Source organism: Cervus canadensis, chromosome 17, assembly GCF_019320065.1.
Source record: "Cervus canadensis isolate Bull #8, Minnesota chromosome 17, ASM1932006v1, whole genome shotgun sequence".
Classification (NCBI taxonomy): domain Eukaryota; kingdom Metazoa; phylum Chordata; class Mammalia; order Artiodactyla; family Cervidae; genus Cervus; species Cervus canadensis.
In genome coordinates this window covers 35,021,568-35,140,765 of record NC_057402.1, presented here as the reverse complement: position 1 = coordinate 35,140,765, position 119,198 = coordinate 35,021,568, and the positions used below count along the sequence as shown (strand labels likewise).

General features: G+C 45.4%; 4 protein-coding genes and 1 non-coding gene across 20 annotated transcripts; 2 read left to right on the top strand and 3 right to left on the bottom strand.

Moving 5' to 3' along the window:
* Positions 1–7,665: 7,665 nt before the first annotated feature.
* Positions 7,666–73,465, top strand: SIN3A (SIN3 transcription regulator family member A). Of its 3 annotated transcripts, none has more exons than XM_043490330.1 (21): positions 7,666–7,772; positions 29,328–29,549; positions 34,508–34,684; positions 38,623–38,729; positions 39,396–39,678; positions 40,725–40,976; positions 41,555–41,707; positions 41,839–41,997; positions 43,866–43,955; positions 45,878–45,996; positions 46,580–46,790; positions 47,097–47,213; positions 49,843–50,081; positions 51,424–51,607; positions 52,728–53,301; positions 55,463–55,632; positions 59,529–59,702; positions 65,039–65,131; positions 66,039–66,133; positions 69,726–69,933; positions 72,165–73,465. In XM_043490330.1, the coding sequence occupies exons 2-21, from the start codon at positions 29,361–29,363 to the stop codon at positions 72,393–72,395; spliced, it is 3,825 nt and encodes a 1,274-aa protein (XP_043346265.1). In that variant the 5' UTR covers positions 7,666–7,772; positions 29,328–29,360; the 3' UTR covers positions 72,396–73,465. The 3 variants fall into 3 exon arrangements, with proteins under 3 accessions (XP_043346265.1, XP_043346264.1, XP_043346263.1); XM_043490329.1 differs by lacking the exon at positions 7,666–7,772 and adding an exon at positions 7,909–8,086; XM_043490328.1 differs by lacking the exon at positions 7,666–7,772 and adding an exon at positions 11,811–12,078.
* Positions 73,466–75,251: 1,786 nt separating this feature from the next.
* Positions 75,252–87,246, top strand: MAN2C1 (mannosidase alpha class 2C member 1). Of its 4 annotated transcripts, XM_043490331.1 has the most exons (26): positions 75,267–75,628; positions 75,876–76,001; positions 76,646–76,769; positions 78,421–78,491; positions 79,580–79,757; positions 80,065–80,254; positions 81,351–81,457; positions 81,613–81,723; positions 82,085–82,177; positions 82,306–82,422; positions 82,646–82,741; positions 82,844–82,989; positions 83,345–83,468; positions 83,797–83,918; positions 84,033–84,118; positions 84,242–84,397; positions 84,608–84,705; positions 84,885–84,979; positions 85,204–85,308; positions 85,418–85,574; positions 85,658–85,801; positions 86,166–86,275; positions 86,376–86,455; positions 86,588–86,736; positions 86,824–86,933; positions 87,007–87,246. In XM_043490331.1, the coding sequence occupies exons 1-26, from the start codon at positions 75,525–75,527 to the stop codon at positions 87,131–87,133; spliced, it is 3,126 nt and encodes a 1,041-aa protein (XP_043346266.1). In that variant the 5' UTR covers positions 75,267–75,524; the 3' UTR covers positions 87,134–87,246. The 4 variants fall into 4 exon arrangements, with proteins under 4 accessions (XP_043346270.1, XP_043346266.1, XP_043346267.1 ...); XM_043490335.1 differs by having other exon boundaries at positions 75,252–75,628; positions 84,242–84,416; positions 84,596–84,979; XM_043490332.1 differs by lacking the exon at positions 75,267–75,628 and having other exon boundaries at positions 75,876–75,978.
* A 628-nt stretch (positions 87,247–87,874) lies between these two features.
* Positions 87,875–94,467, bottom strand: NEIL1 (nei like DNA glycosylase 1). Of its 11 annotated transcripts, none has more exons than XM_043490341.1 (10): positions 94,353–94,467; positions 92,391–92,847; positions 90,333–90,452; positions 90,179–90,242; positions 89,793–89,916; positions 89,241–89,368; positions 88,893–88,920; positions 88,648–88,712; positions 88,319–88,484; positions 87,875–88,149 (listed from the first exon to the last, which is right to left on the bottom strand). In XM_043490341.1, exons 2-10 carry the CDS (start codon positions 92,822–92,824, stop codon positions 88,079–88,081), a joined length of 1,200 nt encoding a protein of 399 aa, XP_043346276.1. In that variant the 5' UTR covers positions 92,825–92,847; positions 94,353–94,467; the 3' UTR covers positions 87,875–88,078. The 11 variants fall into 11 exon arrangements, 10 of the variants coding, with proteins under 10 accessions (XP_043346276.1, XP_043346274.1, XP_043346277.1 ...); XM_043490339.1 differs by lacking the exon at positions 94,353–94,467 and adding an exon at positions 94,158–94,225; XM_043490342.1 differs by lacking the exon at positions 94,353–94,467 and adding an exon at positions 94,158–94,225 and having other exon boundaries at positions 89,793–89,892.
* A 10,466-nt stretch (positions 94,468–104,933) lies between these two features.
* Positions 104,934–110,620, bottom strand: COMMD4 (COMM domain containing 4). Its single transcript, XM_043434387.1, has 8 exons — positions 110,513–110,620; positions 106,975–107,046; positions 106,681–106,746; positions 106,448–106,487; positions 106,044–106,163; positions 105,784–105,864; positions 105,298–105,474; positions 104,934–105,211 (listed from the first exon to the last, which is right to left on the bottom strand). The coding sequence occupies exons 1-8, from the start codon at positions 110,513–110,515 to the stop codon at positions 105,171–105,173; spliced, it is 600 nt and encodes a 199-aa protein (XP_043290322.1). The 5' UTR covers positions 110,516–110,620; the 3' UTR covers positions 104,934–105,170.
* A 372-nt stretch (positions 110,621–110,992) lies between these two features.
* On the bottom strand, positions 110,993–111,064 carry TRNAW-CCA. Its single transcript has one exon. It is a non-coding gene; the product is annotated as a tRNA-Trp (tRNA).
* Between the last annotated feature and the right edge of the window lie 8,134 nt (positions 111,065–119,198).

The window sequence follows — 119,198 nt, the reverse complement described above, 5'->3', positions numbered from 1 at the left end:
TGTGCAGAAGAGGAAGGTAAAGGACCAAGGGTTACAGAGAGTGTTACAGTGAAGGTAAGGCTTAGTAGCAGGTCCAGCTCTAGAACTGGAGCTCCAGTTGGTTTGCTCACAAAGCCTTTGACCTCTTTACAGTATGTTTTGTCTTTGGAAATTAGTTTTAAAATGTTCTTTTCAAAGTATGGACAGTTCTTAGGTTCCAGCTAGTTGATTTTGAACCCCATGATGTATGTAGAAGACTAGAAGGGTTTCTGACAGAGCTGGTGACTGATTCTCCCAGATAGGACCTCCTGTTGTAGGTCCTCAAGTCTGCAGCATACCAGAGAGGTCATTCTCTCAGGGATACCCCATACATTTGGATATACTGGTACCTCTGTGGGAAGATCTTGAGGCATTTGCATCTCTCTCAGAGCAGAACCAGAAGCTTTGTCCATGTAGAACCACTCCCCATGCTGTATAGTTACTTCCTGTCGACCAGTGATACCTGCCCAGTTAGAGCCATTCTGGCCTGGGGTGTTCTTAATAAAGGTGACAGCAGCAAACATTTACTGGTTGCTTAACCCTGTTCCAGGTACTTTTCAAAGTGCTTTCTAGGTATTATCTCATGCACCCTCAAACCAAACTTTTGAAGTTGATATTGACAGAAGAGACCTAACTGAGGCACAGGAAAATTAATCTGCCACAGCAAGAACTCAGACCTGTAAGGTTCCATCTCCTGATCTTCCAACAAAATTTCCTTGAGTTTCTTACCTTAATCAAGAGCTGAAGTATACAGCAAAAATTAAGCCAAACCTTTCTTTGGATGCAGGCAAGCATAATAGGTAAAGAGAGACACGTGAAATCTGGGAAATCAGAGTGGTTGGGGTTTGGTGAAATATGTGGGAAACAGAATTAATGATAAAAGATTTGAAGGAGGTAGCCTTGAACTGTCACTTCTTTGAAGAGACTGTAGCCCAATTGCTGTGTAAACTCAGAAGTTACACTTGAGTTCCTCATCGCACATCTGAGGTTATCACTTGCGAGGGCTCCATAAAAATGCAGTTTCCTGGGTCCTACCCAGTAGGTGATTGAGTGAGTGGCAGGATGAGCAAACTTGTTGAACTACTGTTCATGCCCCTGACATAAATCTGAGAGAAAAGGATCAATGGCTTTCCCCTGCTATAGTCTACTTGTAGCCCTTTACCAGTGAGATAATACTCAGTGTGAGCCTACCTGTGTTAGGTGTACAAGGAGGTAAAGACAGGGGAAGACACGAGAGGAGCCCTGAATCTGTCCAGAAGTCAAGGCTGTCACATATGGGATTTGGTGAACAAAGCCAGAGAACCCACAATCAAATGCTGGATTGCACCGTTGAGAACATACAATGAAGAAAGTGTTTAAGGGAGAGAGAGTACTGTACATAACTCAGGCTTTTGCTTCTGATTTGATTGCTTTTTTTTTTTCCCCACTTAATTTACTCCCTCTGGGCTTAGTCCCTTCATCCTGCCCATCTCTGTTAGCTAGGATGAGGATTCCTGAGGTGAAGGGTACCCCAGCATCCTCAGCATGGAAGGTTCACCTTTGTCATGTGCAGGTAAATGACAGAATGTGACTGGTTGTTATGAGACTGGACTATTTAGCATCATACCTTGAGGAAGATGGGGCTCCTGCCTTATGATCTTCCCATCTCTAGAGACAATCAGACACATATGGAAATTCTCACAAGTCAGACCACTGCAGGGAGGTGGGCCGGGAAGTATGGCCAGGTAGAAAAGTCTTCCTAGAGTAACTGAGCTCTTCGGTAGTTTTGAGGTCTCACCACTCAACTCAAAGCAGGTTCTAGCTTTTATAAAAAAAAGGTGCTGTATTAAATGATCCTACTACAGGCCCTCCAACACTAAGGGTCTGGTTCTTTACTGGACAGTGCAAAATACCTATAAAGGAACCATCAGACCCTTCTCTGGTTGGGTCAGCTGCCACTTGCAATCCCCAGTTTTAGTTTATTTTCAAAGTCTCCTCTTTCAAGGTGCATCCACCTCCTTATAATCCCTCAGTTTCCTTCCCAAGGGGGCCAACCCATAGACCTTTAAGGTTTTTGTGTTAACTACATGTGGGACAGACTGGGTGACTCAGAGCCAAGCTACCAGAGCTCCCAACCAAGGTCTTAGGTTTGTCTCCAGCCTTGGTTACTACCAAGACTACTATCCACACACCATCATTAACTTACCAAGGACAAGAGCTAAAAGATCCACCAGTTAGGGAATCAGATTTTGTCTTGGGAGTTACCCACTCTACAGTTACCATCACATAGACAGTTGTGAATTTCAAGTGTTTTAAGACTGCACTGCTTTTAACTGACCACAGAGAAAACAGCTCCACAGATAGAAATCTACCATTCTCAGAAACCTGTTGCAGTGTTTAGCCTTCTTTTACCTCTCACCATAGCTTTCATAAAATCTGTTTAAGCTAAGTCTGGTGTTCTGCAGTGTTAAATACTCCTCTCTCTCTCTTTTTTTTTTTTCCTGGCTGAACCCAACATGGACAAAGCTAAGCCAGAAACCTAGAGTGTGTTGGATGGAAGGGGAAGACAATGATCCCTTCTTAACAACTTAGGGTAATAATATTATCCTCCTAACATGGTAATATGTTCCTGATAGTTTTGGGGACTAAGATGAAGGTGAAGGTAGGAAAGCAAGACAGTGAGTTGTGTAGAGAAAGTAGTCAAAAAAGACACAGCACCCTCTTCTCACTAGGCTCACTTCTGCCATTCCCCTCCCATCAGAACTTGGCTCTTTTCTAAGCTAATGTATCAATAGTTGTCTTAGCCTTGCGACTGGCCAGGTGCACAGCTGAGTCCAGCTCACCCATTTCATCCTGTGAAGTCTGTTTTACTTCCTTGACCTTTAATGATACCTATTCTGTGGCCAGCAATGAGTGGACTACAGAGTAGGATGTTCAGAGCAGATGCTAGTCTGGAGATAGCAATTGGTGACTTAGTTTAGATAGAAGCTAGGAGCCTTGGAAGTGGGTGAGAACAAGAAGAATGAGGAGGGCAAGAAGAGAGGCGAGACCCTTGGGAGCTACCAATATTTAGGGGAGGGTGGAGAAAGAAAAGCCTGGGAAAGATTCTGATTACTAGGCAGAGGTAACCAAGGACAAGACCAGGCTGTCTTCTCACACACTGGTGAGAGATGGGGAGTGGCTGGGATGAATGACCAGGATTCAGAAATGGAACTTCACTAGTGATCCTGAGGCAGGAGGTGACAAGGAGGAGACATGAGTGGGAAGTGAAGGAATAGTGCTTGGGCTCCACTTCAACCAAAGCAAGGCCCAATTTTTACATGTTAGACCTTTGAGTAAGATTTCATTTAAACAAAAGAAACTGCTACCTTAAAAAAAAATCATCAACAGCAAATACGCCAAAGCAAACAGTTTGAAAGCATAAAGCAGAGTAAACTGAACATAGTGTTACATCTTTTTTCTAGATTTGGGCTGAAGTGTCCTAGAGAGGTAAACAGTGCCAAGCGAGGGCAAGACATTTCAAGGCACCGAAAAGCCATCTTAAAACCCAGTTTAAAAATTCCAAGTTTTCAAAGTCACCTAGAAACCAAAACATGGCATTGTTCAGTCGCTAAATCATGTCCGACTTTTGCGACCCCATGAACTGCACGTCAGGCTTCCCTGTCCTTCACTATCTCCCTAAGTTTGCTCAAACTCACATCCATTGAGTCAGGGATGCTCAAAATATGGCATATGTACAACCATATAAGCCATCTGGCTGCCAGAGAAATGCGGTTTCTAATTTATACAGTGGAATTTTGGGGTCCTTTAAGCCTATCCTGGTCTCTCAAACTGGAACACCAGGGACTTTGAATGGCCAGGAAAAGAGGGAGTGTTGACAAAATAAAGGAAAAAAGGATCTGACAACCTTTGAGTGCTAGGCATACTTTATTTTTAATCTCACAATAACCAACTGCAGTAGGTATTCTTAGTTTGGTGGTGTTTAGTTGCTAAGTCGTGTTGGACTCATTGTGACTCAAGGAGCCTGCCAGGCTCCTCCGTCCATGGGATTTCCCGGGCAAGCACACTCAAGTGGGTTGCTGTTTCCTTTTCCAGGGGATCTTCCCAACCTGGGAAGGGATGGAACCCAAGTCTCCTGCATTGCAGGCGGAATCTTTACCATGGAGCAATCAGGGAAGCCCTATTCTTAGTTTACAGATAAGGAAATTGAAAAGATTAATGACTTGCTAAAGACAGCCCAGCTAGGAAGTGGCTAAACTGGAATTCTGACCAATACCTTAAGCTTTTCCCCTTAAACCTATCAGACGATTTGGGTTGGGAGTGGGAAGCAAGCCTTAGATGCCCCTCACCTGGATATTCCCAAACTGCCAATGGTCTTTAGCTGGCAGAAATTGTGTCAGCAGGGCCCCAGCACTGACATCTTTTTGGCAGAGCTACTAAAGTGCAGACCCTAAATATCTCTCAATCACCACCTACCATAAGCACCCTAAAAACTGTGATTGAGGGTGTGTGTGATGCCTAGGAGGCAGGGTGTCAGAAAATGTGACAGTTTTGAGTCTACGTGTTGTGAGTTGAGGATGCATGTATGTGATTGGGAGACAAATTGCTTCTTCGGAGAATTTTTTTTGAAAAGGGCCAGAAATCATTTGAAACTGGCACAAGCTGCTCTTGGAGTCAGGAAGGGAAGGAGTGTGGGACAAGAGGGGAGGCTGTTTCCCTCAGAAGTCCCAACTTGAATCACAGGTCCTAGTATGTCTAGAAATAGCACGTGGTGGAATGGACAAAGCTCAGGCAGACTCGATTTGGCAGCTTGGTTTGGGCAAGTCATTCTAGTACTGTGAGCCTCAGTTTGCTCAATTACAAATACAGTTCAACACAAAAGAGGACTCCTGGGAATCAGAACCTGGCTTCCCCCTGTGACTTCTCCAAGGAAGGCCTTCACACAGAGTCATTCACTCTTTCGTTCTCACTGATAATCAGAGTAGGGGTGAGGTGGGGGTGGATGCAACTGTTAATGAAGCTGGAGGGCCAGTGTCTCCAAATCAAACTTACTAATTTCTCAGAGTCTGGGAGTGACTGTGTTCTGCAGGGATCAATGTACCGAGCCAGAAACAATCACAGGACCTCTTCCAAGGGGCCCCCTTGCCTGACTGCTGGGGACACTGGGGACTCAGGGGTGAATTAGTTACTGTCCTTGAAGAACTCAGTCTAGAGGGTGTTCAAGAGGGAATTCCCATCAGGGTGGTGCACTTAGGAGGGTAAGGAGTGTCAGTGAAGTCTGGTTCTCTGAGCAGGAGTAACTGTGCTAGTTTGCAAATGCTCCATAAGTAACCTCATTTACAGTACACCCACTGTAGTCGAGGCTTACAGTCAGATGCTTGGGCCTTTGGCCTCCACAGTAGTTTGGGACCTCACTAGGGGTATTAAAACACGTTTTTATCATCACATGTGATCTACATAACAGTATGGACTGCTCTGTGAACTTCTTGTACAGGACAGGAGGCTGAACCACAGGAAATAAGAAGACCAAGTGGAAACCACGGGGCTCAACTTCCAGATAAATGTTCTTTCTGCTCTATTACTCTCCCTCATCTTACATTCACACAGTATCTGTTATGCTTTCACTTAGAGCAGAGCATCTTGGGAAATAAAGCCCAAATCTGAGATAGGGCTCCAAACATCATGAGATCTCCGTTCTGATACAGAAAACCTTGGTCTTCAGTCTAAGGCTCCCCCAGGCTGGGAATGTACTTCAGCCTCCATGGCCTTGCCAGATGCTGGGCCTCCCACAGAATACACAACCCTCACCTCCTGGTTTTTCCTTCTTTACTCCCTTTCCTTCAGTAATTCCAACCAAGCTGCCACCCAGATTCTAGTCCCTACACCTGACCTACTTCCCTTCCCAAATCAGTGTTCCTTCCCACCTGCTCTCCTTAGTAGCAAACTTCCCTCCCCATTAGAGTCCCCCCATCCCCATGGACTCTGAGGGAGGGAAGGGTCCTTACAGACTATCTTTCTACTCCAATTTTTCACCCCTATTTTTGCAGAAGAGAAACAGGTCCAGAGGGAGGAAGGGACTTGCCTAAGGATATACTGCTAAATCACTGGCCATGCTACCCAGATTGCCGAACCACTAGCCTCAAGCTCTTCTACCTCTTCACACACCAGCCACTGACAACTCCTTTCCCTCCATAACCCACAATGATCAGTCACCCAGTCCTCTTGAGTCTTTCTCAAACACATCGCCCCATTTTTATTCCTGCTTACCCATTGCCACTGCCCTAGTCAAGTCTTCCTTAGATCTCACCTGAATTGTTGGGACAGCCTAACTGGCAGCAGGCTACCCTATTCTGCCACAGGATTTAAAGGCCTTTCGCATTCTGACACCCCACCCCATCCACACTAGCTTCTTTTCCTGAATATCTCAACTGGTCTTTCTTGCTCACTCACTGTGTAACCTGGCCCCAGGGTCAGCTCTGTTGAGCACAGGGATGTGGGGTAGCCTCACCATCCCCCCACAAAAAAAAAAAAAAAAATTCAAATGATCCAGGGAAGCATCTGAGTCAGAGTTTTGACTTTAGGGCTGCTGAAAATAGGAAGGGTTTCTGGATTGGGGGACCAGGAGAGACAAGAAACATCTTGGCTCCCCACACCTACCCCTACCACCAGAAGATGTACCTCTGTAGTCTTCAAACCGCTCATTACAACAGCCTTTCTGCCTCACCTTGCTGCTTGTAGGCACCCTTCTTTCAACCCACCCTCAGAATTCATCCAGCTGCTGGGATATTCAGCATCTTAAATGGTAGTTCTGGGCCTGTGGTCCTGTGACCCAGCATGCTGCTTGTACATTCTGCTATACAAGTCTTTAAGAATTTTAACAAGGTGGAAAAGTCTTCTTTGACTCCATCTTTGCAACTCTGGTTTTCATTACTATAGCCACACTTGAAGAAGCTTTTAATACTGCTTTGCATTTATCATTTTGTGTGCTTTGCTGAAAATGAGATAGTTGCCCCTCCGTTTCTGCCTGAGTGACACCTCCTCCATGAAGTCTTCACCCAGTTTTCCTCAGCTATAAGAATCTTCCTGCTCTGAGCCTCTGGAGGTGTCTCTATATACATTTCCAAATTGCCTTAGCTCTTTCTGTATCCTCTCTTCAGCTAGGTCTGAAGCCCTAAGAGGGCACAGAGTGAGCATCTCATTCAGTTTCTGTAATGGCAAAAAGCAGCAGGTGCGGTATGAATGTGTCTGCCTCACCCCTGAAGGTGCTCAGGCAAGTGCCTGTTACCCCGAAGGCAGGACTTCCCGCTTACACCGCTCATTTTTTAGGCAGGCGCCGGACACGGTTAGGTTACACAGCCAGGGGAGTCGGGACATTCCAGTCAGTCGCTAGGGTATCCTTACCCGCCCCCTCTGCCCAGTTCCAAATGGGGTGTGTGTAAGAAGGATGTGGGGGCCGGGTAGCCCCAATAGCTCCTCCTCCAGGTTCACCCAGCGGATCTTCGAGTCCCAGGAGGTTTCCTTCCAGTCCAAGGGCCTCAAGTAACTCCAAGCGGCGGTGCGGTAGAGATGGGGCCCTCTGCCATGGTTGCGCCTCCCACTCACAGCTAGTTTAATTAATTTATTTCTATTTTTTGGAGGGAGGGGGCGTTCAATGAAGGGGAAGAGGTGGAGCAAGGGGAGGAGGCGGGCCCAAGATGACTGACGCGAGCACCGGGGAGCCAATGGCCCGTAGGGGGCGTTCCCCCCCATTCAGGACTCCTCGCCTGGCTCGGAAGGTATGTTAAACAGCTGCTTTTAATTTGGTCTCCCCAATCTCGGGCGTTTGGGGGGCTAGTTTGCCGGCCGGTCCCTTTGACCAGTCAGCCATGGTGCAGGCGCCGCGGGCCCTGGGACGGAGCTAGGGGAGGCTTGAAGTCCGGCGGCCGAGGGAGGCGAGGGGCAGGCCAGGAAGGAGAGCTCTTGGCGCCGCCCGCTCACCAGTGTGTGTTTCCAAGCCGGGCCGGATCCGCGGGGAGGGGGTCGGCCCGACCCGGGGTCGCCAGTGTACCGGCCGTGCTGCCTAGTTTATTTCACCGAGCGGTCGGTTTCGGTAGGTTTCGGTGGTGGGCTGGGTAAGGGGCCGGCAGAAGGAGATCCCTCGCGCTCCTGGAATGCCTTAAAAAATTATTGTAAAGAAGAAAAATGGGGAGATTTCGTACACCGACTGGAACCGGGCCCGAGCTGCGGCGCGCGGGCTCGGCAGGGGGCGGCGGCCTGAGCTTAGCCGGCCGGGCCCACCAAACCGCCCGGAGTTGGTCGAGAGCTGGAGTTAGCGAGCGAGCCCAGGCCCGCAGCTTTCCCCGCTAACCACGCTGGGCGAGGGCGGCAGCCGCCCAAGGGTTTTGTTTCTGTCCGCAAACTTGTCGAAGGGGGCGGTGGGCGCGCTCAGAAGAGGCGCGGGCTCCTTGGGCCCGCGGTTGTTATGGACTCTGGGGGCGGGGGCAACGCCGGACTTGCGGGAGGGGCGGTCGGGGGCGGGGGAGGCCACCGGAAAGAGCCCCAGCGCCTCGGCAGTATACCCATGCGCCGGTCTGGGCTCTCCGAACTCCCGGGCCGTGGCAGGAGAGCCAGCGTTCGGCGCCGGAACCCGGCCCGGGGGTGTGGAAAACCTCCAGGAACTCGGCGGCTTCGACCCGCAGCCCCAGCTGATCCCTTTGCAAACATGGAGCTGCCTCCTTCCCCGCCCACCCCAAGGCGGCGACGGCGGCTCCTTTCCCCTCCCCCTGCCGTGCTGCTCGCCCGCGGAAGGGGCGGGGGCGGGGGCACCGGCGAGTGAGCGCGCCCACGAGGGGGTAGCCTGAAAGAGGCAGTGAAGGTCGGAAACTGGGCAAACAGTCTCCACGCTCGGATCGGGAAAAGGAAATGCATCAGCGGGCGGGAGGGGCGCGGGGGGCGCGCCTGTCAGCCGGGATGGCGGCCGCGGGCTGGGGGGCGGGGCGCCGGCGCGAACCGCGGAGGTTGGGCGGGGCGACGCCAGGAGAGGAGGCGCAGGGGCCCGGCCCTTGGAGCGCCAGAATACCCCTGCTTCCACTCCTTGGCCTAGCCTGTTTACTATACTCCGGCGACGGCTTGTGCAACCGGCCTGGAGGCGAGCTGAGGGGCGGGGCCTTCCCTTCTCTCCTCCACCCGTCTCGGGCTTCTTCAGAGGGCCCGCCTTCTCTTGTTTTCCACTGGCTGGGCGAGGCTCCCTTTTTTCCTGCTCGGTTGTTGATTGGATGACAGTCTTCCCAGCTCCGCCTATCGGAGGCCGGGCTGGAGTTTAAGTTGCTAGGATTTTTTTCCGTAAAGGGCGGAGGGAGGATTCCGGCGGCTTACGTGAGGCGCAAGGGTCCGCCCCTACTTCTGATTGGTGGGGTGGATAGTCCCGCCCCCTACGGGGGAGCGAGCTTGGAGGGGGAAGTCCACCCCTGTTCCCCGCCCCCTCCCCTAGCGTGTGTGTGCGCGCTCAGCACATGTGTAAGGCGCGCCTTGCTCCTTCGAACAGTCCTCCCGCCCGGAAGTCCCGGGCTTGGAGCCCTTGGCAAGGGGGGCGGGGAGAGCCGAGAAGGCACACGACGTTTCCTCCAAGGCTCGAGATCTGGTAGCCTTCGTTTTGAAGTTAGGGGCTGACGGTGTAGGGTGGCTTTGGGGGGCTTTGCTCTCGCGGTTCTGCAAGGGTTGGGAGGAGGGGGTGTGGTCTGTCCTTCCTCGCCAAGTACAAAAGTTTTGACCCTGCATCCTAGCTTTTCTCGCGACTCAACTACCCGGAGACTGCCGTAAACCTAAGCTTCAGAACGCTGCGGACGCTGCCAGTGTGTTTTCTTTCCCGTACAAGGCAGCCGCTGTCCTTACTAAGCTTTATCAAAACCTCTGAGCAACCTAGGATTGCCGTGGATGCCTTAGGCAATATCCAGTGCAGCTCATCCCCTGCTGACAGAGAAGTCGAGGGCGGCCCAATTCTGCTAGAGTTCCAAATGGTTCTTGATGTCCAGGTGGGAACGCCGTGTGGCACCCAGTGCAAGGAGCGGAGGAAGGCCCAGTTCTGCATATTTGCCGCTTCTTCGTAACCGCCTAGAGGTTTGGCCTGGGGGTCTCGTTTGTTTGGTCCGTGTGACTTATTTTTTGAGCTCCGTCCTGGGGCAGGGTTTGGCTCCCGGGGAGATTGTTCCCATCTGTCGGCTATTGATGAAGTTCACAGTTCGCTGCCTTGTCCTTCCGGTTTGGAGTCTGGCCCACCTGTTGCCAGCGCTCATTTTTTGTGGTCTTCGGCGGATTACGGAAGACGGACCAGGACCTGGGAGTGAGCTACCTGGGGCCTGCCTCTTGGATACGGACTCCGCTCTCTTAGGGGAGTATCCTTTATGCGGAAGAGAGCGGGAAAACTCTAGTCCCGCCCCCTCCTCTCCTGGCGCTCCGTGAGCGCCCCCCAAAGCAAGGCCAGCGTCAGTTCACCCTATTTAGTGAATAAATAAAAGCCACCTAGATATCGCTAGCACCTCGTCTGTGTTCAAGGCCATATTACCTACACAGAGAGGGCCTAGGAACTGTCATTAACACTCGCTGACCAAGGAGGAGGGAACAGCTGTTCTTATTCCGTTTCCAACTCTGGAACTTTTATCATTTCTCTGAAGTGTGGTGAAAGATTCATTTATGCCATGGCCTGTTTGGTCTCCTTTCTCAGTTCGTCGAGTCCAGATCTACCCTGGAGATCGCAACTGCCGTACTCTTCACGCTCCGCCTTTCAGAGGCTTGCCAGGGCGTTGGCTGTTAGGGCCCTGCCCTCATTTTGGTTATCTCCGCCCTCTTAGGACTGCATATTCAGGTTTAGGGAGTGTCGGTGTTAAAAGTATGCAGCCACCCCTAGCTGCGGGCTGAACAACCGCTGGAGCTATTCCTCGACTTTGATCTACAGCCCTTAGTTCTGTATTCTACTTACTGAAAGGAGCTGTCGGCTGCTCCGCATATTTGTGTCTACAAGGAGGCAGTCTGCAGAAATGTAAATTGTAGAGAACTGAATGGGAAGGATGAGATTCTCTTTCTCTTTGTAAGGGGGTCCTCCACGGTGGCAATGCTGCTGCCTCTCCCTTTCAGATCCCAAGGCATCGGATTCCCGCTGCTGCGCTCCGCATCACCTCCTGTTACAGGCCCTGGAACTCTCTGCGCTTCAGTCTCTAGTGTAAACATTCCACAAAAGGACTGCTAAGGTTCAGCCTCCTGGCGCAGGGCGGAGTCAGCTGCTTCCTAGACGGGCATTCTGACCAATAGAGGCTCCTACCGGCGCCGAGATAGCCAGTCTGATGGTTGGAGGCGGGGCCTGGCCCGGCAGTGCGGTAGGAGGAGCCTGCTCACGGACATTTTACCCCACATCGGTTACTTACCTTCCTGGGGCAGCCGGAGAGCTAGGGGTAGCCTTCCAATGCGGTGACCGGCGAGGGCGGGAGCGGAGTTTTTGGGCCTGTAGCTGAGACGGCACGGGGCGGGACATGTAGAGTTCTCCAATGAGCTGCGAAGAGCTTCCCTGCTTCCTCCAATAGTATTGTGGCTTGGGGGTGGGATTCAGCAATTCGTCTCCAATAGGCGGGGTTGAGTTAGGGAAGCTCCCCGCCAATAGGGGCGTGGAGAAGGTGAGCGGCTCCCCCCCTCTCCCCTCCCAGCCGGGGGGGAAGGGGCGGGCATCAGCAGGCAGAGCACAGCGATTGGCTGTATCTTTGACGGGCGGATAATACGGCCTGTGCGGAGCGAAGTTGAGTCTTCCCTCTGCGGGGCGGGCCGGGCGAGTGGGCGGGATTTCCCGGGTAACAGAGAAGCGGCCGCGGCGGTAGAGGCGGCGGAGACGGTTTCTCCATCTTCCCCCCCTCCCCTTCCCCCCTCGGAGTTTCCCTCCCTCCCTCCCTCCCTCCTTCCCAGTCTGGGCACTGGGGCCTGTGACCGCTCCGTTAGCGGAGGGGCGGCTGCCAGTCCGCTTTGGCGGGCCTGTGCCCCGCGCGGTTCTTGGGGCCTCCCTGCCCCAGAGGCTCACGCCGAGAGGGACACGCAGTGAGGAGCGGCCGAAGCAGCTTTGCGGTGAGAGCACGCTGGGCTGGGGTCGGGGCGGGGAGCCTAGTGGCGGGTAACGCCGGAGCGAGGGTGTGTATTTGGGGGGGGGGGCTGACCTCCTCGGCTTCCCGTAGAGCAGGAGGGCGGGAGGCGTGTGGATGTGTGAGGGGGGTGGGGGGCGGAGCGGGGTAGCTCTCGGTGCGGGAGGGGGAGGAGAGCGTAGTCCCGGTGCGCGCGGAGGGGGCGGGCTCTCGCGCCGCCGCTCAGGGGCGGGGCCGGCGCGCGCGTGCGATTGTGGAGAAAGGGGCGGGGCTGGGCCCTATGCTGAGTCTTCTTTGCCGCCGACCACCCCTCCAGTCCTCCCTGGTTGGGCGGGGCCTCGGCTGGGCGGCCTAGCACTGGCCTGCTGGGGTTGGGGGACGGGCTGGGGGTCTCCCGCCTGTGGCTTCGGGGCGCGGCAGGGAGGGGGCGTGAAATCTGCCTTCCTCCGCCTTCCTGGGATCCGGTTGGCCGGAGGGGCCGTACGGAGCGGTAGTGCCACTCCCCCTGACCGTCCTCCCCCTTTCCCGGGTTTCCGCCTCCTTGGCAAGCGAGGCGGGGCTCGGGAAAGCCCGCTGTCCTGTCTGGCTGAGAGTCGCGGCGCCTAGATCTGCCCCGCCCTACGTCTCCATAGGGTGGGAGGAGCCCCCAGACTGCGAACTGTGGAGGTGTCAGGACTTTCTCTTGTGGCTCGGCCAAGCCTTTTGCCTGGGGCCCGGGAGTCAGGTGCCAGAGCTGTTTGTTGTCCCTGCTTTACTCGGTGCAGCATGGATGGCACTGTGCAGCCTGGAGAACGGGAGCGTGGTCCACTTCACGGCCCTCTTGGTTGCAGTTCTTGGGCCGAGGTGCTCAAGGTCCTTTCGTTGCAGTCTGCGGTCGAGGGCTGCTCCTACTGAGACCGTGCTTCCGCAGCGGTGCTGGTTGGGGGGAGGGGCGGAGAGTCATCAGAGACTAGAAATGTGGCCGGGGACAACCTTTCCTGGAGTTCCCTTGATGTTGGGTTGCCGAGGCTGTATGGGGCGGGGCTTTCTCTAAGCCAATGGGATGGTGGGTAGGTAGTTAGACTTGGCCTGTTTCTTTGCCTTAGAACTTCAAATACAGTTAGCCAAGGAAAGGCTGAGAAAGCGTCTCTTCACAAGACTAAGATTTAGAAAAGGAAGTGTTGGATTTCCATTTTACTAAATGATTTTTATAAAAGGTGATAATAAAAACCTGAGACTTTGAATAAAATATTCCAGTTTCTCCAGCTCCTGCATTTTTTGAATGCCCTAATTGTACAGGTGGTCTGCTACCTAATTTCACAAATAAGTAAGTTGCAGTTTAGGTAACTTTAGGTGTTCTTGAAAAGTCTGGTTTTATGTAATTCTGTTAGAATAGCTAGACCACTTTCTATTTATATTTATAAAGCATAATGTTCTTGCCCTATTTTATTAGAGAAGGGTGAATTTGAGGCTAGTGTATTGAGCCTTGTGTATGTGACTTACTGTTGCCCTGCAGTCTGTATTTGGAAATTGCCTTGGGACATTTCAAGGTTAATGAACCACTTTAACTGAGGATTTTGCTCAGAGTTGAGACATTCTTTTTTTAAAAATTTATTTTAATTGGAGGCTAATTACTGTACAGTATTGTAGTGGGTTTTGCCATACATTGATATGAACCAGCCGTGGGTATACATGTGTCCCCCATCCTGAACCCCCCTCCCACATCCCTCCCCATCCCATCTCTCAGGGTCATCCCAGTGCACCGGCCCTGAGCGCCTGAGTCATTCTCTTTTCTTAAGAGAAATTACTTTTGTTTTCGATATTTTTCATGAGAAAATAAACATGGGACAAATATGTTTATTTATTCCTTAATATCTTATCAAGCCCTCTGGCTAATTAGCTGAACTGAAGTTCAATTCTGGATTTGTGCTTTGCTCATTTGGGACTGAGAGCTTGGTGTTACTCATGTGAAGAGACTGTCCCACCTTCTTAGCTAAAGAAGTAGCAGTGGCAACAATAACTTTAATTTGGTTAGTGGTGACTGTAGTAGAACTGGTGTGGAGACAGGAAACCTGGGTATTTTTCCCTGTTTCTATAAACTGATAAAGTTGGTGAAAATAGTGGAGAATTTCCATTGAGGAAAGTTAGCACATAATTCCCACTATTTGTAATGCTGTGTGCTGGGAAACACGGAAGACCTAATTCATGCCCTTGAAGACTGTGTGGTCTTTTGGTGAGCCAGGGTCAGAAGTCCTGCGTAGACTTTAAGAATTCAAGTAAGAGCTTAAATAATGCTGTATTAAGAAAGTTAATATCAAATATCAGTATCATATACTATAGTTTTGTCAAGACCCTAGATAGATTTGCATTTTGTAATTAAGGTTTCACCTAAAGAGTCAAAATTGGAAGGGAATATGTAGTAATTTCATAAGATTCCTGGCAATACATAGTCCTGTTTACATCTTCCGTGCAAACAGACAAAATGCTGAAGAGCTTTGCCAGGCAGATGTTAATGGCTGTGAATTTTAGTTGGAATTAAAAGATTGTATCCGTGGCATTCAGTAATCTAGTGCAGTGCTTTCAAAGGCTTTCTTACTCTTCTGGATAACTCTATCAATCAAGAATTTGTTAAGCTTTATTTTCTGTAGAGTCTTATAAAGATGATGTTAAATGCTTGTTCAAACTACACTTTGTCTCTCTTCTTGAGTAATAATAAGAACTTAACATTTACTGAGCCCTTTACTATGCCCCAGGCACTGACTTAAGTATTATACATTTATTAATGTTTAATGCTCACTACAGCTCTGTGTAGTAGGTACTATGAAATCCATTTTAAAGATGAGGAAACAGTGGGAGAGAGAAGTTAGACATATGGTAAATGGCTAATCCAGAATCTGAACCCAGGCATTCTGGTTATAGAATCCAGGCTCTTAATGCCACACTCCAGCTGCCTCTGGTCTAAGGATAGTAAATGAAGAAGGAGTAGTGTGGAGGTGTGTTTTTTTTTTTTTTCTAGTTGTAGTAAAACATATAAAACTAACAATTTTATCTATTTTTAAATGTGTGATTCAGTGACATTAAGTGCATACACATTGTTGTGCAATCATCACCTCCATCCACATTTCATCTATCCATATGATAGATGTTTGGTTGTTTCCACTTCTTGTCTAACTGGAATGGTATCTATTCCACTTCTTGTCTATGCTGCTGTGAACATGGATGGATAAATATCTCTTCAAGTACCTACTTCGTATTCTTCTAGGTATATACGCGGAAGTGGAATTGCTAAGACATGATAATTTTATGTTTAATTTTTGGAAGAAGCACCAATGTGCTTTTGAAGTCACATTTGAGGGGGAAGATTGAGCTTCAGATTCTGAAGGTAAAATGAGTCAACATGCATTGTTGACCACCTTTTTTAAGTTGAGGTATAGTTGATGTACAGTATTATATAAATTTCAGGTGTACAACACAATGATTCACAATTTTTTTAAGGTTATTGAGCATCTTCTTAAATAGCTCTGGAATGACACAGGAAGAGTCTTTGTCCCTGAAAAGTTTACATTCTTATAAGGAAAGGTAGATATACATACAATGGGATTTTTACTGCACGCCAGTATAGGTTGAATGTGTAAGAGTCAAGTACCGAGAGCTGTAAGGAATTCAGGGGAGAGCCCAGCTTTTGGTGGGAAGAGGAAGAAGGGACACTGAATAAGAAATAGGAGGGAGGAGTCTGAAATCAGAGCCAGTTTAAGGGAGTTGTTAGACATCTCTCAGAATAACCCAGAGAATGCTTTGGAGTATTAGAAAGGGTGGCATTGTATTGAAAATGGCACATGGATTGTCTGTCTTCCAGAGTTTGTGAATCCTTTTCTCCTCAGTTGGCAGATGTGATTGCTTAAGAAGGTAGTTAAGAAGCACAGGGAAGAAATTATGAACTTGGGGTAACTTTTTGTTACTCTGTTAAGATCAAGATATTTTATTAATATGGTCAAATGTTACTTCCTAATACTTCTTTCCCTCCACCTACCTTCCTGTTTCTGTTACTTTAGTAAGTGAGTGGTCAAAGTAATATCTTAGGATTTTAGTATTTTTCTTGTACAGTTTAAATAATTAATTCCTGGTTTTTGTTTTTTGTTGAGATTAAGGTCAATAATGAGATGCATCCAGCAACATACTTGGGTGGTCTGAGTTCTGAATATTTCAAGGAGTTTTGCTTTTCTGACAGACATCTTTTTAAATTTGAATTTTAATTGTCTTTATACAATTATCTGTCCAGTTGTCTTTTAACAACACATTAAAAACCTTTAACTTCTCTTCAGTTATGTAATTTTCTCTTGGGGTCTGTTTCTTCAAAAGGCAAGCCCTTCTCCCCCAAAGTCCCAAAAGATTTGCCCAGTGGGATTTGTTGTCAGATATAACCACATGCAGATTTTTTTTGTCCTTGTGTATTTGCAGGACAGCAATCTGATACTGATTTTCCTCAGGGAGAGGTGCACCAGCAGCTCACAGTTTGTCTAGATTGGGACTGTATTTTCTCCATAGCTTCAGTGTCTAGGGGAGTCCTGGCATACAATAGGTCATAGATCAGTAGTTTACAAACTGAACTCTAATGACATTTTATAGTTTGATAATTAGAGGACATCCTGGAGTATGAAGTCAAGTGGGCCTTAGGAAGCACTACTATGAACAAAGCTAGTGGAGGTGATGGAGTTCCAGCTGAGCTATTTCAAATCATAAAAATGATGCTGTTAAAGTGAGATGGTTGCATGACATCCCTGACTCGATGGACATGAGTTTGAGTAAGCTTTGGGAGTTGGTGATGGATAGGGAAGCCTGGCATACTGCAGTCCGTGGGGTTGCAAAGATTTGGATACAACTGAGTGACTGAACTGAACTGAAAGTGCTGCACTCAATATGTCAATAAATTTGGAAAACTCAGCAGTGGCCACAGGACTGGAAAATGTCAGTTTTCATTCCAGTCCCAAAGAATGTTCAAACTACTGCACAGTTGAGCACATTTCACATGCTAGCAAGGTAATGCTCAAAATACTTCAAGTTAGACTTCAACTGTACATGAACCAGGAAGTTCCAGGTGTACAGGCTGGGTTTAGAAAAGACAGGGGAACTGGAGATCAAATTGCCAACATCTGTTGGATCATAGAGAAAGCTAGGGAATTCCAAACAAACATCTACTGCTTCATTGACTATGCTAAAGCCTTTGACTGGATCACAATAAACTGTGAAAAGTTCTTTTTTTTTTTTTTTTTTTTGTGGAAAATTCTTAAAGAGATGGGAATACCAGACCATCTTACCTTCCTCGTGAGAAACTTGTATTCAGGTCAGGAAGCAACGGTTAGAACCACACATGGAACAATGAACCAGTTCAAAATTCTCAAAGGAGCACATCAAGGTTGTGTATTATCACCCTGCTTATTTAACTTGTATGCAGAGTATATCATGCAAGATACCAGACTGGAACACAGTCTGGAATCAAGATTGCTGGGGGAAATATCAATAACCTCAGGTATGCAGAAGACACCACCCTTATGGCAGAAAGCAAAGAGAAACTAAAGAGCCTCTTGATGAGGGTGAAAGAGGAGAGTGAAAAAGCTGGCTTAAAACTCAACATTCAAAAAATTAAGATTGTGGCATCCAGTCCCATCACTTCATGGCAAATAGATGGGGAGGAAAATGGAAATAGAGGCAGATTTATTTTCTTGGGCTCCAAAATCACTATGGATGGTGACTGCGGCCATGAAATTAAAAGACACTTGCTCCTTGGAAGAAAAGCTCTGACAAACCTAGACAGTGTATTAAAAAGCAGTGACGTCACTTTGCTGACAAAGGTCCATCTAGTCAAAGCTGTGATTTTTCCAGTATTCATGTACAGATGTGAGAGCTGGACCATAAAGAAGGCTGAGCACCAAAGGATTGATCCTTTCGAATTGTGGTGCTAGAGAAGACTGAGAATCCCTTGGTTTGCAAAGAGATCAAACCAGTCAATCCTAAAGGAAATCAACCCTGAATATTCATTGAAAGAACTGAAGCTGAAGCTTCAGTGCTTTGGCCACCTGATGCAAAGTGCCGAGTCACTGGAAAAAAACCTGATGCTGGGAAAGATAGAGGGCAAGAGAAGAAGGGGGTGACAGAGGATGAGATGGTTGGATGGCATCACTGACTTAATGGACATGAGTTTGAGTAGACTCTGGGAGATAGTGGAAGACAGAAAACCCTAGCGTGCTGTGATCCATTGGATTGCAAAGAGTAAGCCACAGCTTAGCGACTAAACTAGAGGATACCTCTATTTAGTTGGCAGTTGGCTTCAAAATTAGTTAGGCTTTTATTGGTAGGAATTTCTAACTGATCCATCTCCTTTTTGCTCCTCCCTTTTGCTTCTGTTTTCCTCACCCACTCTTTTGTGTGAGTGCCTGCATGTTAGTTGGATTTACCGGCATCATGGTGCCGAATGTTTCCTCAGTCCTGTTGATATCCTCCAGGGCTAGGCTTGCTGACTTGCAGGCTGTTGAAGGATATACAGAGACACATTATTTTCAGCTTATTTTCAGCTCTGAAATACAAGTATTTTTGTTTGTTTGTTTGTTTCGGTAAGTTTGGAATTCAGAGGCACAACTTCCAAATTTTGGTAAGTTTGGAATTTGGTAATAAGGAATTCAGAGGCACAACCTGATCTAAGCTGTCCCACTTGGTGCAGAAATGTGAATGTGCTTGATTATGGAGAGCTACACTATGAACCATATGCCTTTCCAAAATCTAAGCAATACTGATAACTCAAATTTCTATCACTGGAAACCTCTCCTCTCTACTGTAGAGGAACAAATCCAGTTGCCCACTTCATACTTCCTCTTGGATAGCTAACAGGCATTTTTGACTTCTTTCTTATTCACAGCAAATAAATACTGTTGGCTCTATATTCAAAAAACTATCCAGAATTTGACCACTTAATTCCACCCTCTACCCCCAGCTACAGCAGTGAATGTCACTAACATCTCTCTTTCTAGCTTGGATTATTTCAGTAGCCCCTTAACTGTTCTCTCTGTTTTGTTACTGCCACTCTTCAGTCTGTTCTTAACATAGCAACCCAAGTGATTCTCTGCTTAAAACCCTCCAATGCCTTCCCATTTCAGTCTGAGTTTTTATTATGACCTATGAGAACAAACATGTACTCTCTACCTATTACCCCCCAACTCCATCACCTTTCTGACTTCATTTCCTATTAGTCTGTCTTTCCTCCATTCTGCTTCAAGTGCGTGGCTTTTTCCCTTCTCTTGGAAAATGCCAAGCACATATGTACATCAGAGTGCATTGCTGTCCCCTCTGCCTGTAATGCTGCTTCTACTGATCCTCACATGGCCAGCCCCTTACTTAATTAACTTCATTTCATAAGTTACCTTATTAGTGAGATATTCTTTGGTCATTATTACCTAAAATTTCAAAAATTCTCCTCTGCTTTTTCTTCTTAGCATGTGTCACTGTCTAATATTTTGAACACTGTTTATTATCTTGTTTATTTCTCCCACTAAAATGTAAACTTCTGGGACTTACTTCCCTGGTGGTCCAGTGCAGGGGGTCTGGGTTTGATCCCTTGTCAGGTAACTGTATCACGCGTGCCGCAGTGGATAGTTCGCATGCCACAACTAAGAATCCTGGCTGCTTCAAGTTAGACCTGATGCAGGCAAGTAAATAAATAAATACATTTTTTTAAACATGTAAACTTCCTGAGGAAGGAAAAGTTTGTTTTATTTTGTTTACATCTATATTCCTGGCTCCCAGAACAATGCCCGACACATAGTATGTGCTTACTAAATATTAGAGGATGCATACATGCGTGAATGAATGATTTGGTTTCCATCACAGCAAAACACTATCCTAAGCACAGTGGAGGATACAAAGATGTTTAAAGGTTTGTGTGCCCATGTCTGTGTGGGGGCAGAAATATAGCTAATAAAATAGAGGGAATATGAGGTGAGTGGCACATCTGTCATCCACAGAACCACCTTGCGTTCTGTTCTTTATAAGACTTTCTTTACTAAAGCTGCAGCTAACATAACTTCTGTTAAACTTAATCTGTAGTTTTACACTTGCCAGTTAATTTATAGAAAGCTTGTCACACAAAGTAAATGTTAATGTCCTTAAGAAGAGGGATACACAGTGATTTCCTGTTTTTAAATTCCTCTACTGTTAATATTTAATTTTTTAAACTTTTCATTTTGAAATAATTTTATGCTTAAAAAACTTGAGAACGTAATACAAAGAATTGCCATATAACCTTCACCCAGATCTCCCAAATGCATCTTACATAAAACTACAATACAGTGATCAAATCAGAAAGTGAATATTGATACAGTTGTTAGTATCTTTTGAATTGAACTAAGTAGTTTCTTGTCCATTTTTTGTCTATAACATCAGTGTTAGTTAGACCCAATTTTAGTTTTTGAATTTCTTTTTTGAGCAGTACTAACTACCTGTGAAGATTTATATTTCATGACTTTATTCTTTATTAGAGGTCTTCAAAAGAATGGAAATTTACTTATTTTCTTTTTAATGAATAAACTGGTTCTAGCTTTTACCATTTATACATCTGACCTACATTGTAGGATCTTGATGATCTTAGTCATCCTATGTCTTGAAGCATTTTGGTCTTTCATCATCTTAGGAATTACTTTATTATTACTGATCAATTATTCCCAACCTAGATAGCGTATTAAAAAGCAGAGACATTACTTTGCCAGCAAAGGTCCGTCTAGTCAAGGCTGTGGTTTTTCCAGTGGTCATGTATGGATGTGAGAGTTGGACTGTGAAGAAAGCTGAGCGCCGAAGAATTGATGCTTTTGAACTATGGTGTTGGAGAAGACTCTTGAGAGTCCCTTGGACTGCAAGGAGATCCAACCAGTCCAGCCTATAGGAGATCAGTCCTGGGTGTTTGTTGAAAGGACTGATATTGAAGCTGAAACTCCAGTACTTTGGCCACCTCATGTGAAGAGTTGACTCATTGGAAAAGACCCTGATGCTGGGAGGGATTGGGGGCAGGAGGAGAAGGGGATGACAGAGGATGAGATGGTTGGATGGCATCACCGACTTGATGGACATGAGTTTGAGTAAGCTCCGGGAGTTGGTGATGGACAGGGAGCCCTGGCATGCTGCGATTCATGGGGTTGCAAAGAGTTGGACACAACTGAGCGAGTGAACTGAACTGATGCTAAAAAAAACCCTGAAATAATAAGTGGAAGAATGATGAATTGCCTAGAAGGATGTGTTGTGTGCATGCGTGCCTACTCAGTTGTATCCAACTCTTTGCAACCCCATGTACTTCAGCCCACAAGGCTCCTCTGTCCATGGGATTTCCCAGGCAAGAATACTGGAGTTGGTTGCCACTTCCTACTCCAGGGGATCTTCCCTGATCCAGAGATAGAATCTGTATTTCTTTCATCTCCTGCATTGCAAGTGGATTCTTTACCACTATACCACCTAGGAAACCCTAGAAGGGTGATGCAATAGTAAATTTTTAAGTCATCATTTCTTCGGTTTTCTTACTGCTTTGCCCAAAGCATTACAGCATCTTTCAAAAATGTATAAAAGAAGTTGGGGGAAAAAAAAGAAAAAAGAAGTTGGGGGATGCCATCTGAAACATTATGTAAGATGTTACCAATTGAGTTATGAGTGAAGAGTAGATGACAGTTCTTTATGCTACTATTTTTATAGTTTTTTATAAGCTTTCATTCAACATATTTCATAACCTGTAATCTTTTATTTTCCTCCAGTAATGGCAAAGAGGAAAACTAACAGAGGAAGACATTTCACAGTTGTCAGAGGAACTATTAGATGAAAGTAATGGGCGTCCCTGGTGGCTTGGCGGTAAAGAATCCACCTGCCAATGCAGGAGATGTGGGTTCAATCCCTGTGTCGGGAAGATCCCCTGGAAAAGGAAATGGCAACTCCAGTATTCTTGCCTGGAAAATTCCATGGACAGAGGAGCCTGGCGGGCCGCAGTCCATGGGGTCGCAAAAGAATTGAACATGACTTAGTGAATAAACAATAACAATGCAACAGATAGCAACACTCTTGGCTGTGATGGTGATGGTAGAACTGATTGCATAAGACAAGCTGATGACTTTGAGGCTTTAGATGATAATATCCTAGATGAATTTTCTCAAACTGAAGAATTTATGAGTGGACAATATATTTCTGAGGGTAGGATGCTGGCTGGAATATGATGTCCTCATCCAGGACTCATTCAACTAGAAGAACTTAGGAATGCAGCATTTTCAACAAGAGTGTAAACCATTACAATTTGCTAAAAGGATGTAAAATGGTATTCTGCTAAAACTTACTTGACACAGTTTGTAAATGGACAGATGCCCAAAGTTGTGTTTGATGATGTGAGGGCAAAAACCAATAAAAACCCCAAAGTAATAAGCTAGAACTTTACTTGAGATAAGTCTGTGCATGACAGTTGATGACTAGTCAGTTGCATTTTAAAGGATATTGCTTATTTTGGTTATATGTATCTTCAAAGTCAGGGAGATGTGGAATAAAAATTTGGATTTGCAGCTTAAATTCTCACTAAAATTTCTAATAAAGATGTTTCTAGCTCAAATGTTTAATGATAAGTTTTTCTGGCATACTGGGGTTAAAGGTGAATCACGTGTTGTAAAGAAAGCAGCGTTACCATCTGCACATACAAGATGATTATCCTGAATCACCTTTTTAAAAATTGTTGTCATACTGTAGTATGACATAACTTCATCAAAGCTCACAAAAGGTATATATCAAATGGGATTGTCATTATATTAATCCAGGTTTCTCAGCCTTGGCCCTATTAGTATTTTGGACTGAAGCATTCTCTGTTGTGGGGGACTGTCCTGTACACTGCAGTGAGTGTGGTAACATCCCCGGTCTCCATTCATGAGATGCCAGTAGCACCCCTCTTCTGGAATTGTGACAACAGAAAATGTCTTCTAACATTGCCAGATGCACCCTGGAGGGGGGCAAAATCTCCCCAGGTTGGAGGACTGCCTCTTCGGAAAAATATGAAACTACTTTTGAGGGGAGGCTTGGGTATCATATCTTGTGGTATTTTGAGGAAAATGGGTTGTTAATTTTGTTGAGCAATTATTCTAGGTAATGTGGGAAATCTAAATGGATTGACTTTTTCATTCTGGAAACATTTTTCTTTTTTTTCACTTTCTAGCAGATTTAAATCCAGAAGTGGATTTTTGGACAGATTTTGAAGTAGACTGTGACAGGAGTTTTACAGGGTTGAAGTAATTATAGTCACTTGTGCTTTGACAAAAATTTCTTTACTTTTGAAGAGAAGCTTTCCATTTTTTCAAGAGTATTCATTGAAATAAAACTGACCAGGACACATTTTATGTGATTTCACGTGATGTAGTAAGAGAGAATAATTTCAGATTTTTCTTTTACTACATAAATAAAAGATCTTTAAAGTGTGCCTAATTCAAGATAATACCAACACAAAAGCAAGAGGCACTAAAGGGTCAGCCATAAGTTAAATGCATTTCATAAAGAAAGTTGTGTGTTAAAACCCTCCATAATAAGGTGGTATGTTTCATGCACACTATTACTTTGAGCTTATCTTGACTGAAAAAATTCTATTGTTTCCATTTAAGCCAATGTGTGAAATTTAATCTAAATTAAAAGATTCTTTAAAGTTGGATTTTTCCATTTGGATTTTAGTAATTATGGAGAAGTTTCTGGATTTCTCGGAGGCCAACACTTTATTGTGGTTAAAGACATTTAGTTTGTAAAACTAGAAAATTAGTTTTTATTTTTCTTGTTGTGAATGGGTTAGTTTTTACCCTGCCCTTCTGTCTGAAATGTGTCCCATTCGCTCCTCAGTTGTTCTGTCCTACTCCAGAAGACTCCATAGAATTATCCTGCTTTACTTACTTTATTTGGGAATTATGATTACTTTGCCTGATGATTTGGAGCTATTCCCACTTTTTATTATAATGAATGACCTGATGACTTTTTAGTGTTCTGTGCTATTGTTTGTTCACATTAGGCTTTCTTTACTAGTTTCTATCCCTCAGAGTGCTTTTTTTTTGCTTTTTCTGCCTTCTTAGATTAGAGTTTTGATAACAGGGTAACCTCCAAATCTGAAACAGTTGGAGACCATAGTCAGAGATGAAAATCATGTCAACTGAATCAGGGCTTGAAAGTAGTTTTCTAACTCTTGCGGCTCCATCATCTGGCGTTCAAATACTTTATGGTTTCGAATTATACTGTACCTCTCTCTAAGGAGGATGCTCTGGTCTGTCCAGTATTTCTACTCCAGATATATCATGTATTCCAAGGAGAAAGAGTATCTACCCTTTTGTTCCTTTAACCAGCCATGTGACCTTGAATAAGTCACTTAATTTCTTGGAGCATCAGTTTCCTTCCAGATAGAAGGTTTCTGAGTGTGCTCAGCCGACAGGAGTGTTGTGAGGAGCTGGTGGCAATCAGATCGCAGGACTTGGCTGTTGTGGAACAGGGAATGTCCCTTTCAGTGCTGGGGCCCCCACCCTGAGCACAGGGCTTGGCGCTCGGGAACTCTTTGTAGGATGGATAAATAGACAAAAATTTTATACAGCTATCTACTGCCTATAAGTCCAAGGTACTATAGTATTTTAATTCATCGTGTATACTCCCATACCCTAATTCATTCCTAATTTTCAAAATATAACTACCTTCTCCGTATAGGATCTTTCTCAGTGTACACATTTCTACTCCCTTCCCAGTTGATAGTGCTTGTTTGTATCACTTGTGAACTAGTTTGTATTATTAGCTTTTCCTCCCACGATTTGATATAATTTTATAGTTGACACCCACATACACACACTACCTGGATTTTACTGTTTCCATTTTTACAGTACTTGTTTTATTATATATCCACCTTTCCATTCCATCATCTGTTAATCCAAACTAATTTCTTGGTGATATTCTAAGTACATTTCAGACATTGGTACACTGTTTTGGGGGGGGCCCTTGGCAGTGAAAGTGCAGAGTCCTAATCACTGGACCTCCAGGGAATTCTCTATACTTTTATCTAAGTGCTTGAGCATGCATCTCCTTATCTAGAGTTCAATACTTGTTTCTAGAATTTGCACACAATGAAATGCAGAAATATTAAAAGAGTACGTTGTGTATGTGTTGAGAGCATACTGTATATATTCTGTAGCTCATTTTTTTCACTATTCTGCCTTTCCCTGTAGATGAACCCTAATCCTTCTAATTACTACATAGTTTTCTAAGTATGGATGGATTCAGTTTACTTAGCTATTGATAGATGTTTAAAATTTTCATACTTTGCTGCAGTAAATATACTTAGCAGATATATAGGATAGAGACCTAGAAGTGGAATTGTTAGGTAGTTAAAGGGTATGCACATTTTCAGTTTGATTTAAAAATTTAATAAAACCCTGGAAGTTGCCAACCAAATAGTCTTTCCCAGTTAGCACCAGTAGTGTCTCCTTGTACTCTCACCTACACTGAATATCATCATTCTCTTTTTAATTTTTGCTAGTTCCTTTGGGTAATCATTTTACTTTATATTACTAGTGAGGCTGTATATGATCTTTCCAGCTAGCTGGGATTCCGTGACCAGGGATCGAACCCACCCCCACCATCCACCCACATTGGGAGCATGGAGTCTTAATTAACCATTGGACCATCAGGAAAGTCCCTCCAACTAGCTTTCAAACTTTTCTAGGGCAAGGGTTGAAATCTTCTACCACCTTCATATCTAAATATTTGCTAAATGAATGAATGAGTGCTGCCAGAGCATTCCTGCTGTTGGGTAAGGCTGAAGAAAGGATGAAGAAGGTAAGTGTGTGAGAAGTTAAAGAAAGCAGAAGTTGCTCAACGTGTGTGTGTGTTAAATTAGTAAAGGAACTCTTTTTTCCTGTTGTTTGTCTTCTCTTCTGTGTGAGGTAGGATAGTGAGGTGGTTAAGAATCCAGGCTCTGGAAGCAGGTTTCGTGGATTCATAGCTGTGCAACATTGGGCAGTTTACTTAATCTTTGTGTTTCAGTTTCCTTATTTGTAAAATAGAGAATAGTAGCACCTTGCTTACAGGGTTGTTGAATGGATTAAATTATTCCTGGTAAATTGTGTAGAATAGTGCTGGACACTCAATATATGCTGCTGTTATGTTAATTATTATCTTTCCCTTCTGCATATGCAGTATTTGAGCATCGGTGATGAGTGTCTGGAAGGTGAGAAATGCAGACAAAGTTGAAAAGGACTCTTACCTTGAAGAAGCTTACAGACTTCAGGCTTCTTTAGGGGAGTGGAAAAACATTTTGATAACCTGCATCATAGGGTGGGATTGCAAGGATATAATTGGTGAGTTAAATTGTCCCCACAATCAGTGAGAAAGAATTTCGAAGGCTAACTTAAGGAATTTGGATTTTTTTTTTTTTTGGCTGCACTGTGTGACCTGTGGGATTTTAGTTCCCCAACCAGGGATTGAACCCAGGCCCCTCAGCAGTGAGCGTGCCTTGTCCTAACTACTGGACCACCAGGGAAATCCTGGATTGATGGATTTACAACTGGATTGGATTTGCATTTGAGGCCAACCATTTTAAAAGCAGTGTAGACTGGATGGGAGGGAGGCTGGAAGGTGTTGGTAATGAAGGATGATAAGGTCCCAAAATGAGGAGTTGCCTGTATGACTAGGGGAGAAGCATTTGATTTGAGAATCATTTAGGGAATAGAATTAAGGGTGGTAATTGTTCAAGAAGTAAAGGGCGGTTCACAGAAAATACAGGCCTCGGGCAGCCTCTTCAGTGTCATAGAGATGGTCTGGAAGGCAAACTCCAGAGGCAAATGCAGTTAACTACTTTATAAAATCACACTTTATAAAGGAAATGATATTTTAATAGCTAAAAGATAGGACATGATCTCAGAATAAAGCATAGTTCTCTAATACTTAACCTTTGGAAAACTCACTGCAGCCTCCTCCCCCTTCTTTTTCATCTTCCTATAGACTTGTCCGTAGACCAGCATTTGGGAATAGCTTCCCATGTGGGGCGGTGGTAAAGAAGCTGTTTGCCAGTGCAGGTGACTCAGGTTCAATTTCTGAGTCAGAAAGGGCCTCTGAAGAAGGAAATGACAACCCCCTCCAGTATTCTTGCCTGGAGAATTCCATGGACAGAAGGGAGCTAGGTGGGCTACAGTTCATGGGATGGCAAAGAGTTGGACACGACTAGCATGCATGCACACAGAGTAGTCTAATTACATCCTTTTGCAAATAAGAAAACAGGACCAAAGTTACATAGCTTCAAGTCAGTTCAGACTAGAATCCAGGTCTTCACAGGTACTCGAGTCTTTTTTCCTTAGTCTGTGCCGTGATCTTCTGATCTAAATTTGGTTTTCCATTTATGAGGTATTGACTGGCTTTTGGTTCCAGCGATTAATCTCAGGTGTGTTTAAGCATCTAGGTTCCATGCCAGTAGAACCCAAGATCAAGCTATGATCTAGATCATGGGTTTACATAGAAGTAACAGCCAAGAAGTCTTTAAGACTTTTCACTCTGTTCATTTATTAGACTTACTCCCAAATAGGTTGAGATTGAGTGTTCATAGTCAGTTGACTGGCAGTTCTTAAGTATAAATAGCATGTGTAAATCTATATTTCTAACTTCTTAATATGTCTGAAAAATTTTGAAATATTGTGCTAAATATGCTACTTCATACTAGAAAAGCCTAGGAAGACATAATCAGTTAAGACATTCTAAATTATTTCCCCTCGGCAGCCATTAGCAGTTTGTTTTCAACTCCAGTTAACTGAATTCAACATATTATCATATAAATTTGGGAGACAGTCCTTTGATCTAAATTTATAGTCAATAGGAACTTCCTGGCAATTTAGTGGTTAAGACTCCACGCTTCCTATGCAGGGGGCTTGGGTTCAATCCCTGGTAGGGGGACTAAGATCTTGTATCCCTCACAGCAAAAAATATAGTATAATCTGCAGAAAGATTAATTATGGCTTGAGATTTACAGAAAGATAATATTGAAAATGGCTGGCTTGCAGATGAAACAGTTGTGCTCCTGTGTCAGAGTCTAACTAACTTAGGTTTGTGAGAGTGTGAGAACAACCCAAGATGCTCTTTCAGGGCTGAGCACCCGAGTGACAGGCATGCTGAAGATGATGGCGAGGCTGGAGAAGAGGTGAAGCAGCCTCGAGGAGTCCTTGTGGGGATTGCTTCCCCTCAGGGCATGCACATTCCCAGGAAATGAGAGAGATTTGGGTGTGTTTAGAAAGTAGGTAACCCACTTCCCCCCAATTTTAAAAAGAATCTTGCTTTAGGTGGAAAGGGAGTGGCTTGTGAAGTATATTACTGTGTTTTTAATCTTCTCACCACAGCAGTGGTATCTTTCTTAAGCTATTTTTTGTGACCAGAAAAGTGGTAGGGCTTGGCCCCATTTTGTCTTTGGCTGACTAGAGCTCTCTTTCTTATTGATATGCTTGTATTAATGATACCAACGTTGGAAGAGCTCCGAAAAGACCCATCTGGATTCCTGGCCAGAGTGTTACTAGACTTTGTGTGCTGCGGGAAAGGAAGTATTCCCGTACAGGGGGATTATTAAACTTGGGGGTTCTGGAATCACTTTAGGATTTGAGAGTATAAGGAGAAAACTTATTAATGATCAGTTTCAACCTTATTTTATTTTTGAAGAAATAAATTTACATGGAAGGAGGAGCTTATTGGGATGTACATAGTTTTTTACATTGGCAAGTTTACAACCATTGTCTTAACTACTGGCCTAGTATTCTTTCTATGATACCATTTAATTGTTGGAACATTTCATACTTTAAAAATTAGACCACAATTATAGTACTAGCTTTTGAGAGGAGTTAGGAAGAAACACTTGAATGTTTTTATAGCCGGTGAATAATATAATTAATATTAGGGATGATGGCACTTGAGAAAACCAGAGAGTAAAGAAAGGTGTATTTGTGTGTTTCTAAATTGGAGGCTATTTTTCAACTTTGCAGTATCAAGGTAATTCAAACTGGGTTATTATTTACATTTTTGTCTCTCAGTTATGATAATCTGTCCACTGTTGGGAGTGTGTGGTCCCCCATGCACTTAACCTACCCAGTGATCATCTCCAGATGCAGTAGATGGTCATTGACTCCAGGAGTTGAGCTTTTGGGTGCCTGGTTGTGCACGTTACGTTGGAGTGTGAACTGGTTTGCATGTTGTTGCTTTTGGTTTCTGCAGGTTTTGTAGTGCATCCCTGAGCATGAGCGCAGAATGAAGCGACGTTTGGATGACCAGGAGTCACCGGTGTATGCGGCCCAGCAGCGTCGGATTCCTGGTAGTGCAGAGGCTTTTCCTCACCAGCACCGGGTGCTTGCCCCTGCCCCTCCCGTGTATGAAGCGGTGTCTGAGACCATGCAGTCAGCCACAGGGATTCAGTACTCTGTGACTCCCAGTTATCAGGTAAGCTGGAGCCCAGCAAGGGACTGGGGTGAAGGAAGAACACTGGTGATTCATCCAGTTGCAGAGTTTTTATTAAATGTTCAGGTATTAAAAATCTATTTATGGGATATATGTAAGGTATTAAAAGTAATGTAAACAATGTACACTTGTGTATTTACCACACACATTTTTTTAGAGTGTTGTTGTAACCTTTGAAGTTCATTGTGTCTTTCCCTGGTCCCTTTTGCTTTCCTATCCCTTTAGAGGTAGCCACTAATCTAAACTGTACTTATTGTTTCCATGACTTCCCTTAGTGCTCTAAAGTCTTTCTTCTCACTGGTTGAAGTGTAGTTGGCTGACGGTGCTGTGTTGGTTTCTGCTGTACAGCTCAGTGAATCAGTTGTGTGTGTACATGCATCCACGCTTTAGCTTCTTTCCCCACGCAGGCCAGTACAGAGTATTGACTAGAATTCCCTGTGTTATATGAAACCATTTTATTTATACATACAGACAATAAAATTGTTTAGTTTGGGTATTTTTGAACTTGTATCTAAAGTAAAAATGTATATTTTCGTCTTGGATTCATTTTTTTAACCCATCCAGTGTGGTTCCTAAGACTTACCCATTTTCATATATGTTAAGTAGAATTAAGTAGAATTTTCACTCGGTTATGAATTACATGAATATATTCAATTAATTTATCCATTCTTCTGTTGATAGAGTATCAAGCTGTTTCCAGACTTTTCCTGTTAGACAGGAGCTGCAGTGAGTGTTTGCAGATTTTCCTAGTACAGTAGTACTCACAGTGGCAATCCCTGGCAAGATAAGCTTGCACCAGACTATGAGTCGGTGCACTACATATTTTATCAAGAAGGTTTTGCTATGGAAATAAAAAAAGGCAGTGGAATAAAGCAGTGTATTTATTAGTGAAGTAGTTGGTTTGCATTCTGGTGCAAGCTGCTTATTTTTTCAGACCATTCTGCAGGTCTGCTTATTTAACTTCTATGCAGAGTACATCTTGAGAATTGCTGGGCTGTAGGAAGCACTAGCTGGAATCAAGATTGCTGGGAGAAATATCAATAACCTCAGATATGCAGATGATACCACCCTTATGGCAGAAAATGAAGAAGAACTAAAGAGCCTCTTGATGAAAGTGAAAGAGGAGAGTGAAAAAGTTGGCTCAAAGCTCAACATTCAGAAAACTAAGATCATGGCATCCGGTCCCATCACTTCATGGCAAATAGATGGGGAAACAGTGGAAACAGTGGCCGACTTTATTTTTTTGGACTCCAAAATCACTGCAGATGGTGATTGCAACCATGAAATTAAAAAGTGCTTGCTCCTTGGAAGGAAAGTTATGACCAACCTAGACAGCGTATTAAAAAGCAAAGACATTACTTTGCCAACAAAGGTCCGTCTAGTCAAGGCTATGGTTTTTCTAGTAGTCATGTATGGATGTGAGAGTTGGACTATAAAGAAAGCCAAGCACCGAAGAATTGATGCTTTTGAACTGTGGTGTTGGAGAAGAGTCTTGAGAGTCCTCTGCACTGCAAGGAGATCCAACAAGTCCATCCTAAAGGAGATCAGTCCTGGGTATTCATTGGAAGGACTGATATTGAAGCTGAAACTCCAATACTTTGGCCACCTGATGTGAAGAGCTGACTCATTTGAAAAGACCGTGATGCTGGGAAAGATTGAGGGCAGGAGGAGAAGGGGACAACAGAGGATGAGATGGTTGGATGGCGTCACCGACTCAATGGACATGGGTTTGGGTACACTCTGGCAGTTGGTGATGGATAGGGAGGCCTGGCGTGCTGCAGTTCATGGGGTCGCAAAGATTAGGTCACGACTGAGCGACTGAATTGAACTGAACTGCAGGTCTGAGGACATAGTAGGAAGCTTGAGTGTCTAGGAGAGGGTTTGCTGGGCCATAGGATACATATATCTTCACCTTTAGCAGGTAACTTCAAATTGTTTTTCAGAGCTGTCCCAGTTTATTTCTGTTTCCTGCAGCACTGTATATTCCTGTCATTGCATATCCTGATCAACACTGATCATTCATCTCTTTTCTGTTCACTCTTTTTTGCAAAAATATAAGAAATTTATGTTTTTCCCTTTTTAATTATGAAAGTAAATGTCACTGTTTAAAAAAAAAAGGATATAATGTGACTTCTTCCTCTGAACCCTCAGACTTAACCCCATTGGGTGCATTTCTCGGGTATTCAGAGTTTTCTCTGCATATGCAGGCATGTTTGTTTACTTTTCTAATTATCTAGATGCACTTCTCTCTTTACATAATTTAGGCCATACAGTGTATACTGTTCTTTCTTTTCACTTAATATGTAGTGGACAACTTTGCACTTGAATGTATGTCTGCTGCTGCTGCTGCTAAGTCGCTTCAGTCGTGTCTGACTCTGTGCGACCCCATAGATGGCAGCCCACCAGGCTCCGCCATCCCTGGGATTCTCCAGGCAAGAATACTGGAGTGGGTTGCCATTTCCTTCTCCAGAATATATGTATAGATCCAAGTAATTTAAAATATATATATATTTATTTACTCATCTGCTCCAGGTCTTAGTTGCAGCATGCGGGATCTTTAGTTGTGGCATGTGAACTCTTAGTTGTGGCATGTGGGATCTAGTTCTCTGAGCAGAGATTGAGCCCGGGCCCCCTGCACTGGGAGCTTGGTGTCTTAGCCACTGGACCACCAGTATACATCCCAAGTAATTTTTAAAGAAATCATTGCATATATAGTATTCCATTCCAGGTCAGTCAGAACCATAACTTACGTAACTAGTCTAGAGAGGCACAGGTTGGGCTGGCACAGGAGTTCCCTGGCAGTCTGGTGGTTAGAATTCTGGGTTTTCACTGCTGTGGCACGGGTTCAGTCCCTGGTCAAGGAGCTTAGCCCCTGCAAGCCATGTGGGGCAGCCAGAAAAAATAAAGTAAAAATGAAAAAATAAAAAGGTTTGACTGGTACTGGTAATATAAATTGGTTTAATCTTCCTTGAGAGCGATTTGATAGTTTGTATCAGAGTTGTTATTTTTTACCTAGCAATTCCATATCTAGGAATTATAAGAAAACAGTCAAGAAAGAGGGAAACCTGGATGAAGTAGGAAATGGTAATTCTTCAGGTGTCACTCCCCCACTGGAGCCCGCCTTGAAGCAATATAGTGCCTTCCTATGGGGCCAGATGGGGCAGTCAGAGGACTGCTACAGATCAGATCGCTAGATTAGGACTTGGAGGAAAGAAAGGTAGTGTGTTTTCCTTGGCTGATTACTTTTGTCTGAACTAGTTCACGACTTTCTCCTACACCTGGGATAATTACATTTATTCCTATACTAGAAACTATAACGTGCTCTTATAAAACCAGCCGTCACAAATATTTGTAAATGCTAGTTAAGTCTTACAAAAACCCGTTCGGTATATGCATGTTGTAATATAAAAAGCTCAGAAACATATAACTCTTCTTACAAGTATTAGAACTTTTCGAATCGTCTAAATAGTTTCTTTTTACTCCTAATGTTTATTGTTTCTGTGGATTTGTAAATAGTTGCTCTATTTCCCACCTTCTGCTCTGCCCAGGGTAGTCTTTGTAAATCTGTGGGGACTTGGGGAAAAAAACATTCTTAAGTTGTAGTACTTAGTTTACATTGTTTTAAAGTGTCATGTTATTTAGTCTCCTTACCTTGGAGATGTGGCATATCAGGTGTATTGTCCTTAGTTGTTTTCTGTAGTGATTAAAGTTCTGAAATAGGAACATTTTTAAAGCTTTGGAAATTTTATGTAACACTTTTTGCAATAGAGATAGAAGGAAATGGGCTTGTACTTTTATTTTAACCCTAAACTTTTAAGAGGACAAGAGGGAATAGATAAGAAATATGTTTCATGTTAGACCACCGACAGAAAATTTAAAAGTTTTTTATTTTAAAAGTAGCAAATAAGGGGAATTCCCTGAGTTCTAGTCCAGTGGCTCGAGACTTGGAGCTTTCACTCCAGGAACAAATAATAATATACAGAATAAATAAAACAAAATAAAAATATTCTCTAACCCTACCGTCATAAAATAAAATAGTCACATTTTACTATATATTTGTTGTCTAGGATTTAAAATTTTATTGTATTTTTTTCTGAATGTTAATTTTTTTATTCTAGTATAGTTGATTTGCAGTGTTGTGTTAGTTTCAGATGTACAGCACAATGTGTGTGTGTGTGTGTGTGTGTGTGTGTAGGATTCTTTTCCATTACAGTTTATTACCAGATCCTGAGTATAGTTCCCTGTGCTATACAGTAGGTCTTTGTTGGTTATCTGATTTATATATAGTATGTGTATATGTTAATTCCAAACTCCTGATTTATCCTTAGTGTATTATATATACTGCTTTGTGTAATAGGCTTTAAAAAATTATCTAAAAGTTTAAATCCATATGCAACACATGAATACATTCAGTTTATGGATTGTGAACATTTTTAAGTGTTAAAATATTTGCCTGCCTATCAGTGCTATTCAAACTGTGGTCCACAGATGGTTGATACGAATACTTTCATACTAGTCTGTAATGAGATAAGAACAGAAATGGAGTGTTTAGAAACTTCTTTAGCAATTGGACATTGTAATTTTATGTCTGTAAAACCTTGTAATAAAAAATAGGGGCTTATGTATTTTTATCTCACATTATATATAGTAATTCATTTTTATTGTATTTCATAAAAGTAGTAGTCCATGAAGGATCAGAACTTAAGAAACGAGAAAAACTGGTCCTTCGCCACAGATAGTTTGAGATATACCGAGCTATATAATTTTTAATAGCTGTAGAATTCTGCTATAAGATGGGTGGGCTATAATTTATTTCACCAATTCTCTTTTGTGGGAAATTTGGGTTTCTGGTAATCTTTTCTGTGTGTGTGTTCTTTGGAGGCGTTTGGGGAAGAATGCACAAGCCTTGAAGCTTCTCATCAGTGTTTTGTCTGTTCTAGGTTTCAGCAGTGCCGCAGAGCTCTAGCAGTCATGGGCCCGCCATCGCAGCGGTGCATAGCAGCCATCATCACCCCACAGCCGTGCAGCCCCATGGAGGCCAGGTGGTCCAGAGTCACGCTCATCCAGCTCCACCAGTTGCACCAGTGCAGGGACAGCAGCAGTTTCAGAGACTCAAGGTGGTATTCCGCCCCTTCCGTTTCTCTCTTAGCAGGCATCATTGACTTCAGCTTGTTACTAGTGGTGTTACAGCTGTTTACTGTAGGCTGGGGGGTGAATGACAAGAAGTCTTACTTTGTTTTTGTTTTGAAACCTATTTACATTTCCTGTCTTTGCACCTTGTGCCTGATCCAGAGAATACATTCAAGAGATGTTTTTGGAATGAATGTGTGGTGTTCAAACGTTCCAGGATTGAGGAGCTATTTTCATATGAAATAAAGTCCATTTTTTGGATGCCTGCTTTTGAACTCTTTAGTTCTTAGCGTGGAATAAGGTTTTATTAACATACACATGGTTGACTATAGTCTTGTATGGTAAATGGACCCAAGTATTATGGTTTAATCTTCTTATTCTTTATGACTAGCTTAATTGGCTAGCATCATCAAGTCCATCCTCAGTAAATCACATGCTCCTTTCGGGAAACTTTTATGAAGTTTGGGAAAGGCTATCATTGTGAGTAAAAAGTCAGTGTTTTCATCTGATCTACTGAGTGTATGCTGTAGGTTTTCAACAGTTTGAAATTCATGCATCCGTGGAGAAATGAAACTTTCATTTCCAGCTAACCTTCTCTCTCTGTTTAGTTGAGTGTTACTTTTCCAAATGTGTGATTATGTTAGTAAGTTTTCCAGATTTCTTTTTTCCCCCTAGTTTTTATATAAAATTTGAAATCAAGTGCAAGAAGTATAAAACTGAAGATATAAAGAGATAAGATGTTATATCTTTATTTGGTCATACAATTGTAATTATATCAAGTAGCTTGCAAGTAGGAATGAACAATGTATCCTTAAAGGACACATCTGTGTGTAGCAGATATTTCATCTCTTTTTTTGGTACTTAATCTAGTTCTCCCTGACTCCTGCCCTCATTGTTTGGGCTGTCAAGAACTTTTTAACATTGGCCTAAAGAAATTAAATGTTACATAAATAAAAGCACACCAAAGCTAGAGGGATTTTGTACAATTTACTCTGTATATTAGCTTAAGTAATTACGAGTTGACTATGCATAAACATAGTCCTAAAGAGAGTAGAAATTATTTGGGCCTGAAACTTTACTCTGGGCTCTGTGTTTGGGAAAATATTTGTAAGCTATATCAATGTTTTCCTTAAAACATTTTTACTCTCTGTTTGTAGAGTGGTGACTGTATACCAAAATGTATTATTGTTACAAACTTAGCACTTCACTGAGTCCTGAAAAAAATTTTTAAGTTGGTTTGGTGTGACTAAATTCCATATTAATACTGTATTTAGCAATTGATGCCTTAATGTTGCAAAAGCACTTATAACTTACTTATTAAACTAACAAAAAATATACATTTATTTCTATATCCTTTTTCCAGTCAGCCGTGTCAAAGCATGGCACCTATTTTATTCTCCTTCCTCACTTGGCTACAAGTATACAGAGTGCTTTGTATGCTTTATAGGTGCTGTCAAGGAAGCAAGAAAGGGCTTTAGAGTTGGGGTTATAGAGTGAGTCACAGGTTGAGTTAGGTTTTCTTGCTCTGTTCTCTTGGTTACAAGCTCTTGAATGTGATTCCTGGACGTAATAACTTGTTGAATTTCCTTTCTAACAAGGAGAGGTAAAATGGTTTCTTGTGCCTCCATGTAATTTCATTTAATTTTCTCACATCGCTTGCCATTTTTGGATCAGTCTTAAAATGTTTTACAAGCATTTGAACCAACTTCAATAAACCATTTATATTCTATAATAAGGAAGTGTTCAGTGAGAACTCTTAGCTTATTTCATGCATCGACATTGTCTATACTTCTTTGTCTTTGGCAGATTAATGACAAGGAAGATTTGAATAATTATTTGTTGAATGCCAGCGGCGTACATATTTAGCAAGTTCTCTTTATAGTTATCTGCTTGTCTCCCCAACAACGTCGTGAACTCCAGGAGGTTGGGGACCTTACTAATAAATGCCTGTTGAAGTGAGCCAGGAAGATGCATCAGCAGACTCTTAAGACCCGCCCCACATGCCTCCTTAAACCTGTAGCTTTCAAATAATTCCTTCCAAGTTGTGTTCTTCTAAGTAATGATTTCTAGAACTGTATACATGCTTTGATAAAAGAGTTGTACTGTACTAATTTTTAAACAGTGGTTCATTATGACCTGTACCTTTTTCTTCCAGACACACAGACATCACGTATACTTTGCTTCTTCAGGTTTCAGCACTTTTTCTCTCTGTGTATTTATTGTATTACATGGTAGAGTGCTTGTTTTTGTTTCTTATTTTTTGTATGTTTATTTTTGATAACTCTTCTGTTGTGACTGTGAATACGATTCTTAAATATCTTCCAAAGTCTTTCCCTTCTGCAAACTTACTGAGTTTTAGGTTCCATCAGTTTGGTCACTAATGAAACATTTCAATATGGAAAATTCTGAATATTGAATTTCAACAAAAATTGTCATGTTATTTATAAAGTACCAAAAGACCAACCTCCAGTGAGTTGGTATCGACCAGGTATACACACAGTGCTCTGGCAACACAAATGCTCGTGTTAACCATGGCTATAGTGGAAGTTTGGGCAACTCTTGAGCTACTACTCTTTAAGGGCTTATTTGATCATAAAGATTCTGTTTCCAGCATGTCACAAGAGTAGTGCTTGTCAAATCAGATGTTTACTTGTGAAACTTTCCTAAACTTGCTGTTATATAGAATTAAAAATAATCCCACAGTATGTAGGATACACCTAGTGGGCAGTTCCCTTAGATATCTCCTGAGTAACTAAAACTCAAGTTGTCCTAGATCACACTTGTAACTTTCTGGCCCTTCAAACTTATTCCTCTTTGTGAATGCCCACATGGTGTATAATTTAGTGAATGCCCCCTCTGCCTCATCTTCCATGTACAGTCAGCCAGCCCCCAAACCCTGTCGCTTCTGTCTCCTAAAAAGCCTTTGAGTCTGCCCAGTTCTCTCTCTGTCTGGTCAGTACTGTAGTTTACGCCACTCCTGTTCACACATGAGTTAACCTCATAGCATGACTGGTTTTCCTACCTCCTTTTCATCGTCTGTTTTTCCTGCACCAACTCGTTCTCAGTACTGTAGCCAAATTGATACACTAAAGTGCAGATGATAAAAATCTGAATTGCTTTCTAGATCTAAAAATCTAGATCCTTTTAGGGTCTAGATCTTGCATCATCTCCTGTGTCATCTATCATCACTCTTCCTACCACCATTTCTTCTTTTCACCACAGATCCTCTAGCCAAACTAAACCGTTTTCACATTTCCATATATATCAGATGGTGTCGCGTCTGCAGTTTAGCCCATGCTGCTTCCTCTGACTTTCTTCATGGGTCTTCATTTTTGCTAACTTGTACTCATCCACAGGACTCAGTTTAGACACCATTTCTTTAGGAAGCCCTCTGGTATGTCCCCATAGGTTGGTTGGTTGGTTTATTTTCCTGTGTGTGGAGGGGTTCCCTTCCCATGTGCTCTCTGGGCATTTGGTGATTGCCCACTTTCCCACTGTGTTATTACTCCCAACTGGATGTGGAATGAACTTCTCTGTACAGCAGGGCATACCGTGGCTTATTTATCACTAATTCCTTAGGACCTCACGTTGGGCCTGGCCTAGCATGTTGTTGCTTCTTAGTAAATATTTGTGAAATGAATAAATGAATGAATAAGTGAATGACGTATGGATGTGATTATTCTTCACTAATAATTCTATGCAGAACTATTCAAAGCAAGGTTACAGATTTTATGAGTTAATTTTTATTTTAAGCTTGAGTTATATTACTGGTACCCATGTTAATTTTTAGTGTTTTTAATGTATGTTTACTATATGTTTCTATTTCATTTAATATGCTGATTTTATTTAGGTATAAATCAGTCTTTTAGAAGTAATTCTTGGCTGGCTTTTCTCTTAATAACCTTGAGATTTGTTCCTGCCTCAGGTAGAGGATGCACTCTCCTACCTTGACCAAGTGAAGCTGCAGTTTGGTAGTCAGCCTCAGGTCTACAATGACTTCCTTGACATCATGAAGGAGTTTAAATCTCAGAGGTAAAAGATATATGTAGTTGTACGTGAGAATTTTGCTTGTTATTTTGGTTCTGGAAGGAGGATATAGCTTATTCTCATCTGCTAAACGATAAAGGGCTCTTTGGAGGGAGTTGTGCTTTTATTTCCATGGGTCATGTTTTTGTTTTATATATTGTTATATAAAAATTGAAGGCCCAACACCTTTATTTTCTGCATATTGATACATTTTTCTTAGTACTTAATCTCAGTCAGGGAAGTAAACTGGTAATGATTAGGCTACTTGCTTTTTGGATTAACTTAAGATACCCTAATATTCTGGCATGGTTCACTATGATAAAAGAGTTAACTCATCTGAACAATGTATATAGATACACGATAACTTATACTGGTGTATCAGGGGTTGGATCTTGCATGGGAATTGGAGTTGGAGACTTACTGCCTAAGTATTTGCTTCATGGGACTGTTAGCATACTTGAATGTCTATTCTGACCAAGCCTCTTTGGTTATGAAGATAAATGGCTTTGAATTTCAGAGGTCTTTGGGTGTGGTTAATTTTGTAATATTCAGGTTGATTTTTATTTTCCTATATAGAGAACCTAGTGGAATCTGAATTTTGTCTTGCCAGGGTGCTTTGTCAAGCTTGCAACTTTAATATTTGTGTGTGTTTTTTTTTTTTTTTTAAATCAGCATCGACACTCCAGGAGTGATTAGTCGTGTGTCCCAGCTGTTCAAAGGCCACCCTGACCTAATCATGGGCTTCAATACCTTCTTGCCCCCTGGCTACAAGATTGAGGTGCAAACCAATGACATGGTGAATGTGACAACTCCTGGCCAGGTTCATCAGATCCCAACCCATGGCATCCAGCCCCAGCCTCAGCCACCACCCCAACATCCTTCCCAGCCTTCAGCCCAGTCAGCCCCAGCACCTGCCCAGCCAGCTCCTCAGCCCCCACCTGCCAAAGTCAGCAAGGTGAGCACTTGGAAAACTCTGCACCATGTGAAATGCATCCCTAGAAAGCACCCTCCTTTGACATTTTCCCTTCGTATATAAGGCTTAGATAGATAACACAAGTTAAAATTTCATCAGAGAAGATGCAAGTCACATTCCTATAAAGTGGCTCACATTTACACACCACATAGTTATATATCTGTTTAGGTCTGTACATCAGCAACCTGCATGGACTCTCTTGCCCCCAACTTCTGCTGTTTGAACCCATGAGCATCCCAAGAAGTGACAGCTTTGTGTAATAGTACTTTGATAACACAGGCAGAAACGGTCAGCTTATGATCAGATTACACTGTTTTCTGTATGGTCATCATTTTACAAAAGTTACTCTGTTTACCAGATTAGGCCATATCAAGCTAAGCAGAAGATCTTGATGATGATGATGATGATGATGATGAGGTGTCCTTAGTACAGAACTCTACTGATACAGTAGCCATGAGTCACATACGGCTATATTTAAATTTAAATTAATTAAAATAAATTTAGTTTTTCAGTTGCACCAGCTACATTTCAAGCGCTCACTGGTTTCATGTGGCTAGTGGCTATTGTGCAGAATAATGCAAATAAAGAACATTTCCATCACCTCAGAGAGTCTGCTGGGCAGAGCTGGTTTAGAAGACTTTTATGTGGCATTAACTGCAGCAATTGAATTGTCTTTTTTGACATTAAAGATCTATGTAGAATAAGGTTTTTTTCCTATTCTGTTTGCACCTGTTAAGCAAGGAAGCTTAAAAATTGCGTATTAAAATTCTTCCCTGTAATTGGAGACGTCGCCCACTTTTAAGATTGTGTTTAGAAAATTTAAGGCTGGAATTTTTGTATTAGAATGTGTGAACCCTCTGCTCTTGCCACCCCTGCTCAGTGTGATTTGAGCTGGGCTAAGATGGCCTAGCCAGAGTGAATAAAGTATATATGTTAATCAGACACCTTGTTTCTCTTTACTTTGAACTTTCTTTCCTGTGTTAAACCATCTGTATTCCTGAGGAGAATAAAGACTTTTTTCTTTTTAGCCTTCCCAACTACAAGCACATACTCCAGCCAGTCAGCAGACTCCCCCACTCCCACCATACGCGTCCCCACGTTCTCCACCTGTCCAGCCTCATACACCAGTGACAATCTCGTTGGGAACAGCCCCGCCCTTGCAGAACAATCAGCCTGTGGAGTTTAACCATGCCATCAACTATGTTAATAAGATCAAGAACAGGTTCCAGGGCCAACCAGACATCTACAAAGCGTTCCTGGAGATTTTGCACACATATCAGGTAAGACAGTTGCCCTTTCAGCCTGTCTTAACCAGGTTGCCTTCTGAGGACAACTAGTCTGAGAAGAACTAGTTATTGTGGACACAGTTGTGTCCACTAATTCTTACTGGTAGTTAGTCAGTTAGAAATTGTGATGTGTGTTTGTAAAGCCAGTTTGATTTACCTGACTTTAATTGCCTTATAGCAGCCAGTTAGGATTTTTAAAGTCACTGCTCTGTGAAACAGTGCTATTTATCTGGAAGTTTAAAGAATGATTTGTGTAATATAGTTAAAGTACAATAGAAGGAGAAATTTCTCTAATATTTTGTGTTTTATCAGTCGGTAGTGATCCCCTGAGCATTCACATATACTGCCCTGGTTTTCAAAAGGAATTGTCAGCCACCATCTTCCACTTCTTTCTCAACTTCAAAGCTTGAAGCCAAAAACAGGTGCTAAGAACATAGACTTTCCTCTTAACTGCAGTCCAAATAGATAACATACAAAGCCCCTACCAGGCTTCTCAGAAAGTGTGCAAAAGCAGGTCATTCAAAACAGTGCCCCTTTAATATGATCTCTTCCCATTTGCAATTTCCTATCAGAAAGAGCAGCGAAATGCCAAGGAAGCTGGAGGAAACTACACTCCAGCGTTGACTGAGCAGGAGGTGTATGCCCAGGTGGCTCGTCTTTTTAAAAATCAGGAAGATCTGTTGTCAGAATTTGGACAGTTCCTACCAGATGCCAACAGCTCTGTGGTAAGTTATGTAGAGGAACTACACAATTGAGAATGGTTGTGAGAAGTTAGGAAGCTGGAATCAGAAGGATACTCTTTCGAAATAACTTGCTTTGATAAGAGCACTCATCTCTTTCATGTGTTCTTAATTAGCTTTTAAGCAAAACAACTGCTGAGAAGGTCGATTCCGTGAGAAATGACCACGGAGGCACGGTGAAGAAACCTCAGCTGAACAACAAGCCGCAGAGGCCCAGCCAGAATGGCTGCCAGATTCGCAGGCACTCTGGAACGGGGGCCACCCCTCCAGTGAAGGTGAGGAGGTCGCAACTGCTCATTGTGACTTTCAGGAACGGTAGTAGCAGACAGTGCACAAGGCTGACGCTTGGATCCTGGATATTTGAAGTTGGTTGGTGTGTGTCACAGAAACTCAGTGCAAATCTTTTTACCTGGCTTTGAGAAGGAATGTTAGACTACTAATTGCTCCGATTACTTTTGAGTTCTTACAGGTTTTCTTTATAGTTTCTCCCTTCTTTGCTGTTAGCTCTCATCTGTTTCTTTGTTTCCTGCCAAGGGTTTCTGAGACTTAATTTTTCCTACCTTGTACTAAGAAAGAAGCTGATTAAATTGATAATTGTTTCAAAATAAGTCAGTGTTCTCTGAGGTCCTCTTGTGAGTAAAGTGCAAATGCTTTGTGGGATCTCCTTGGTCTAGAGGCCTATCCTGCCCAAGGTTCTTTGTTGGGTTGCCAGATCTTATCTGCATCATCTTAATCTCCAAGGAAGGACCTTGGGGGGGTGCAGCAGAGGGCGGTCTTAAACTCCTGTTAGTGACTTATCATGGTGCTCCGTGTTAGGGTAAACACTGATGGTCTGCCTGCAGAGAGCTGAGCCCACTCTCACCCTCGTTGATGTGGGGCAGCAGTGCTAGGGAGTGGGCTCTGTGTATGTACTGAATATTGTTTCAGTGAATTCTGAAGCTGTATATGATGTTGAAGACATAGATGTGTCTTCAGAATTTAAAGAGTAACAAAAACTAGTGGAATATCTTATGGGAAGAAGTGACTGGTAAATAAGCAAATAACCACTAAGACTGACCTGTAAGGTGTTGACACTTTGGAAGGACTGTTGAAATATTTTTCAATGTTTGTAATGGTTTCTCGTTTTGAAAGCCAGCTGAACATAGTAATCATGTATGTTTCTTCACTTTAGTAAGGAATTTTAGTAATACGAATAGCAAGAATCAGGTCAGCAGATAGGCGCCAATCTTGGTCTCCTCCCACACTTGATTACGCGCAAGTGGAAATCCTATATTGGGAGGTTAGGATTCCCTGTCTGCCTTTTCCTTAGGCAGTATAGGCAGAGGCTGTGACTCCTAAGAGAATGCAGTCCATAGTGGCAAAGGTAAATGTGCTGCTTTTCCCAGAATGTGCATTTCTTCACAGGCATTTGAGAGGTGATTTCTTTATAGTAAATTTTCTGCCTGGAGTTATATATGATCTATTCATTTGCTTTAAAAGAGCAATCTTAAATTGGTCTGAGTGGATATTACTGACAAGGTAGTTATTCCTTCTGTTAGGAAAATAAACTTTTTTTTCATGATTTTTTCAGTTGAACCATTTAAAGGTAAGGGTTGAAGATTGATTACTGTGTATTCCAGATATTTTTATAGCCTCTTCTGCCTCCACAGCTAGGAAAATAAAACAATAGCATTTGGTTTCTAATAGTTACTTTTAGCCCATGGAAAAAAGTAAGGATATTAATTCTAACATCACAGTAATGCTGTGACCATTTATGGAAAGAGTTCTTGGCAAGTAGAATGACCTGTGAACCTCTGGGGGGAAATGACAGGCAATCTGAAAAATAGGGAAGATGAGTGGAAATCTTTTAAGATGTAAAGCAAGTTAGTGACTTGAATTCTCTGATTTGTTGCAAATTATTAATCAGTGGTGGTCAGTGATGGAACCTTAGAACAGAGATGATAATAAAACTCAGGGGATTCCCTGGCAATTCAGTGGTTAGGATTCGGCCCTCTCACTGCCAGAAGCCCAGATTCAATCTCTGTTCGGGGAACAAAGATCCCACTACGGGGCATGGCCAAAAAAGCAAAAACAGAAAAGAACATAAAGCCCAGTGAAACCCTCTCTTTGAATCTTACATGTTTATATTTTTCCTTTTTTACAGAAGAAACCCAAATTGCTCAGCCTCAAAGATTCTTCTATGGCAGATGCCAGCAAGCATGGTGTAGGAACAGAATCATTATTTTTTGATAAGGTGAGTAATCAATGAATTGGATTTGATTGAACCCGTGTCTCTCATGTCTCCTGCATTGGCAGGTGGGTTGTTTACCACTAGCTCCACCTGGGAAGCCCTGCATCACTTTGAAAGACAATGCGTTAAATTGGAAGACTCCTAATATTGGCTACTAGTGCCCAAAGAAAATCACCTTGTCCCCAAGATTTTGTTTTAGAGGCATCAAGCTGGTTAGGACTTTGTACTTTCTAACGTAGATTTCAAATTGTAGTTCTTTGCCATTTTTGAGAACTGTTAGCACAGCTAGAGAAATGGTAGCACTGTTTGCTTTAGTTTTGTGAAATAGTTTGCAGCAAAATATAGCGATCTGCCTTGTGGAAAAAAGCTTTACAAGAAGTGCTTGATATTACTCTAAAACTATTGCGTTCCTATTGTAGATACCCAGGTGTATATAGTGAGGCATGTCAGTACACCAATTGTTGAGGACTTAAAATGACTTGTAACCTTCTCATTACTTGTGAAACTTATTGTGGTATTAAATATTGGTTCATGGGAATTCTGATTTAATTGTATGTTGTCAAAACTCCCCAGGTGATTTTTTTTTTAAGTTTTGGTTGTGCTGGGTCTTTGTTTTCATAAGGGCTTTTCTTTAATTATGAGCAGGGACTACTCTTTAGTTGCGATGCATGGGCTTCTCATTGCCGTGGCTTCTCTTGTTTTGGAGCACTAGCCCCAGAGCACGTGGGCTCAGTAGTTGTGGCCCATAGGCTTAGTTTCTCTGAGGCATGTGGGATCTTCCCAGACTATGGATCGAACCATGTTTCCTGCACTGGCAGGCCGATTCTTTACCACTGAGCCACCAGGAAAGTCCTGCACCTCTGGGTTTTTGCAAAAGGGCAGATGATTTAGCATCTCCATGATTGGTGCCTCCTGAGTCCATGGCTCTGATCTGAACCATTTCTGAGGGCTGCCTGGGCACTTGGTGCTTTTGAGGCAAATGTAAAAGTCCAGGTCACAGCCAAAAGATGGCAAGGAAAGGGTGAGGGAGGGGGACTGAACAAGTTAATTTTTATAATAGTGATGGTGTTCGTTGTTATTGTTTTAAGGTATTATTTCTTAGACACACTAAAAAAAGTCTGGAGTTCGCTTGATAATTCAGGGAAATGATTAGTGTTTTGGGTTATTAAAATTATCAGCACTGTAAAGAAAGGAGAAATGGAGAATGGAAACAGATCAAGTCAGAGGACAAAAATACCTTATTTTAAGAGGTTATTAGAATTACCAGAGTTTGAAAAGAGTGTTGAAAAGAGTCTGTAAACATGCATTAGGAGAAGCAACAAAAACTTGGGCAACACTCATGGTTCAGAGAGTCAGGCTTGTGAGAAGTAAATGTCTTATTTACTCCAGGATCTCTTTTTTTCAGAGTTTTTATTATAGGCATTTTTAAATATGTGAAATTAAAGAGAATGGTACAATGGCACCGCATGGACCCGTCGTCCAGCCTCAGCAGGTCTCAGCTCCTAGCTGGTGTGCTTGTTTCACGTGCACTCTCACCTACCCCAGATTATTTGGAGACAAGTCTCAGATAATATATTGTTTCACCCATAAGTATTTTACTAAGTTTTCTTTCTTTTTTTAATATTTGTTTATTTGGCTGCGCCTGGTCTTAGTTGTGGCACATGGGATCTAGTTCCCTGATCAGGAATCGAACCTGGTCTTCCTTCATTGGGAGCGCAGAGTCTTAGCCACTGGACCACCAGGAAAGTCCCTAAGTTTCCTTTTTAAATGACTCCTTTTTTCAAACATAAACATTAATACATCTAAAAAAAACAAAATTGGTTCTTAATATTGTCAGATAACAGTTCAAGTTTCCCTAGGCTTTTAAAAGCGATCCAGGATCTCTTGATTTCTCACTTTATTTTTCTTTTGGTTGTCTCCACAAGGTCCGAAAGGCTCTGCGGAGTGCAGAGGCCTATGAAAATTTCCTGCGCTGTCTTGTTATCTTTAACCAGGAGGTGATCTCTCGGGCAGAGCTTGTTCAGTTAGTCTCTCCATTCCTGGGGTAAGTGGAATCAGGAGTTTGGCCCTGATGCATGATATGGAGGTGAAATAAAAGTTTGTGGGAGTATATGATAGACAAAAATAATTTGATTGTGGTGGGTCAGTTGACTCATAAAATGTCAGTGCTAAGAGAGTCCTCTGCAAAGTCTTCTAGTTCAACTTTGGAAATGAAAAAATTGGCAGACGGCGGCGCGCTGGCCAAGACTAGTGGTCTCCTGATCCCCTGACCAATGTTGGATGTTTTACATAGACCAGTCTCTTCCAGGGTTCTAGAATCTTGACTTTGACAACCAAAGAATTATCTGAACTTTGAAACAATATTCTTGATTAGAAGGATGGCTGGTTCTCGCCTTGTTGCGGTATAGTTCTTGCGTCACTGCCTTAACTGATCTTAGAGCACTCTGTAAGAAAAGGAGAAGCCAGGTATTTAAAAGCAGTACTTCTTAGGTAAGAAGTGATAATTGTCACTGGGATTTGTCCAGAGATAGCAGAGTTCTGACTCTACATCAAACAGTGGTAGTCACACCTCAGCGTTACTGCATAATGCTTCTACTTGCTCACCAGTTTTTGGTTTGATTCTTTAGGAAATTCCCAGAATTGTTTAATTGGTTTAAAAACTTCCTGGGCTATAAGGAGTCTGTACATCTGGAAACCTTTCCAAAGGAACGGGCCACAGAGGGCATTGCCATGGAGATAGATTATGCCTCTTGTAAACGGTTGGGCTCCAGCTATCGAGCCCTACCAAAGAGTTACCAGCAGCCCAAATGTACAGGACGGACTCCTCTCTGTAAAGAGGTAAGGCCTTCCAGGGAAGGTATCAGCCCTGAGTCCTCAGCTTCCTCCAGAAGGGAGTAGTACCTGGAATGGAGGATGCATACGAATGAGGAAATCAAAATCCTTTTCTGTCTTTTTTCAAAAGAAAATGTTTTGTACTTATATTGAGAACCTTTTTTTAACTATCTTTTTAAACTTGCTACAGGTGAAACTTGTAATGTTAACTGTTTCTTCCCTCCCCTAAAGTTTTCTTTTTTAATTGAGAAAGCTTAATCACCAGAAAACTTTGTTACATTTTTGTTTCAATTTATCTTCTTTTACCCAAAGGTTTTAAATGATACCTGGGTTTCCTTCCCCTCCTGGTCTGAGGACTCCACCTTTGTTAGTTCCAAGAAAACTCAGTATGAAGAACATATCTATCGTTGTGAAGATGAACGTTTTGAGGTACAAGCTCCTTTATCATTTGAAGTTTGGGGAAATGAGAGATTCGGAAAGACAGGATATCTTAAATACCAACCTGAGAGGACTGGCTTTTAAGACCAAAGAGCAAGAGGCTCATTTTCTTCTGTGGTAAATGCTTGTTGTATTTACCATGTTTTATGACTTTGTCAGATATGTTAGTAATATTTTCATGACAAATGTGACTTATCTAGGCCACTTTAGCCCTTTTAACTGAAATTAAAATATAAATAATGGGATTTTTACTCCATTTGCTGAATAATACTCCTTTGAATTTTTAATGACATTTTAAAGGTTATTGTGTCCTACGTAGTATTTAAAATCAGTATCTTAAGACCTAGTGGGCTTTCTTACAGCTATTTTAAATTACTTATCTTAAAGCGTATATTATTTTTAGCAGGTATCTTACTAACATGGTTAGCAAACCAGTGCTCCTGTGAGAACTGGAACTCTTCTGTCATATTTCTGGTGTTGATTTGTCTCCTTTTGAAAGAAAGTTGAGTTAGGGACTTCATTTTAAAGTAGTTGGGAAGGGAAGAGCTAGAGTGAAGAAATGGGCTGGTCTAGAGCCCTGATACCAGGAGTGGGAAGTACTGGAAACAGACTCAGTTCCCAGTGTCTGGTTTGCTGATATCAACAAAAAGGGAATGTTAAATGTGTCTAGAGAAGGAAAATTACATGCCTTCTTTTTAACATATTTATTATATAAAATCGACTGTCCCTGCTCTTCCTATGGATGGGAGATGTTTTGCTCCTTTTTTAACCCATACTGATTTAGCCCTCTGCCAGTTATCCCCCTTCACACTTGCTTCCTCTGCTTCTGGCATGTTTTGAATGAAGAGCCACATGTTGGTTGGTCCGCTGGGCCCCAGTGTTTATTAGGAGCTTCAACCATTTGCAGAAAACTCAGCCATGACAGATGTTAACTTCTATGGAAAGTTTTATCAAGCTGAAGAAAGCATTTCTTTTTTTTAACCTATGTTTAGTCAGTTTCAATGATGTGTTAGCAGAGATTGACGCCTGTTTTTGACAGGATATTCTTATTCTCAACTAGTATGCCTGCAGAGGAGAGGCATCAGCCTCATTTCCTGCTTGTTATTGCAGTAGTGAAGATGAAAGAAATGTGTTTATGTATGCATATGTACGTGCTGAGGATTGGATGGGATAGACTAATTTGAATCCTTTGTACATCAGGATTGGTTAATATTCCTGCAATACAGTCACCCCTAAATCCCATTGACTTGAAAAAGACAGATTTATTTCCTCGTCATACTGCATGCGCATTGATGTTCAGCCGAAGATTCTGTTCATCAGAATTGCTTGGGGGCCTGGGCTGGCAGAGTGCCACCATCATGAACAGTGCCAGGGACTATAGGGGAAGAGCTCAGATGGATCTTGCACCCTTAAATGTTCTAGCCTAGAAGTAATGATGTTACTTTGACTCACCTGTTAACAGCTCATAGGCCAGAACTAGTTACATGGCCCTAGCTAATCTCAAGACAGCCAGGAAGTCCAAGCCATCATTTATCATCAGTGGGGAAAGGGGGCATTAAAATTTTTGACAAAATGACTACCATAGTCCTCAAACTAGAAAATTAGGAAACACTTAAACAGAGTCATAGACCCTTGAGACTGCTCATTTCCTTTATTCTCTGTTTCTCATCTAGAAAATTTTGTGTTAAGCTTTGGAAAAAAGTTAACTCAAGGTTGCTAGTCGTGTCTTTAACCAGGTTAGGGAATATTCAGTGAGAATCTAAATGGTTACGCACAGATAGAACATTGAAGCCCTCAAGAAATGCTCTTATTGTTAGTAGATGTGGAACAAGACATTGAACATTTAAGCATTTTAAGTTACTCTGAAAAACTTTACTCATGAGATTGATTTACTATCTTGAATGGTCTTTTTGGGATTTGGTGGTAGTGATTGTTATTGTTTGTAACAGATCTGAGTAATTCACAAAAGTTCAGGGAAAAGTGCCAGTAAGGTTGCCTCCTCTTAGGTCCCTCTGGCGTGGGGGCCAGTAGTCCTCAATAACTCCACATTGGTGGTGCTAGAAGTATTAACTACTACTTTGTTGTTGTTGTTCTGTTGCTAAGACGACTCTTTGCGACCCCGTGGACTGCAGCACATCAGGCTTCCCTGTCCTTCACTTATCTCCCTGAATTTGCTCAAATTCATGTCTGTTGAGTCGGTGATGCCATCCAACCATCTCATTCTCTGTTGCACCCTTTCTCCTGCTCTCAATGTTTCCCAGCATCAGAGTCTTTTCCAGTGAGTTAGCTCTTCGCATCAGGTAGCTAAAGTTTTAGAGCTTCAGTTTCATCATCAGTCCTTTCAATGAGTATTCAGGGTTTGGATGTTTGCTGTGTATCTGGTATTGTGCTGAATCCTTCATGTGGGTTGTATTGTTAAATCCAGAACACAACCTTGTGAGAATAGGTGGTGGTATTCTGTTTTACTGATAAGCTAACAGTTTATTTGGCCATGGTATGGCAGAGCCCACATTCAAATCCAGGAAGTTTGACTTCCACCTTCTACTCCAGACAGCTATTCTGTTCTGGTTTGGGTCCTGAGCATCCTTTGTCTTTTTTTTTTTTTTTTTTTTCTTTTTAGCTTGATGTAGTTTTAGAGACCAATCTGGCAACTATCCGGGTTCTGGAAGCAATACAGAAGAAACTTTCCCGCTTGTCTGCTGAAGAACAAGCCAAATTTCGCTTGGACAACACCCTCGGGGGCACATCGGAAGTCATCCACCGAAAAGCACTCCAAAGGATATATGCTGACAAAGCAGCTGACATCATTGATGGTCTGAGGAAGAACCCTTCCATTGCCGTCCCAATTGTCCTTAAAAGGTACCTGAGTGCACATGCCCTTCATGTTTTAGTGTGCTTTTCAACAGATTTAGTGTCCCATTAAAAAAGGTTCTCCTTTTCGGCCCAGTTATTCCATGAGACCTCCACTTCTTCCCAACCTCGGCTGTAGGAAGTCAGGTGAATAGTGTGGGATAGTGGAGCTTCTTGATGGGGTTCTGGGTCACCAACAGCAGAGAACAAACCTTTCCAGTCCACACTGGAATGCTCTGTGTGTTTAGGGGGATATTTTAAAATAGAGAACAAAGAAGAAAACAGCCACCCACGTTCTTGCCACTCAGTACTAACTGATGTTCACATCTTTTGTTTTTTAATAAGAAAAATCACTTTGTCTCTATAAAATTGATATGTTACTTAAAAAGCCTTAGCGTCCCATAAAAATCCAAGAATGTCTTCTTTCTCTTAACCAACCTTCAAACCAAGGTATAGAGGGGCCATTGAACCCACCTAAATAAGGCTGTAGGTATCAAGGAGGAGGCTAGGGCTGAGCCCCAGGCTCCTCGAAGTCCGTGGCGATCTGTGCTCTACTATAAATCTGGTCCTCCCTCTGTATCACCTGGTGAAAACTTATCCACTGCACAGTTGACACATGCCCAGATTTTCTTGTTCCTCCCCAGTCTTCCTCTCAAGAGCTGGCAGAAGGTGTTTGTCTTCCTGCCAGTGGCATTTAACTTTTGTCTTCAAGGTGGAGGATATCCTTCAGTTCTAGTGCTGGTTTTGATTTTATTCTCCTCTCTTCCAGAGGATCAGAGTCGGTTGTTTTCGTTGGAACTTCCAACCTCAGTCCAGAGGAGCATTGTTATACTAGTTCTCTGCTCTTGGACATTTGCATTTACATTAGCATAATAAACATTCTCAGAAGTCCTATAGTAAAGAAACTTGTTTCACTTTGTTTTAGCTGGCCAAGGAAGAGAATCTACTTTTCTAGGGTATTCTGTGGAATGTTGTTTGAGAAATAACTGTTCTTAGCAAGATTTCTGACTTTGGAATAAATTACTTCCCCATAGTAAGTCCTGAATGAGTAGTTTTCTCATGTATCAGAGATTGACTAGTTTGAATAAATTTACCCCAAAGTTGCCAACAGATTTGACAGATCTGCTATACCTTTTGACCTTTGAAATAAAGTAAACCTGAAATATTTCTTACTTCTAAATCCTTGTGAGATGAGGTGCTATTATCCCCTTTTTATGGATAAGGAAGCAGTCTTACGTGGCTAGTGTGGCAGAGTCAGGATTCCAGTCTGCGATTCTAATATGACTCCTTGCCTTAAAACTCCCTCCTCTGGACTCCCGTGTCTTTCTTTTTCCACCCTCTACCCTGCTAGGTTGAAGATGAAAGAGGAAGAATGGCGAGAAGCTCAGAGAGGCTTTAACAAGGTGTGGAGAGAGCAAAATGAGAAATACTACTTGAAATCTCTGGACCACCAAGGCATCAACTTTAAACAAAATGACACCAAGGTCCTAAGGTCCAAGAGCTTACTCAACGAGATTGAGAGTATCTATGATGAGGTGAGTTGGGGGTCTCAACATTTGTGAGAAGTCCCAGTATATGTTCAGCATAGCTTTGACTCCTGCAAATTATCTTTGTTATATGAGCATGAGACCCTCCAAGGTTTGTTGATTGTTGCTTCGTAGGATAGACTTCTATTCCCAGTTCTTCTACCATTTTAAATCTAAGGCTCACTAAGCTGTTTTACTGGTTTTCCAGTTTTCCATCCTGGTTATAGTTCGTGCCCACTGCCACCCTCTTCCACTTCTCTCCATATTTCCTTCCAGCAGTACCTTGTATTCCTTCTTGTAGCCTATCTCAACTTTCCACAACTTAAAATACTATCTTCAATCCCCACACTCTTTCTTTCTTTGTTTTTGACCATGCTGTGTGGCTTGTGGGATTTAAGTTCCCCCACCAGGGACTGAACCCAGGCCTTTGGCACCGAGAGCGTGGAGTCTTAACCACTGGACTGCCAGAGAATTGCCCCCAGACTTTTTCTAATCCTTGTTTATTCGGCATCCTTCAGGATTATGTAGAGTACTGGGAGCTAGGATACAGAGATGAATAAGAAATTAATCCTTCTTTCTTTGAGCTCACAGTCTTAGGGGATGGATAGAAACAAATAGAGTATGATTGAGAATTTCTAGAAGTGGTGTGATCTTGAATTTTAAACTTTATTATGAAAATATCAAGCGTACATGAAAAGGGAGAGAAGAGTAAAATGAACTGACATAAATTTAATTTCCTCTCTGTCTTGCCAGTTATATCTGCCACCTTCCTCACTCCCAGAAGTATTTTATTTTATTTATTTATTTTTTCCCAGAAGTATTTTAAAGGAAATTTAAACCTCATATCGTATCCTCCATAAGTACTAATGTAAAATTTTAGAAGATGGTCCCCTTTCTTTCCTATTGTCTTTTAAAAGTCACAGTGTCTGGGAGGTGCCAGTCATGGTACCTCCAGTCATTTTGGTATCAAACCACATCTTGCACATTACCTTTTTGTTTCTGGAAGTTTTCGATTGGAAAATAGTGGCCATTATGGTTAATAGAACGTACTACTGGCGTAATCTCGGAGGTCTGTTTGTTGCTTTTGTAGCTGTCACATAATACTTTGTCTGTCTCTCTCTCCTGGTAGAGGCAAGAGCAGGCTACAGAAGAAAATGCTGGTGTACCTGTTGGCCCACACCTTTCACTTGCCTATGAAGACAAACAGATTCTGGAAGATGCTGCTGCTCTGATTATCCACCACGTGAAGAGGCAGACAGGCATTCAGAAGGAAGACAAATATAAAATCAAGCAAATCATGCATCATTTTATTCCAGATCTGCTCTTTGCTCAGAGAGGTGATCTCTCAGATGTGGAGGAAGAGGAAGAAGAAGAGATGGATGTAGATGAAGCCACAGGGGCGGCTAAGAAGCACAATGGTGTTGGGGGCAGTCCCCCTAAGTCCAAGCTACTGTTTAGTAACACAGCAGCTCAGAAGTTAAGAGGGATGGATGAAGTGTACAACCTCTTCTATGTTAATAATAACTGGTATATCTTTATGCGGCTGCACCAGATACTCTGCTTGAGGCTGCTGCGGATCTGTTCCCAAGCTGAACGGCAAATTGAAGAAGAAAACCGAGAAAGAGAGTGGGAACGGGAAGTGCTGGGCATCAAGCGAGACAAGAGTGACAGCCCTGCCATCCAGCTGCGTCTCAAAGAACCTAGTGAGTGCTAGGGTTGTGGTCTGCAGAAGGTGTGAGAGCTCGGGGATGCAGGACCTAGTTAGACTCAGGACTGCTTTCTTTTATGTTAATGCGTAGAGCAAGGCAGTCCTTAGAGGCTGGCTGGGTTCAAATCCTAGCACTGCAATTTATTGGTTGTGTGACCTTACTTAAACTCTCTGAACCTGTTTATCTGTAAACTGGAGGTGCTACTTGTTACCTTGTGGGGCTGCTGGGAGAATTGGGGGAAATACGCAAAGCACCCTGTGCCTTTCTTAGATCATAAATCCTTAGTAGCTGGTACTGCGGACACCAAGGAAGTGGGTGTCAGTTACTGTCGTCAGTTTCCCAAATGGAAGGTCTCTCTTTGAAAGGACAGAGAATGACTGAAGCATCATAGTTGGTTCCACTCCATGACAGAACAACTGTTCGTGCCTTAGACAATTGCAAAAAAGGAGATGGTTTGAGACAGCAGAACAGGAATGAAGATAGAAAACTCAGAAAAAGGAAAATAAGTGAAGGTTAAGGAAGCCTCCACATGCTGTATGTGATTCTGTGCCGCTTGCTTCTAGATCTCCCTTCAGGTTGTAAGTTAGGTGCTTAAACTGTTAGCCAAAGCTCTTCTGTGAAACCTTGTGTGTTCTTTAGGAAATAACCCCTTTTTGGAGTGAATTATCTCTTTTTTTTTTAAACTGTTAGTAATGTAAGAAGCCCAGGTGAAGCCCTGGCCATCTATCTATTGGAGAGCTGATGACCTTGGAAATTAATTCTAAAAGCCTTTATCTGGACTAATCCTAGCTTGAGAGAGACATATTTTAGACTTCAGTGTGGTGATTCCTTCTGCTTGGGTAGAAATGAGAAAGATGACCTGATCTTGGCTTGACTATTGACTTAACCTGATTTTTGAGGCTAACAGTTCATTCTTCAGTAATAATGCCAAGCCTCCACTGATCATGGCTCACGTGGTTTGCACCAGTAGAACTCATAGCTTTATATTGATGTGAGAGCATTTTTCACAGTAATAGCACAGCCCATGTCTCTGCTGTGGATCTGAACAAGGTAATGTTCTGTCAGGAAACTCAAGCCAGTTGCTTCTCTTAAAGAGTAGTTGTCCTGTTTTGCCTGTCTTGAATGAATCTGTCACACTTCAAATAAATGGAAATGGACCCAACTTTTGCTCTCAGAGCGTTTCTCCCCCCGTACAAACTTTACAAAGAGGTAGCTAAATGTCAAAGACAAAGAGTTCTCTTTGTAATTTTTTCTCATTGTAGTGAACTTTTTGTTGAAATACAACACATATACAGAATTGCGTAACTCAGTGATTTTTACAAAGCAAGTACACCTGTGTAACCAGCACCCAGATCAGGAAACAACATAACCAGTAGACCCCTTGCACTGCTGTCTGAATTGCCAGCACTGGAGATGAGATTTGCCAGTTTTTCAGCTTCATGTCAATAGGTCTTATTTCAGTAAGCTAAAGGTGGAGTCCTTTCACCTTTCCTTGTGCACTCTATTAGTTGCCAAATGTCTCTGTAACAACTGATAAGGTTTTTCTCTGGTGGTTGTGGTGATTCATATGCAGCAAGTATAGATCATTTGATGTAATTTGTGAAGTACAATGTTGGGAATCCACTTTTAAACAAAAGGACTTTGACAAATGCAGATACTTCATTATTCATAAAGGATTTAATCTGCCCTCCTAGTTTCCTGTTCCTGAGAGGTTTCTCAGTGCTAGTGTTTGGTTCTGTCTGCCTTTTCTCTTCAGCCCTTTATGCTTCGTTGAAATAGCTGTTTGAGCAAGCGACCCATGTGGGGGATACTCCCTTTGCAGGCTCCTCTCCTAGCAGGGAGCTGACAGCTTTTTGAAGAAACTTCTTCCTTGGAATATTTTGCTTTCCTGTCATGCATTGCCAGGCCATACTGTAAATAAGTGTTTTGGTCAGTCAGAGGGTTAGAAGCCGCTGTTGAAATTGCAGCGTCACTCTCCTTTGATAGACAGTGCTGGGGTTGTGGCCACCTGTCAGATCTCATCTGTCTGCAGCAGACTGAATACTGAGGGTTTGTTCTGTCCAGTGCTTTTCAGGCCAGCTGTGGGATTTGCCCTGCCCTCTCTTCCATCTTTTCTTAGCAGGGTAAGGCCTCACCTCTCCCCTCTTTCCCACAGTGGATGTTGATGTAGAAGATTATTACCCAGCTTTCCTGGACATGGTGCGGAGCCTGCTGGATGGCAACATAGACTCGTCCCAGTATGAAGATTCGCTGAGAGAGATGTTCACCATTCATGCCTACATTGCCTTTACCATGGACAAACTCATCCAGAGCATTGTCAGACAGGTGAGGGTGTGGTGCGGGCGAGGGTTGGGGAGGGAGACAGTCCTCATCTGCAGGTGGGTCAGGAAAGAGACGGGGCAAGTTTTCTTTGGGGAAGGGGCAGGCAGTTTTCTCATGTGATAATGTTAACAAACACGTGGTTCTATAGAGGGGAGGGAGAGGTTAATGTGATGTCGCGTTTCTCCTGTTAACGGAGTGGAAGGGCTTCAGCCGTGTGATCGACTGCTTTGCTCAGTGTGCCCTGGGAGGAGGAGCCTACCTCAGCCGTGAGGTTTTGCCCCCAGCTCCCGTCCTACCTTCCCAGCTCCTATGTCCCGTACCCAGTGTGAGCTGTTTCCTCTTCTCTGAAAAGTGGAAGTGTTAGTCACTCAGTCCTGTCTGACCCCATGGACTGTGGCCTGCCAGGCTCCTCTGTCCGTGGAATTCTCCAGGCAAGAATACTGGAGTGGGTTGCCATTTCCTTCTCCAGGGGATTTCCTGACGCAGGGATCGAAACCTGGTCTCCTGCATTGCAGGTGGATTTTTTTTTACTGTCTGAATAGGTGTTGGTAATTCTATGGACTTTCCTCATTTAACATTTGAAGTTCTTTTTACAGGAAGGGTTTTGTATAACATCTTTTATAATACTCTGTCTGCCTCACTATCTGAGACTCCCCTCTGAGTTAGGTTTGTAGTTGGTTTTGTGGTTTATTCTTGGGGTACCCTGGGAGTTTGTAGATATGTTGTTCTTTACAACAATGATAATTTTAAAGCAAATAACATGTAATAGGTTTCCATTCCTTTGCCTTTTGTTCTGAGTTCTCAAAGGTATCAGTCTGTTGTTAGTGCTCTTTTTTCTTTAATTAGTGAATTTATTTATTTTTGGTTGCAATGGGTCTTTGTTGCTGCACATGAGCTTTCTTTCGTTATGGCAAGCGGGGGGGGGCTGCTATTCATTGCGGTGATCAGGCTTCTCTTGTTGCAGAGCACGCACTCTAGGGCACAAGGGCTTAGTTGCTCTGAGGCACATGGAATCTTCCCGGACCAGGGATTGAACCTGTGTCACCTGTGTTGGCAGGAAGATTCCTATTCACTGCCCCACCAGGGAAGTCCCACTTTTTTCTTTTAAAGTGGAAAGTGCCTTCCTTAGGTAAAATCACAAAGGAATCCTTTGTGAGGTACTCTTGCTTTTGTCTTGAGTTTAGAAGGATGTGTGGCTTTGCACCCCTCTCGGAGGATCTACTCAAAGTCAAGGAATAACTGAATCTTGGCATCTTAACAAAAATTGTTAGGGAGGGAGCTGCAAGTTGAAGCAGTTATTAGGCCTTCCCTTAAGGGGTCTTTATGTTGAAAGACAGAAATCTTTACATGGATGTAATCAGCTATGGTCATAATTTTTGAGAGACTAATGCCTATTAATGTTCCCTAAATTTATATAAAAGAGTCCACTTAGCATAGCACATGCTTATGTTCTGTTCACAGGTTTGCTGTTGCTGTAGCTGGAAGTAAAGTTTTCATACTATCAGCTCAACTTTAAAAATCCAATACTGCCAGCTTTTTTTTTTTTTGTAGGCCCACAGTTGGTTTTTTAAACAATAGATTAGTGATTAGTCCATTTACTAGAAGCACCTGGTGATGATTTTGAGTCAGTAATAAGTAAGGTCCAGTCTTTTTTTTATGGAGACAGATTGTATCTGGAAATCCAAATCTAGTGTTTTAAAAACGTACATTTAAGCCTCTCAGCTTAGCTCCTGAATTGGAGGCATAACATTTCTCCTTAAATCCTTTGCTGTTCTCCCAGAGTTCATTTTTGACTGGAGGTGGAATATACATTGCAGGGTCAAACCATATATTTAGCTTACTTTTCCAGACTAGTTTAATATGGGTTTGCTCAAGAATATAGTAGGCAGTCTCACAAATGTCTAGTGTGGGGCTGAAAGTATGGCCAGACCAGGTAGGGACTAGCCTGGGAAGGTTAACTCTCTGGCATGCCTCTTTTCTGGACATCTCCCCCATCCTCATGCTTCTCTCTGCAGATGAACATCCGGCCCCCTGAGTGTTTTCAGCGCTGATATTACCAACCTTTCCAATCCAGGTGCTCCTCTGTAAAATGTCTGTCTACCAGACACACTCATTGTGTCATTTCAGTTTAGTAGGAGAGAGACTCTGACAAGCCTAGCATTGGGTTGGGAGTTGTCTAGTTGTGCCTAGATTTATAATGCTACCCTTTCCAAAGACTGGGTGGGGCCAGAAATCCAAGAAGAGGGTGTGGAAGGAGTCGGTGACCTTTACCAGGAAAGTATAAAGATGTATCTACATAGTAGAGACCATGCTTTGTATACTTTTTTTTTACACTGCTTTTTTCTCTTAAACACTGTGTTTTAAGCTTTCCACTGTATTTTCAAGTTATAAGCATTATTTTAACAGTCACATTAAAAGCTGTTGTATGGCCTAATTGTAATTTAACCATTTCCAATTGCTGGCCTTTCTACCACCCATCAGGTCACTCACCGTCTGACCTTACATTTTGTCCATTTATCTACAAATACACATACTTGTCATTTAAGACTTTTTCAAATGTTAAAAATAAGTAGTTGTCATAGTTACTAGTGCTTCAAAAAGAGTGTATCTTCCTAAAAATAGAATGGCTTAGCGGTTATGAGAATTTTAAAGTAAAATAGATAAATTGTTATTGCAATTAACGTTTTGCTTTCTTCTTTATCTGTTTTTCACATCCTGTGGCGTTTTAAGGGGTAAAATTTCATTTGAAGGAGTTTTTATTTTATGATAGATGATATCGTCATGACCTATAAGAATGGAATCTCGGAAGGGTTCAACTTGCTAGTCATCAGAGAGTTTAATAAGATAGTCACAGAAGTTACCATTAGTCCAACATGACTGACATGTATTGAAAATGAGTTCATTTGCATAAAATTTACATACTATGCTTTTATTGTCAGATGTGGAAAAATAGGGAGTGTGTTAGAAAGAATATTGGCCTGGGGTCCAGAAACTTGAATATTCGTTCTGACTCAGCTCCTTCAGCTGAGTGCCAGTGACAGATTAATTCAGCAACAGCTTCTTCAGTGCCTATTGAATTTCACTTTGTACCAGGGCTTTGAGTATAGGAATGGATCTTGTTTTCATGGTTCTCTAAGTTCCCTCTCCTCACCTTAGCACACAGGTGTAAATTTGTCTAAAATGTAAATTTTTCTTATATATAACAGGGCACCCCTGTCCAGACTGCTTCCCAGGGTAGTGGTGTGGATCAAATGAGAATATGTGTGAAAGCAAATTATAAATGGTAAAGAAGTGCCATAAAGGTTAGCAAGCCATAGAAATTTTCTTTCATGTAAAAAGTTTTTTTAAAAAAAAAAAAATTTTAAAAAAATTAAAAGAAAAGTTTTTTTAAGTACCTTAGAACTTTAAATGGCTTCCCTGGTGGTTCAGTTGGTAAAGAATCTGTCTGCAATGCAGCAGACCCAGGTTCAGTCCCTGGGTGGGGAAGATCCCCCTGGAGAAGGAAATGACAACCCACTCTAGTATTCTTGCATGGAGAACTCCATGGACAGAGGAGCCTGGTGGGCTCCAGTCCATGGGGTCACAAAGAGTCAGACACGACCGAGTGACCAGTGCTAGAACTTTAAATAAGTAGCACATTAACCTGAGTTACCCATGGTTTTGCTCTTAAATATATATGAACATTTTACTCGTGGACCAATGATATGGTTGAAGATTTTGTCTTGGCTATTCTCTAAGATAATAAGATAGTGATTTTATATGATTAATTTTCTAAAGTTTTCAACAACAAAAAAACCCTTTTTTTAACTGAATGATTGGAATCACCAAAGGAAGGCTGAGTGTATGACGGGTAAAACTGTATTTTTGGTTCCTGATGACTTGCCTTTGCTTGATTCCAGCTGCAGCATATCGTGAGTGATGAGATCTGTGTACAAGTGACTGACCTGTACCTGGCAGAAAACAATAATGGGGCCACAGGAGGCCAGCTGAACACACAGACTTCAAGGAGCCTCCTGGAGTCAACATATCAGCGGAAAGCTGAGCAGCTCATGTCAGATGAAAATTGCTTTAAGGTGAGAGTTACTCAGTTAGTCAGGGAACATGCTGATGACAGTGTAAACTGTTGGGACTCTACCCCGCAGAAGTCAGAGCCGTACCAGGGTGCTTCGACCCAGTGTCTCCACTCCTAGAATGCCTTGGAGTTCCTTTGAACTCATTAGAAGAAATATAAAAAACATGGAAAAGTAAAGTCTTGTAGGCAGTCTGTTTCTTGCCTTTAAAAAAAAAATCAGTTCTTATATATGATTTTCATTTTCTCTGAACTTTTTTTTTTTTGGTATTAAATGCTTTGTGAATATTGTTTAAAAATGTAATCCATAGTCATTGTAGAAAAGATAGGAAATGTAGAGAAAAGGAAAACTAGTTGTCTACAGTTTTCCCCAGAAATAATTGTTGATGGCATTTCTAAACTTTTCTGTGTTTGTATATATTTTGAAAGAGATTATACTGGGCAAAGCATTCTGTGTAACTTATTTTGCTCAATTAGCAACACCTCTGGGTCTTGAGCATTTTTTTTTTTGACTGTTCAGTATTTTATAGAAAATTATGCCCGTCTATTTGGACATTTAGGTTGCTTCCAGTTTTCCACCATTATAATAGCTAATTAGAAAAGCAAATAGCTGGAAACTGGGAACAATCTAGATGTCCAACCCTTAATGGGAATGGTTAATGGCAGCCTATTGTGTGACTGCTAGATGGCATATTTTGCAGCTCTTTAAAAGTTAATTATATGTTAATAAAAATAATGAAGCAAATAAAAGGACACAAAATGATGTGTGTTACTATTTGCAGCTGTGTAATATGTATAGTTGAACAAAGCCTGTATGTATTAATGTAAGGACAGGTTTAGGTGGCCCAGAGTATGGTTTGTAGTTGGCCAAGCAGAGAGAGCTAAGCCAAACAAAAGTTTAACCTCAGTGAGCATGTCCCGTGTACTTTAATGATCTGACCCTCAAACTGTTTGCTTAGCTGTGTGTGCTTCTACTTTCAGCCTACTGTAGGCTTAATTTAGAATCAAAGACCTGGAAACGCGTTTTCTAGTTCAGTCACAGGTTGTGATGCTCTACTACCTGAGGACTTTCCCACTACAGAGGAGAGTTCCTAAGCTTTTCATAGTTTTAAATCTATACATGTTTATCTTGAGTTTAATGTGTGCTTATTTCATGGTGACAGAATTACCACCCCCACCTACAGTGAGTTAATAGATTGTGTGGTGAGGGCCTATGAAGGAATGGGTAGGCTCACCCTGCAGATAACACATTGGTCAGAATAGCAGAGGGGACAGAAGGTTTGGTAACCAGGAATAGTGGGTCATCACAGTGACCTTTTTCTTTAAAATGTTTTACATAGAGAATGAAAGTCCATAGTATAAGCATTAAGCTAAGCATAAGTAGCCCTTCAAATCCCCTACCCAGTCCCACCTCCAGCCTCCTCTCCCTTCATTTTTTTCTAGGCATATTCTCTAGTGCTTTTTAAAAATTAGGCATGTTTAACTCTCCGTATAACCACTCAAACCCTTTTCTATGCACTTACACATACATATGTGTTTATGTAGAAATAAAATTTTTGAATTAAACTATGTACTTTACATCTTGCTTTTTTCCACTTAATATGTCTTAGAATTTGCTCTATTTTGGTTTATATAGACATAGCTCATGTTTTTTAGCTGCTGTGTCATACTTAATACTATGAATGTACCATAGTTTTTTGTGGTTTGTTTGTTTTTTTAGGGTATTAGCTCCCTTACCACGGCTCAAACTTGAGCCCCCAACAGTGAAAGCACAGAGTCCTAACCACTGGACCACCAGGGAGTTTCCTGTGCCGTAGTGTGTGTGTGTTTTTAATACCATTCCCCTGTGGGTGAACGTTTTAAGCTATTTCCGTTTTTACTATCTCAAATAGTGCTTCATTGAACAGCATTTACAATTTATATTCTTGTGTGCATGTGGTAGTGTTAAGGGTAGAGACATAGAAATGAAATTACTGAGTTAAAAGGGTCAGGTATGCATATTTTAGGGCTTCCCGGGTGGTGCAGTGGTAAGTGAAGTGAAAATCCCTCAGGTGCGTCCGACTCTTTGGACTATACAGTTCATAGAATTCTCTAGGCCAGAATACTAGGCTACCGGAGTGGGTAACCTGTCCCTTCTCCAGGGGATCTTCCCAACTCGGGAATCAAACCAGAGTCTCATGCATTGCAGGCGGATTCTTTCCCAACTGAGCTCTCAGGGAAGCCTGGTGCAGTGGTGAAGAATCCGCCCAACAGTGCAGAAGTTGCAGGAGACAGGTTTAGTTCCTGGGTTGGGAAGATTCCCTGGAGGAAGAAATGGCAACCGATTCCAGTATTCTTTCCTGAAAAATTCCATGGACAGAAGAGTCTGGTGGACTTCACTCTACTGGGTCGCAAAGAGTCAGACACAACTGAGCATGCACGCCCATGCATGTTTTAAAATTTAAACTTTCTCATTTCTCTCCCAAAGTGACAGGGTATACCAGTATGTACTTTGATAAGAGCATTTATTTCTCCATAACACTTAGTATTATCAAGCTCATTTTTGACAATTAGATGATTAGAAAAATATTTTAATTTATATTTCCCTGTTTCCTACTGTCACCCATTTTTCCTCTTCTGTGTATTGCGTACTCGCATTCGCATCCTTCAGTGTTTCTAGGGGAGCAGGATTGTAGTTCTTTTTTTTTTTTTTTTTTTTAGGATTGTAGTTCTTTTTATGTACTTTTTCAAATATTTTTGTTATGATTTATTTGTTTGATTTTCTTTGTTATGATTTCTCTGAAATCAGTTGGTCTTCCCCTTTGTCATGTTTCTCAGGGCCCAGCTAGGTGTCACTTCAGTGAAGTGGAATCTTTCTCAATTCACTGAGCGGGGAATAGCATATTGCTCATGTTTCTAGAATAGTACCTTTGTAGTTATTTTGTTGTAATGTAAATATAGCTGTTTGTATGTATTCCTTTTCCTTTACTGAATTAAGCTTCTCCAGGCAGAAACGGGGGCTTCCCAGTGGCTCAGCTGGTAAAGCACCAACCTGCCAATGCAGGGGATGTAAGAGACGCACATTCGATCCCTGGGTTGGAAAGATCCCCTGGAGGAGGGCATGGCACCCCACTCCAATATTCTTTCCTGGAGAATTCCACGGACAGAGGAGCCTGGTGGGCTGCAGTCCATGGGGTCGCAAGAGTCAGCACAATTGACTGCACATGCGCACATGCATGCACACACAAGCAAGAAACCATGCTCTCTTCTGAGTGTAGCCCTGACAGATAAATGACAGACGTTCAGTGACTTGACTTTGTGTTAGCTGAATGAAGCAAAAGAGGTGTGTGGAAAAAGGAGAGGAGGGTTGTGTCCAAATGGCAGAGGATCTTCATAGCCATAGTAAGGACGAGGTGTGAATTTTGCTGTGGTTGGTGAGCAGTGAGGCATTTTTAAGGACTAAATAGCCCACTGGATTGGAGCTTTCAGGAAGATCAGTTTAGTAGCACTGAGTAAGGAGAAGGGGAGGAATCGAGGCATATTTCCAACTGGAGGCAGTTACCAAATTGGGGTGATGGATGTGGGCAGTCTAATAATACAGCTAGTCAAGGCGTGGAGTGGTTGCAGAGGTCGGAGTTGGGGTGAGCACATGGTAAAAGACCTAGCGAGGTACGTGTCAGACGGGTGAGGAGCCTCGGGTGACAGCGAGGTCAGCTTTAGGCGTGCAGAGGACGCTCTGCTCAGTATTGCTTTGAAGGGTGGCTTCCTTACAGCCATAGGACAGATCTTAACACTGTAGGTCATTCATCCTAAATTCTAGGAGGTTTTAGCACACTCCTCGGAACAGGTGTTTTCAAATCTATTTTGAAAGTAACTATGTTTGTGTTTATATGTGTGTGTGTAATATTTTTGTCATTTTTAAAAATTTCTTAGCTAATAGGAGTTTTTAAAGGCTGCTCTAGAAGAACTGTGAACCAGAACTGGTTTCTGGTTCTGTTTGCTTATTGACTAGCTATGTGGCCTTGAGAAATCAGAACTCTGAGTTTTAGGTTTTTCCCTATGTAAAATGAAGAATGTTGAAATAAATGATTCTCAAGCTTTCTTTAATCTCTGATTCTTTACCATGTAATTCTGATAGTGATGTTTTTTACTTTTTAAATTTTTTTTTTTCAGTTATTTTTGTTAGTTGGGAGGCTAATTTCTTTACAATTAATTTTAACTTTTTTGAATTATGAAAGTATGATAACACATTTACAGGAAGCTTGGAAAATACAGGACAAGGTTACATATAGTTCCACTATATAATTATTTTTTAAGTAGATAAGTTCAGTGTCAAACTCTCAAAAATTAATAGAATGAGTATACAGAGAAGTAGAAGGATATAGTAAACCTGAAAAGCACTGTGAACCAATTCAACATAATTAAAATTTATACAATTTTCACGTAGTAGGATACAAATTCTATTCAGGTTCCCACAGACTGTAATCTTGGAGACACTGAAGTATATCCAGGGACATAAAACAAGGTGCAAAGCTTTGATGGGCTAAAGGCAGTGAAAGCATGGAGTCTGTTCTCTTATCACTGTGGAGTTAGGTAAGAGATCAATCTGATAGTGATTTATCTGCAGCAGTTCCTCAGGATAAGGGCATTGAGAGTCCTGGGATTCCCAACGGGGAGCTCTGTGTGCCATCACCACTTGATACTTCTTTTGTGCAAAACATGACTTGGTTTTGCCCCTATCAGTGTATTGCTTTTAAATATGAATTTTTAAAAAAATCACACAAATAATATTAACAAAACTCAGAATTTCAAATATCATTGGTTTCATTGCAACAGATCACTTCTTAATGTTGATGATTTGTGTTCCTTACCCCATGGTATGTGTGATTTCTTGGGTAGTCTTTATTGTGGTGAAAATGTGACTGCTGCTCTCTGATGTTTTCCACTTCAGTTTGGTTTGGGAAGTTTCTTTAAAAAAAAAAAATACAAGAAAGCATTGTAGACTTGTTTACATCTTTGCATTAAGTCCCATAAATGAGATTATCAAGTGAAATGGCATTGACATTTTATGGTTCTGACTTTTGAGCACTCTTTCTGATATTGATTACTGCTTTAGCTAATTCAAGAAGTATGAAACATGAAATGTCAGCAAGAAGCTCTTACATTTCATTTTGCTGGTAGCAAGATGAACAACCTTTGCCTTTTAATCACCTCTTAAGCTTTTGAGTATCTTTCTCATCTCTTCAACTGGAGCAAATTTTTTTTACAACTCTGTTGCCTCCCCACACCTCTCAACCCTTGAGAATCTAATTACAGCTTTGGAGATGGTCTTTGGTTTACACTCAGGTTTCTTATTTGCAGCTTATGTTCATTCAGAGCCAAGGCCAGGTTCAGCTGACCATTGAGCTTCTGGACACAGAAGAGGAGAACTCGGATGACCCTGTAGAAGCAGAGGTATGGATGAACATACTGCAGAAACTGTGCTGAGAGTGTGTTGTGCTGAGTCTGCGTAGGAACTGTCTACTAGAAGCCCAGCCAGCGTTAGCCTGTTTAAGGGTCAAGACCTGATGCTTAAAGTATAGGTCATGTCAGCCATGTCTTCAGCTGCCTAGTGGAGACTGCCTAGTGGTAGATATTTAGAGTTAATGGCAGTCTCATCTAGCGTTCAGTAAAGCCGTCTCCTCAGAGGAAACTCATGGTTGGCAGCTTTGTTTTTCTCCTAAAGCATAAGAAACAACAATGAGGTGCCCTCTGCCCAGTATCATCTTGATTCTTTGTGTCATGTTTACTTTCTTTTGGGATAGATGGAGCCAGGAGTTCAACCCCACAGAGTAGATAGTGAGTGAGTTGGTTATCACAGCTGGGTCTAGCAGATAATATTAATGAGAGAGGCAAGCATCGTGTATGACATTGATGGCATATGGAGGGGAGGAGACTGTTGTTTTATGGGAATATGGTTGCCGAATCTTTAATTTTTTTAAAAAAAAGGTTCCAGAAATTCAGATTTTGATGTGAAAGGTACTGACTTTCAAACATTTGCCACTATACACTTTGTTCTTTAACAGAACCCTCTGTGGGGAAATAAAACTTGTCAGTGAGCTACCTTCTAACCATTTATGACTTCTGATAACTCTAAAGTATCTCAGAGAAGCTTTAAGTTTTGCATTCTCACAGTTTTTTTTAAGCTGTGTTTCAGTACCACTTAGCAAGCATGTCATTATGGGAAGAGATTTTTTTTTTTTTTTATCTTGAAATTTTAAGTATTTCAGACATTTCAGTCAGAATTTGCTAACCCACCTGTTGAGGTTGGAGTTCAGTTTTTGGTTCCTTCCCCACACCCATGTTGTGTTTACAATTCTAGCGCTGGTCAGACTACGTGGAGCGATACATGAATTCTGATACTACCTCTCCTGAGCTTCGTGAGCACCTGGCACGGAAGCCAGTGTTTCTCCCACGGTGAGTGAACCGCGTCCTGTGGCGGCAACAGGGCACTTCTGCGTGTCCGGGAACGAGGGGTCAGCTCACTTTCAGGGTCTTGGTTTTCATTTTATCTATGGTTCTGTTTACCGAAGACAGTAATTTGAGGTTTGTGTGGCTTTTACACCATGCTCTTACCTGGAGCGTATGCCTAAGCATCAGGGAGGTGAGAATTTTAGGAATCAGTAATAACTTCCCTTTAGGAATATGTGTCAGAGTCTCCAGGGTTTGATGATTCACTGGGAGGACTCACAGGATGCAGTCATACCTACAGTGATGATTTACCGTAATGAAAGGATACACAGCTAAATCAGCAAAGTCAGAAGGTACCTGTGACAAAAATCAGAGGAAGGCAAGCGCAAGCTTCTAGAGAGTCTGTGGCTTCCATCGGAGTCACAAGGACAAATTACAGTATGTTTGAAGTGCTGCCTGTCAGAGAAGCTTGCTGGAGACTTGGTGCTGTGAGTTTTTTTTTATTGGTTGCTAGTCCTGTGGGTACCCTCTGCCTAACTTGTACCAAAATTCTTGACTTCCAGAAGGAAAGCAGGTTTTCAGCTTTCCATTTACTTTGTACAAGTGAGGCACTCTTAGCATTTAGAGAATGGTGGAAACTTTCCCACGATCCACAGTCCCAGAACCCACCCAGGGGACAACCTTGTAAGCAAGGTTTCCAAAGGATGGCAGTCTTAGGCTGGCTGTGTTACTCTTAGCAGAATTTTTGAAATTTCCTCCCTGTATATGGGGAAATTGTGTATGTTGGACGACCTCTATCTGAAGATGAAAACAAAGTTTCAGAAGTAGAAAACAGGTTTTGCTACAGTTGAGCGGCTTTCTTCCCTTCCCAAAGTTTGGGAATTGAAATCTCATGTCTTACATTCCCAGAAAGGTATTATCATAGTGTGATTAGACTCTTTCCTGATTGGAACATGGAAAGAGGTGTGAACAGAAGGACGCTGCCAGCTTCTTCTACTCATTGAGTCATTTAGCAGACTTCAAGCAGCTGCTCTGTGCCAGGCCCCTTTCTCAACAAAACAGATTTAGTCTCCATGCTTATGAAACAGTACGAATAAACATAAGATTGTATATTTCTCACCAGATTGGCAAAATTCTTAAAAGATTTGTAAACTGTATTTTAGCAGGTGTGGGAACGAGGGGAGCGACCTTCACATACTTTAAGGGGAAATATTGATACAATCATTCTGAGGTCAGAGCAATTAAAATGCAGAAGACTTTACCCTGGACCTTTGGTTTTTAATAATTTGCCTTACAGTTATTATTACAGCTGGGGTTATTTTTCAGTCTTTTTCTTTGAAACCCTTAAATTCTTAAGAGATTGAATACCCCCCAAAGCTCTTAGTAATATTTATCACATTTAGAAATTAAAACTGCAAAATATTTATGAATTCATTAAAAAAACACTAGATGCATTCCATGTTATTATCATAAATAGTGTTTTAATGAAACACTACTTTAAATTAGTGAAAAGAGTGGCATTGCTCTACATTTTTGTGAATCTGTTTCATGTCTGGCTTAGTATAACAACTGGATTCTCATAGCTGCTCCTATATTCAGTCTGTCTGTTGCACTGTTTTGTTTGATTGTACTATGTGAAGAAAATCTGGCTAGAAAAGGAAGTATTTTCATATCCTTTCAGATAATTATAGATATTTGATATGACAACAAAACTCTCCAAGTAGTAGTTTCTTAAAGGTTAGTTGCAGTATCAATGAAAATATCAACGAGCTTATCAAAATCCATTGGCTTATCTTATACTTTGAATTTTTTCTTGCATGGTTTTATAACTTCATACAGTCAGTTATTTGGAAAATGTGAATTCACTGAGGTATGCAGACCTACCAAATGTTGACATGTTTTCTTTTTACAATATTCCCACCCCTACCTCCATACCACCCCTGAAAAAAGCCACATTTACTAATATTGCCGTTGACTTCATCAGTCACATCTTTAAGTAGTGGGAAGTTGTCACTTGTCATGCTGGCCAGTACCAGTTTATCAAAATTCGTAATTTTACTTGAAATCTTAAATTTTATCTTTAACAACAAATACATTCAGTTGTTTTTCCTTGAGGTACTAGGCTCTGTTGTTCATTTTTGAGAATATATCTGCCAAACATCCCAGACTGGCTAGTCAGCTATTCTTTCGGGTAAAAAGTGCAGTTCAAGTGGTGCTCAAGTGCTTTCCTTCATGAGTCCATTGTACTTTAGCACACAGAGGTGCTTTATATGTAGTTCCATTTCATCACCCAGCATATTAAAAAGATGTGAAATAAGGGGCTTTAGTGTCATAAGAAATGTTACTGCTTCACAAGGACATTCTTAGGTCAGACCAGCTTTCCTTTTTGTTTAACTGCTGGTGTGTGGCCAGAGAAGAGTACAAGGATACCTGAGGAGGTTGGTGCCACCATCAGCTTTTTTTTAATCACCATTATTTTTATACCGCGAATGCTAATGTTAGTACTTTGTATTTTGTTTTGTTTTTTTAGAAAGAAAGACAATGTTTTAGTATTATGAAAATAGTTTTGATCTCACAACTTCCTCAAAAAGGTCCTGGACCCTCTGACAGTCCGTGGACCAAAGAACTGCTGTCCTACGGAAATGTACATGAACAAAGATATTCACTGAAGCAGTTTTTAATAGCAAAGTATAGGAAACAATAGAATTGTCAAGCTGACAACCTTTCTCTGCTTGTTGTTGAGAAGATTAAGCTCTAAATACCTGCCAAGGCATCCACTGATGTGAATTATCTTTTTTCATATGTAGAATGGCACTGATTACCGTCTTTGAGAGAACTGAAAAAATAGACATTTGAATAATTTTTTGTGCTCTGTGGTTCAGGTGAAGAGCCCTGATTGATTCCTGTTAAGGAAATGTTAAATTAAGACATATTTCTCTATAGCAGTTAAAAGAGAATGACACAAATCTATGTTTAATGAAATGAAAAAAAAAAAAATCTTTATGGCATTAAGTGAAAAATTGAGAGAGACCTAGAAGATTTTAAGCCAAAACTGCTAACAGCGGGACTTCCTTGGTGGTCCAGTGGTTAAGAATCCGCCTGCCAATGCAGGGAACAGTAGTTCGATCCCTGGTCCAGGAAGATCCCACATGCCAAGGGGCAACTAAGCCCATGTGCCACCAATACTGAGCCCATGCTCCACAGCAAAAGAAGCCTCCACAATGAGAAGCCGGCGCACCACAACTAGAGAGCAGACCCCACTGGCTGCAACTAGAGAAAGCCCACGTGGAGTAACGAAGACCTAGCACAGCCAAAAATAAATAGATTTTAAAAAACCCAAACTGCCAACAGTGGCTACCCCTGCCAAGGCAAGTGGGATTTTCAGAATTGGGGGTAGTTGGCAATTTCTACTTTTTATTCCATATATCTCTGCAGTTGAAAAAAGATTTTTTTAACAATGAAACCATTGAACATTTTTTTAGATATATGTAGTTGTGATCAGCTTCATAAAGGCGTATAATAAGGAAAAATTGGGGGGCAGTCATAGGAATCTGCATCTGGAGGAACTCTTACGCTGCAGGGCTTTGCTGCTTTGTAGGAATCTGCGGCGGATCCGGAAGTGTCAGCGTGGTCGAGAGCAGCAGGAAAAGGAAGGGAAGGAAGGAAACAGCAAGAAGACCATGGAGAATGCAGACAGCCTGGATAAACTGGAGTGTAGATTCAAGCTGAATTCCTACAAGATGGTATATGTGATCAAGTCAGAGGACTACATGTATCGGAGGACCGCCTTGCTGCGGGCTCATCAGGTGAGAACCAGTATTTGGAATTTTTCCGCACGTCTCCCTCCTTAACCAATACCGGGATGCTGTAACAAAGTACCACAGATTGTGTAACTTAACATCAAAAACTTATTATCTTAACACTTGTAGAGGCTGGAAGTCCAAAGTTGAAGTGTTGGCAGAGTTGCTTTGAAACTTCTGAGGACTGTGAGGGAAAATCTCTTGCCTTTTCTAGCCTCTGATGGTTTTCCAGCAATCACTGGCATTGGGGGGCTTGCATATTTTTGCCTTCGTTTTTACATGGTATTCTCCCTAAGTGCACGTCTGTCCAAATTTCCCCCTTTTTAAAGAACGCCAGCCATACTGGATTATGGGTCCACCCTCCGACAGTATGAGCTCATCTTAACTAATTGTGTCTACAACAACCTTATTTCCAAATAAGGTCACATTCTGAGGAGTGGAAGTTAGGATTTCCACTTGTGAATTTGTCGGGGGACAACTTAGTAACAGCTGGTGGCACCTTCTAGTGAAGCTACTCCCAGCATTCACATTTCCGATAGTATTGCTTGTGTGAATCCTGTCTGTGTTCACATGTGAAAGTCCTAGTGCTGTCATGTACCAGGTATTGTGCCAGGCCCCGAGACTACAGCCAGCCACGAGATAGAGCATGTAAGGTAGTGTGATGATGTGCATTTCCAAGGAAAGTATCGAGGTGAGGTGATCAGGGGTGACTGGCACACAGGGCCCTGCTTTTGTTGGGAAGACCTCTCTAAGGAGGTGACCCTGAGGCCTGTACAATGATGAGGATCCAGCCTGGTGCAGAGTTGGGTTAGTACTTTTTAGGCAAAGGAAACAAGCAAGTGCAAGGCTAGGAGGGAGGAAAGGACTTCACGTGTTCAAAAAACTAACATCAGTTGTGGGGGACTTGCTTAGTGATCCAGTAGTTGAGGCTCCACACTTCCAATGCAGGGGGTGCAAGTTCGGTCTCTGGTCAGGGAACTAGAATCCCAAATGCCACATGGCAGGGCCTTTAAAAAATAAACATCATTGTGTTTTGAGCCATAGGGAAAGTGGGATGCATGAAGTTGGAAAGGTGGGCAGAGGCCACATTACTTATTCTCACAGGCTGTGGTTTGGATTTTGAGATACATTGAGACTTTGTTGACCAAGATGTAGACTGATGGGAGTGAGTGAGCGCACCAAGTTGGACGGGCAGAGACCACTCAAAAGACTGCTCTAATCCATATGAGATATGATAACTGCCCAGACTACCAGGGTTGTAGAGGGATTTTAATTAGATTGGAGGGACTTCCCTGGTGGTCCAGTGGTTAAGACCCTGGAGCTTCCAATGCAAGAGGCCTGGGTTTGATCCCTGGTCAGGGAGCTAGGATCCCATATGCCATGCTGTGTGCCAAAAAAGGATTGGAGATACAATTGTTCGGATGTGCTAATGATTGGATGTGGGGAGGTTAAGAGAAAGGAGAACATTAAGGATGATACCTGGTGGGTTTTGTTTTTTGATTTTGTTTCTTTGCTTATTTTGCTTGAGTAACTGGGAAGCTTAGGGGTACGTCTGTGAACAGGAAAGGGTTATTACCAGGTTTGGGAGGCAGATCAAAGGACTACAGAACATTCAAGTGGGAAGCACAGGGTGGGCAATTTAATCTACTTCTCTCTCAGTGCTGTATGCTATATGTCTGCATGTCTGATTCAAATGATGTAGGGAGCTGGGAAACACCTAATTCATCTTTGTATCACCTTCCCTTCCTTGCTTATGGGCACCAACAAGTATGTTGGAGGTAAGAACAAAAAACCTCCACTGAAGATCTGCTGTGCCCAACAATCTGCTGGACAGAGGGGGATAATAGCAGGAAGGGATAGTGGGTTTTAAACCCTTTGCCTTGCGCTGTGACAGAAATGACCAACAGCCTCAGCTCATTGTCTCACTCAGGGTACATTAGAATCGGCTGAGTTGCTGATTTATAAATACAGATGGATGGAAACAAGAAACTCTGTACACGTTTTTTCCAAGACCTTCTTCCCCAACACGCCACCACATGGTGATGCTGCAGACTAAAATTGAGAAGCACTGAGCTAATTCTGACCAGACCTTGGGTTGGCATTTCTCTGGGGGCTTAATGATCTTCAACTTGAGCCCACATCTTTCCTCTGCTACTTTAGAAGAACATTGGATTTTGTATTTGAAGGGTTTTTTAGTCCTAGTTCATGGGTGGTTTCTTCTTTGTTCTATCTTGCAGTCCCATGAGCGTGTAAGCAAGCGGCTACATCAGAGGTTCCAGGCCTGGGTAGATAAATGGACCAAGGAGCATGTGCCCCGTGAAATGGCAGCGGAGACCAGCAAGTGGCTTATGGGTGAGGGGCTGGAGGGCCTGGTGCCCTGCACCACCACCTGTGACACAGAGACCCTGCACTTCGTGAGCATTAACAAGTACCGTGTCAAATATGGCACAGTGTTCAAAACCCCATAACTGCAAAGCCAGAGCAGATAACTGGAGGGGGGTGGTGTGTGTGGGGGGGCGCGTGTACTCACACACACTGAAGAAATAAGGAAGATGCCTTTCAAGCCTCACTGGGCCTCTCGGGGACATGGCCACCTGATCTGTGCGTGGCTGGTGCAACCTGGCACCAAGTGGGCTACATACAAGGAACGTGTGATCCCTTACAAAGCCGGAGTTGGAACTTTTCCCAGGGGTTTTGGGTATTAGCCTGCCCTGGAGGGGAGGAAACCCACGCAAGCACAGGGACACGCAGCTTGCACACACCAGCAGAGTGGAGACTGGAGCCTCCTGGGGCGACCTTCGGTGAGGGAACCAGATGCTGTTCACACCTGGACTGAATGGGCAAGCATCGACTGACAGACCCGAGAAGAGTCATCGCTTAGATGGATTGTAACTCTGATGGTCACTGCTCCTTTCCTCTTCCCCCCAAAAAGGAAAAAAAAAAAAAAAAACTGGATTGGATTTTTTTTTCCTGGTCACTTGAGCACATCTAGATCACCCATTAGGTTTTCTCTGGGACCTGCAGTTTGGCTTTGGGATTGATCATCTTGTGGATTTGATTCCTGATGAATACCTTGCTGCCCACCCTTTCTTCTCTCCTCTGGTTCTCAGCCTCAACAAGTTCAAATCAGTCGTCCTTTTTAGCTCCCGTGGAACTGTTTTGTACCTGCTTCTTTACTAGTCTACCCTAGTGCCATCCACCAGCTTTACTCACACACACACACACACACACACACACACAATTTTAACTTGGTTTTTCTTTTTTTTTTTTTTTGTAAATAATGTACATACTGTCAATTTTTTATTAAAAGAAATATGCTTTGATGTGCTAGCATAACTGCTCTAGCTTCTTGTGTACCATAGTTCTATGTGGCTTCAGATTTAGTACCTATGAACAGATGTACAAGACATTTATTACACTTTTTACCAAAGGGAGTTACCGTTGTAGTACTTTTGTGTAAAACTTGTCTTCCTTCTTGCCCCAACTTTTTTTTTTTTTTTGTAAATAAATAAAGCTTGGTTCTTACTTAAGGAATAAACTCTCAACACAAGTCCCTTGTCCTCACCAGAGAATACTGTGAAGCAGGGATTTGGGCTTTGGTTCCTTATATACATACAGTACAAAAACAGGATTTTGCTTTAAATAGTTAGCAGTCAGTTGTGCTTGTCCCAAATCAAAATATCTCACATTTTTAAAATAGAGTTATTCATTCTTTTGGTACATATTATACCCCCTTACTTCAGCTGTTTGGAAATATTTTACATATGGGTATGTTGTGCAGCTGTATAGTTTGTGCTTCTCTATTTTTTCTTAACCTTTATTGGAAATGAGAGTGAACAGCTTAAATACCAAACTAGTGTTTGAAAGAAGTGTGTACACAGTGTGTGACATAAATGGGGTTAGGAGGGAGAAGACTTGATACATTAGCAACTGCAAATGGAATATATACATATATATTTTTTTTAATTACGTAAATTTAAAGCAGCAGATATTTAAACATGAGTGATTAGGATTTTTATATGTGGGCAGCCTGGCTTTTCTGAACAAACACCAACTGAGCATCTCCCAGGACTTTGGTGAATTTTTCTCCAGCAACCATTACTCTAGTCAAAGTAAACAACAGTGTTCCTGTGTGGTTTTGTTTGCTTTTTAATTAAAAATCCCTAATATCACCACCACAAAACCACAAATTTTTTTGCTCTGGACTTTCCTTACGAATGGTAAGGTTATCTGATTTTTAGACTTTTTTGTTGAGGGGGGCATTGGAGGGACGGGACAGTTAGAGGAGACTCAGCTCACGTGTGTGAGGTGGCAGCAAAGGCTGTGGGAGGAGATTCTGGTGAAGCTGCAGCACTGCCTCACTTGGAAGGTGGAGTGATACTGATGGGTTGGGTAGGATCTTCAGGTTTTCCACCAGTTAACTCAACCCATCCCCATCTGCTTGCTTAAGAAAGATCCTGTTGACTTGGAGTTAATAGGGGGAACTGACTGAACGTGACCCAGGCAGCCCCAGCTATTGCTGTGTCTGCAGAGGGTTATGTCCAGAGCAGCTGCCTGCTGGTCAGGATAGGGTTTCAGGACCCATCCTACTAGTGCAACCAAAAGAAGGGAGCTTCACCTACAGCCAGGATTTACAAACAGCATTTTTATGTCTCCTGCCTTCTGACATCTGAGCTCCAAGCTCAGCTCAGCCTATCTTACAGCAGCAAGTTATATTTTAAGTCATGTTTGGTATTCTGTACTTAAGTCACCTTTCCCTACCATTTGCATTTGAAATGTTGTAAACTTGGTCAGTATTTCTATTAAAACATCAGGGGTCCGTTTTGTTGTGTATATACTTTTCTTCCTAATGATTTTATAGAGGAAGATTTCATCCCATTCCCAGGAGGGAGGTGGGGGAAAGCTGCCAATAGACTACCAGAGTAACATGAGGATGAAATTGGAGGTGTTTCTGGTATTATGGCTTCTCTGAACTCATCAGTCCCTATAGAGAAATGCATTATTCTGTTAGGCTCATAAATTCTATGTCTGATCTGCCGTCTCAAAGTCTTAAGTTTCTGGCAATGGGCAGCAATTAGCCATATACATAAAATAGAACACGTAGTAGAGGGAGCTAAGGTTACTGGGATATAAAGCACTCCCTATTTAACACACGTCCGCCGAATGGCTTGAAAGCGCCGGTCCCTGGCGCCACCTTAAGCAGACACAGGACCATAGGCAAGGAGGTTCCTCTTGTAGCTTCTGAGACTTAAGTGACCTGGATCTGCAGCAACCCAAGCTCCCACCAGTCGCGCCTTCGGTCTATCTCTGTCCTAGGCTTTTCTCAGAATCGAAACGTCAGACTTCCTATTTTACTTAAGGATTTGCCCAGTGGCGACCAGCTCGGACCGAGATAAGAGTAAAGCCTCAGAAGCGCAGCTTTTAGCTTTCAGCTCGCTGCTCAAAGTTCGCAGCAGCGGGGCTTCCCTGAGCCGCTGGTGTTCCACGGAAAGTTGCCCGGGCCTGGAAGGCGCCGGAACCTTTGGTTCCAGGCCGAGGACCGCGCCGGCAGCGCCTGGGGCCTTCCGGGGAGAGGAGAGAGGAGCGAGCGCGAGGCGATGGCGGCGGCGGCGCCGGCCCTGAAGCACTGGCGCACTACTCTGGAGCGGGTGGAGAAATTCGTGTCGCCGCTCTACTTTACCGATTGTAATCTCCGCGGCAGGTGTGGCCCCCTCGCCCAGGGCACCCGCCGGCCGCATCCACGCGTCTTCCCTTCCGGGGGGAAACCCAAGCTTCGGCCACGTGGGCCGAGGGACAAAGTGTCCGCCTCAGATAGTGCTGGGGCCCGGGAGGAGGGAGTGGGGAGGGACTGTGTCATGGGGCAGCCCTCCCGGCGGTGGATGGAGGGAACGCGCATCCCCACCCGCCGGCTGGCCCACGAGCGCGCGCCACCTGCCCCTCCCGCCCAGGCTCTTTGGAGACAGCTGCCCAGTGGCCGAGCTCTCCAGCTTCTTGACGCCCGAAAGACTTCCCTACGAGGAGGCAGTCCAGCAGGACTTCCGCCCCGCGCAGGTCGGCGACAGCTTCGGACCCACGTGGGTAACGCTCCAGAGAGGGCGGAGTCCCTGGGCCCCGCCTCCCAGCTTGTTTGACTCCCCTATAAGCCTCCATTGTCGGCTTTCTGCCCTAGACAGTCACTTGGGGCAGAGCAGCACCCTCTGCTGGAGATAGCTCCCTGGTTCCTCAAGCCTTCGTGGAAGAATTTTCTCTTCCCCACTACTCCCCACGAGCTTCCCTGTGGCTCAGATGTTAAAGAATCCGTCTGCAATGCGAGAGACTTGGGTTCGATCCCTGGGTTGGGAAGATCCCCTAGAGAAGGGAACGGCAACCCACTCCAGTATTCTTGCCTGGAGAATTCCACGGACAGAGGGCGGGCTACAGTCCATGGGGTCACAAAGAGTCGGACACGACTGAGTGACTTCCACTTCACTCCTTCCTGCTCAGTGACATCCCTTGGGAAGGGCACTCTAGGACAGATCACAGACCGCTGACTCTCTGCCTCCTTCTCTCACCTTGCTGCACACCCCATTGCTTCTTTCTTGTGGATCAAAGCTGAATATCTTGTGGTGCTGCAGATTCTGGCAGAAAGTCTCAAGCCTTTGCTGACCCTTAATCATAGGAAGTATGTCGAAAGGACAGGGCTTTGACCCCTAGGCTCATCTTAGTGGTTCTGTTGCAGATGGTGGACCTGTTGGTTCCGCGTAGAGCTGACCATCCCAGAGGCATGGGTGGGTCAGGAAGTTCACCTTCGCTGGGAAAGTGATGGAGAAGGCCTGGTGTGGCGTGATGGGGAACCTGTCCAGGTGAGGAGCCCCGTCCTGGGTCAGGTATGGCCACATTTCAGCCCTGGTCTCTGGCGAAACGACAGCTGAGTGGCTATGCCTGCAGGGTGGTATCAGGATTTCAGGACTGGATGAGTTTTTGCTTAGGCCCCTGTGTAACTGTTCCTTCTTACATTTAAGCAGATCACTTAAGGTCTCAACATAATAAGGTCTCTTAGCTAATTAATGCTAAGCCAACTCTGCCACTGACTGGTCACCCTCCCATTCTAGAATGAAACTAGTTACTAATCAAATACAATAATATGTACAGCAGATGGACTTACTAAGCCTTTACTAGATGCTAGGTGCCAGACTAGTGGCTTTGCAGACTATATCACTTGTTTTTTTTTTTTTGTATTCCCAAATTGAGATTTATTAATAGGTATTACATTTTTTTGTTTCTATTTATTTATTTATTTATTTTATTAGTTGGAGGCTAATTACTTCACCACATTTCAGTGGGTTTTGTCATACATTGATATGAATCAGCCATAGATTTACACGTATTCCCCATCCCGATCCCCCCTCCCACCTCCCTCTCCACCCGATTCCTCTGGGTCTTCCCAGTGCACCAGGCCCAAGCACTTGTCTCATGCATCCCACCTGGGCTGGGGATCTGTTTCACCACAGATAGTATACATGCTGTTCTTTTGAAACATCCCACCCTCACCTTCTCCCACAGAGTTCAAAAGTCTGTTCTGTATTTCTGTGTCTCTTTTTCTGTTTTGTGGATAGTATAAAGTTTACAAAGTCCTCTTTACCTGAAATAATGGGTCTCTCCCTACCACCTCACCCTCAGTTCCTCAGATAGAGCCACTATTAAGTACCTTGTTTATGCATCCAACTTTATCAGGTTTAACCTTTATAATCCTATGTGATAGGTTTTTATGGCCAGTGGCTCAGACAGTAAAGAATCTGCCTGCAGTGCAGGAGACCTGGGTTTGATCCCTGAGTCAGGAAGATCCCCAGAGAAGGGAAGCTACCCACTCCAGTATTCTTGCTTGGAGAATTCCATGGACAGAGGAGCCTGGCGGGCTACAGTCCATGGAATTGCAGAGTCAAACACCACTAAGCGACTAACACTTTCACTTTTCACAGACAGAAACAGATATGTAGAGGTTAGCACACTTGCTTGGGTTCACACAGCTTCCATTTCAGTTTGACTAATCCTCAGTCTCGGGTTAGGACTGTTACCCCTCCCTTCCTCCCTCCCTTCCTTGGCTCAGTGGATGTCTCCTGAGTGCCGTCTCTGCACAGGTCCCTGTGCTAAGCACTGGGATGTAGTGGAGAATGAAGCAAACCTTTCCCTGACCTCATAGCATTTCCCTTCAGATGCTTACTCGGCGTACAGAGGCCATCAGAAGCCACCAAGGACCTGACACCTACCTAAGACCCCACAAGACCAGTGGCTTTTCTGCTGGTCAACAGGCTCCATTTGGTGGTTATGGTGCTGACTGCCGTGGGGGGTGAGGGGCACTTGCTACCAGAGGTCCCTGATTTGTCAGTCTTGGCCTTGGGAGAGAGGAGTTAGTGCTAGAGGTCCAGTAGAGGGGCCTGGCCCCCTTCAGCTTATACTTCACCAGAACCTTCCACAAGCCTCAGGCCCTGTCTCTTTCACTCCGCTCCCCACCAGGGTTTGACCAAAGAGGGAGAGAAAACCAGCTACATTCTGACTGACAAGCTGGGGGAGAAAGACCCCCGCAGGTGAGTGAGTCCCTGGACTATGGCTGACCAGTGCTGTAGGGGAAGGGGGCACCAGAGGGTGAGGAGGTGCCAAGGTCCAGAGTGATCTCAGAAACACACCCACTTTCAATACCACCATCTTCAACCCTCATAGTTTGTTTTTAAAAAGCAGGATTTTTCTGACCAAAAAGATAGCATTTTAGTTCCTACATTAAATGCAGAAAAGCACTAAGAAGTAAATATTAGTAATTCCTATTACCCCGTCACCTAGAGATATCCATTATTAACAGCTCAGCATTCTTCCCAGGAATTTTTTCAGAGGTGGCATTTATTAGTTGAGGTGGTATTTCTTTGATATTTTGCATCCTGACTTTTTAAAATTCCATATTGTAACATGTGCATTTTATGACACCATCAAAAAACTCTGCTTAGATGTTATATTTTATTATATTCAGTATTTATTAAACATTGTGTATGTGATGTTTCCAGACATGGGGACTATGATGGTGAATGATGTGATCTTTGACAGCAAGGGAGACTTACACATACAATTACAAAACTGATGAAGGCTCTGAAAGAAAGCACTCTGAATGGGAGAAATCTGTTCTAGACTAAGGAGAGCACTAGGGGAAGAGTCCCAGAAGACTTCCCGAAGGAAGTCATGTTTGCTCTCTGAAGATTGAGCATAACAGCACCACAGCCTATCACATTGCTCCGAACAATGGCCTGCATCTGTTGGCTGACAGATCGTTGCTCTGAAACCTGGACCTGGGAGATCCAAACATGTTTTTAATGTGCAAAGAGGGTTCTGAGACCCAGGCAGTGCTTTGTATAGACAGCTTTGGAAACAGAAGTCTAAACAACATAATTCACACAGTTCCAAACTTGGCTACTTATCCTCCCCAGCCGAGGCAGAATGTGGGTTTAGTCTGTTGTTTCCACCATGACCCTCTGTCAAACGTACCTGACATAACTGTGAGATCCTCTGGGTGGTAGATCCTGCAGGCACATGAGGAGGGGTCTGTCAGATGCCTCCTTGGTCCTCCCTGCCCAAGCCCCAGAGTCCTCTGCCAGTCCCTTGGCCTGAGGCTGCCTCCCCACATTTGTAGCCTGACCCTCTATGTGGAAGTAGCCTGCAATGGGCTCCTGGGGGCCGGAAAGGGATCCATGATCGCAGCCCCTGATCCAGAGAAGATGTTCCAGGTGAGCCGGGCTGAGCTGGCCGTGTTCCACCGGGATGTCTACAAGCTCCTGGTGGACCTGGAGCTCCTGCTGGGCATCGCCAAGGTACTCAACACCCCCACCCCACCTGTATACTCTCTCGAGCCCTGTTTCAGGCAGGCTGTTTCTTGGGTCAGATAGCTGGGGCTCCAGGAATCCAGAATAGAGAGAGTTTTGTGCCTGCCTGAGTGTTGGGAGGACTTCCCTGTGTAAAGGGGAAGAGGGAGACAGTGCTGAGCAGGGGGACCAGCAGGAGCTCAGGGTTGGTGGTAGGGAGGAACTCTGCTGAGAACCCCGGGGAGATCAACTGGGGTCTAATTTTGGAGCTTCTGCTTGCTTGAGATGGGGATTAAGTGGCAGAACCCTGCTGCAGGGCCTCGGGGAGGACAACCAGCGCAGCTTCCAGGCCCTATACACTGCCAACCAGATGGTGAACGTATGTGACCCTGCCCAGCCTGAGACCTTCCCAGTGGCCCAGGCCCTGGCCTCCAAGTTTTTTGGCCAACGTGGGGGTGAAAGCCAGCATACCATCCACGCCATGGGGCACTGCCACATTGACACAGGTAGGGCAGCAGTTGGCCGGGTTGGCTCGGCATGGGGGGTCAGGAGTGGTCTTGAAGACCTTGTTGCACCCTGGAAGCACTTCAGGTTCTTGGACCTCAGTTTTTCCCATGTGTAAAATGGGGAAAGGGGAATGGACTGTAGCTTTTGCTAAATGTGGCTTCATTTATTCTTTCAGCAAAATCTGATGTCCTTGATGGCATCATGCTAGATATTGGGGGAAGGGGGTAGGATTATTGAGGCTGATGATCACAAAATAGGCAGAGACAGTTGCTGCCATGATGGAGGGAAGTATGGGGAGATGGGGAGCCCAAAAGAGGCACTTAACCCAGCTGGGTCTGGCAGATTCAAGAAGGGCTTCTTAGAGGAGGTGACCTTTGAACAGAATGAGGATGAGTAAGAATTTGACAAGGGTGCCCGAATCCTCAGACAGGAGTGATGTGTGGAAGTAGTTGAGATGGGGACGCAAGCACAGGGGGAGGCTTCCTGGGGAGGATCAGGAGTTCATTTCGGAACCTGATGAGTCTGCAGTGTCTGAGGCTTACAGGAAATGACATTTTAAACAAACTTCCCAAGGTATTGATTCTGATGCAGCTGAAGTTTCTGAGCCAAAGAACCGGGGCTTTCTCTGCTGTTCCAAAGCATGGGATGTGGCGTTCTGGGCTGGTAAAGAAGGAACTGAGGAGGCCTAGAGGTTATGAGAGGCAGCAGTGCCTCAGGCAGGACAGCTGGCCCAGGCGGGTCCATCCAGGGAAGCGGTGCCCTCTGTTCCTGGATGTCTTCGTGTGTGTAGGGGAGGGGCCACCCCTGCTGCTTCCTAAAGGATCCTCTCTAAACCGCAGAATAAGGCCAATCCAGGGACTGGGGTCCCCACTTCCTGACTATAAAACTGCCTCACTAGCCGCAGCCATGTAAAAGTGACAGCTCAGGAGAGATGCCACAGGACTCAGCAGGGAATGGGATGGGATGGGAGGAAGGCTACGGTGACCCTCTGGTGGCCCAGGAGGGGCCTGGTTGGGTGCTAGGGGACAGTGGTGCAGCTGGAGGTCTGTGAGGGTCTGGCTGCTCTCCTCTATCTCCACCCTCCTCCCCGCCTAGCCTGGCTCTGGCCCTTCAAGGAGACCGTGCGGAAATGTGCCCGGAGCTGGGTGACAGTCGTTCAGCTCATGGAGCGGAACCCCGAGTTCATCTTTGCCTGCTCCCAGGTCAGAGGGACGGCTGTGTGAGTGGTACCTGGACCCCAGGGGGTGCTAGTGTGGGGTTCCCAGGGCTTCGCAGCCCACCTACTGAGCCCCAGGCGCTCAGCCCTGGATGGGGTTCATGTTGCTCCTGGCCAGCCCCCACCCCATCTGCCCCACAGGCACAGCAGCTTGAGTGGGTGAGGAGCTACTACCCTGGCCTGCATGCCCGGCTCCAGGAGTTCGCCTGCCGTGGGCAGTTTGTGCCCGTGGGGGGCACCTGGGTGGAAATGGTGAGTGCCTTCTGCAGCCCCTCAGCCTCAGGCCTTACCATCAAGTATTCTGCCCTCGGCTGTGCTGGTGACTTTCTGCAGGTCCTTTATGCCCTCTTATCAGTCCCTGGAATCCTAGGGTTCAGGACTCCCAGGGGGTGGGGGTCTCAAGCACTGTGACGGGCCATCTGTGTGACCCAGCCCCGGATACCTCCTGTCTGGCAGACAGATGGTTAGGCTGAAGTGAGGAGATGGACGCTTCCGGGGCACTGGCTTTCCCCAGTGTCAGAGCCCTGGCTTCTCAGGATGGGGTGGTTGCCTGAGTCCCTGCCCGTCTTGTCTGGTGCTGACCCCAGCGGCCCTCTTCTTCCCTCATGGCCAGGATGGGAACCTTCCCAGTGGAGAGTCCATGGTGAGGCAGTTCCTGCAGGGTCAGAACTTCTTCCGTCAGGAGTTCGGGAAGATGTGCTCGGAGGTAGGCGGGGAGCTGCTACACCGGCAGGCAGAGGGGGCTGGAGCTCGCCCTTGAGTGAGGAGGGGCTGCGACTGGGCTGCTCTGCCGAGCTCCTGGGTCCCCATGCCCCAGAGGCCTTCTCCCTGCAGTTCTGGCTGCCAGACACATTCGGCTACTCTGCGCAGCTGCCCCAGATCATGCGTAGCTGTGGTATCAAGCGCTTCCTCACCCAAAAGCTGAGCTGGAACTTGGTGAACTCCTTCCCGGTGAGCAGGCCCAGGGGGCCAGGCTTGGAGCGGGCCTGGGTCCCTCCTGGCCTGAACATCTCGTCCAGGCTTATTGAGGGGTCCTGGACAAACCACCCAGCCCCCACCCAGGGAAGAAATGCCTCTCCCAGGGTCACACAACAGGAGGGGCAGGTGAGGGAGGCCCGGCTCTGCCTCAGCCCTGACTCTGGCCTCACTCTTCCACCTGTCTCCCTGCCTGCAGCACCATACCTTTTTCTGGGAGGGGCTGGATGGCTCCCAGGTGCTGGCCCACTTCCCGCCTGGTGACTCCTATGGGATGCAGGGCAGTGTGGAGGAGGTGAGAGGCATCTCGTGGCCAAGGTTGGGAAGGGAGGCAGGCTGGAGGGGGCCGGGCATCCAGCCTAAGCTGACCAGTGTGGACCTGCCCCCACCTGTCCAGGTGCTGAAGACGGTGGCCAAAAACCGGGACAAGGGACGGACCAACCACAGTGCCTTCCTCTTTGGCTTTGGGGATGGAGGTGGAGGCCCCACCCAGACCATGGTGGACCGCTTGAAGCGGCTGTGCAATACCGATGGGCTGCCCAGGTCAGGCCTGGATTCACTCCACCCCACCCTCTGCCCTTGCCCTGAGCCCTGCCTCTGCTCAAACATTGGACCCAGTGCCTCCCCTCAACCTTGTTCCCTCCGATCCCAGACCATGGGGCACCTCCCAACTTCTACCCTGGAGGTGGGGTAGGAGAAAAGCCGAAGGTGGGAAGGAGCTTAAAGCCACTGAAACAGAACTCTCCTGGGGGGGTGTCCAGACCTGGCCTTGTCTGGACAGGGAGTCTTCTGGGGGTGGCTCCATTCTGTTGGGGCTGGACCTCTTGTCACACTTGCATGGAAGAAGGGTGAGTCACATGGCCCAGGCTGGGAAACCCAGGTTTGCAGTCTCCCTCAGGGTGCAGCTGTCTTCTCCGGAGCGACTCTTCTCGGCGCTGGAGGGCCACTCGGAGCAGCTGTGCACCTGGGTTGGGGAGCTCTTCCTGGAGCTACACAACGGCACCTATACCACGCATGCCCAGGTCAGGAACTGGCTGCTGAACCAGCGAAGGGGGGGTGCCCTCGAGTGGCCCAGACCTGGGGGAAGAGGCTTGTGTTCCATGGAAGAGCTGAGAGGAATGTAAGAGCTGGGTGCTCAGGAGCCTGGAGGTGGCAGGACTCAGCATCTCTTAGCGGGGAGGGTCTTGGGCAGAGGGGAGAGGAGGCAGGCTTTTGGGGCAGATAACACACAAGGCTTCATCCAGGAGTTCCTGGAGAGCATCAGGGGTTCTGAGCAAGAGAAGGCTTTGGCAGGGGGGCCCTGGGATGCTTGCCCAGGCTCTAGACTGAGTCCCCCTCCCTTGGGCTCAGATCAAGAAGGGGAACCGGGAGTGTGAGCGGATCCTGCATGACGTGGAGCTGCTCAGCAGCCTGGCCTTGGCTCGCAGTGCCCAGTTCCTCTACCCGGCTGCCCTGCTGCAGGATCTCTGGAGGTCGGCACATCTTCTGCCACCTGCTAACCTCACCTAGACGCCTCTGTGGCTGCCCCAGCCTCCCAGCCTTCCCCAGCCTCCCATCCTTCTCAGCCCTGCCCTTGGCCCCCGCAGACTCCTGCTCCTGACCCAGTTCCATGATGTGGTGACTGGGAGCTGCATCCAGCTGGTGGCAGAGGAAGCCATATGTCACTACGAAGGTGAGGCTGATAACATTTCCATAGCTTTCCAGCACCCAGTGCAGCGCCCAGAGTGTCCCCCATGGGACATTCAGGGGTCACCCCGACCGCCTGCCCACCCATAACCAACCAGTCTCTCCCCAGACATCCGTTCCCATGGCAACACACTGCTCAGCGCTGCAGCTGCAGCCCTGTGTGCTGGGGAGCCAGGTCCCGAGGGCCTTCTCATTGTCAACACGCTGCCCTGGAAGCGCACCGAAGTTTTGGCCCTGCCCCGGTCTGGCGGGGCCCACTCCTTAGGTATGAGCTGGGGAGAAGGGTGTCTACTGTGGCAGGAGAGATCAAGGCCAAATTGAGAGTCAGGGACATTCGCCTGGGGGTCTCTGCCCCAGGGTGCCCCAGGCTAGAGAGGAGGAGTAGTATTTACCCCCTCCACCCCACCCTACCCTGCCCCAAGTATGGTTCCTGAAAGGTCAAGGAGGCTGCCCTGACGCCCAGCCTCCTCCCCAGCCCTGGTCACCGTCCCCAGCATGGGCTTTGCTCCTGCTCCCACCCCCACCTCACTGCAGCCCCTGCTGCCCCAGCAGCCTGTGTTCGTAGTGCAAGAGGTGAGTGCTGGCACGTGGCGGTGGGGCAGGGGCTGTCCTGGGCTGTCCCTAACAACGTGGAAGTTCTGAGCTCCCCAATCTGGAGCAAGTGGCGAGGCAGGGCTGAGGCTGGAGGTCAGGTGGGCTGTTGGTTGCGGGAAGCCCCTGCAGACCTAGCCTCAAGGCCCCCTCCCACCAAGACTGACAGTTCTGTGACTCTGGACAACGGCATCATCCGAGTGAGGCTGGACCCAACTGGCCGCCTGACATCCCTGGTGCTGGTGGCCTCTGGCAGGTGCTCACCCCTTGCCCTCTCCCAGTGCCTGGCAGGTGGACCCCAGACCTCTCGTTCCCTCTGTCCCCTGGCCACAGCTGACCACAGTAGCCCATGAGTGGCTCTGGACTGGGACCCACACATGGAGCAGGGCCTACTCACCCTACTCTCCACCCCACCCACCTCAAATAGCTGGGAGACCAAGGTCATTCGGTTATAAAGTATTGATGTCCATGTCTTTCCAGGGAGGCCATTGCTGAGGGTGCCATGGGGAACCAGTTTGTGCTGTTTGACGATGTCCCTCTGTACTGGGATGCATGGGACGTCATGGACTACCACCTAGAAACACGGTGAGGGGTGGGCAGGACTCAGGGTAGTGGTAGTGGGAATATGAACAAGTGTACTGGGCCCACTCTGCCAGGCTGTCCTGGCTTAGCGCTTCTCCCCCCTATTCCACAGGAAGCCAGTGCTGGGCCAGGCAGGGACCCTGGCAGTGGGCACTGAGGGTGGTGTGCGGGGCAGCGCCTGGTTCCTGCTGCAGATCAGCCCTAATAGTCGGCTCAGCCAGGAGGTTGTGTTGGATGTTGGCTGCCCCTATGTCCGCTTCCACACTGAGGTAGCAGGGGGCAGGGTGGTGGGTATCTTCCCTGGGTGTGGCTGGTGAGGAGGGGCCAGCCCCTTGTCCCCCACCCCCCACAGGTGCACTGGCACGAGGCCCACAAGTTCCTGAAGGTGGAGTTCCCTGCCCGTGTGCGCAGCCCCCAGGCCACCTATGAGGTCCAGTTTGGACATCTGCAGCGGCCCACCCACTACAACACCTCTTGGGACTGGGCTCGATTTGAGGTCTGCCATGGGGTGGTGTGGGGTGGAAGGTTTGGCTCCTCCCTGGCTGGGGAACGACTCGTTGTGTGGTATGGGGTGAGGAGGAACATGATGGTTCCTGGCATGTATGCCAGGCATTGTGCCAAACGCTTTATGTTCAGTTTGATATTCATGCCCATTTGATGGGGTAAGGATTCTTAATCCACCTTTCCCAGATGAGGGACTAAGGCTTAGACAGGCTATGTGGTGTGCCTAGGGCCTCCCGAGGTGAGAGCTGGAATTCAATCAGTCGTGAGGTCCCAAAGCATCCCTCAGCCTAGGACAGGGAGCTCTGGAGCACATGGAGGAGGGGGGCCACCAGGCGGGTCTCTGATCTGCGCTGCAGGTGTGGGCCCACCGCTGGATGGATCTGTCAGAGCACGGCTTTGGGCTGGCTCTGCTCAATGACTGCAAGTATGGCGCGTCAGTACGGGGCAACGTCCTCAGCCTCTCGCTGTGAGTGGGGTGCCCCCCAGGGACTGCTATGGGATCCCGGTCTTGCCAGGACAGAACTGCAGCAGCTCCGGCCTGTCCTTTCCCACCCTCCCCACCGCAGCTTGCGAGCGCCTAAGTCCCCTGACGCCACCGTGGACATGGGACGCCACGAGTTCACCTACGCGCTGATGCCGCACAAGGGTGAGTGCTGCGCCCCATACTCCTCTGCCCTTCTCGGCCTCCGCTGCCCCTACGGTAAGTGGGGGAAACGCCCGTAGTCCCGCGCCCTGACCCCATGTTCCACCACACGTCCCTTTTCCGGTCTGCGTCCAGGCTCATTCCAGGACGCTGGCGTTATCCCCGCTGCTTACAGCCTCAACTTCCCACTGCTGGCGCTGCCGGCCCCGGGCCCGGCGCCCGCCGCTGCCTGGAGCGCCTTCTCAGTGTCCTCGCCCGCGGTCGTGCTGGAGACTGTCAAGCAGGCAAGGGGCGGGGGCGGGGCGGGGCAGGGGCGCGTTCGGGGCGGGGCCTGCCATAGACCCCGCCCACCACCACACTTCCCTCCGCAGGCGGAGACCAGCCCCCAGGGCCGCACACTCCTGCTGCGGCTCTACGAGGCCCATGGCAGTCACACCGACTGCTGGCTGCACACGTCGCTGCCGGTTCAGGAGGCCGTCCTGTGAGTGGGGGTGCAGGGTAGCAGTGGGGGTCTTGCCCTCGCGGGGCCCTCATGGTCACCTCCTGTTCTCCAGCTGTGACCTCCTGGAGCGCCGCGACCCTACTGGCCCCCTACTCCTCCGGGACAACCGCCTGAAGCTCACCTTTACTCCCTTCCAAGTGCAGTCCCTGTTGCTCGTTCTGCAGCCCCCACCGAACTGAGTTCCTGAGGGTGGGGTTTTGTCTGTGGAAGGCTTTGGCAGCGCCTCAGTTCTGCCTCCTGAGCCTGAAGCAAGGGTCAGTTACCTCTTGAACAATAAACCCTTGGCTCAGGACCCTGCTGGTAGCCCCTGCTCAGTCCCCTCAGGGCCCATCCTTAGGCTTTGAGGGGACAGTTTTTACCCCAGGCATTTGGGGGCAGGGGCACGACCTAAGGTTATCTGTGCATGCAGCGCCTGGATTGCAGCCCCCATGAGAGAGACCCGGGATATTGGTGATCATAAGCTGACTGAAAGACCATGATGCAAGATGGTGTTCTGGGACTTCATGGTAGTCCAGCGGTTAAGACTATGAGCTTCCAATGCAGGAGGCGTGGGTTCAACCCCTTGTCAGGGAACTTAGATCCCACATGGGGGGAAAAAAAAAGAAGCACTTCCCCCTGTACCCACAGATAGAGGGCTTGGGGCTGAGGAGAAGGCCTGGTGGGTGGGTTCTGACTGACCCTGACTAGGAGGGAAGCATTGACTAGTCTGGACCAGGCTAGGGGAGCAGCCACAGGCCCTGAGGAGTCCTGGACTGGAGGAGCTGTAGAGTCTGGGCTAGCTGGGCAGGGGGGCCTCTGCACCGCCTGTGAGGGGCCGTCCCTGCAGAGGCCGTGACCTCCTGTCCTCAGGACTGGGCAGCAGGCCCTTCACATTCAGCCTTCGCAGACCTTCTGCAGTCAGCCCAAGAAGTGCCAAGAGGTTCAAGTTTATGCGTTTACTAAAAATTAGCATTTGTCACATAGGCTTAAAAAATGAGGATAGTGGGGTACAATTAAAAACGTAATTGTGTAGGGAATGGCCATAGGGTTGGAGCATCCAGTTCCCTGCAACTTCTAGGAAGCCACACAGGCCCAGATCCAGGGTGCCAGGAGGAGGGGTGGATACAAGCAAGAAGAGCCTCTTGCTAGGAGGCTAAGGTCCCCTCAGGCTCCAAGGATGGGGTGTCAGCCTTGGTCTTTCGGGTTCTGCGGCGGCCTGGGGAAGGACAGGTGAGATGGCAGTCCCTGGCCGAGGACTCCCCAAGAGCCCCCCTCCCGCCTTTGTCCACGTATTCCTCCCACCCACACTGCCATCCCTTCTTCTCCTGGGGCGCTCGCTGTGGTGGTCCGTCCCTCCCCAGATGAAGCTGCTGAGGAAAGCCCACCTGAGGGTGCTGGTCGCCGCCGCCTCTTCCCTGTGTCAGGGACTGGGGGAGCTTCTGGGTCCTGGTGGAGGCTGGTCCCCTTGGGCACCTGGGCTGTAGTCTGTTTAGGAAGGCCTCTCTGTGCCCTTCGTGTCCTTGAAGGGGCCTTGTTTGGAGATGGAGGGTCCTGGGTGGAGAAGACAGGTCCCCGAGGAGCCCAGCAGGTCAGGTGGGTGAGGACCCACCTTTGCCCTCCATTGTCAAGGAAAGGAGCTGCCTGAGAGCCTGGCCTGGGAGGTGTGGCTGGACTAGGAGAGAGCGCAGGGACAGGGAGGAGCAGGGAGCCATACCTCTGCTCTGTCCTCAGGACCCTGCTGTGCTCCCTGGGATGACTTCTTCTTGCGGGACTTGCCCCCTGCAGGACATTGATGCTGATGGGCTTGGAGGGTCTTGTGGCCTCGGCCCCCTTTGTCTAGACTCCCACGCTCCCACTCTGGAGTGACTGCCAGGATCAGAGCAGGGGACTGGGATGGAGAAGGGTGCTCTGGCCCTTGCACAACTAGTTCTCTCTGCTCTCGTTACATTAGGAGTTTACCTTTGGGTGCCAGGGGTCCAGGATCCCCCTAAAATGGAATCAGGAGAATTCAGGAGTCAGCCTGGCAGGGGTAGTTTCCTTGGAGAGGCAGAATCATACCTGTCCTTCCAGATCAGTGAAGCCGTTCCCCAAGGAAGCCTGACTGTCCCTTCCCCACCCCCCAGGTCAGCGCCAGCAGCAAGGTTCCCCTGCTCTGGGGCTGCGCCACTAGTGGGGACCCTAGGACTCAGAGGAGGGGCGGAGCATGGCACAGGGAAGGCTTAGACCCTCAGGACCAGTGTGACCCCAGGTCTTTCCATCCCACCAGCTTCCTTGGGTCTCTGCCTGTACAAGCATTAGAGCCCAAACCTGGAACCAGATGGTGCGGCCATGCCGGTCCCGCAGGGAGCTCATGCCTGGTGCACTGTAACACCGCAGCCAGGCTCGGAAGGCAGCAAAGTCCTCCTCCCCGCTCTCCGACCCGTAGCCTTTGCCCCCTGTCGGACAGAGGAACCAGGTGGAGATCAGAGGGCTGACTTAGGCTGGGAGGAGGGGGAGCCTAGTTAGACCTGGCTCAGACATCAGCTTCAAAGCTGATGGAACGAGTCAGGGGGCCAAGGCTCTCCCTCCTCCAGCTGTGTGACCTCAAGCTGGTGTCTTCCCCACTCTGGGCCATGGCTTTCCCATCCTGAAGTCGGATTAAGAATCCTTGCCCTGCCTGCCTCATGGGCAGCTCAGGAGACATAGACACCCAACAAGTGAAGATCTGTGAAGGAGGTGTAGTCCATTTAGAAACGACTAGGTCGACAAACTTCCATTCTCCAGGTAGGGAACCAGGCCCAGAGAGGGGCAGGAACTGTCCTGGGTTACATGATATGCCAAAGCAGAGTTAGCCAGCCATCTTTGCCTCCCAGGCCTCACCCAGCTGGACCACTTCCTTGGGCACCGAGTGGCACAGCTCCAGCAGGTCGGGGTTCTGCAGCTTGGCCCTGATCTTCTGGCTCAGGGTCAGCTCCGGGCTCTGGAGAAGGGGCAGGGGTAGGACCTGGATGTCAGCATGAAGCAAGGCTGCTCAGAAGGCAGTTGATCCCTCAAGGAACAGGCCCCTTCTGGGCTTGGCAGGACACGGACAGTTCATCAGCAGCCCCTATCACCTGCACGCACACACGCACACACACACACACATTGTAGACACAGGCTGGAACTGAGAAGGGACCTGCTCAAGCTGAGCCACAGACACCTGACCCAGCCCCGACCCTTGTCCGCCTGCCTGACAGGTTCAGGCACATCCCTCCTGGCACCCTCACCGGCCTGCGCTGCTGCAGGGCCTCCAGAACTGTGCGGGCCTTCTCGAAGGGGGGGATCCTCAGCCTGCAGGGAGGTGGAGAGGGGTGCTAAGCAGAGGGGAATGTGAGCATACCCAGCCACCCCCGCCCTCATGCCCGAGGCCTGCCTGCTGACCGGTACAGGATCTCCGCCCGCAGATAGTTGCCAATGCCATTAAAGAACCTCTGGTCCAGCAGGGCCTCACAGATGGGCTGGTCAAAGGTCTTGTCTGCTAGGTTTCGTAACACATTCTCCCTGGAGGGACACAGCCCGGGCACATAAGACCCATTCTGTCTGCCTGCCCCCCACCCCCGCGCCTCCCTGCCTCTCAATGGGGTAGGGGAGAGGAGCTGGGGAAAGAAATTTCTGGGTGCAAGGGAAGGAAACAAGAAGTCCCAATTTCCCATTATCCTAGCCTCTGTGGTATTTGGCAGCAGGAACCTCCATTTTCTGTTAAATGGGAACAACAATGTGGGATTTCAATTCATTACAAAAGGTTAAAAATGCCAATCTAAAGGAACATGCTCAAGAAAACACTTGAATCTATGTATGTGATTTGCATGTCACCAGAGTGGCTCAGATTCAAGATACTTTTGGGAACAAGGTGATCACAGGACCTCAGGTGGGCCTGCAGTCTGGAACTCCCTGTCTAGGACTTCCAGTTGCTTAGACATGAAGATTCGACATTGGTGGGGTCAGCTCTTTTCAAGATGCTGAATGTCTTCCAGGAAGCTGGCACTGGCTCTGTTTAGCAGGAGTGAAGGGGGGCAAGTCCTGGCTGGTGAGTGCCCCCAGCACCCCCATGGGTATCTCCTCGCCACCATGAAGAGGAAATGAATCTTGCTCCTTTGAGAAAAGGGTCATGACGAGACTGACTCAGTGATGGGCATGAGAAGCAAATGATATAGGGGCCAGAAGACAGTTTGGGGGTAAAAGTAAAGTGGAAGGTCAGTCTGGGTGGTCAGCTCCCAGAGGGAGGCATATCCCCACAGGCTTTGCAGCTGGAGGACCGAACAAGCCAAAATGCCCATCACGCGAGAGAAACTTCAGAACTGGCTGGCAAAGAGTTAACTTGTGGCCTGACCCCCTAGGAAAGGTGAAGTGGGAGAAATCTAAAACACAGATACTTCCCTGGGGGTGCACTTGGGGTCATGCCTGGGAAGGCCAGGAGTCTGCTGCCTTCTGTGGGCCAGAGATGCCCTGACCCACCCCAATGGGCAGCCGAAGGCATGCCTTCCCCAAGAAAGGATTTGTCAAGTCCCACTCCATGCCTTCCTGTTTGTGAGTCTTGTCAGAATGCTTGTACTTTAGAGCTTTGCACTTCCCTGGTAGCTCAGCTGGTAAAGAATTCACCTGCAATGGAGGAGACCTCAGTTTGATTCCTAGGTTGGGAGGATCCCCTGGAGAAGGGAACAGCTACCCACTCCAGTATTCTTGCTTGGAGAATTCCATGGACAGAGGAGCATGGCGGGCCCCAGTTCATGGGGTCACAGAGTCAGACATGACTGAGTGACTTTCACTTCATTTTCACTTTCCCTTCCCCCTGCCCTACCTGAAATAGCTCTGTGGGAGCAGGGACCACATCCCTCTTGATCACTGCTGAACCCTCAACACTTAGAACTGGCCTGGCACCAAGCAGACACATGCATATTTTATCTTTAGAGGAAAGGAAGTGGCTGACACTGGGCCATCTTATGTGACCTGCATCCCACCCCAGGTGGGGTCTTACCCCGCCTCAGGCAGAAGACAGGCAGAGAGACCAGGGGAGACAGACCAGTGGGCTGGCACGATGTGGAAAACCACAACCTGATTCAGAAGCCGTGTCATTAGTGGTCCTCTCCCCACCGCCTTGAAGCAGTTCCTTCCTGTTCAGCCTCCCTTCTTGGGTTGTTAAAGCCTCTCTACTTTTCTTAGCCTTGTGCGGGCACCAAGCAGTGTGGGATGCTGATGAGAGCCCCAGCTCTGACACAATCGGCCATGTCCTCCACCTCTTGCCCCACCTCCTCTTACAGGTTTTGGGTTTCCACATCCATTAGCTCAGGGAGTTGTCCCCAGAAAAGGACACTGCCTTGGTCTACAGATGAAAGGACTGAAGCCCAGAGGGGCTGGAACTCGCTTCTCATTGGCCAACAAGGACCAACGAGCCCCATCTGGAGCCCGGACTGTATTTCTCCCACCTGGTGCTGGCCCCACCTGAACTGCTCGTACTCCAGCAAGACACACGGCCCGCGGCCTGGCTGCCACTCGCCCCCGAGGTCCCAGCGGCCGAATCGGCGGATGTCCACAAAGCAGAGGGCAAGTCGGGGGCCAGGTGGAGCTGTGTAAAAGCGCAGGTGGGCGTGGGGTGGCAGCGCATCGCTGGGCACCAGCTGGAAGGAGCCAGTCATGCCAAAGCGGAAGACAAGGGCCAGTGGCTCCCGTGGGGGCCGGGCCCCAGGCAGAGGGCTCAGGGTCAGGCGCAGCTCCTTGCCGCGGGCCAACGCCGAGATGCTGTAGGCACTGCTCTCAAAGGGCACCTCAGGGTTGCGACTGACGGGTGACTTCTCCACACACCCACCAAACACCAGCTCTCTGCAAGCCTCGTTCACAAACTGGCTGGCCAGATGCAGCTCAGGGCCCTCGGGCATTCTGTGGGAGGGGCGGCCAGGCCCTGTGGGGAGGATGACAGCAGGTTGGGCCAGGTGTGCATCCAATGAGGTGGCAATATCACTCCCAGTTTTCAAAGGAGAACCCTGAGGGTCAGAGGAGGGCATGGTCATGGGAATTGGCAGGAAATCAGCTGGCTTGGCCACAGCCCCTGCTCTGTCCCTCCCCCGCCCCACCCCCTTCCCATCCCTGAAAATGCTGAGAAAGCCCAGGACACTGGAGAGCTCTGACTAGGGAAACATGACTGCCTTGTTCATTAACACCTTCCATGGGTTTCCAGGAACACTTTCTGATTTTAGAATAAAGTCCATATCCTTCCTGGGCCCAGGCTGTCATCTCATTTCCTCCCTTGTGCGCCAAACCCCTTGCTCCAAGCACACAGCTCTCCCTGCCCCCCACCCCCATCCCCGGCCCTTGCCGTCCCCCTCGGTCTAGAAACATTTAAGAGAGGCCCCTCCTGACCGCTATATCGGAGGCAGCATCCTCCATTCCCTGACCCCCTTCATGGCACTCCCAGAGCCTGAAATTATTAGCTCCTGTCTGCCTCTGGCTCCACTCCCACCCCAGAATGGGAACTGTGCACGCTCATCTCCCCAAGAATCAGGCAACACCTCCGTTGCCACAATGATTGAGGGAATGAGCCTGGAAGATAAGAGCTGGGATAACGGTGGCTCACAGGCTCTGCCGGCAGACAAGGTGGAGGAGCCTGCCCATCACCCACTGGTCAGGACCGAGGCCGAGGCCAAGTAAGAGGGAATGTAGTTGTCTTCAGGTACATTAGAGCTAGAGTCAGGGACACACGACTTTGAGGGAGAAGGATGGGGCGCCAGGAAGGGCTCCTGAAGCTCCAGGCCATGGTCCAGGGGGACATAGGAAATGCCCGGGTCAGCGTCTCGGGCCAAGAGGGGTGTCCCCCTTCCTCACCCTCATGGGTTCCCATCTGGCCGAGGCAGGGTGTTTGCCAATTTCCTCAAGCCAGTGTCTGGAGATCCGAGGCCAAGGTAGGTGTTGGGCAGGGGGAAGCATTTGGCCAGGGCGGATTCCTTTGCCCTCCCCACCCGCAACCTCGGCGCCGCTCCAGGCCTGGCACCCGAAAGGGTTCGTTTTGCGGGAAAAGGTGAACTTCCAGGTTCCTAATTTCGCGAGGGGCGGACACTCAATGTCTTGCCTCCTACCCATCCCCCTCCTCCAGCTCCCGCTGCCTGCCCTCGGTTAACCCTGGCTCCCTTCCTCCCCAAGGCCCCCATTCCAGTCCTCTTCTCAGTTCTGCTGCACACACACACAAACCCCGTCCCCCGTCCCGCCGCAGGCTACCTGCGCCCAGCGCCGCTCCCGCAAGCCTGCAGCCACCAAGAGGTTAATGCTGGAGGCGGAGCGGCGCCTAAGAGCATGCTGGGAGCTGCGGGCGCTGCTGGGAAGTGTAGTTCCTCTTGTAGGTGGTAAAGCCTGTACGGGGTGGAGTTCCAGAGTAGGCGGCCCTGGGGTGTGGGAAAGGCTTCGGTCAGTCACCTGGCTGGGAGGTGGCGGAAGAACCTGGTTCCCGCTGCCTGGCGCCGGCGGGTTCCGGGGTCAGGTGTGAGGTCCTGGGTTGCAGCCGACTCTGTCTGTGAGAAGCCCCGCGGCTAAGTCCAGGACCTGGTGGGCAATCCCAGCGGTAAACAGCAGCAACTTCCCGAAACAGAGACCCTTGCAGCTGGGCGCAGGGCGCGAACAGGTGCGCGATCAGTGCGGGCTCTGGGGACCCGGTGGTGGCCTTACGTTTCAGCGCTAGTCAGACAGAACACATAAACACCGTCACCGCGGGTGGTAGAGTGCAGCCCGACAACCAAAAGCAGGGGCGGAGAAGCGGAACCTACTTCCGATGTGGGGAAAGGTCTCTCTGTGGTGACGTTTAGGCTGAAACCTCAGAAGGAGTCATCCGGAGAAGAGAGGGGACCAGTCTATAGGGCAGGTGGAAGGAACTGCTAGGGAGTGGTTAGGGGGAGTGCTGAGAGGGGAGGACCGACACACGAGCCAGTCCCCTCCAACCTCTGGAGGCCTCCATAAGGAGCTGGCATTTCATTCTAAGTGCAGCAGGCTCGGTGCCTGACCCACAGCCGATTCTCCCCCTTCATACTACTTCTCCTTCCTCTCCCTTCATCTATTTATTCGTGTATCTTGCCAAAAGTACTTTAAAGTAAATTAAACAATGCATGCAGGAATGCTAAGTCACTTAAGTTGTGTCCGACTCTGTGTGACCCTATGGACTGTAGCCTGCCAGGCTCCTCTGTCCATGGGATTCTCCAGACAAGAATATTGGAGTGGGTTGCCGTACCCTTCTTCAGGGATTCCCAACCCAGGGACAGAACCTGCCTCTCTTATATCTCCTGCATTGGCAGGCGGGTTCTTTACCACTAGCGCCACCTGGGAAACTCATTAGATAGTGAGTGAGTGAGTGAAGTCGCTCAGTCATATCTGACTCTTTGCGACCCCGTGGACTGTAGCCTACCAGGCTCCTCCGTCCATGGAATTCTCCAAGCAGAAACACTGGAGTGGGTTGCCATTTCCTTCTCCAGGGGATCTTCCTGACCCCAGGGATGGAACCCAGGTCTCCCACATTGCAGGCAGCTGCTTTAACCTCTGAGCCACCAGGGAGCCCTCATTAGATAATACTTTTTACCAAACCTAGTAAAGTTAACAATAACTTTAAAAAAATATGTATTTGTTTATTTGGCTGCAGGGAGTCTTAGTTGTGGCATGTGACTCTTTAGTTGCAGCATGCAGGATCTAATTCCCTGATCTAGTTCCCTCATCAGGTATGGAACCCAGGCCCCTGCTGCATTTAGGAGCACAGAGTCTTAGCCTCTGGACCACCAGAAAAGTCCCCAACATAATGTCTTAATATTATCTAATACATCCCACATTCAAATTTCCCTAGTTGTCCTCAAAATGTCTTTTATAGCTAGTTTGTTCAAAGCAGAGACCAAACGAGGATTGTATGTCTGTTCAATCATTTCCAATCTAGATGGAACCACCCTTCCCACCTCCTACCCACCTCACTTGCCTTTTTTTTGGTCTTCATGATACTTACCTTTCTGAAGAGTTCTTTGAGATGCCCCATCAACATTCTGGATTTGTTTGCTGTTTCCTTGGGTGTTGTTAACTTGTTCCTCTGTCTCTAGTTCTCCCTGCATCCCAGAAATTAGATCTAAAAGCTTGGAAGTGGAAGTGAAAGTCACTCAATCATGTCCAAATCTTTGCGATCCCATGGACTGTCCATGGAATTCTCCAGGCCAGAATACTGGAGTAGGTAGCCTTTTCCTTCTCCAGGGGATCTTCTCAACCCAGGGATTGAACCCAGGTCTCCCGCATTGCAGGCAGATTCTTTACCAGCTAAGCCATAAGGAAAACCCAAGAATACTGGAGTAGGTAGCCTATCCCCCTCCAGGAGATCTTCCCAACCCAGGAATCGAACCAGGGTCTCCTGCATTGCAGGTGGATTCTTTACCAACTGAGCTATCAAGGAAGCCCCAGTATCTCCTAGATGCTGTTCTGTACTCCAAATTGCATGACACCAGGAGACACCCAGCCTCTGGTTGTCTCACTTTAGTGGGGATGAAATTGATCACCGGTGAGGCTGTGACAGCCAGACTTCCGTGTTGTAAAGGTATGTTTCATACCCTGGGACCACTGAGTAATCTATGGGCGGTTTCTGTTTCCTTAGTTCTGTTTGTTTAATGAAGTTATACAGTAAAATTCATCCGTTTTAGAGTGTGAGGGCTTTTTTGTTGTTGTTGTCTCTCTTTTTTTTTTTTTTTTTTTGCCATGACAAGGCATACTGGATCTTAGTTCCCCAACCAGGGATCAAACCTGTGCCCCCTGCATTGGAAGTATAGAGCCCTAACTGCTGGACCACCAGGGAAGTCCCTAGACTGTGACTTTTGACAAATTCATACACTTAATCATCACCACCATCAAGAGATAATACATTTCTATCACCCCCCCACCCCAAAATTTGCCCATGCATTTTTAGTCAATATTTACACTGTACCTGTTGACAACCACTGATCTGTTTTCTGCCCATATAGTTTTTGCCAACGTCATACACAGGCATATCTTGTTTTACTGCACTCCACTTTGTTGCACATCACAGATAATTGCATTTTTTCTAAACAAATTGAAGGTCTGAGGCAATCCTGCTTTGTCGAGATGATGGTTAGCATTTTTTGGCAAGAAAGAATTTTTAAAATTTATTTTATAAAATATAATTGGTTTACAGTGTTGTATTAGTTTCTGCTGCATAGTAAAATGATTCAGTTATATATTTACATATATTATTTTTCATATTCTTTTCCATTGTGGTTTATTACAGGATATTGAATATTTTCCTGTGCCATACAGTAGGCCCTTGTTTACTCATTCTGTATATGATGGTTTGCACCTGCCAATCCCAAACTCCCAATCCATCTTCCCCACCACCCCCAGCAATAAAGTATTTTTTAATTACAAAAGAGTTTTCACAATGTACAAAAAAGCTTGTACATTGCTTTGAAACACAATGTAGTAGTAGTGTAGTTGCTTGTCATGTCCAACTCTTTGCGACCCCAGGGACTATAGCCCATCAGGCTCCTCTGTCCATGGAATTCTTTGGGATCCTCCAGGCAAGAATACTGGAGTTTCTCCAGGGGATCTTCCGGACCCAGGGATTGAACCCAGGTCTCCTGCATTGCAGGCGTATTCTTCACCATCTGAGCCACCAGGGAAGCCCTTAAACACAATGTATTGCACACTTAATAAACTACAGTAAGGTGTAAACAAGCTTTTCTATGCACTGGGAAACCAAAAAGTTCATGTGACTTGCTTTATGGCCATCCTCGCTGTGCTGCAGTGTTCTGGAACTGAATCTGCAGTATCTCCAAGGTGTGCCTGTACACAGAATCTCTAGTATGTAGCCTTTGTGTTTGCTTTTGTCCTCATAGCATAATGCATTTGAGATCCATCTATGTTGTGATGCTTATCAATCCTTCTTATTGCTGAGTAGTGTTCCACTGTGTAGACATACCAGCACGTTTATCCACTTACCAGCTGAGGGACACTGAGTTCATTACGTGAGGTTATTCTTTAGCACCATGCAAATACCCAATTTCACATCACATCAGCCTTTCACCTAACGGCTTTCTTATCACTGATGATTCTTGCCTCAATCAAGTACTTAATCGGGAGTTACAAAATGGTGATTTTCTAATGCTGTCATTCCCTCTACATTAACTTGAATTCTTCTGTAAAGAAGAGCTTTATTTCATTGATTAGGGTTATTCTGAAATACTAAAAAGACAGGATAAATTCTGAAACACTTCTCTTCAATTATCAATTTTTAGACTAAGAATTTGGTGCAATAAAGTCCAATGGTGACAAATTAGGGCTGATTTTTTACGGGGAGGGGGTTTATCTTTTATGGACTCATGGATTTTTTTAATTTTCAATAGCTAAATCTGTTCCCTGCCAAATCTTTATCTTTTCCCCCACTTATTGAAAGAATACTGTTTTAGTCTTTAGGGCTATACAAACAGGTAAATACAATTCCTGTCCTTAAGAAAGACTGGTAAAAGGCAAGTGAGTAAATACAAAATTGCTATGCTGTGCTGCAGTAGCAACGAGAGGAGATTCTGTGATGACACAGAAGAGGGAATGCTACCTGGGTAACCAAGCTTCTATTATGAGTTTGATGATACTTGGAATTTTTTTTGTGACTGCCATTTAATTTGCATTTTATTCCCTGTTTTTTTGCTTTTGTCTTCTTTTTCTTGCCCTTATATGGGCTACTTGAACATCTTTTAGAATTCCAGTTTGACTTAACTATATTGAGTGCATTACATTGTATATAGCCTTTGAAGTGGTTGCTGTAGGTATTACTCTATACATATATTCTATGTGTGTATATACTTGTCACAGTTCACTGATATTGACATTTTATCAATTTGAGTAAAGTGTAGAAACCTTATCTCCTTTTTCCCTCACTAGTTTATAACAACCTTAAATATCTCCTTTACATACATTGAGAACCACATCTAACAGTATATTTTGCTTCAAATATATTGCACATATTTCAGAATACTCAAGAGAAGGAAAGCCTACTGCATCCATGTTTTTATTCTTTCCATTATTCTTCATTCCTAATGTTTCAAGATTTCTTCTATCATGTTCTTTCTGTTTAGAGATCCTCCTTTAGACTTAAAAATGTTTTTAATTTTATACTGGAATATAGTTGATTTACAATGTTGTATTAGTTTCACGTATGCAGCAAAGTGATTCAGTTTTATATATACACATACACATATACATATACACATATATACACATATACATATACACATATATACACATATACATATGTGTATATATATATATATATATCCATTTTTTTTCAGATTCTTTTCCAACATAGGTTATTACAGAGTGTTGAATGGAGTTCCCTATGCTATACAGTAGGTCCTTGTTGACTATTTATTTTATATAGTAGTGTTTATATGGTAATCCCAACCTCTTAATCTATCCCTGCCTCCTAGCCTTTCCCCTTTGGTAACCAAAAGTGTATTTTCTATGTTTGTGAATCTGTTTCTGTTTTGTAAATAAATTCATTTGTATCACTTTTTTTAGATTCTGCATATAAGTAATATCATATGACACTTGTCTTTGTCTAACTTACTTCATTTAGTATAATAATATCTAGGTCCATCCATGTTGCTGCAATGGCATTATTTCACTTTTTATGGCTGAGTAATATTCCACTGTGTATATATACCACATCTTCTTTATCCATTCATCTGTCGATGGACATTTAGGTTGCTTACTATCTTGGCTATTGTAAATAGTGCTGCCATGTACACTGGAGTGCATGTATATTTTCAAATCATGCTTCCTTCCAGATATATACCCAGGAATGGGATTACTGGATCATATTGTAGCTCTGTTTTTAATTTTAAAAAGAAATTCCATGCTGTTCTCCATAGTGTTTGTACCAATTTACTTTCCCACCAACAGTGCATGAGGGTTCCTTTTTCTTTTTTGTTTGCATTTATTGTTTATAGAGTTTTTGATGGTGGCCATTTTGACTACCTCATTGTAGTTTTGATTTGCATTTCTCTAATAATTAGCAATGTTGAGCATAGCTTTCCATGTGGTTTTTGGCCATCTGTATGTCTTTGGGAAAATGTCTGTTTAGATCTTTTGCCCATTTTTTGATTCGGTTGTTTATTTGCTATTGAGCTGCATGAGTTGTTTATGTATTTTGGAGATTCATCCAAATGAATCTGTTGGTCACATCATTTGCAAATATTTTCTCTTGTCTTTTTATTTATGGTTTCCTTTTAGCCTTTTTATTTTTATATTAGATTTGCTAGTGACAATTTTATTAGTTATTCCTCATCTGCAAATGTCTTGATCTCCCCCTTTACTCTTTAAAATGTCTTACAATTTTGTCATTTTTAAACATTGAAATATAGTTAATTTATATTATATTAGTTTCAGGTGTGCAACATAGTGATTCAATATTTTTATAGTTATATTCCACTTAAAGTTATTATAAGATATTGACTATATACTCTGTGCTGTACATGTGTCCCTGAAGCTTATTTATTTTACACATAAAATAAAGAGGTTTGTACCTCTTAATCCCCTACTCCTGTCTTATTCCTCCCCTCTTCTGTCTTCCCACTGGTAACTATTAGTTTATTCTCTATATCTATGGATCTGTTTGTTTTCTTCTATTCATTCATTTCTTGGATTCTACATGTAAGTGATATCATATGCTGTTTTGTCTTTCTCTGATTTATTTTACTAAGCATAATACTCTCCTAGGTCCATCTATATTTTTGTACAAAGCAAAATTTCATTATTTTTTATGAATGAGTGAGTGATATGTATAATATATTATGAACATTGGAGTGCGTGTATCTCTTTGAATTAGTGTCTTTATTTCCTGCAGACAAATACCCAGAAGTCGGATTGCTGGATTATATGATAGTTCTATTGCTTTTTTTTTTTTGCTATTTTTTTTTGAGGAAACTCAATATAGCTTCCACAGTGGCTGTACCAATTTATATTCCCACCAACAATGAGCAAGGGTTCCCTTTTCTCCACATCCTTGCCAACATTTGTTATTTGTAGTCTTTTTGGTGATAGCCATTCCGACAGGTGGGAGGTGATATCTCATTGCGGTTGTGATTTGCATTTCTTTAATAATTAGCGATGCTGAGCATCTTTTCATTGCCAGTTGGCCATTCCTATGTCTTCTTTGGAAAAATGATTATTCAAGTTTTCTGCCCATTTTTCAATCGGGTTGTTTCCTTTTTTGATATTGAGTTCTGTGGGCTATTTATATATTTTGGATATTAATCCCTTACCAGTCATATCATTTGCAATTATTTTCTCCCATTCTGTACACTTTTTTTTGTCAGTAGTTTCCTTTGCTGTGCCAAAGCTCTTAAGTTTAATTACATGCCATTTGTTTATTTTTGCTTTTGTTTCCTTTGCCTTAGGAAGAAAAAAAATCCCTCCCCCAAATTGCTACAATATATGTCAGAGTATTCTACCTATGTTTTCTTCAAGTTTTATCATATCTGGTCTTACATTTAGGTCTTTAATCCATTTTTTTTTATGGTATGAGAAATGTTCTAATTTCATTCTTTTACTCGCCCTTTACTCTTAAAAATATATATATATTTCTTTGGCTGTGCTAGGTCTTACTTGCAGCACGCAGGATCTTTAGTTGTCCCATGTGGGATCTTTAGCTGGGGCATGTAGGATCTTTAATTTTTATTATTTATCTATTTTTGGCTGTGCTGGGTCTTCATTGCTGCATGGGCTTTCTTTTTAGTGTGCAGGCTTCTCATTGCAATGGCTTCTCTTGTTGTGGAGCACGGGCTCTAGATGGTGGACTTCAGTAGTTGCAACTTGCGGACACAGTAATTGTGACACACAGGCCCAATTTTCCTGCAACATGTGGGAACTTCCTGGACCTGGAATCAAACCCATGTCCCCTGCATTGGCAGGTGGACTCTCAACTACTGGACCACCAGGGAAGTCCCCATGTGGGATCTTTAGTTGTATCATGTGAACTCTTAGTTGCAGCACGTGGGGTCTAGTTTCCTGACCAGGGATGGAACTCGGGCCCCCTGCTTTGGGAGTGTGGAGTCTTAGCCACTGGACCCCCAGGGAAGTCCCTTGTCCTTTACTCTTGAGGTGACTTTCTCTGAATATAGAATTCTGGGTTGACACTTCTTTCAGGGCCTGAAACGTGTTGTGTTTGTTGTCTTTGGCCTCTCTGGTTTCTGATGAGATATTCAGTCATTCAAATTGTTTTCCACCTATATGTAAGGTGTCATCTCTGTCTTGCTGCTTTCGGGATTTTTTTTCTTTTCTTTAATTCTCATAAGTTTGATTATGATGTATCTTGACATAAATTTCTTTAGATTCAATGTATGTGAAGTTCATTCAGCTTCTTGACTCTATACATTTGTGTCCTTTGCCATATTCTGGAAAAGTTTTAGTCATTATTTCTTTGAGTATTTCTCTGTTCTACCCTCCTTCTCCATATCTTCTGGGACTCTGACACCACACGTACTAGATCTTTTGTTAACAGTCCTACAGGTCCTTGAGGCTCTATTTTATTTATTTTTTTGTTCTTGTTGTTTTCCAAGTTATCTTCCCTCTGTTGTTTAGACTGGGTAATTTCTATTGGTTTATCTTCAAATCCACTGATTCATTCTTCTGTTGTTAAGTTCACCCATTGAGATTTTTACTTGGGCTATTGTAGTTTTCGGTTCCAAAATGTTTCTCTTGTTCTTTATATCTTCTATTTCTCTGCTGAGACTTGAGGCATTTCTAGGATGGCTGCTTTAAAATCCTTAGCATAGACTTGTAACATCTGAGACATTCTAGTGTTGGCATTTGTCTTTTTTCATTTGAGTTGAAATTTTGTCAGTTCTTGGTACAATGATTTTTTTTTTTCAGTGGGTTTTGTCATACATTGATATGAATCAGCCATAGATTTACACGTATTCCCCATCCCGATCCCCCCTCCCACCTCCCTCTCCACCCGATTCCTCTGGGTCTTCCCAGTGCACCAGGCCCGAGCACTTGTCTCATGCATCCCACCTGGGCTGGTGATCTGTTTCACCATAGATAGTATACATGCTGTTCTTTTGAAATATCCCACCCTCACATTCTCCCACAGAGTTCAAAAGTCTGTTCTGTATTTCTGTGTCTCTTTTTCTGTTTTGCATATAGGGTTATCGTTACCATCTTTCTAAATTCCATATATATGTGTTAGTATGCTGTAATGTTCTTTATCTTTCTGGCTTACTTCACTCTGTATAAGGGGCTCCAGTTTCATCCATCTCATTAGGACTGGTTCAAATGAATTCTTTTTAACAGCTGAGTAATATTCCATGGTGTATATGTACCACAGCTTCCTTATCCATTCGTCTGCTGATGGGGGTACAATGATTTTTAAAAATTGAATTCTAAATATTTTGGGTATTATGAGACTGGATCGTATTTAAATCTTCTCTTTTAGCAGGCCTTCTCTGACATGCGGCTAGTTGGGGAAGGGCTATGCCACCTCCTGCGAGCTGGGGTAGGGTCTAAGCTCCTATTCAGCCTTTGTAGGCAGGGGTGGAAGGGGGGCTGCGGTTCTGCAGGGTGTGGCTGGAGGACAGCCCTTACTGTCTCTAACTTTTCTGTGCTGCTGGACTGTCCTTTTCCTCGTCCACTGCTTAGAGAAAGCAGGCTTTTGTTGGGGCTTCCTTTGTGTGTTGGTGTTTCTAGGCGGTAAGCTTCTCTATCCCTCAGCTTGGGATACATGAAACAAAAAGAAAATCTAAGGAGTTTTTTGCTGTATTGTTCTTCAGGTCTTGAGGATCCTAGCCAGTCTGCCATCTCATCACCTTTTGTAGTCTCATGCTTGTTTTATAAAAAATGTCCAAGGTTTCTAGCCGCACTTAGGAGGAGGAACAGGGAAAAGCCCATCTGTTCCATTTCTCCAGAAGCCAGGAGGGGAGTCAGGCCTTATCTCTTTAAATTGTCCCATCTTTAGCCAGTGGGTCAAGCTTGCGCCTGTTGACATGACTCATTTTTGACAGTTTCCTTGAACCCTGAGACTTCCCTGGTGGCTCAGATGGTAAAAGCATCTGCCTACAGTGTGGAAGAAACCAGGTTTGATCCCTGGGTCAGGAAGATCCCCTGGAGAAGGAAATGGCACCCCACTCCAGTACTCTTGCCTGGAAAATTCCATGGACGGAGGAGCCTACAGTCCATGGGGTCGCAAAGAGTCGGACATGACTGAATGACTTCACTTTCACTTTTGGACCCTGAGATGTTCTAGGCTCCCCCTGTGCTCTCCCTGCCCCAGACCCAGGATCAGTCTCTTCTACAAGCAGCCCTGGATGGCCTAAGAGTCCTGGGAAGCCCTTTATCTTAGTCTGTTCAGGCTGTGATAACAAAATACCATGGATTAGGTGACCTAAACAATAGACATATTTCTCACAGTTCCAGAGACTGGGAAGTCCACATTCAAGTCAGAGTCAGTTCTTGGTGAGGGCTCTTTCCTGCTTTGTTGGACAGCTGTCTTCTTGCTATGTTCTTATATGGCCTTTCCTCAGTACATGTTTGTAGGGAGAGAGTCTGGGGTTGGGGCTTGGACATAGGAATTTAGGGGTGGGCTCACAATCATGCAGCCCATATCCCATTCCCCTTGCCAATGAGTGGTTCAGGCACGGGCCTTCTCTCTTCCTAGAGAAGATGACAGGGAGTCACGGGCTCCCTCCTTTCTCTACTTGGGGCATCTGGTGTTGGGGCCACTTACTTGCTGCCAGCTTCAAGACAAGGCCAGCACAGACAGGGCAGAGCCAAGAGCATCCCAGGACTGGGAGCTGGAGCCCTGCTTCTCCTGTCTACAGACAAGCTGTCCTGTTTTGGTCCTCATTCTGCCTTACCCCTGACCTGCCTCAATCAGCAGCTGAGAAAAGAAAATGTACCATAGGTCAGTGTATCACTTTGTCTCTGTCACGAAAACCTCTGATCTGAACCCTAAAGAAACCACACACACACTGCTTTACACTTTTCACATTTCTGTTTATTGTTCCTTCTCAGGAAAACCATTGATAAGTGCCTTTCACGGGGGAGGGAAGGCAATGCTGGAAGTGTTCTCAGGATCCCAGGCTGGATTCTCAGGTGGTAACCTAGGAAGCCAGAGATCCAGGAGACCAGGCCCTCAGGGTCCTGGAGCTGGGGATGCCCCCTAATGAGAAGTTCAAGGGCAGCTCCACATGGGGCCCTGTGCTTTTCTTCTCAGCCCAGGTTGTTCATCAGGGCCTGGGCCTGCTTTAACTCTGCAGAGGGGAGAGGCGGGCAGGCAGGCGGCAGTTAGGCGGGATCTCAGGGCGCCCCTTACCCTCCTGATACAGCTGAGCCTCACCTGCCAGGAGGACCTGGAACTTGTCTGCTGAGAGGGACATGGCGACAGGTTGGGTCGGGGCACCTGGGGCAGCTGCAACCTCCAGCCGCAGGTGTACCAAAGGCTCCTCCACCGCACGCAGCAGGCTAGAGCTCAGGGTGTAGTCCACCCGCCAGCCCACGCCGACCAGCCTGTTCACTGCGAGACCAAGAGGGGCTTGAGGTCACAGGCCAGGGAGCCAGGCAACCCGAGCCCTCACCCTGGCTCAGCCCTGAACCCTCCAGGGCTCTGTGGCCTTTGAGAGGCTCTCATCCCGCTGACCCAGGAACTCAGAGATTACCCAGAGCAGGTCTCAGAGGAGAGACACTGGCTGGAGCCAGGAATCCCAGCCATGTGACTGCTTGACGTGATGCGGTTAAGTATCCTTTCTGAGGACAAACACCTCCCAAGCCACAGGCACCTTCCAGAATGGAGCCCAGCCCCCACCCGGGCCCACCCTGCACTCACCCCGCAAGCTGCAGGCCCGCAGGCGCTCCTGCAGGGGGCTCTGCTTCTCCTCGTAGCAGCGACAGAGGCTGGCCGCGTGCTCTGGGGACGAAAGGAGGTCCCCTGAGCGAGCAGGTGGGGGCTCGGGCTTAGGTGGCTCAGAGCGCAGGTCTCAGGCTCCTGGCCCAGAGAAGGCAAGGTGCGTCCCAGGGTCACACAGCCTGACCTCTGCCCAGCACCCCTCGGCCCAGGGGTCACCCACCTGTAGGTCGTCCCCATACCTTTGGGCAGCCCCAGCTGCTGCAGCTCGCTGGACAAGGACTCGCCATCCACGCTGTGCTTGGCTGCACTGGAGAGGATGAAACTCAGCACCGCCACCGTGGCCTTCACATCGCCTGACTCTGGGGGGAGCCGTGGGTGGAGTGGGGGTGTCACTGCGGCCCCAAACACCTCCTTGTGGCCCCACTATCTTCAGCTCAGAGTCCCCAGGCCTCCTAAAGCCACGAGCACTGCCACTGCGCCGCCGGGAGCTGGTGGAGGCCCTGGGGTGGCAGGGCTTTCCTTCCTTATCTCCTCCGCCGAGGCCAGCGGGTCAGAGAGGGCCGGGAGGAGGGGCCCCTGTGCCAGGCCCCAGGCTGAATACCCAGGGTCACCCAAAGGTCTGTGGAGCCAGTGGGGTGCTCACCAAACCTGGCGTCCGCAGTGAGCTTCAGGATCTTCTCGTACTGTGAAGAAAGGAGGCCCTCAGGGCGGGGCTGGTCCCCTGCTCACCAGCCCCCTGGCCTGGACCCTGTGGTAAGGACACGAGGTATCCAGGGAGGGTGGGAGCTGATCACCCACCCTCCTCGGTCTGGTGCACTTTCAGGGCAGTGGGGTCCCCGGGTCATGGGACCACGGCGGGCAGGGGCCTGTACTCACGTCAAGCCCGTCTCCCAGAAGGTCCTTCAGCACCTGGCCACACAGCAGCCTCAGCTTCACAGAGGACTGGAGGGGGAAGCCTTGTATCAGCCGGACTGACCCACCTTACACAGGCACGCTGACGGCCTGGCTCAGAAAGGGCTGGCCGCATGATCAGTCACACAGCGTGTGAGAATGGCCCAAGAGGGCTGAGGTCCCAACTCAAGAGTGACCTCACCACCCTCCACGCCCCCCGCAAGAGCCCCCAGCTGCAATCCCTCCCTGCCCCCACCCCCAAGATCCCCTGCACTCAACAATCTTGGCCAGCGTGCTGATCTCTGCCAGGACCCAGTCAGGACAGTCCAGGTCACCACAGAATCGGAACCTCTGCAAGAGAGTGAGGTAGGTGGTCAGGCTGGAGGGCAGGCCGACACATGCCCAGGTGTCTCCTGAGCTACTGCTCCTCCGGCTTCCTGCTCCCTGTCCAAGATGGACGAGCTCTGGCCACTTGTTCTCCCCTACTACCAGGCTGTTTAGAGAACACTCTCCCTGATTCTTCCTGCCACCAAACCTTGTTCTGATGCGTGTCCCAGGCATTCACCTGCTCTGTGGACAAGCCTGGGTGCCTGCTCTGTGGGAGAACCCACTGTAAGCGCTTGGGGGTGCCACATGGAACACATGACCCTCTCACCTCCTCCTCTTTCCCTCTCCAGCTCCAGCTACACTGGCCTCCCTGTTGCTTCTGTTGCAAATTAAACGTGGCTTGCTCTCTCATTTCACTCAGGTCTCTGCCCAAATGACACCTCTTCTGATGGGCTTTCTCTATTTGCTTTCTTAAATAGCCCCTCACACAAGGTAATTTGGGAAGGTCAGCAAATGTATTCATTATCTTGATCGTGATAATGTTTTCATGAGCATACACATCAAAACTTACTGAACCATACATTTACACATGTATGATTTATGTTAATTTTATCTCAAAGAAGCCGTTTAAACAGTTCTTCACCATCATGTTCTAGCTCCTTCTCTTCCTTTTTGATCTCCACAGCGTTTATCACACCACATATCACATTTTATTATTTATTCAAGGTCTGTCTTCTGTTAGAACGCAAACCCACCCAGTCAACCACATATTGATAATATCCTCCACCTGCCTGATCCACTGTCCTTTGCCCTGTTTCTGAAGCAAAGCTCTAATGCACGCAATGTACATGCTCATCTCTCCACGCCTCCACCTGCATTGCTTTCAGATATTGGGATCAAAACCCGCAAACTGGAGACACCGTGAATCCACGTTCTCCTGATTCTGTCGGGCCCTCAAGGCAGCCCCATTAACTCCATGTCTTCCACTTTGCCCCACTGTTCACCTTATCAGTCACTTCAGACCTGCTCCAGACCCTTCCACCTCCAAACCTTTCTGGCCTGCCACCCCCTTGATCACACGTGACCCCAGTGAAGTCCTCTAGCCATGGTCACAAATGACTTTTGTCACTAAACCTAGTCTTCCTTCCTTAGTTCATCAACAACAGCGGACACAAACCCATCCTTCTTCTTGAAGCCACACACTCTTCTAGATTTCTCCCTCTGGCCTGGCCTCTGTCTCATTTGCTGGTCCACCCCTCCTGAACCGCAGCCCCCAAATGGTGATCTCTGCAGACTGCCTGCTGTCATTACTCTGAGGCAAGGCACTGGGACCGCTGGTGAGGTGGTGGGGTGTTAAGCAAAGTCTGGGGCTTCTTTCCCTACTTCAGGGATTTTTAATTGTTTTGTGGCAAGGACTCATCAGGCATCTGGTGAAGTCTACAGGCCTCTCTCAAAACAATGTTTTCAAATGAATAAAGTACACAGGGAAAACTACATAGTAAAAGACACTAATTAAAAGTTATCAAAATAGGTAGTTCCCTGGTGGCCTAGTGGTTAGGATCCTGGGCTTTCACTGCTGTGGCCCTCGGTTCAATCCCCGATCGGGGAACAGAGATCCCTCAAGCCACATGGTGTGGCGGGAAAAAAAAGTTATCAAAATATTCAAAACCAATTGGTGATGTGACATATGTTTTAATTCAAGTGATGACAGTAATTTGGAAATGAGCATAAATATGTAAATAATCCCAACAGCTGTGACATGAAAATATCTGATTTCCATTAGTGACAAAGTCAGAGGTGCTGCTAATAATACTGAGGTCCGTTGCCAACAATCATAACTGGAGGAAATATTAAATTTCAGTTTGAAGTTAGTGAAAGTTGAGATATAGTATTTTTCCTAAGTTCACGGGCCCCTGACTTCTACCCATTGGACTATTTTATCATCTCTGGACTTTCTCTGACTTCTACCATCTCTATATTATTTACATTTCTACTATAAGAATGTGTTCTTTGTGTAACTTCTCCCATCCAAGTACTAACCAGGCCCGACCCTGCTTAGCTTCCGAGATCAGACGAGATCGGGCGCGTTCAGGGTGGTATGGCCGTAGACGCCTTGTGTTAACTTCTTAAAATACCGGCATTTCTCTAGGTTCTGTCCTAGGCCCTCTCTTCTGAACTCACACTGTGGCTGAGACAGATCATCTTTCTGCAGATGACTCCCAAATTTATAACTGCCATCGTATTGTAGATTCTCTTCTGAGCTCCATACCCTAAATTCCAGACTGTCTCCTACCCAGGTGCACCTGGAGGCTTAGAGGCCTCACTCAGCATGTATCACAGTGACTGGTTCTCTTCCCTCTGAAACCTGCCCCGCCACCACTGAGCACCAGCACCTGGGAACCAAGCCCAGCTCCCTCCCTCCCCCTTCTCCCTCATGCATTTAGCCTCTGAGCCCCGCTGATCTCGTCCACCTCTATCTCCGCGCTCTCTCAAGTCACTACCATCTCCTGGGTGGGGGAGTGTCTGCTGCCCCAGGCTCTTCCTCCTTTCCCTGCTGTCCTTTCTTAAAAGTCCAAACTCTCTGAAGACCCAGCAAGCTGTGGTCTTTGCCTATCAGTCGTTCACTAGCCTCTAGTTTCTACTCTTCCAGGTGATGAAATGTATTCATTCCTAGGGTTCCGAGCTCTCACTCACCTTAAGTCTTTGAATACTGTCCCCTTTCTGAAGATAACAGCCTCCCACCAGCCCTCTTCCATGCCTCCCAATTCCTGGTACACTAGCTGCTTTCTTTCTGCCCCAGCAAGCTTTCTTCCCGGCTCCCAGGCCCTCAGGCGATGTCATCCTTGGGAAGCCTTCAGGCATTATGCACAAGGTGAGTTTAGTCCCTCCCGGCTCAGGTCTTAATTATGACTGCCCATTCAAGCCTCCAACTCTGCCCTTCCCCCCTGCAGCCCAAGTCCTAATGCCTGGCACAGTGCCTGATATACAGAGACACTCACAATCTGTTAAAGGAATCAATGAATGGATAAGTTGAGAAGTTTCCACCCCGTATATACTCCTCTGTGCCTCTGGGAAGAACAAAGGGATTTCCTAACAGTGCAGGAGATTGAGCCAAATTGTCATAAGTGTTTCTCCAAGTTCCACAGGAAGGCTGGGAGGTGGGCGCCTTTGGGACGTCCTACTAGGGCAGAAAAAGGCCTGGAGAGACAAGACCCAGCTCCTGCCCCTGGGAGTTTGGGCCCTTCCTTCCAGTCAAGACACTCCAAGCCTGCCGTCCCGCCCTGCTGGAGGAGGACGGAGCGAGGCTTTTCTTTACCAGACCCTCGGCTTTAACGACCGCACCCAAGTGTCTGCTCCGCGGCCCGGGCAGATTCCCCATCTCCTCGCGTCCAGCGCCCCACCCTTCCCGCAGCAGCGGCGGGGGGATTTGGGGGTTCCTACCGTGCCCGCCCCCAGCAACCACAGCCTCATATCAACCCTCATCCCTCACCATTGCTCCAGGAAGCCCGCGCCCAGGACTTTCACCTTCCTGTCGCGCCGGGTCAGCTGATGCAGCGGTCACGTGGCCCTGGGGCGGGGCTTCCTTGGATCACGAGTCGCCCAACCCCGAGTTGCTGGAGCGAGACACGGGGTCCCTTTGTCAGTCCCCAGAACCTTTCTCCGGAAAGGACCAGCGCCAACCCCCAGGTTAACTGAAAGCAGAACCAAAGCAGCAGGAAGAGGGAGTGGAAGCCGTTTAATTTGTTCTCTTTAAGGCAGGGGAGGTCTTCCTTTCTGCAGTCGTATTCAGGTCGTTTCCGTGTTTTGCATCAGTAAACAGCTCCCTTACTATACAGGTGTGAAGTGAAGTCGCTCAGTCGTGTTCGACTCTTGGCGACCCCGTGGACTGTAGCCTACCAGGCTTCTCCGTCAATGGGATTCTCCAGGCAAGAATACTGGAGTGGGTTACCATTTCCTTCTCCAGGGAATCTTCCCAACCCAGGGATCGAACCTGGGTCTCCTGCATTGGAGGCAGACGCTTTAACCTCTGAGCCATCAGGGAATCCCTAACAGGTGTGGGTTGTGACAACAGATAAAAATTTAAAACCTTACTGGAATAGAATGCCCATACAGGAAATTGTACATAGTACAAGTACAGAGCTTAATGAATTCGTAAACCGTACGCCCCATGTAACCGACACCCAAATAAGGAAACATTACCAGTACCCCAGATACTGCCTTCAAGTGCCTGGTAGTGCCTGGGTATTTTATTTCATTTTGATGAATCCCTTTAGTTGCATAGCAAAAAGCCTGTAACAGTTGATATGCTCAGAATGCTTTTGCAGCTTCACCAACATCAGCTGTTTATTTTAATTTTTCTCAATCTAGTGGGAGAGAAAAAAGGTTGCTTTAAGTTGTATACAATAGTCTGCTTACTGGTGAGCTTGAAGTAGTGAATAGGCCAGGAAAACTAAGTTTCCAGTATTCGCTTAAATAGATAAAAACAAACAAAAGATAGCAACAACAAAAATACACTAGAGTATAAACTAATGACCAAAAAAGAAATTGAACAGTTTGATTTCTCTCTTTAGTTCCATGCCTCTCACCTATACAGTAGACCCTGATTGTTTTATTGTTGCAGACTTTCAAGCTTTCAAAGGACAGATAGAGCCCATGACAATTAAACCACTCCATAAATACAAAGAGATAGAAAGTTAATTTTTGCTAAAATTGATCACACTTAAAAAGATCTTTTTAAAAATCAATTTCAGTACAATGAAATCAATAGTGTTGCAATATACCATATCAAAATTTTTTTTCTTTAAAGAGGACAAGAATAGTTCCAAAAGAAGAAATGAATTGATGCATTTAGGAAATCATTATTTAAAAAAAGAAAAAAATTAGAAATAGGTGAAAACTGCCCTAAGTTGATAGGGTATTTGAAAGACAAAACAGCAAACATCAAACAGACAATTTATTTAAATTTGGAAATAAGGCAAAAGGCAGGTGGCATGTCCTTTTAATGTCATACTGGAGCATTGTCTCACAGATTTGTTTTACAAATAAAGATTATTTGACTATTTAGACCAGTAGTTATCAAACTTTTAGAGTGTTTAAGAATCACCTGCTGGGCTTGTTACAACAGTACTGGGCTCCACCCCCAGAATTTTTGTAATTAATTAGCTCTGGAATGAGACCTGAAAATTTGCATTTCCAACAGGTTCCCTGGTCTACTGAGAAATCCAGTTTGGGGACTATACTTTGAAAGCCACTAATGTAGGAAAATGTATCTGAAAATTATATGTTAACTCATGATTTTCTGTCTGTTAGAAAAGATAACCCCAAAGATTACAATTTCATTGCCCCATATGTAATTATCAGGTTTTTGTCTCTCAGCACACACTTTGAAATGCCTCTGCCTGTGCACTAGAAATATTTCTCAACACAGACATAGAGAACAGACTTAAGGACACGAGGGTGGGGGAGGAAGGAGAGGGTGAGATGTATGGAGACAGTAACATGGAAACTTACATTACCGTATGTAAAATAAATTAGCCAATGGGAATTATCTGTATGACTCAGGAAACTCAGACAGGGACTCTGTATCAACCAAGAGGGGTAGGGTGGGGAGGGAGATGGGAAGGAGGTTCAGAGGAGGGGAAATATGTATCCCTATGACTGATTCATGTTGATGTATGGCAGAAACCAACAAAATTCTGTAAAGTAATTATCCTTCAATTAAAAAAAAACAAAACTTCTCAAAATGTTCCATGGGGACTTTCCCGGTGATCCAATGTTTAAGACTCTGTGCTGCCAATGCAGGGGGCATGGGTTGGATCCCTGGTTGGGAACTAAAGTTCCACATGCCGTGTGGCCAAAAGATTTTTTAAAAAAGTTCTTTGAATTAGCTTTACCATCTTACTGTTCCCTCATTAATTAAATATTTGACATGCTTCCCTCCACTTGTATGAAAGTCTTGTTTTTCATTTTTTTGCAAATTAAACTTTGATACAGTATACTCGTATACTAGCCCTGGACAGGAGTATATAGATACTATATTTTAATACTAGATGTATTCCCCTTAAAGTCAGGAGCAGTAATGCACTCTCATTATGACCCAACATTATCCTAGAGGTGCTATGGCCTGGGCTTCTCAACTGGGGTGATTTCGCCTTCCGAGGGGATATTTGATAATGTCTGGAGATATTTTTAGTTGTCATAACTATAGAATTCTGGCATCCAGAGGACAGAGGGCAGGAACACTGCTAAACAGCCTGCAAGGCATGAGATAGTCCCCAGTAACAAAGAAAAGATGGCCAGGTGGCTAGGGGAGGATGCTGGAACATTGCGTATAGACCAGGCTCTCCAGACCCACCTGGGGTAGTGGAGTCAGAGGCCCACAGGTGAGCACCTGCTCATCCCAGCCCCATACACCCCACAGGTGGAGAGAAGAAGGCTTTATAAGGAGGTGGAGGCAAGCAGACAAGCGTGGATCTCATCTGTCTGCCTGAGAGAAAGCCCCAGGTCAGCAGTGGGAGGGTCAGCCCGCGTTCCTGAGCAAGTAGGGGATGGTCCTGGCCAGAACTCTGGAACTCTGGCTAGTTGAAGACCCCCGCCTTTTGCCCCACAGACCATCATGGGAGTCCTGTCCAGCCTCTGGCCATGAGGCGATTCTTTGACTTCTAACGCCGAGGCTCACCTTCCCTTTCTCTCTCACCTGCCACTCTCGTGCAGCCCCGCATTGAAGGTGAGTGTCTCTCTGAGGTGGTCTGAGGGGCTAGGGGTGCAGGCCCAGGGTCAGTGGCTTGGGCTGGATCGGGGGCCAGTCCCAGACCTGTCTCTGTGCACTGTCACCCTCAGCCGGGCCTCCTGCCCCGCACACAGCCACCGCTGGGGGCCAGGGGGTCCCCCACACTGAGGCTGCCCACTCCCTTGCAGCCCCAAAGCAGCTATGCACTCCCTCTCCAAGTCCCACACAAGCCCCGTGTCCATCCAGTCTGCTTCTCCTGACCTCAGAAACACTCGGTTTTGTACCCCCTACTCCTCACACCAGGTTCTCTGCCCAGGAGACGGCTGAAAGGGGAACTGGTTGCACCTGCTGGAGAAAGGCCTTAGGAAATCCGCTTCTTTAGGATTAGTTCCACCTTCATTCATTCACTTACCAAATACTCTTTTTCTCTATGCCAAGCTCTAGGGTGATAGGTCGAGCAGGGTGCATGCCCTAAAGAGTTCCCCTCTTTAGAGACAGACAGGCAGACTCTCAGGCTTCGGTTGTGTGGGCGCCCAGGATTGGGAAGGGGAGGGCCTCACCCACAAGAGCTGATGGTGGGTGTGAATATGGAGGGCGTGAGGGCGATCACAGGCCAAGGGTGTCCAGGCAGAGCTCAGCTTGTGAAACTGGGGTGGGGGCAGGCGCTGCTCTGTCTGGAAGGCCTCCTGAACTTGCCAACAGTTGGCCCTGGCTGGATCACAGGTAAAGGCTTCATGTTGATTTTTTTGTGTTCAGTCGTGCCCAACTCTGTATGACCCCATGGACCGTAGCTCACCAGGCTCCTCTGTCCATGAAATTTTCCAGGCAAGAATACTGGAGTGGGGTGCCATTTCCGATTCCAGGGGATCTTCCTGACCCAGGGATCAAGCCCACTTCTCTTGTGTCTCCTGCATTGGCAGGGGGATTCTTCACCATGAGTGCCACCTGGGAAGTAATATTTAGTACATTCGAATTACATAACTAAACATGATAATTTTAACAAAAAAATCACAAAATACAGGACTTCTGTGGTGGTCCAGTGGTTAAGACTCCACACTACCAATGCAGGGGGCACATGTTCGATTCCTGGTCAGTAAACTAAGATCCCATACGCCATGTGGTGCGGCCAAAAGATTTTTTAAAAAATTCTAAAATACAGAGAAGTTAAACAAAAATCTGTAAACCCTTTCTTTCCCCCCAAAAAACTGCTCTAACAGCCTGTTCCAACTTTTCCCCACACATGTGTAACTGTGACCTAATAAGAAATATACATTTGGTCTTTACCATGGGTTCCTGACACAGAGCTCCTAAATCCCTTGATGTTTCCTGGGCAGTAGCAGATTCTTTTGCTCTAATGAGGTGACTCTGGGTGGAGTCCTGGATAGCTTCAGCATGGCATCTGGTCACCAGGAAGACCGGGCCATGATTAGAAACTTGGATGGAACTTCCCCCAGTGGCTAAGACTCTGCACTTCCCAATACAGGAAGCCCAGGTTCGATCCCTGGTCAAGGAACTAGATCCCACATGCTACAGCTGAGAGTTCGCCTGCCACAACTGACACCCAAGTGCAGCCAAATAAATTAATTTTTTAAAAAGAGAAGCTTGGAGAGGGGCCGATGAGTGAATTAACCGTTGATTATGCCTTTGTGATGAAGCCTCCATAATGATCTGTGAACCAAAGGGCTTCCAGGTTGGTGTGCTGGGAGGTGGCACACCCCAACTCCACTGGGACAGAAGCTCCCGTCCTTGGAACTTTCCAGGCCTTGCCCAATGTGTCTCTTCATCTTACTGTTTAACTGTATCCTTTATCATGTTCTTTATTATATAGCAAATTGGTGAGCATAAGTGTTTGCCTAACTTCTGTGAACCATTATGACAAATTATTTCACCTGAGGAGGCAATTGTGAGAATCCTGATTTGTAGCCAACCTGGACTTACTGGGGGTGGTGGGGGCAACTCTTTGGGACTGGTGTATGGGGTAAGGGGAAATCTTGGGGACTGAGCCCTTCTCCTGCGTGGTTTGATGCTATCCGCAGGTAGATAGTGTCAGAACAGGATTGTAGGACTTTCAGCCAGAGAGTGGGTTGGTGAGGGGAGAAAACCACACTTTTGATGTCGGGGTATTCAGTGTGTGGAGGAATAGTTTTTCCTTTTACTGGCTATAAATATGAACTTCATGAAACGGTATACCATAGTCTATTTTGGAATCCAAGTTTTCACCCAGCAGTGACTAGTGGCAGGCTTTGAACAGACTAGGAATTGTGCGGGCCTTGCCCTGGGTTCCAGCAGGGATAAGAGCGCTATAACAGGAGTCTGGCCATGCTGCTGGGTGACCTTGGGTAAGCCTCTACCATCCTCAGAGCCTCCATTTTCTTAGTCAGATTAAAAGTGTGGGTAGTACAAGGTCAGTGTCTGAAAGGCAGAACTCCGTGTAAAGCTGGGCAGGCTGTGCACTGCACATTTTTAGGGGGAGAAGGGGGGGTATTCTTGTCATAATATGTGCGAAGGGAGCCCCCAGAGCTGAGGAATAAATGGGCCCTGCCCAAAGTGTGGTGTGTTAACCTGTTGGTACACAAGATGATATTAGGTGGTATGCAAATGCATTCCTTCTTATAGTTACTTTCTATTTGTAGTGAACGATACCGACTTTCCACTTGAAAAGCTTGTTAAACCACAATTTTGTTTGTTTTGGCCTTGCCGTGCGGCTTGAGAGATCTTAATTCCCCAACTAGGGATTGAACCCTGGGCCCTCAGTAGTAAGAGCACTGAGTCCTAACCTCTGGTGTGTGTGCTGAGCCCGTTCGATCATGTCCAACTCTTTGCGACCCCATGGACCATAGCCCACCAGGCTCCTCTGTCCATGGGCTTCTCCGGGCAAGAATACTGGAGTGGGTTGCCATGCCCTCCTCCAGGGGATCTTCCCGACCCAGGGATTGAACCCACATCTCTTACATCTCCTGCATTGGAAGGCAGGTTCTTTACCACTAGTGCCACCTGGGAAACTCCATAACTGCTGGACCACCAGGGAATTTCCTCCCCAGAGTTTCTGATCAGTAGATCAGAGGTGGAGCCTGATGATTTGAATTTCGAGCAAGTTCCCAAGTGATGCTTTGCTGCTCGTTCAGGGACCACACTTTGAGAACCACTTACCAAATTGTTTTCTTTGTAATACAGTTGTTTAGCTTTTAAAAATGAGTACATGTTCAACATCACTAACCATTAAGGAAATGCAAATTCAGACCATGGTAAGAGAACACGACATACTTACTAGAACAACTGAACTAAAACGAGGGGAACTGAAAAGTAGTGACCATATAAATACGAATAAAACTCTGTCATATGCGTCTGGTGGAAATATAATGTGGTCCAAACATTCTGGAAAACAGTTTGGCAGTTTCTTTTAAAAACTAAACATACATCTTAATATGACCTAGCAATTGTACTCCTGGGCATTTATCCCAGAAAGATAGAAACTTACATCTACACAAAAATCTATATGAGTGTTCATGGCAGATTTATTTGTAAAAGCCCCAAGCTGGAAACAGCCAAATATCCCTCAAATGATGGCTAAGAAAAGTGTTTTACAACCATATTACAAACTACTATTATTCACCTTAAAAATAAAAGTTATTTTACTAGCAGAAAATATGTTTCTTCGGAAATGGCAAAGGAACTGAAATTCTGGATAAGCAAGCTACATCTAAAGGCATAACCAAGTCCAACAAAGAAAGAAGAGAAATGTTATTTTATAGAGAAAGAGGAGAAGTTGAGAGGATTTGTTTTGAATGAAAGTCCACTGGAGGCTGATTCATGTCAATGTATGACAAAACCCACTGCAATGTTGCGAAGTAATTAGCCTCCAACTAATAAAAATAATTGAAAAAAAAAATAAAGATGTTGATAACTAGAAAAAAAAAAGTCCACTGGAGAAAAATGGGGGTTCAGGGTTGATGATGGTTTTCTGCTGGCTGTTGCTGAGGTAGTAAATTTCTTGTAGAAGATGCAATATATATCTTTCCCATTGGGGTCAAATTCACCCAAGTTCTGTAATTGACCCAGAGTGGTACTGGGCAACAGCTCCCTCTTCTGGCCTCTAGACTCCATTTTAGTGAGGTTTGCAGGCTCAGCTCAGCTCAGTTCAGTTCAGTCGCTCAGTCTTGTCTGACTCTTTGCGACCCCATGAACTGCAGCATGCCAGGCCTCCCTGTCCATCACCAACTCCCGGAGTCCACCCAAACCCATGTCCATCGAGTTGGTGATGCCATCCAACCATCTCATCCTCTGTCATCCCCTTCTCCTCCTGCCCCCAATCCCTCCCAGCATCAGTGTCTTTTCCAAGGAGTCAGCTCTTCGCATCAGGTGGCCAAAGTATTGGAGTTTCAGCTTCAACATCAGTCCTTCCAATGAACACCCAGGACTGATCTCCTTTAGGATGGACTGGTTGGATCTCCTTGCAGTCCAAGGGACTCTCAAGAGTCTTCTCCAACACCACAGTTCAAAAGCATCAATTCTTCGGTGCTCAGCTTTCTTCACAGTCCAACTCTCACATCCATACAGGACCACTGGAAAAACCATAGCCTTAACTAGATGGACCTTTGTTGGCAAAGTAATGTCTCTGCTTTTTAATATGCTATCTAGGTTGGTCATAACTTTCCTTCCAAGGAGTAAGTGTCTTTTAATTTCATGGCTGCAGTCACCATCTGCAGTGATTTTGGAGCCCAGGAAAAAAAAAAAGCCACTGTTTCTGCATCTATTTGCCATGAAGTGATGGGACCGGATGCCATGATCTTAGTTTTCTGAATGTTGAGCTTTAAGCCAACTTTTTCACTCTCCTCTTTCACTTTTATCAAGAGACTCTTCAGTTCGTCTTCACTTTCCGCCATAAGGGTGCTGTCATCTCCAAAACTGAGGTTATTGATATTTCTCTGGGCAATCTTGATTCCAGCTTGTGCTTACTCTGATTGTGGCTTGGGTCATGAACTCCTTTTTGCCAAATTCAGACTGAAATTGAAGAAAGTGGAGAAAACCACTAGACCATTCAGGTATAACCTAAATCAAATCCCTTATTACTATACAGTGGAAGTGAGAAATAGATTTAAGGGACTAGATCTGATAGAGTGCCTGAGGAACTATGGACAGAGGTTCGTGACATTGTACAGGAGACAGGATTCAAGACCATCCCCTAGAAAAATACAAAAAAGCAAAATGGCTGTCTGAGGAGGCCTTACAAATAGCTGTGAAAAGAAGGGAAGTGAAAAGCAAAGGAGAAAAGGAACGATATACCTATTTGAATGCAGAGTTCCAAAGAATAGCAAGGAGAGATAAGAAAGCCTTCCTCAGCGATCAATGCAAAGAAATAGAGGAAAACAATAGAATGGGAAAGACTAGAGATCTCTTCAAGAAAATTAGAGATACCAAGGGAACATTTCATGCAAAGATGGGCTCA

Excerpts from the sequence above, each read along its gene's own strand:
- SIN3A (XM_043490330.1), top strand. The coding sequence starts at position 29,361 with ATGAAGCGACGTTTGGATGACCAGGAGTCACCGGTGTATGCGGCCCAG. Across the intron at positions 41,998-43,865 it reads GGGCCACCCCTCCAGTGAAG|AAGAAACCCAAATTGCTCAG; the intron begins GTGAGGAGGTCG and ends CCTTTTTTACAG. Across the intron at positions 66,134-69,725 it reads AAGCCAGTGTTTCTCCCACG|GAATCTGCGGCGGATCCGGA; the intron begins GTGAGTGAACCG and ends GCTGCTTTGTAG.
- MAN2C1 (XM_043490335.1), top strand. The coding sequence starts at position 75,525 with ATGGCGGCGGCGGCGCCGGCCCTGAAGCACTGGCGCACTACTCTGGAG. Across the intron at positions 79,758-80,064 it reads TCCTGCTGGGCATCGCCAAG|GGCCTCGGGGAGGACAACCA; the intron begins GTACTCAACACC and ends ACCCTGCTGCAG. Across the intron at positions 83,469-83,796 it reads CCTATACCACGCATGCCCAG|ATCAAGAAGGGGAACCGGGA; the intron begins GTCAGGAACTGG and ends CCTTGGGCTCAG.
- NEIL1 (XM_043490336.1), bottom strand. The coding sequence starts at position 92,956 with ATGACCATGCCCTCCTCTGACCCTCAGGGTTCTCCTTTGAAAACTGGG. Across the intron at positions 90,243-90,332 it reads CGGGCGGAGATCCTGTACCG|GCTGAGGATCCCCCCCTTCG; the intron begins GTCAGCAGGCAG and ends ACCTCCCTGCAG. Across the intron at positions 88,485-88,647 it reads GTCCTGAGGACAGAGCAGAG|GACCCTCCATCTCCAAACAA; the intron begins GTATGGCTCCCT and ends TTCTCCACCCAG.
- COMMD4 (XM_043434387.1), bottom strand. Across the intron at positions 106,164-106,447 it reads CACTGCGGACGCCAGGTTTG|AGTCAGGCGATGTGAAGGCC; the intron begins GTGAGCACCCCA and ends GGCTCCCCCCAG. Across the intron at positions 105,212-105,297 it reads GTTCCAGGTCCTCCTGGCAG|AGTTAAAGCAGGCCCAGGCC; the intron begins GTGAGGCTCAGC and ends TCCCCTCTGCAG.